Source organism: Phalacrocorax aristotelis, chromosome 7 (genome assembly GCF_949628215.1).
Source record: "Phalacrocorax aristotelis chromosome 7, bGulAri2.1, whole genome shotgun sequence".
In the NCBI taxonomy this organism is placed as follows: domain Eukaryota; kingdom Metazoa; phylum Chordata; class Aves; order Suliformes; family Phalacrocoracidae; genus Phalacrocorax; species Phalacrocorax aristotelis.
Window position 1 is genome coordinate 16,851,444 of NC_134282.1, and position 144,179 is coordinate 16,995,622.

At 45.6% G+C, this 144,179-nt stretch overlaps 1 protein-coding gene across 5 annotated transcripts; it reads right to left on the bottom strand.

The window, feature by feature from the left end:
• Positions 1-10,679: 10,679 nt before the first annotated feature.
• TP63 (tumor protein p63) lies at positions 10,680-93,869 on the bottom strand. 5 transcript variants are annotated; one of them, XM_075098971.1, is made up of 12 exons: positions 93,782-93,869; positions 63,107-63,361; positions 33,555-33,741; positions 31,723-31,838; positions 31,289-31,398; positions 30,881-31,017; positions 29,804-29,886; positions 28,688-28,824; positions 17,056-17,213; positions 15,915-16,059; positions 14,952-15,045; positions 10,680-13,703 (listed from the first exon to the last, which is right to left on the bottom strand). In XM_075098971.1, exons 1-12 carry the CDS (start codon positions 93,791-93,793, stop codon positions 13,407-13,409), a joined length of 1,731 nt encoding a protein of 576 aa, XP_074955072.1. In that variant the 5' UTR covers positions 93,794-93,869; the 3' UTR covers positions 10,680-13,406. The 5 variants fall into 5 exon arrangements, with proteins under 5 accessions (XP_074955072.1, XP_074955071.1, XP_074955070.1 ...); XM_075098970.1 differs by lacking the exon at positions 93,782-93,869 and adding an exon at positions 82,240-82,415 and having other exon boundaries at positions 30,893-31,017; XM_075098969.1 differs by lacking the exon at positions 93,782-93,869 and adding an exon at positions 82,240-82,415.
• Between the last annotated feature and the right edge of the window lie 50,310 nt (positions 93,870-144,179).

A 144,179-nucleotide genomic window follows, 5' to 3' on the forward strand; every position in this document is an offset into this window, starting at 1 on the left:
TGACTGCAATGAGACACAAGCTGTAAAGAAGTGTGAATGCCCTGCAAGGCACCCCCCAGCTGCTCACAGTGCTTTAACTGGACGATAGCAAAGGTAGAGAAGAAACTCTCTTATGTTCCCCCTCACAGAGAGCAGAATGTGGACCCCCTGGCAAATTCTGGAAGGATGTGCATTGTGCCTGTGAAAGGCCTTCATGGCAAATCGAGAGCCACCTCTGAGTGTATGTAGCTCTAGCATGGGAGTTTTAGCTGGAAAACCACTGAAAAAAAAAAAGCCCTGTATTTTAAAAGCCTCATATTAGCCACAGTAACCAGACATGCACAGGCCAAGTGTGACTGTCCAGGGCAGGGGCCCCAGGTGCTGTGGGGCATCTTGGTACCAGGCTCATCTCTGCAGGGCTCTCTGCAGCAGCTGGGCACAGCCAAGGTGATGCCCAAGCTGGACATCCCCTTCATCACATTGTTAGTCACTGGCCACATTGCCCCACGCCAGTATGCCCATGAAAACCATCTGTGGTGACATGCATTTCTGCATGAAGCCCTTCTCATGGAGCCCCATCAACCTGTACCTATGGCCCAGGGATGGCCAAGCACCATGAGGGGAGTTGCCTGGTCCTGGGGTAATTGCAGGGGGCTGGTCTCAACATTGCACAGGAAAAAAACAACCCACCAGCATCTTAAAACCAGTTTGATGCCCCCAGGCACCTAGGGGTTGTTTGTTCATCTCCTTTCATTTCGAAAACCTTGTGTGAGAGGCTCGGAGCTGGCATTCACCGCTCTGGTGCTGCCAGCTCCAAGATTGTTTTATTTGATTTGCTGGCCAAATTGGGTGGATGGGTGGAGACTGATTTTTCTCTTTTATTTTTGTTTTCAAAAAACCCTTCTGGCTCTGGGTGAGGCAGAAGGAGCTGAGTAGATTAATGTCTATCTTCTCTGTGACGCTTACCTGCCTACAGCAGGCTCCTCCGAGCACAGGAGCTGGGTGTGGGGCAACGGGCTCACTGGTTGGGTGGGGAAAGCCCTCAGCCACCTCACACAGCATATTTTTAAATATTCCTCCAGCTCAAACACACTGGAAACAGCTCTAGTGCAAGCCCATCCTTCCTTGCTCTACGCAATGCATTAAAGGAAAATGAAGCCTTTAATATGGGCAGCCTGTGGCACTGGGAGAGGATGAGGTGGGCTATGAGCTCCTTGCCAGTCCAGGAATAATCGCTGAAAATCCTGGCCTCGTTGCCCAGCCTCATTTCACACAGCTGCAGGGAAGGGGTTTGTCACTGCAGGTCCCCAGGGAAAGCCCTGAGCTTTGTGCGGTTGACACCCTGCGGCACTCCGAGAAAACACTTTCAGAATAACTGTCTCCCCACATTGAAACATAACTCCATCAGCAGCTCTTAGAGATGGGATGAAGTATAGCCAGACTTTCTCCCAAGCCTGTCTGTGCCCTGTGCTTCCCCAGGTGAGTCCCCCAGCCCTCACAGCACCTCTGCAAGCAAAGAAGCCCAGGAGGGTTTTTTTCCCATCTCACTCATGGCTATGAAGAGAAGGGTGTTCACATGCATCTTCCAAAAGCTGAGCCACCAGCAAATGATGTGCTGCGCTCTCCTGCACCCAGCCAACTGCCAGGTCCACCGTGCCAGACACAAGCCCACAGTACTGCCATCAGGCTTTCCTGGCAGCTTGGGCTTGTCCACCCCTCTGGAGCCACTCGAGACACTGAGAGGAAAGTAAATGTACTTGCACCAAACCCAGGCACTGCAGGAAGTGGGAAAGCCTAGCTGATGAGCACACACCCTGCCCCGCTCAGCTGGCACCACGCGTGTTCCTCCTTGTTTGCTTGAACATCAGCACCAGGAGCTGCAGCACTGACCTGGCAGCCATGACCTGCACCCTGCCAGTACCCTGAAAGCAGCCTGATGGCAGGGTCTGCGCGACTGAGAGCTGCTGGCACACCTGCCTGCCCCTTGGCTGCTGGGACCGATCGTGGTGGCTGAAGCTGCTAGCATTACTGCTTGGGAGGAATCAGGCCAAATCTGCAAATAGTGTTTGCTCTGGGAGTGTGAAGAATCTATGGGGGTTCCCTGTGAGGTGGAAGATGCTACATGCTTTCTCCCCTTTCAGACTAATTATACTGAAACAAACGGTGAGATACCAGGAACATTACCAAGCCTGCAAGTCCTCCACCCAGTGGGATTAAGTGGGAGCTCTGGATGGCATGAATACAGATGCCAGCAGCCGGCCTCCAGCTCCTCTTGCTCAACTGCTGGCGCCACGAGACAAAAGATAACAAACATCTTTCCAGCTCTTGTGATGGACCTAGCAGCAAAAGAAAATTTCGAGGTCAGAAGCTCCTGCTGGGTAGCCCATGCTCCAGGCTATGCAGAAGACACGCCATCCCTCAGCACCTCTTTGCCCCAGCAGTGAACACCATATAGCACCGGCACACAGGGGAGACCCAAGGCCTGCACACCCCAGACACTGCCTTGGGTTATCCCCTGCTGCCTTCAAACTGCATATTACTTCCAGCACTTCCACTCTTTCCAAGGTATGATACAGCTGCTGATAATTTCTCCAAAATACCTTCTAGTTTTCAGGAAAACCCAAGAAGACTCTGCTTTCCACTCCCTCAGCAGCTCTACAGGTCATTAGTCACCATACTGCCTGGCCATGGTAGTCTGAAGGCAGCTCTGCTTTGCAGACACACTCGGTATAAACAGGGATAAATGCACCGGAGGGATCCTCCTGTTCTGCTCTGGGGGCAGGAAAAGGGCAGGGTGCTGCCTGGGAGCATCACCCAGACCTCCTCTCTCCCTGTTATGCCAAGCCACCCTGGTCAGCATTGTTCTCCTCTCATTTGCAATAGGGATGCTCACAATCAGCTAAAGCAGCATGACTGGGAAGAAAATCAGGCTTAGGAAATTTTCCCATATTAGTCTGCCTTGGACACCCTTTTCTGCAGCCTCAGTGGGTTTGATTTGGCTGTCTCAACTAGCTGAAAGCCTTCTCAAAGGCATTCCATACGCCCTGGCCTAACCAGGCATGCAAGGGTTAAGCAGTGTGCTCCTTGGGCCCAGCATCACATCACTTCACTTCAAATGGAGCAGAAGGAAGGTTCTACTCTGTTCCTCCTGCAGATGTGAAAAAGAGTCAAGTGCTGCAGTTTGTGCTCCATGTATTCCCAGCCAGACTCTCTGGCTGGGCTTCATCTCCCGTAAAATGCCACAGTAACTCTGTACTGCTTCCTGGCCACAGTGGCACCACTACGAAAACAACGGAGAAAAAAATTAAAAATCAAATATCAGTCAGCGCGCTCTGCTTCTGAGACCTCTTCAGACAGCAGCTGGTCATGGCCTGGGTGGGACACAGAGTGACTTCGCCTTCACGTCCTCACCTGCCCATCTTCAGCTGGCTGCTGGCACCCCTGGCAGGGCTTTCAGTCATGTCCAATTTCCTCACCTCTGAGACAAGGCTGAAATAATCTGAGACAGCTGCTGCCCATGGCCTGACAGTAATGTACTTGCCTTAATGGTTACTTGCTAATATTTTACCCTTGGGTGAAATGATAAGGTTCAGGGCCAGATGGAACACGTTCAGCCATCTCTTCTTCAGGGCAAGCTGAGTCACTGCTGTTACTGTTGTGCAAATCGAGTTTGTGTGTGGTTTTGGTGCATGTTTTTTACTGTGAGCCCTTAACCTTCAATGCACAGCACAATCCCACCTGCTGATAGCTCCTAAGCACTACCTTCCTTCTTTCTGTTCAAGTCACTAATTAAGCAGCAATAAAGGCCAGAACATAAACTATAATAGAAGTAACTGTCTTGCTACCCGTATCACTTAAAGCTGGAAGAAAACTTTCCTATCCGGACAGCAAACAGTGGGGTCTCTGCCCTCCAGGTGTCACCCTCAGCGGCAGGCAGGCACAGCCATAGGCTGCCTCTCTAGAAAAAGGGAGCCTTGCTCAGGACTTTCAAAGCACGTTGTGGGTTTGGGGCTCAGGCCAGAGCCTAAACGCCAGAAAGGAGGGGATTGCCTCACACACTCCGGTGAGCTGGATATTTGCTCACCACACAGGGCTCTGCATCAGCCGTAGGAGGGCCAAATACTACCCTGGGGGAAGGCTGCTGGACTCTGCTCTGGGGCCAGGCTTCTTACACATAGGCATTGCAGCACCTCCTAGGCACCTTGCCTTGTGCTGGAGGTGACCCGTTACCTCTTGTTTCTGCGAAAAACACCTCCATGAAAACACGCATGTTCACCTTCAGGTTAGCAACTTTCTCCAGGTTCAGCATGGTCCGCTTGACCATGTCCTTGGAATAAGAAAACGCATTTATGTCGTATTTTGCCACGGCACAAGAATAGTTTGATGCAATTGTGTAGCTACCCACACCTTTAATTAATCAAAGAGTTCTTCACACAGCACTGTGCAATATTTTGTTACCTAACATCCCTGCCATAGACTACTAGGATCTGTTGTAACATTTCTTACCTAATTTCAGCACTGAGAGCTACTCAGCCAAGAAGATGGATCACATGTGTAGAAATCTTCAGCATTGCCTCCAGAGGCTATTTCCAAGGAATCAGCAGCTGAATTATTCAGAGGCTCACAGAGGGATTTGGGAAAACAAAACGAAACAAAAAAAACCCGTCAGCAAACAAAAACAACCTCAGGAAGAAAATAGGGAAAAGTCAGCCGATTCCCTGTGGTGCCGTATAGGAAACTCAGGAAAAACTGCAGGAAATCAGCAGCTCTCCTAGAAAAGTAGGAAACACCTTACCAGAGTTCACTGCTCCAGGACAGAGCTGAAAAATCCCTTCCAAGGGACCACGGGGCCACCCTAACATCTTCCCCTTCAGACCTGCTCCTGCCCAGTTTCATGCTGCAGCTACTGGGGGGGGGAAGGAAAGTGCAGGAAAAGACTGGAGATGGCCAATTAGAAGAGTGCTTGGAAATGCTCAGGCTGACTGCTGAATAACTGAAAAGACACACCTGACAAATGCTTGTCCACATCTGAGAGCCGAGCACTCAGTTCACACCTTTGTGTGCAAATGAACAGTTTGGGCACTCTTCCCTCTGGTGTCCCTGCAGGCCATGGCCAACCCAGCCAGGAAAGCCAGGCTGGGACCTGGAGACCAGAGTAGGGGGTGAGCAATGGGGGCACCTGGGTGCTGAGCAGAAAGCCTGTGTAGGCAAAGCCCAGAACCCACACCAGTGCTGCCCATGGCTGCCAGCTTGCCATACATCTCACCACCTCCCAGCTAAGTTGAGTGCATCTTCTCCAGCTCCTCAGCCCCTCCTTGGGAGCTGCAACCTGTCTCCATGGCACAGCCCTGAACTGCAGCAGGTGCCTGCCCAGTGCTGGGGGCTGCTCTCATGTTTAGCCTCCCCTGGGAGAGGGCTGCATGTGGGCCAAATAAGTGGGGTGAGATTTTACAGCATGCACCACCAAACTGAGCCAGAGCCAGCTCACGGCCTTCGAGCCAAGAGCTCGCGGGGAGCCCCAAGGGACAGCCCCGCTCTGCCTGCAGCACCCTGCAGAGCCATGCAGGTGCACAGCAGGGTTGTGGGTGCTGCAGGCAGGTCGGCCCTGGCTGCGTGCCGGGCTCCCCACACCCAGACTGGCTGAGCTGGCTGCTGTGGCAGCGTGGGAGCCCAGAGCCGGCTGCTGATGCTCCAGCCAGGTGCTGCTGTGGGAGTTCCTGGCTGTGGCGTGTGCACCCTGCAAAATATCTGGTGGTATTTTCTCAGCTGGAAGAGATGCGTATCACTCTAGCAGGGAGGGCTTTTGCAGCCAAGACACTGTGTGTGTGCGTGGAGGGAAGGTGGAGTACCTCTCATGCCCTCAGGCAGGGCGTGCATGGCACTGGGGGCCTGAGGTGCTGCTGCATGCTGGCCATGGCTGTGGGGTGTTGCAACACGGCAACCATGCAAGGCTGCTCGCTTCCAAAGCACCTCCAACCAGCTTCCTGGCATGGGTAGGCTCTGGCTCTGGAGACATCTCTGGGCAGAGGTTCACCAACTGAGGGCACAGTTTGAGGCTTTCTGCACCCAAGAGCTGCCTGGGGTGAGAGCAGTTGTCTCTCCTGGTTTGGCAGGTGATGGTCTTTGGTCTTCATCTTCTGAATGTCTCATTTCTGCTGTTGTTCGTTGGCATGGGCACAATGATGGGGACCCCCTAGGTGTACAGCAAAGGGCAGGAGAGGAGCAGCTTTCCCAAGAGGCAGCTACGGTAAAAGTTGCTCTGAAACACCAACAGGTCGCTTGCTTATTCCACTTATGAAAAATAAACAAACAAGAATTGTTGCTGCAGCTCTTGCATGTGGCATACAAGGGACTGTTGAGAAAGGCAGTTTTATAAAACTCATGCCCACACTGTGAGCACAGGAGGCGTTTGGGGGACTGGGCGGGGGCACACAGGCTCAGCAATTTGGGTTGCACCTGCCTGTGACGGGAAACACGGGACCACGACGGCGGCAGGAGGAGGGCTGGCACCAGGAGCCTTCGCATGCCCCGGCCAGCCACAGACGCCTGGAGCTGCAGCAAGTCCCTGCACCCCCATTTCGTGCTGCCGGCGGCACAGCAGCCCCCGGTGCTCGGCGCAGGGCCGGGCCGGGAGCGGGTCCCGCTAGAGGGCAGTGGCTCCCCGGGCAGCGCGGCCGCCGCCCGCCCGGCTCCGCCCGGCTCCGCCCGGCTCGGCATCACCGCTCCCCTCCTTGTGGTTATACTTTTTTTCTTTTTTATGAAGACAGCATTACAAAGCCCCTTGACAGAGGAACCAAGGCGGGTGGGAGATGATATACTCGGAAGCGCCTTGGCTTCAGTGCAGGCAGATCTCCCGTTGTCTCATTTTTTGTCTCAAATGACAGTTTGGATTTTCCCTTTTCCTTCCCCTTCCCTTCTCCTTTCCCTTTCCTTTCCCTTTCCCTTCCTTTCCCCTTCCCCTTCCCCTTCCCCTTTCCTCTGCTAGACACTCATTTCAAGAGTGTTGGCAGTTAAAACAGAAGAGGAAAAGCACCATCTCTTCTCCAGGGCTGCCAGTTTATTTTGTTTCAGTTTTCCCCTTTTTCTTTTCAGACCCTGCACCAGTTTCTTTGCCACACGCAGAGCCCTGCAGGCAGGTACTTGCTGTGCCATGAGAGTGCCTCTCGCAGTACAGCCACAAAACTTAGGAACTCATCAAAGCTGATTGCATGGACAGAGCCATCCTGCTTAATATTAACAAACAAGCTTAGTCTTCCCTTGGCCTTGATGCAGGCAATAATGAGACCACATCTTCCTGGGCATGATTCAGAGTGGGAAGCTAATATGCTCTGAATGGCTCCCCAAGGACTTTCTTGCCGCTGATGATGCAGGGAGCCAAATCTTCCACCCTAGGCCGTTGGGCGAGACAATGTGAGCACCTCCCTTGCATGCTGTAACGGTTGGTATCAGCCCAGCTACCCGTGAGTAATTGCTGAGCATGCCAGAAGGCACCCACCTCCTGCTGGAGCATGTATCCCCATCGTCCAGGGAAGTGGCACAGCCAAAAAAAAGCCACTGGCTGCTGTGCTCACATTATCACAGCATGCAAAGGGCACTGCACTGCAACAGCAGTGAGAAAATCAGCAGAATGGTCTATGGAGACCTCACCAAACAATCTCAGAGAAAGCCAGTTGCTCATGGGCCTGTGTCTGATACTGCTGTGGGAGCAGAGCGAGGTGTGGGACTGCTGTGACTGCAGCCACCAAAGCAGAAACATGGTGGGCACAAGGAACATCCTCAGGTGTGGTTAGGACCCTCAGCCTTTGGCTTCAGTGCTGAAGGCACACAATCACTACACTCCCTGGAGATGCCCCTCAGTGCTTGCTTGTGCCCTGAGACTGCAGCTACAGCCCCCACATCTCACCCCAAATCCTGCGTCTCCTGCCCACCCCCTCCGTCACAGCCTTTCCTTTACTCACCAGTGGTCCCAGGCATCTGGCTCACTTCATGAAGGCAGAGCTGATGTTTCCTAAGAACAAAACATGTGACAGTGTAGGAGTGTTTACAAGGAAGTTTAAACATTTTAACAAAACCAGCTGATACCCTCCCTCCAGCCCAAAAAGGACTCAGACCATCTTGAGCCAAGGAAGCAAACAGCCATACTCACCCAGCAGCAGGGCATGGCTGCAATGGGTGGCCCTGCAACATCCACAGACAGATGGAGAGGGCTGTGGTGGGGCTCCGACTCCTCACTGAATGAAAGGCACCTACTGATAGAAATACACACACAAAAAAAACCAAAACCACCTGTTTCCAGGTGAAACAGGTTGATGTTAAGGCCTTATGCTGAAGGATTGGCATATACAGTTGGGAGGGGATAGGCATATAAGGAAAAGGGACCAGTTCGTGGGACCCAGATCAGGAGAGCACAGCTGTAGCAAAGGGCTACTGCCATCTACCTCTGAGTAAAATTTTGGCTCCTTAATCTTAGGGAAGCAAGCTAGGAGAAAGCTGCAGCCAGTCCTTGCCAACAGGGCATGAAGTTTAGCTTCCTTCCAGTTTATTCAGCCCTCATGGCCAGCGTATGAAATAAACAATAAGACTCCAGAACTCCAGCCTCTACCCTCTGCAATATGCTCAGGAAGATGACTCACTGCTGTTATGGGTCACAGAGAGCCAAAACATCTCAGGACCCAGAAACCATCAGCTTGAGCCTGGCAGCCAGGCAAGGCTGCTTGGCAAACGTGCCTGGTGAAGGCTCAGCATGAGCACAGCCCGTGCCCAGGTGGCTACACTCCACACCAGGGTAGCAGCTGTGCACTGCTGCCCCACAAGGAAGAGTATGTAGGGAACCTTTCAGGGCTAAAGCACTGGCCTCGTATAGCTCCTCTCGCTAACCTTCACACAGCAGTTTGTATAGGCTACACGTTTCATAGCTCAGCAAATCAGAAGGCCAAACAGCCCAAGCTTCCACTTGGTGCTAGGGCTGGGCTGCCCACACAGTTTTCCCACTGAGTAACAACTTGCAAAGAGGCAGAGAGGGAGGTCAGGGCCAGCAGTCTTCCCACTAGAGTGCAGGCAGCCACTTTGCTGTCAGGGAGGCAGGGGCTTCTGCTAAGCCACACAGGACAGGAAGAACATGATGAGCGAGACACCCTTCACAGGCTCCACTCGGGCATTTGCCAAGTTTTGTTGTGTCCGGATAAGTTTCATTCCAGGGGACTGCTAGCTTCAGCACGCTTAGGAAACAGCATAGAAGGGTATGCACGTCTTCAGAGGTCCACCCAGCCTTGCAAAACACAGCTGGAAGCCTGTGACGGATTCCTGCCCTGAAAACTTCATGCCTGCATATGAAGCATCCCAATATTCAAAGACAAAATTCCAATGGGTACGGGTGGAGTGCAAAAGGGAGAGCACCAGCTTGGGATTCCTCAGCACAGAAACCCTTGCTGTAACACAAGCAATGCAGAAGTCCCTACTCCAGCAGTGGATCACAGCAGTCAGCAATTGCAACCATCAGCAAACATATTTTAAACCAACCTGCTTAATAGAAACTGAAATCTTATTTTACCTGATCCAATTTGCTCCTCTAGAGGCAAGGAGTCCATCAGCTGAAACAGCAAGTTTGTAGTAGCACTTCTCTCTTTTGAGGGCAACATACTAGTTTTTAACACCACATTCAAGCAATCCCTGTCAGAGTGCAACCAGGGGACCGGTGCCTCTGGATATTGATATCCAGAGAACTGCTTTTCTAATCCTTTTGCAAAAGGGAAAAGAAACAGTGACCAGACCAAAGAAATCAGGTAGGCCTTCCCTACCCTAATGGTAAATGTGAAACTAATTCCCAAGGGAAACAAGGGACTTTTCTTCTTTTGAGATCTTTGTGGGGTGGTATTTTTGCCTCTTTCCATTCCCAAGCATCCTCCCTCAACCATAACCCAGGAAAACTGTAAGATACAGACAGACAGACATGGGGCCCCACACAGAAACCAGTCATGAAGCTGGGCTCTTAATGCTGTAGTCCGTGGACAGACTGAAGCCACCAGCTGATGAAAGCCACTCCATCACTTTTAGGACAGCCATCCCATTGGCTCTGAGCTGCTCTTCTTTCAAATCCTTGGAAGAGGAATTGGAATAAAAAGGAATAGGAAAAGGCTTTGGTAGGAGAGAGGATGCATAGGGTGCTGCACGAAGACTTTGGTGTGAGCTGAATAAGGAGGACAAACCTCCCCAGGCTCCAGGGTGGGTGGTGGAGATGGCTGTGCAAGGCTATTTCACAAGTGTGGAGATAGGAAAGGGCAGCACTAACCCTGCCTGCTTAAAGTGCCACATTCCCTCCCCCCTGACAGGGCACACAGCAGTCACAGCCCCATCATGTTCAAGTAGGACATTGAACGTAGGCAGGTCCTGGTGCCCTGCTCAGAAACAGGATAAGGACACCTGATGAAAGGGCAAAAGAGAGGCATGCAAACAATGCAAAGCCAGAAGACTTCACAGTTCAACAAGAGACTTATGGGGCTGACCCATTTGATCTGCCAGGAAGGCAGCACATGGGTGTGTGATGGCACCTTATAATACACTCTTGTACCATGGATTTTATGTGGATTAGAAAACTGCACACAGGCAAAGGCAACGCTGAGCCCTGGCTGCTCAGAAGAGGAAGCAGCAGTCTGCTCATTTCCAAGGTGGCACACAGGCAAGAAAAGAAGCTCCTTGGGAATTCAGTGTCATTTTCAGTCTGGCTTTTATTTTCATTGACTTCAACAACAAGGTGTTCCAAAACACACAGAGGTCTTGGTCCAGGCAACACTGTCATTGCTACAAGCATTGGCAGATTCTCAGCTCAATTAACCCACACGCTTTGATGTATCAAAACAAAACAAAAAATAAATCACAGCTCTACAGGGGAGGGTAAAAGCTACAGCAGTTCAAACTCACTTGAAGATTCCAGTTATACAGAAGTGGGCTCCATAGTGGTATACAGTAGAAAGAAGGTTTTCACAGCATATATTTTAATCATTAGTGATGCAGCAGAAAAGCTCCATCTCACTGCTGAGTTGAAAAGCAGATACTGAAATTCTTGCACCCAGACTCTGGGCACAGCATTAGTTGCAGTAACCTTTATAGTCAGAAGCTTCCTAGTTCCTAAAATGACAGTATTTTTGCATCAATATTTGTACAATACTGAAGCAGCTCAGAAGGATTACACGATGAAGATGCAACATCTTGGAGGCGAGAAGGGCACAACCTAATTCACCTCCAAGAATTCGTAGAGTACCTGCACTAACACTTTCCCCGAACTAACACTGCCCCTCTGAATTAATCCTTGCATCAAGTCAAGAGCAGGATGACTTGCTTCTTTTGTAGCATATAGGGAAAAAAAAAAAACAAACCATAATAAGTTTTCACACTGAGCATGTTAAATACTTTGAAATCTAGGACGCTGCTCTTTGAAGTGTTACAAAATAAAATGATAAAACAGGCTTTCAGTACCTGCCCCCCCAACTGCAAAGTAATATGAATCTCAGTATGAAAAATACAAATATATTTGTTCAGTGATGCATCATTTGTTACAAGGCATACTGTAAGCGCTCTGCATAAAAATAATAATTAAAAAACAGAAAAACAAACAATATTTCATTGTGGTTCTGTCAGACCCGGTAGCCCAAGAAGAAATAAAAATTGGCATGTTATGCTGTAGGAAACAAAAATTACACATATAAAAAAAATTCTATATACACACACTTTACAGGGTAACCATCTTGCATTACTATTTAGAGCTATCCAAAATAGGCTTCCACAGTTACCAAAAGGCAGTCTTTGAATATAACATAGACCTTGCACAACAGACAGATGGAGGAAGATGCTAACAATAATCAGACTTAAATGAAATATGTGGCACACAGCAGGGACCAGAAACAGCCACTGCATTGAAACGAGATTATCTGGTTGTAGCAAGGTAGGATGACAAGTCATTTAAGCGGCATTTTTCATCTTTCCCTAACAAAAGTCAGGCTTACTCTTAAAAAGAGCAAGTCAACTTGAAAGCAGCTGTGCTGAGCCAAGCTCCTCAATTTTTGTTCTGTATATGTTACAGTTTCACTACCTTGGCCAATATAAATGTGAAAACATGTACTCTGTTCAGTTACTTGTCCACAGGATCACTGGCCGTCAGAGGAAATGCCTCAGAGCACAGCCACTGTAGAACCAATAAAGAAAAAACACCAGAAAAATCGGTTTCTCATGTAAACATGACATTTTGCAGTATTAACACTCATATCACTAGGAGCTGGACCTTGTTCCAAGGCAGTTAGAAATTTCTTTCTTTTTTTACTCTCCACTTCTAGTTGCTCATCACTTAGTCTACAGTCAGTATAGCAACAAACCACAACAGGCTCCAGCCTATTACAGATATGTCTAAAGACGGTTCTACTTTACTTGGCAGGAAACCAATCTAGCATGGTCTAAATAAAAGATTGTCTGGGTTTAGGATAGCTGAAGGCCTACAAATCAGCGTGCAGCTCTCAGCTGGTCCTCTGTTCAACTGGAGGGTAGGCAGGCAGGTCCTTATTCTAAACTAACCAGGCTGCATATGTGGCAAAGCCTAATTCTCTATCTTAAACGTCAGTAGTAGTACAGAATGGCTAAAGGTTGGGTGGGGGACAGAAGTCAGTGACCGATGGATGTATTTGCATTTATATCCTGAAACAAGGAAACCAGAACATACACGTGAATGTAAATTCAAACAAGAAGAGACAGCAGGTTTGACTTTTCCCAGAGAAGGTGAGGGAAAAGGAAAAATTGGGTTTCAGGTGGCCATAAGCACTGGCCTGCCCAGCAAAGTGCATGTGCTGTCTCCGCTGGAGAATATTACACATGAACAGAACACTCAGCTCCGTGGGAAGAGGCTGTTTAAGTGCGACATTCAGCAGACTGATTCCCATTTATTTTTTGGATGAACTGCCAGTTCAGGGTTTAGTGGCTTTGGGTTTTTTGCATTTGGTTTTGGGGTTGAGGTTTGGGATTTTTTGGCTTTTTAAAAATTTATTTTAACCTTCCTGCTTCTCAAAGCAGGATCACTGGATGGGAGAAGACAAGTTTGCAGGTCAGGATGCCCACAAGGTGTGTGAGGATTCAAAAGTCAAGAAAAGAAGCCCTCTCCCCAAAGGAAAACATGAAACAAGAACAACACCTTCTCAAGAAGGTCAACGGCTTTCAAGGAAATACCACCCGCCTTCCCCCTTTGCTCAGCTCTTCCCCTTGTAAGAGCTGGGGCAGAGGTCACAGTCCAGGAGTGCGACCTAGACAGCATCAAGAGCATAACTAGCATGAGTGAGCAAGAAGGCTCCCTCCGCCCTTCGTCCAGGGTGCAGTACCAAGCAGAAGGAAGACAAATGAACGGCTGAGCAGTTTGTGGCCGAGGCGGGGTGGAGCAGGGTCCGCAGAGCTCACTCCCCTTCCTCCTTGATGCGTTGCTGTTTGTTGCGCCGGGCATCCATGTCAAAGTTGAAGTCATTCCACTCATCACGGGGTGGGAAGGAAATGGTCTGCCGGAGCGTGAAGCGGACTGCGTCAATGACCCGCTCCCCCCGGGTTTCGCTGGAGCCCACACTGACGGTGGAGGCGCCACTGGGGGTGCGCAGGAGGTGGGGAGGGGAGGAGAAGTCATGGAGCTGCCGGTGGTCCAGGATGCCCTTCCAGATGGCATGGCGGAACTGCTCTGGGATCTTGAGGCTCACCAGATCCTGCAAGGCAAGGTGGAGGGCTTAACAGGGCAATCCCTGGGCAAGCTGGCTCTGGGAGAAGAAGCAGCCTCTGGGCCACCCTGCAGATGGCCTATTAACTAAAGCAGCTGCTAAAATCTAGGTGGCCATGATGCACTGTAGAAGACAAACCATTAATCCTGAAGGTGGTGGTTCACTTCTGAACAAGCATGCATAGCCACGAGGCCACAAGGACTAATGACACAAGGTCTGTTTTGAAGTTACACAAAACACACATTCATGCATAAGATAAGGTGACCTAAAGCTAGATGGACTGCAAAGTCTCCAAGACAACCTCAGGGAGACCTGCTGGTTGTCTATGGTGGGGGATGTTGGGCTGCAGAAGCTTAACTGCTTTGAAAGCTTCCATATTTATTTGAAAGCCTGCAAAGGATTTTAGAATCCAAGTCTGAGCTCCAGTATTTGAAGCTCTAGGCCTGACTCTATAGGAACTGCCTTAATTACTTGAACATAACCACAATTTAAGAACAGACATGTAACCTTAGAACACTTGGACTTTTGAGGCCCTACCATCTCTGTACCTGAGGGTAGCATTACCTAAACTCTGGGATATGTGATATCAGCTTCTGAAAAAATTAGCAACCAGCTTTGGTTAATTTGGGTCAGCTTTTCTAATTAGAGCAGCAGCAGAAGGAAGGCAGCCCACGCTAGGAAGCAAAAGCGCCACAGCCTTGCAAAGTCTTGGGACAAAAAAAAAAAAGGGACAGCCAGCTCTGAGGAGAGCAATGGCACAGGAAAGGAAGCAGCAACCGCAAAGCAAAGCCATGCAAGAGAAAAAAAACACAGCTGAGCTGAGATGCCAACAGCAAGGGAAGATCATTAAGGTAAGGCCAGAAAACAGAAGCAGGAAGGGAAAAATGCAGACCACTTCTGGACAGCCTACTTGTCTGCAGGCAAGTGAGGTGTTTCAGAGCAGTGTAAACTGAAACCAAGCCTTGCAGAATTAACAGGCATGTGGGCTGGGGCCACTTTGGGGGCTAAAGTGCACAGTAGTGGGGAGGGGGAGACACTTTCTCTGTGCCAGGCAAGGCAGTTACAATGCTGGCCCTGAGTCCAGCCTCTCTTCACCTCACAACATCTTCTATGTGTGCAACAGCCTTAAATCAAACTAATGATATAAAAATAAAAATATTCTGAGTCTGGATTTCTGACCCATTCCTACAGCAGGGCCAAGAGTGCAAACAAAGGAAATGGTGAGGAGTTACTTACATCCATGGAGTAATGCTCAATCTGATAGATGGTGGTCAGCCCTTGGGTCGTGAAATAATCCACACAGGATGAGCAGCCCAACCTCGCTAAGAAGCTGCAGAGGAGGAAGGAAGGAAGGAGAGAGAAAAAAGGATCACCCTGGCTGCAACAGCCCAAACCACAGAAAAACCAAACACTCAGCCAACCTGCAGCAACAGGAAACAAAGCTTTCACCCTTGGCTTGACCTTCTCCAAGACATCCCAGGCCAGCAAGCCACATCACTGCCACATCCAACAAATGAGGGAGTCCTTCAGTTTGGCTCCTAGCAGACAGCCCTCGTGGCATCACCTTGCCTTAGTCAAGAACTGGTGCTACACAGCCTGGATCTTGGGGCAGGAAGGCTCACCTGGACTCTCCTGCTGGGTCACTTCACCCAGAAGGTGGCTGAGACCGTGGCAGCCTGCTGCATGGATACAGGGCTTCAGCAAGGCAGTGGGCCCGGGGCTCAGACACATCATGCACACAGGGTACCTCAAATCAGCACATTCCTCCCTAAGCATAAAGGATTCCTCCTTTATGGGTAGCATCTTTCAAGTTGTTCAACCTCACGGAGGGCTGAGGGGCAACTGACCCTAGCCATGGCTTGTCAAGTGGCCAAAAGGAAAAAAAAAGAAAAAAAAGAAATAGGAAAAAAGAAACGTTTGCAAGACTGCTTGGTGCCCTCAGCTCCACCAGTCCAACAGATGCTGTATCCCTCAGCTTTCTTGGAGTCTTAACATCCCTGTTTCTCTCAGCTGCTCAGAGGTGAGGGTTTGAGGCTTTGTGCCCAGACGTTGCCAGCCCCAGGACTGCCAAGACCCACTGGGATCCACTGCTCCAGGAGAACGGGGTGAGGGACCCAGTAGGACCCTTCAGGCTCCCAACATGAGGCCTCTGCTCCCTGTGGGTGGGAAATGTGTGCCAGGCAGCCTGCTCCTGCTCACCTGACGATGCTGCAGTCTGTGGGGTACGGAGGAGGGGGGGTGCAGTGGGACGTTGAAGGCATGGAGAGGGGAGGAGGCAGCGCCTGAGTGGGGCTGAGGCCATTCATGTCGCCGGTCATGGCCATGTGGGTGCCCATCATGGGAACTGGAGGAGAGAAGGAGGAGCACATTGTTACCCAGGCATCTCCAGACCCCTGCTTCACCCCCAGCACGGCACCAAGGGACAGCACCTTCAGCCGAAGCAGCCTTAAATCCCCTGCAAATTCCCATACAGAGCAAGCTCACAGGGAATTTCAGGCAGAACCACAACGACCGCACAAGGACCAGGTGACAGACAGTCCTTCAGGAGCTCTCCCCTTGCCAGAGCAACTGTCAGCAGTGCTGCCGCCGCGTTACCCTCCTTACAAACAGGCTCAGTAGAAACCTAAGCAAGCCACAGGCATCTCGGCTTTCCCTCCTACAGGAGGGGCACGGGACAGAGCCAGTGGAGTAACCCAATACGGAAGCCAAACAGCTTTGTTTTCAGAGACACTGAGAGCACCCAAAGGGAATCAGGAACAGGTGTGGGCCAGAGCCCAGTGCTTTTGAAATAAAAAAAAATAATAAAAAACAACAAAAACAAAACGAAAATAAATAACATACCCCCCCAAAATAAAAAAAATAATAAACCCTCAGCCCTCAGAACCATGTCTGGCATCCTAGATTTACAGTGCTGCTGGGCACTCCTCAGAAGCCAGGAGGAAGCAGGTTACAGAGCTGTGAGATGCAGGTATTTCCTTTGAAACTAAGAAGTGTCTTAACTGAAGCGAGAGGGAAAAGTTTGCCAATGTTTGTATCGTCTCTTCTGGGAAAGGAAGAAACAAAAAGTCTCGAAAGACAGATGACAGTACAGCCAGCCAGATCTGCAGTAAGAAGTGGCTCCGTTCACCCCTGTGAGGCTCAGAGCAGGATGCTGAAGCTTGGAGAAAGCTGCTGGCACAGCAGCAAGCAATATTTGGCTCTGCAGGTTCCCAGTCCTGCTACCATGAATTACTCCAGGCTCCCCAGACAAACACTAGCCACTTGGAGATGCCAAGACACCTTCCCTAGATTAGTGGGATGCACACACAGAGCAGGAGAAGAAGGAGCAAGGGTTTCTTACTGTTGGTTCCCATGCCGTCAGGGATGGTGGTTGGGGTCAGGGCATTGCGCTGCTGGGGGTTAATTAGCTGGCTGACTGAGGGCAGCTTGTTCATGCTGTTCATTTTGCTGAGCGGTGGAGAGTTGGAGCCATAGGATGACTGTGACTGCATGGAGGTCCTGCAAACCAAGGAGATGTTAGGACAGGAATCACAACAGTTGGTTGTTAAGAGCACACATCCAAGGTGCCATATTTTTTGTTTGTGGCAGCAGTGAGCTACTGCTGGTGAAATCACTGACTTCACATTGTAGATAAAGATCACTGGAGAGAGAGTCTACAGGAAATAAGAAGTTTCCCAGATATTCTGCGCATTTAAAAAACAAATGGTGAAATACTGACAAAGGGAAGCCTCACTTTCAGTTCAAATTTTTTATTTAAGGAAAAGTTTCTATGTAAGTGTTTCAGTTGAAAAGAACATATGCAAAACCAGCAAACAGCTGCCAAAACTTGAAAATAGTATTTTTTTAAGTTAAGCTCTTCTTGTGGTCAAAGGCTTTTTTTTTTTTTTTTTTTTAAGAACAAGAGCTGAGGAAGCTAATCTCAAACCATCCTAACTACCCTTAAAACCTCACTGCAGAAACAATTTTCAGACTGGGTCACACTTATTGCCTTGTTCCTCCAAAATTCTTTTTTATTTGTATAATCAGGTTGTTATCAGGTGTATATGTAACAGCCAGAGGCTCTTTGCTCAAGACAGACTCCAAACACCTTAGGGACCACTACTGAGATGGTCAGAGCCACGTGGGACACCAACATGCAGCTTTTGCTGGGGTTAAGGAGACCTCAGTATCCAAACCCTGCAGGCTGCTTGCAAAGAATATCAGCTTCTTATTACCACTCAACAACAGCACTAGCCTCCCTCAAGTCCAGACAGCCCCAAACTCCATCCAGCATATCAACAAACCACACTAGAGAAGCTTGCTGGCAAAGCTCCCCTTCCCCAGCACCAAAGGTCCCAGCTACAACCTGCCTCATAAATAGTCCAGAGCATGAAGACCAGACCACTTCTGAATGGCAGCCCAGTTCCCAAATCGAGTTACAGTTGCTGCATCTCATCTGGAGCGGGGTCTTACTTGTGATATGCAGAAAATGATCATTAAAGCAGGCTCAACAGTGCAATTGGCAGAGCGTTGCCATACCACAAGAGCAGGTTTTTCTTTCTCCAACACCAGGGACATTTGCAAGACTGGGCAAACGTGCTGGGGAAGCAGCCACGTTTCCCAAACACAATATACCCTCGCAAGCTGTCGCCCAAGAAAGCAGAGGTCACCTGGCTCACTGCGGAGCTGGGCACTCGTTCAGCCATATCATGGTGACCCTGTGGTGAATATGCAAGGACACATTCCCGTCTTATTTCCCATTGGGAAACTTGTTTGCCTGGGTATAGCTGGTTACACCAATTCCTGGGAACTGGCTTTCCTTCTATGCAAAAGGAATAGTTATTACTTCAAATAAGCGAAGTGTAAAGGAAAGAAAAGGCTTATTCCTAGATAATTTATTAAAACCTTCATTACTCAAGGTCAGGTTTCATACATTTACATTGTCTGCAGCTTCCTGCACTTTTAAGACTTGCAGTGTTGGGTGGAGAAAACATCTATGCTAACAGGCTAGAGTATCTAAGGCCCTGAAGAAACGTTACCTAATTACACAATTACAGCAGGTACAGAAGGGTGTGAACTGTCCTTTGGCAGTGAAGATGCAGGACAAGATCCAGCAAACTTCATAGACTCAAGGAAATGGAAAGCACAAGAAGCTTCACAAATTAATATTAACGATGGCAGCAACTCCCAAGGGGAAGTGAAACCGAGCCATGAAGTTCAGACCCAACTTTTTCAGAGTGAAAGGAATGATTCAGATCTGAGGTTTCAATTCACCAATTATAAAAGTTGAGGCCAGCCATGAAATTCAAGTCAGGTTGACACCACCCTAAACCTAAGAGGCTTCAGGATTTAGGACCAAAATGAATATTTCTACTTTATAGCTTCAGGCACCTATCCTAACTGAGTTTCAGCTGACATGAATGCACACTTGAGTAGTCTCTTAAAGAAAAATCTGCATGATATGCAAAAGTGAGGAGGTCACCACATACACTGTGAAATTCCAAATCAAATCAACAAAGATTTCCCAAAAAATATTTAGTTGCATTGTTTAAGCTCGGGACAGATTTTTTTCAGAGAGCTTATTACTAGGAACTTTTGTTTGTGGGTTTTGTGTTGGGTTTTTTTTTTTTTTTTTTAAAGAATGACTGTTGCTATGAAACAAGATTCTCCAAGGGGATCAGTAGTGGGCCTAACTTTGCCCTTTCCACCACCAAGAGTGATCTCACAAAAATCTAGTTAGGAGACTACAAAATACTTTAGGGATATAAGAAAAACAAAAACAAGGAAACACAAGTCACCCAAAGCACCCTACACTATATAAAACAAATTAATACTTTGACATATAGCTTAAAGACTCTATTCTTATCTCATCCATACTCATAAGAATCAAGATTAGGACAATCAAGCCCAAGTGAACAAAACAGGAAACAAAAGCATTCTTCTTTGTACCCATACTTGTTTCAGCTAAACTCTTCCATCATGTGAGCAGACATGTAAAAGGTCTAGAGAAATCCATCTAGCCAAAGAAAAGTCCCAAGATAAACCAAGATGCAAAATTTTATTGAAAATTCATGTCACACATCAGTATAGCAACAGCCTCAGAAATACAAGAAAATGTTTTTGGTTTTAAACACACGGACTACACGGTGTTTGAGGATTCATTTAAAATATATTGCCTTTTTCTCCATTGTTTTTAAACAGGTATTATAAGAATGTCATGCACAGTGATTTTCATTAAAATGATACGTACTATGTCTCAAGAAAGATTAGAAGTAGGAGCATTAACATTTCTTTGATATCAATGCCAGTGAAATGCATTTTAATATCAAGGTATAAGGACTTCAATTAAGAGACTATTATACTTCTTGGAACAGTCTGATACGAAAGGCACTGAGTCACATTCTGCAACTGATTTTTCTCTCTTCAAGAGGCTATGTAATTATTTAGCCAATAACACTTGTAGTTATGCAAGCTCATATGAGGGCAATTGCCTCTCATGCTTCAAGGCATATACTGATCGCCTCAAAAGGTCAGGAAGGAACTTCCTTCCCCCACGTATGAAGCACAGTTGAGTTCACAGGTTACCTGTATAATTCTGTGCTTTCCCAGCTCACTGGATATCAGCCCTTCATCAGAGGTAGGAAACTGCTTCGATAGACTAGTTACCTGATTCAGTAGACAAGTCCTAGAGTCCTCATTCACATTAGATGAGCACACCATCATGTAAGCAGCCTTGATGCAAATGATATCAAAGGTTCATTAAGTGCAAGAATAGGGCAGCTCAGGCTCAGAGAATTTAAGATTTGACCTGAGCCCCTGTGCCTACAGTTTGCTATCCCTGAAGACCTAGAGCTAGTCATAATGCAGAGACACCCAAGTGGAATCAAAGCTGTCCAGTTCTGGGACTGGCTTTCCTTACAGTAGTCACAGCAAGTGCAGCAAGGAATACCTCCCAAGTTCACACATGGTCAAAATGACCATTGGCAACATTTTTTCTAGTAAGGTTGCCCACTGGGCTGCATAACACTGGGATGTCTCTGATGTAGTCTAGTAATGGCACACGAGTGACACAGATAATGCTCAGTTGCACTCTTCCACTTTGAAGGCCTGTGAAGCAGGACGTTAAAGAGCGGAGAGATGCCCATGCTCGCCATATCTCAAACAACTGCTATTCTAAACCAAGCAATAGTGCATCTTTTCAACCACACAAGTGGTTTGTAGGCTTGGTAGCTAAATGGGAGCGGGGAAAGGAGGAGGCCTCATGGTCACTAGACAGTCAGTGACTACAGCACAGGGACAAGGGTAGCAATAATGACTCCCCTTAGATTTCAAGTATGTAAATTTCCCAAGGAAGGCAGTGGATAGTCTGCTCTCCAGGGAAGGGAGCTATAATACAGGGAGTGGATATACATCAACTAGTTGACATAGACTGATATGACCTGACTGACCGATAAGGCCCAATTAGTCCACTTGGTTATTCCATGAAAGGAAAAGCCTTACTTTTCTGAAGACCCAGAGGTGACAAAGAAGAAATCAAAAGACAGCTGGGAAAAAGTTTCTTCTATAATCTGCAGAGGACAGACTACAAAGCAACTTCAATTGCTTCCAGCTCCAGGTTACCTGATTTAAGAAAAAAAAAAATGCACCTTCTAAGATAACCATCTAGTAGCTGGAGAGCAAATCAAGTCACCATTAAGACCAGTTTCACAATCATCAACCTCTTAGAGGTAAGGAAGACAAATTGGAAAGCCTTTCCAGAGGACAGTAAGCTCCAAATAATTTACAATTTCGTTTGGTGGAAGTCCTGGGTGCTGTATTGCCCATCATGGTACAAGAGACTTCCTAGAGGTCAGACCAGATTATGAGCTGGAATCTCCAAGTGTGGGCTGTAGTTGCCTTGTACCTTCTGGTGGGCTGTCTCCTCAAACTTGCTGGTGGACAGGCCCTAGAGCAGAGGGCCTGCTACCTAGAGAGAGCCTCTAGATACAGTGTTCCTGTTGCAGTATTTCTGTATTGCCATCCACAAGACAACCAAGATCCAGGAATAAACTTTCATTGGAAAAACAGACTGACAGTGCCAAGCATAATCCTGCATCTGGACTGCACTTGCATTTCAGATTCCCACCTCTCACAGGGAAAGGAATAGTATTGCCTTTCTTCTCCCAAATAAAAAGGCACAGAGCAATAGTTATCTGCTTAGTGATCTTGAAGTACTTCCTTGAGCTTCCAGGCAAAGTAAAGAGGCACTTGATTTGGTTCGCTTTACACAAGGAGTGATGGTAGAGCTGTAACTGTATGAAAGTCACTGATAGTATTTAATTAGTTATTATTTATACTTAATCACAATTTCTGGGGCTGTTGTCCACCAGCCCTCTCCCACACTGCTATGGTACAACAGGTCTTGCTAAGACAATGAAGGAGATATCCAGAGATGGGATATGGCTCTCAAAGGAGAGTATGAATCATCACCTGCTCAGATCATAGCTCTGTTGCCTGGAAGAGATGATGTGATGTTCAGAGATAAGAGTCTTCTCCAACTGCATCAGGCTTTTTTCCTTGGTGGGTGGCCAGAAGGCTTGCTTTGCATTTGGGAGGCACCTTCTCTTCAAGCTGTGCCTAACCACAGGTGTGTCAGAGCTGGGTACACATCTGCCCCAAATAAATCCAGCATGGACTGCACTGCAGGCACACAGGTCCCCAATCAGTATTGATCCAGCCCTCTGTGTTTCTCAAATGCTGCTAATCACTCACATTTGCAACTGAACTCTGCTCCTCAACCGCCACTGGTCTGGCAGACACCAGCCTACAGTGAGCACTGTTCCCGGAGTACCTTCAGTACCTTCTTCACATTTCTGTTTCCTGCAGCCACCAACATCAGAGGTTTTATCAGGAGAGATGCCATGGCCTGAGAGTGTGTGTTGAAAGGCACTTCTCTACCAGCATCAGGGGCTGTTCTTCATGTAAGGATGTTTGAACACATCTCTGTGGGGAAAGCCACAGCAGGCATCATGCCCACCCTCAGCCAGTTCCTCCCTCATCACCAGCATCCACACCTAGTGTCATGCTCAGCAATACCAGGTTATTTTCGCAGCGTGTTACTCGCCTGCTGATCATTCCTCCTTTGTACTGGTCTGGGCTTGGCACTTCGAGATGAAGTTTCCAAAGGGTTCAAATCCACCTTGTCAAGCCCCATAAAAAACAGCCTTCAGAGGTAGTTTGATACAAGCAGTGTGAGGATTTACAAGTCCTTGCTGAGAAACAGTCTCCTGCACAGGAATTGCTAAGCCAGGATGCACTTCATAGACACAATAAGGAAAAAGCACTGGTTGCAGAATTAATGGACGAGGAGGGCATGGCCTGAGGCCACTTGGCTGGGTCAGCTGCAAAATATGCTGGCGCTGCTTTCCCTTGGTCTGTGAGGTTTGTAACAATGGGGTAAAACGTAGTAGGGTTGGTGATTACTCTAAAGCAACATCTAATAACAGCTGAACCTCTGCAAAGAAAAGGGCAAGCTCTGACCCCCTTTCACAGGTAGGGCAATGAGCAGTTTTGGACACTGCCCTTTACACCCTCAGCTACAAATGGACAGGGACACTGGGCACATGTGGATGTCATTACACAGGAACACTCCAACCTCACGTTTACCTTGTGCAGCTCATCCCACCACTTGGATCAAGCCCACAGAGTCAGGAGGGACCTTTCTAAGTTCAGCAAAGTTGGATTAATGCCAACAGTGCTGGTGCAAAGTCAAAGTCACCCACGTTTCCCTACAATTTTGACATCTTTTAGATCAGACCCTTTATGATTAGAAATAAGGGGAAACAATTCATGACACCAAACTAGCAGGCATTTCTACGGGGAAAAAAAATTGATTTCTTACCAGTGCCAATTCGTATAGTTACCCCACTCTGTCCAGCAGTACAAATACTTCGTCTACTTGCACTATTACTGCATGACCAGCATTAAAACAGGCCAAATTGACTATCACAGACTGTTTAAACACATCTAACTCTTTTCCATCCCCCCAAGTCCATGAACACATTTTTAATTTAAACAAGAGGCATTTTAAAATTGAGACCTGCTCAGAGAAACCCTGCCGAGTTTCACAAATACAGAAGTAACAGGAAAGAATATCAACAGGTTACAAAACCAGGAAGAAAACATTACACCAAGACAGACAACACTGTGGTTCCTGACCTCCCAATGCTATAGGCTACAGCTATGAGGTCTGTAGAAGTGTCTGCTGTTTTTGCAAAGTTTGAGTCCCTTCAGGAGATTACTCTCACTATTTACTCTGTTGCTATCAGGCTGTGTATTTGCCCCACTGTTCCTAGTCCCACCAGCTGGGCAAAGTGACCCCACCAGCTCAGTTTATGGATATACTGATGGGTTTGGGGGGCTGGAATGTTTTAGGATGGCATCAGTCTGTTTGGGAGGGTCTCTCCTTGAGTCCATGAGTTCACTCCTGAAGCAGGCCGAAAGGAGACTGTAGAGAAGGAATCAGAGAAAAGAAGAAGATGAATGTACAGGACCCTTCACCAGTCACCATGAAAGAAACAGACACTTTCCACCTTCATGATCACAGTATGGGTTTTGAAGGAGGGGGAAAGCAGATGTCTTAGCAGCTACAGTGAGGATATGCATCAGGGAGATTTAGAAAGATGGAAAGCCCCAGGTACAAGTGAGTGCTTGGCAATAAAGAAAAACAACTAGTTGATAGGGAAAACCAGTCTGCGTCCCAGTCTCATGGGTGCAAACGTTGCTCTGATGCTGTTCCCAACAACAAATACAAAGGGGAAAAGAACACTCAGCCAAGGGGCGGGCGGGGGGGAGAAAAGCAGTTTCCATTGAGCCCACTTCAAACTCCAATTACTTAAAAACCAGAAGCTGGTTCTAGGGAGAGAGGATGGTGCCTACTGTGAAAGGGCTATATTGATTACATCTCAAAGCTGGGCGACACTCTGTACTAAAGCTGAGGGGTCCTTGGGGCCACCAGCTGATGTGGAAGGCATTGCACTCTGGGAGACAGCAAAGCAAGCACAGCACATCTTCATACACCTAAACCCCCACTTTTTATTGCTTACTTTCATCTTGGAAATTCTCTAGTGAGAACACTATCCAAGTGCCTGGAGTTCACAACACGTGCAAGCACAGCACTACAAAACCAAACCAAACCATGCAAAATTCCACTATTAGCTTGCACACCAAAAATGAGAACAACAAAGTAGAGATATGAAGAATACCTTCCCCACCAGTCCCCTCCCCACAACAGTAAGCACCAGGATCCTTGCAGCTCCCATCTCAGCTGAAGCACTCCAGGCACTAGACAGCTTGACCCTGTCCTACCTCACTTGCAAGGTTAATTCCCTCTCGTCTGGATAACAAGCTGTGCTGCTCAGATTGAAAGGCAGCCTGTGGGCTGGTAGCTGCAGCCCTGCTGATATGAGAGAAACATTTGCTGGGACATAAGAGCCCTCTTCTTGGTAGCCACTGGTAGACTTTGTGAAATCCCTTCAATCACTTATGGCCAATTCAAATAGAGACTTCTGAAAACAGTGCTCAGCAAGGTGGAACCCACCATGGGAAATTTTGTTGAATATGAATAAGTGTTTTCCAGTGAAACCCTTAGAGACTGCAGACACTCCCTAGGAATATTGATGGTAAATGTATTTCACAGTAGAGTACTGAAGGAACTTTCCTTCCCCAGCAGGGCACAGGCCACCTCTGGTGTCTCTGGCAGCAGGGATCTTCTGGCAAATCCATGTTTTAAACAACAGTGGCAGACCAAAAAAAAGGAAGTCTTCTAAATAAATGTGTGTGCTGCTGTTCAAATATGGGCCCCAGGATTTGGCAGTGAAAAAGGAAGAACAGAAACTGCAGCTGAAAATAAGCTTCCCACCTATGATCATGAAGGTAGTTGGCATAGCAGTAAATAAGAAAACCATGCACAAAGGAGCAGAGAGAGGAGTTGAGACAGAGAAAGATAGTGATCTGGCACAATGTGGACTATTGTAGTATTTCTGGTCATCTTGTGGGACTCAAAGCTTTCTGCTCATCACCAGATTGTCCTTTTCATTCCAGAACTGTAAGACAGTTGCATCTGCTGGCCTGGCAAATGCAATGCTGGTCTGTATGTGCATGAGAGCAATTAGACAGTTGTTTTCCAAAGTGACAGATTTACTTTTTTAAAGCTACCTTTCACCATGATAATGTCATCCTTGCTTTTCCTACTCTTCAAAAGTGATGAAGTTTCTATGTTGTAGAAATTAAAGGGAAACTTCTTCCCAGACACCTAGATAGCTTTTGTATGTTAACTATTACTCAGAAAAGTAAACTGAAAAAAAACCAAGCAATTCCTCCATCAAGGCTTGACTGTGGAGCACGTGTGAATGGAGCTTTGTTTTGAAAATAAAGAGCCAAAGGCAACTCAAAATTCCCAGCTCCATGGAGCCCTGCTAGGACCTACAGCTTTCTACACATTTGAACACGTTTACAGCATATGCACTTTCCTAGCTCCCAGTTTTAACATACACTTAGAATGAAAGTAAGGTGAGACTGAGTTTTGAAAGCACATCCCTACTTAGAAAGTGAAGGGCATTTTCTTCTAAGGCCAGAACAGACCCAAAAAGGAGCCACTGTGTTGCTGAGTCTGGCCAGCCTGGCAAGGATGCAGGACCTCTCCCAGCAGCATGCAGTTTGTTGAACCTGCTCGCACGCAAGGTTGCTCTTATTCAAACCAGTTCCTACAAAGTGTCTTTGCTCCCCATTCTCACATTGAGACCTGAAGCTCTTTTAAGATTCTTTTTTAGGGTGCAATTGTGTCTGAGTCTTTTCAGCCTAAATGTCCCTTAGCCCTGAACACATTCCTTCAGAAATTGAGCCATACCCTGGATTATTGAGGAAAAAAAGCCCCAGAACCCAACTGCACCTTATAAGCTATTGCCTGAACATGCATTTCAGCACAGAGGACCCTGCTCAATGGCAGGCTGTCGGCAAAGACAACTGCAGCAGCTCTGGACAAACACTGGAAGTTATTTTTCTCCCCACTCCTAGCATCCTTAAAAGCTCTTAATCTTTCTCCCCACTATTTGAGCACACTCAGCAGCTGAGAAAAATTATTATATAACTGGATAAGTGCCAGAAAACATGCTGAAAGAAGTTTTATTAAAATAAATGGCTGGATTCATACACCCTGGTCTTAAAGGTAATACAAATACCAATCTCAGTTGCCAGGAACCCATCCTATTGATATAGGAAGAATGAAAACAGTAATTACGGCAAAACAACTGTCAGCACCAAGTGAAAGCTGTCATCTGCTGCCGTCCATTTCTGCTTGCAAAACCATTTCTCAGATGAAATGGCTGTAGTTCAGGTGGAGCTTTGAAGAAACACAGCTGAGTGCACAAAGGCCACAATGCCTAGCAGCTAGTAAATACAAGCTATAGTACATAGAAACAGTGCAGATGGCTGATAAAATTATCATCATCATTAAGTGCTTCAAAAAGAGAGTCCAGAGCCCCTGGATGCTGCAGCCATTTTGGCACAAGGCTTTTTTCACACCTCACAAGACTCCAGCTGACACTAAAAACACACAGGTCAAAATGTGAACACATGCAGAGATCTGGCAGAAAGCCATGGTATTGCAGAAGTCCTGAGACAAGGCCAAGGCACCAAAATAAATCCCTTCAGGCTCAAGTGGGACTTATGTGGTGTCTTGGCCTCATGCTAACCTCTGCAGAGGAATGAGTTACACTGCAGCCTCTTGACACGTGAGCTTACCAGCAGGAACGCATAAGATCCTAAGCACTACCGCTGGTGGCTACCTACAGCCTGGGCAGCTATTTTCTGTCACCTAATACAGCAGGTGAATCAATACCCATGAATGACACCGCTTACGGTCTGTCTGGGAAGTAATTCTGTGACCCAGTCTCAGTAACTGCAAAGCTTTGGGAACAGAGGGGAAAATGGAAACTAGACACTTATTGGCCCTTCTTCTCCCCATCCTGCCACTTACACCACCCAAAGTAATCCTGGTGCAGCCCTGTCAGCCAAGGTCAGATAGGGACTACGTCTGCCCACATAGAAAGTTTCTCATGAGCAATATGGAGGATCAACAAAAAAGTACAGGTTTTAAAAAACACTTTAAAAGTGCACGCTGACAGCCTCTTCTCTGAAATGCCCACTGGTCACAAAGCAATTCTTACATGTTTCTTCCTTGCTCCTGGACTTTCAGCTTCCCTTTTTATAGCTGAGGAACCTATAGTGTTTACACCCCACTGAGACACCAGACGTCCAACAGCACCAGAGATGTGTAGCAGTGGGGTCTGAGCACTTGACCAAGCTGGCACTCACAGTCCCGGCTTCATGTGCTCTTGGCAAGATGCTCAAGTGGACTCCCTGGAGGAGGTGTGGAGATGGCTTCACATTCACTGCTGTTCCCCATGGAGCAGATGAGAGAGAAGCACACCTAACCCTGTGCTCCCCAGCTCAGGCATGCACACAATTGGGTTTCTGTCTGCAGGCTGTGCAATGGCATTGCCTTGCTGTGCCTTGGGCTCCACCTGGAAGTCAGAAACGAGGTGCTAAGCCTGTCCTCATTCACCCTCCAAGGCCAAAAGGTGAATTGTGTGGGATGAGAGACTAGAGAGGGACCTTGCAAGCAATCAGGTTGTGTGCTTGGGGAAGGAGGACTGTTTTGTCCCATTTGCACAGGTCGTGAAATCTGAATCTCAAACTCACAAACTCTCAAGTCTGGTCCAGAAACCTCGTTTTGGCTAGGCTCTTGGCATCAACTTCTACCAGCTCTGAACAGGGGGTTAACAAGCAGCTATGTTGTTGGAAAGGATTTTGCCAACACAATACAAGTACCGGGCTCTCGGCTGAGCACCACATCCCTACCAACAACTGTGCAGAAGCCTTCTGTGTCTCTCTCCTCTCTCCCCTTTTTACACTGTCCTCACTGCACAGGTCACTGCAACCACACTCATACTCACTGCTTCTGGAGCAAGTGCTGGTGCTGCTGTTGCTGCTGTTGCCGGTAAGTCTCAATCGTGTGCTGGGGAAGGTACTGCATTAGTTCCAGGGACTCTTTGATCTTTAGTAGCATTTCATATGTCTCCCGTCCCCTCACCTGGATCATAGGAAAAAGAAAAGAGGAAAAAGAAAAGCCTTGAAGGACTACATCTATAGTGACAGCTGCCTTAGCCAGTTTTAGATAAAGTCCTGTAAACAACCAGAGCAGTATGCAAATACTCTGTTTATACTCTAAGCATATGCAGTAAAACCACTAAGCCTTGTGCAAGAGGTTCAGCAGATAATGTTGAAGAGCGATAATCTGACACTGCAGGCTAACAAACAGCTTGGGGTTGTCTTCCGTCTCCATGTAAATCTATGCCAACAAAAAGCAATATTCCGATCCAATCTGTTCAACAGAAAGTGTCTTTACCTGCCTCAGATGTAAGCAGATCTGGTGCTGAATCTTATATGCCTTGAGGAAAAAAGAATACTTGAATTTGGGTGTTGGGTTTGGATCTCCCTTCTCCTCTAAGCGCACCGTGGTTTGTGATTTGTCCAACTAAACGTGGCTCATGAAGAAGCGGCTAAAAGGCCAATTACAGATACTTCTTGCTCTTCCAGATCCTACACTTAATACAGTGTATTTCACTTCTCTAACACCACAACGATGGTAATACGTATGAAAGCCATAGAAACATCCACCTTTGTCAGCAAGAAAACAACCATTAGCTCTAGAGAAGCTTCAGTTGCCATGGACCCAGAAATGACAGAGAAGAAAACCCAGTTAGGTCTCCAAAACAATGTTTCCAAGACAGACAGATTCCGTGGGATATTCTCATACGCCTTGCACAAATCACTGTCAGTCAGCAGATAATTGGATTTTTTTCTTTTTCTTCCCCCCCGCCCCCCCCCCCCCCCCCCCCCCCCTTGGAATATGTATTTAAAACAGATAGCTCTGGGTATTAAACAAACAAACAAATCCACATCCCATCCCCATCCTCAGTTCTCTCTGAGGTCTAGGTGAGCAGCTGACTTGGCGCAAAGCATTGAGGAAGATACTAAACACAGGATAAATGCAAAGATAGAGAACTCACCGGCAAGTATAAGAGCTCATCATCTGGCGAACGTCTTTTTTTGATAGAGGTCATTTGTATGCCGTGAGTTCCTTGTCGAAAAGCTGGAAGAGAAACCCCAAAAACATTCTTTTTAAAAAAAAAAGAAAGAGAAAAGGAGAAACATGAAGTACATGGCCAGTTCAAATCCACAGTGCTCTGAAAGAGTCTCTGCCTGCACCACTCCAGAACTGTGCGCACAGCTCCTGGCTCTATAAGGCAAACAACTTTGCAGATGTTGGGTGGCCATACCGCTTAGGGAAACACACGGCCAAGGAGTGCTGGGTGCAAAACCCCAGCAAGCCACACCGAGAACAAGTACTGACTCTTTGCAGGAAAGTCTGCGAGCTTTGGTATTACAGTGCTCATGAGCTGTCAGTGGATCAGTGATCCACAAAGGTGAGACAACAGGCAGGGAGCATGCCGAATTCAGTGCAAAAATGAAGCTTCCCTCCAATCTTCCTTCTATTAAAACCTGCTGCCTTGCTGTTCAGCCTAGTGCCATCACCGAGCATATGTGGAAAATCAAAGCTGAGTTTCCACATCTTGCATGTCTGATGAGTATATCACAATACTTGAAGCACAGAGAAGCCGCCACTTGCCAGAGCACCTCCGATGCACAGCAAAGTTTACATGCAGTCTTAATCTAGATCCCTGTGACTGGAAGACACATGCCACAGCATGAGACACTGGCTAGGAGGAGCAAAGAATGACAGCACAGTCTCAAACAAGCAGTAAAGGTTCAAAAACTGGTTATAGAGTTCCAACCATGTACCTTGAGGCTAGCAAATAAACGCACCCTCCAGCCACTGCTGAGAGGGCTAATCAGACATAGGCAGAACTGCAAGGGAGCCCACAAACCCAGCTTGTCAAATACTGTTTTGTGAATGCCAGCTCATTTTTCAGGCTGATTCACCAAGGGAGAACAGATGTCTAATGCCCTCCTGCCTCCAAGCCCATGCACAGCACTGCTCCATCCCTGCAGTACAAGCACTGGGGTCACACCTGCACCCAGTGACAGCACAATCTGCAATCTGCTCAGCTCTGCCATCTACTTACGGCGCTTCGTACCATCACCATTCTTTGTGCTGTCGGAGACTTGCTGCTTGCGGATGCTGTCCTCATCTGCTTTGCGATCTCTGCCTGGGCAAGCGCAAATGCGGGCTTCAAAACATCGGCGACCCAAGACTTGCCCACTGGGAAGAGAGGTGAAAGAGGAAATGTCAGCCGCTGGCCAGCAACATCCCTCAACTTCACACCAGGCTATGCACAGACAAACCCAAACCTCCCATTTCCCAGCCAGGATGTCCCAGGTGTTGGGCAACTCCCACCTGTAAAGATTTGAAAAATGTCCTATGGACCCTTGCATCAAATTGTCCCTAAGGATATGCAATGCTTCCCTGAGCAGAAGAGGAGCCAGAAGGCCACCTCTCAAGCAAACGGCTATGCTCATGATGCACTACTTACTCTCTGGTTTCCAGTGTCACAATGATGAGGATCGGGCGACGGTTCATCCCTCCCACACAGCTACTGTTACACATGAAGTTGTACAAGACTGTTGTGAACTCTGTACCAACCTGGATGAAACAAAGGGGGTGAGCAGAAGAACACTGGATGGAAAGCTCTGCTTTTTCCAGGCTCTCCTCTTGCACTCCCACAGCTGTGCTACAATCAGACTAGCATGAAAGGGGCCCCTCCACAAGGCTTCTTTAGAAGAAATTAAGAACTCCTTCTCTCAAGGGGATAAAGAGGGTCTTTAAAAGTTCATTTCTGACAAAGACGAAGAAGGGATTCATTGTTATGAAGATAGGGAAAGCATAAGATCCCAACTCCTTTGACTAGGGTTACAAATCCCACTCTTTTGTGTGCTGGGATGCCACTACTCTGAGCTCACAACGTACCTGAGGCGGCTCGTAAGGGACCAGCACGCTCTGCCTCCCAGTGATGGGGTCTTCTACATACTGGGCATGGCTGTTGCCTTCTACCCTGATCAGATGGCTGGGAGGTGCAATCTGCCCTGCAAGTGCAAGGGGGCAAAAGACAAGAGACCATTCAGTGAAGCAAGCTCATGTGCAGGGCAGCAAGATCTTCCAGCAAAGGAAACCCCTACACCTGTCCCCAGAGATCTATCAGAGCACATGCAAGCCTCCCAGCCCTTAAAGCATCACTTCTGCCCACTACCAGACATGAAAGGCCATGCAGACTTTCCTCAACTCATGCTGGACACTTGTGATTAAACTTGAACGTGGGCTTCCTAAGATGCCAGACCAGACAAGCCCAAACACTAGCTGAATGGCAGCTCACAGCAACTTTTCGAGCAGATAACTCTATGTAGATTTTTCACATCAGCTGAAAGCCTTTCTTTCTTCCCGCTAATGCACACAAAGCAAATTCCTTCAAGTCTCAATCCCTATTCTTTTCCCCATCAACTGCTAACCCTCTTCTGTTCCCTCACATCAGTCTTGATCCTAAGGAGCTAAAAAAGATTCAAGCAGCAGGGGAAAAATGCATTTAATTAACAATCAACTTAAAAAAAATTGTGCTTTCTTACAGCAGAGGCAGAAGGGAATGTGATTTTCTTTGTTTCTAGGCCCCTTTCCAATAATTTTTAAAAATAATTTCCTTCCTGCAAATTTCCTTCAGTGTTTCTACAACTTACAACTAAATCCTGAGAGAAGACTGTTACGGGTTCATCCAAAGAATTTGTTTTGTGTTTGAACTGCTAACTTCTTACTTGAAATACAGTTATTTCTCTAGAAACATGCTATTTCAAGAATAAGAATTTATAATTTCTTTTTTTTTTTTCTTTCTCAAAACTACATCACTGAAACAGGTATCAACCCTCAAAAAATCCACTTTGTCACAAAAGCACTTTCTAACATGAAAAACTATTTCAAAAACTGTCTGACTCACTTTGATTTTACACTCCAAATCCCTGCTTATTTTTGGGCTTGTCTAGCTGGCTGCACTGTAACAAGCAAAAGGGATCCAGGCTCCTGAGACATCCTGCTAACTGACACCAACAGGGGTTTTTTTTTTACAGTAGGAGATAAATAATGCATGTAGAATAAAACAGATGCTCATGTGAACTTATGTGAACTTAAGCAGTCAGCGCAAAACAGAGCCCAGCCCATGAGTTTGCAGAAAACCCCAAGACATTTTTAAAACAGCTGCTACTTCACTAACATGAGAAGCAAGTAAAAGATTAAAACATTAATACTGAACTGATAGCATTAAATGTAAAGGAAGGTTGCCTACAGCTGATGCTGGCACTTTGCGTTATCCTGCTAGAGATAAACAGCCCCTCCGTCTTTGAGGCATGGATTAAGGACTAGAGATGATATTGCATCCTGTTACTAGATTCCTGTCCCAGCAACATGGAAGCTCATTCCTGAGCACAAGAACAGCTGCTTCTCATTGTGGGAGCAAAAGTGGAGCAGGGAAAGGCTGCCAGAAGGGCACTGCCTGCCATGGGGACAGACATCCATCCAACCTGGGCAGGCATGAGGTTTATTTCAGTACTTTCTTCCCAAGGACGTGCTTGCACAGGGACAGCTAAAGCATAGTATGAAGTGTCCTGCTAAGCACAGGAAATAAAAAGCTGCACAAGATGTTGCAGGGAGGCCTGCTTCCAGCGGGCTTCCTGTGAAGTTGCCGCCAAATCCCTGCACCAGCCACTCATCAGCCAAGCAGCTTTGGAGAGGGACTGCCAGGAAAACACTGCCCTCCTTACCCTCGTTGAACTCCCGGCTCAGCTCGTGGTTCGGGCAGCGTTTGACCACTTCGGTGACATGTTCAGCTTTCTTGTAGACTGGCATAGCCCTGATGACAGCTCCCTGTGGTGGCGGGGTCATCACTTTGATCTGGATGGGACATGTCTTTGCGATCTGGCAGTACAGCTTTTTCAGTTCGGTGGAATACTGGGCAGGGGAAAAGAGTAAAAGAGTCAGAATGTTCAGCTAGAGGTAGAGGATGCCAGAAGGATGGAGAAGGGTTTACACATGCAGCTGAATGCACCAGCTACTGCATGTGCATTGCATTTGTTCACACAACAGCCACACTTCCAGACAAGTAGCAAAACACCATGACCTTTACTTTTTTAGAATAGCAGAGTATAAATGTATAGCTTAGTTTTCCCAAAGGCAAAAATCTTCAGATAAAGAACACTGCTTTTACAAAATAAATGCAGTCTTTATTTCTTTTGGGCACATACCCCTTCTTCCAAAGGACACGCATTACCCACCTAACACTATAATCCTGGAAGCACTGGAAACCATGCACATAAAGGCTTTCACACTGTTTTGTAAGAAGCTCTCCTGCTTTTGCAGATGGGTGAAATAAAGACATGAACCTTGAAGTTGAACAGTACTTGAAAGCAAGACCTTGACCAATTTGGGGGTTGTACCAAATCTGGTATTACACACACCTTTTAAAAGTGTCTCACCCCTCTGCTGACCATCTCTGTAGCCATCTCCACACTTCTAAACTCAAAGCATTATGTCCATGAAAGAGGAAAAAAATTAAAAGTGGTTTGTTTTTTGTTTTCTTTTTTTTTAAAATAATCAAAGCTCAGAAGAAATGAAGAGCCTAAAGACCAGGTCCATGGTGGGGACCAGAGCACACCCGGGAGCTGGCTCCAGAAGGGAGGTTTTGACCATCCTGAGTGTGCAATGAATAACTGGAGCAGGACAAGATGTTTTTCTTCACAGTGTGGATCTGGAACATATTAGCTTCCCTCTTTTAAGATGCTCCCCCCTAAAGCAGTAACCCTGGTGCAGCATTTTCCTGAAGTGTGTTCACACCTGGAAACCTTTACTCTGCAATACATTGAAGCATGGGCTGAATTAATTGTTTTCTGTTTAAAAACCCTCACTGAAATAAGGGCACATGCTTAGCAGGAATGGTTGCAAGGACTCCTATGTTGCTCAGTACAGTGTAACCTAAATCTATATTTCTGGATGTCCCCAATGAGAGAGACTCTCCAGTCTCCTCTGCTGTACAAGGTTCTTTCAGAATACAGCAGTTTTCATCAGTTCCCCAACTCCAGAGGCATTCAGTTTTTTCCTGGTGCTCAGACATTCATGAGCTCAGAGCTCTCCCAGTAACTCTAACCACGTAACCCACGGGAATTGCTGGCATTTCCCCACTTCCATCTCTTCAGTTCTTGCCAAAAAAGAAAAGTGAAATCCCCAAAGTGGTTGTTTTCTCAAAAAATGTCTCTAGCAGCCATGACCGATACAGCCCTGGTCCCAACTGTTCAAACAGAGCACCAACAGGTTCATACAGGTTGAGGACACAATGCGACCATCTACCCTGCCAGGATGGGAAGAGCTAGCGCATGTATGGGTGGGCGACAGGTGACGTGGCAACAGAAGGTTTAGCTAGCGATATTCAGGGATTATTTGCATTTTGAAGTGTACACCTTGCTAACATAGGAAAAAACAATGCTGGGAGAGAGACAGCTGGGAGAGAGACACCAGGTAGGAGGAGAGTGGGATTAAAAGTAAGCCAAGCCGGTCACTTCTCTCCTCACTCAACACCACCCCGCCACATGGCAGAGAAGATGCTACAGGTATTGAAGCTAAGGGAAAAAAAAATTTTTTTAAAATGCAAAGCCCAAATTGTGCAATGTATTTTATGTGCCTGCAGGCTAGAGATTAAGCCCACAAAGGATTTACCCAGCCTGCGGAAATGGGGAACATGCCAAACAATTACAAAAAGTTACGAAACAGATCTAGATGGTGATTTATATCGTACATCTTTTTAACCTGAAATTCCTTATTGTTTTTTAATTAAAAAGCAATTCTTTACTGAAGGTAAGAGTGAGCTCACTAGGTTGCCTTTTCATCTCAAGTGGCAGGAAAAGAATCACTTCTATTTGAATGAGGAAGAAAATTTATAAAGCATTGTTTCCCTCAACACATTAGTTTGCTAACAATATTGTGAAGGTTTCAAGGGCAGAAAGTCTCAAAAAAATCTCAAAAAGCCAGCTAATCGCATGGATGACTTAACATCATTGAAGCATAAAGAAATTGGGCACCCAAAGGTGGTGGGCCGAAAAAAAAGCATAAATATGGAAGCATTATGGCGCAGGGAGGGCACAGCACACACCAGGAGCCAATGTGTCTGGTGTCTGCAGGCAGTTGGAAAATTGAACAAATGGAAGGAGATGCAGACCCCTCTGTCATGGATCAACAGTGTTGGTGCTGACTGTAGTTTTATGTATAATATCTTCAAAGTCAGAAAGCTGGGTTTACAAGAAGGGGGGGGGGGGGGGGGGGAAATTACTACTGCTTTCAGAAGGACAGGAGAGATGCCCATCACCAGCATGAATCCTAAGGCTCCAGGTCAAACACTGCGACCCCTCTGCCAGCAAAGGGAGGGATCTCCTTGTCCATCATTTGGCACCCCAACTGTCAGACACCTTTGGCTACAAGCAGCAAGGCAGGCATTGGGCCTGCAGCTTAAATTCACAGAAAGCAAATTGCCAAGGGCTAATGGGCTATGATGAACAAGACTGTCCAACGAAGAAATATATGTATGTCCCCAAATAACAGGGCAGACTCAAGCACTCCAGACTTGGGCCAACACCTTGAACAGGAGTCCAACCCTGCTTCAGGACATGGTCAGGGCACAGGGAGGCAAGCAGCAGCACCCAGCAGAGGTGGATGAGACAGCAGGAGGACTGCACTGCCTTTTTGTTACCTGATTGCAAGAGGAGTTCAAGCCTCATGGGCACTACACAGGACTCGGGGCTGTGGCACATTGCCATGATTTCACGTCTACCTCAGGCACAACCGCCTCCGAGTGTGCAATCACTGAGCAGCCAGTCATTTAACACCAGTGTAAATCTGTCCCCGAGGTACCTGCTGTCAGACAGTAAGGGGCTTGAGTTTCCCACCCTGCCAATTTTGCTGCAACCGTCGGTAACCTGATGCCCAGCCATCTATTGGCATAAATAGATGTGAACAACTAGGTCACGGTGACTCGTACAGGATTGTGATAATCTCTATATCCATGGAGCAAGAAAGGATATTGTATATAGATTTCAAAGCAAACAAACATCAGAAAAAAAATGTGAGGCAGGAGCTGTCTGTGCATTCAGAGAGAGCCTGCAAGCAAGGGTTGCCCCTCTTGGCACAGGTGTCTCGCCCCAGCAGTCCTCAAGCTGCCCCACTTTGCAGAAGGTGAGAGCCCCCCTGCCCACTGTTTTGCTATGGGAACTGACAGATGCTCACTCTACAAGGGGTAAGATCACGAGACTAGTAATTCCCAGAAGTCCAGAGCATGGCTATTAATCAATGCACTTCTGTTCCTCACTAGTGTAAGAAAAGTAAATTAATTAGGAGCAAAAATACCAAAAATGAGCTTGACCAAATCAACAAACCTGTCCTTTAGTGAGATGACAGTAGGCATGATCTAGCAGCAGGAACAAAAGCTGCACCAACAGCCTGAGGAGCATGAACACCACTTCTACCAGACATACAGACCACAAAGTTATTTAAAACAAAAGAATGGAGCCTAGAGACGTGTTATCCATTCAAGAGGGATGGATTTCCTTTCAAAGGAAAGAGCTTTGGCTCGGACTTTCCATTGGGGTTCGAGTGCTGCATGTCATGCCCAAATAAGCAGACTTCAAGAGATTGCTACGAACAACAGTGAATTTAGCTTTTTGCTTAATAATATGATTTAAAAGGAAAGAAGAAAACATTCCAGTGCCTGCAGCCCTGCCCTCCCCACCTGCCTGTGCAGACATACTGTATTACCCGCTCTTGGCACCCTGGCTGGTAATTCAGTATGACAATACACACACGCCAGCTACCATCAAGCAACACCTGTCTGATTTCTCAGCAAGCCCCTTCTCCAGAAGGTGTGTCTACAAAGGGTTTAAAGAAGAAAACAAAACACTTTTCACCTCTCAAATGAAGAATTTTCGCTAGAAAGGACAGAAGTCTCCTGGAAGCAAATGCTGAGTGCAATACAAGCTGCAATGGATTTTCACTGAGCGTTCAATTCCCCTGCAAAACTCTGATGCAGCAAAATCCCCCAAGCACTACTTGGAAATCTACCTCTAATACCGGTCTTACCATCTGATCTAGCCGAGGGATTATGGGCCCTAAGTCTTTAAAAGGGGCAGGGTTCAGCCAGCTCTGTGAATGCTGACGGATGTCAACTTGAAGGTGATCCCAGAGGCTTGCTTACGGCATGACAGCTCCCTGAGCTCCTTCTGCTCAGATCAACAGCTCTTTCAAATCTTTTGCAAACTTCTCTCAAGAAGTCACATTTTAGTTCAACTCAGTTAAACACTAGATTCATTTTACTTGACATTTTCAAAGCCATCGGTCAGCTGTGCTTTCTTCCCTATCAAACTAACTCTAAAAAGGGGAAAAAAGAACAGGTTAGAAGAGTGGGAAAGCAACATCTACTTGCACCAAAGAATTTGCAGGTGAGAACAAGGAGTTGCAAAGAAATAGAAAGTCACCTGCATAAGGTTTATTAATTTAGGAGAAAAAAGACAGTGGGAAGAAAGGAAGTTACCTACTAAGAAGAGATTTATGCACGCATGTTAAATATTCTTACTTTGATAAACAGTGATTTAACTTTTCATTCACAAAAAAAAACCCTGTTGGGGGCAGGGGACACACACACCAGATAAGACTGTGAAACTGACTTGTACCCAGAGGATGCTCTGTGGGGAAGCCCAAGAGCAGTTCTACCAGGAGTGCTGTGGGTATGGATGTTTCCTGCCAGATTTAACTTTCAACTCATTAAAACCTTAACCCCACTGCTTACTAGCAGAATTATTGCAGCTCCAGTTTGAGGTCCTCTATCTCATCAGGCTCTAGAGAAAAGGAGACAGTTTGCTGCTAGGAGACGTAGCAGACATTCAAACTATGGCACAACAGATAGGTCCAGTGATCATTGGCCCCGACATGCACACAGATCCACCACATGTGATGACAGCCCCCAGATTCAGAGCCCACCTAGCAGTGATATGTGCCTGTGAGCATCACCTGCCGGAAGGGGAAGCCACCATGCAGCGGCCAGGGAGGATGGGAGCGGGAGGGGATGCTGACGCAGCCCCACAATTGCTTTGCAGACATTTACCAAATTTCTCCACCCCGGGGCAAAGGAAAAACCACGTCACCCTCTTTTCCCCCCTCAGGGAAGGGCAGGAATTCACCCAAAGGCACCCACCTTGGAGGAGAGCTAATTTTTACGTTCCCCTTGAGCCCCTCTGCCCCCTTCCCCATCCCGCACTTTGCCAGATGCATACTAACAGTGCTGATGAGCTATTAAAATCCTTCCTCCAAGCGCTTTTCCCCAGGAGCTGCAGCCAAAGGCCGCCTGTTGCCACCCGTCAGTCACAGGGATTAATTACCTGCGCCGGGCTGGGAGCGGCACATTCCTCCCTGGCCTCACCCTCCGACATGTTGACATCAGGCAGGTGGGCCCCGTGTCCCCCCGGCCGGCAGCGCGGAAGGGACGGAGGAGGCGGGGTGGGACACAACCCACGAGCTGCATGGGGATGGGCAGCATCAGCACCATGAAAGCCACAAGAGAAACAGGAGAAGCAGAGAGGAGCGTGTTGTTGCAGCTCCACGCTGCCCCAGGGCAGGCGGCACTCCTAATGCCGGACCTGACGCCGATGGCAGCTGGTGCCTCACACTGGAAACCTTAGCGAAAAAAAATTAATATATACATATGTGTGTGTGTGTTGACCTGCTTAGGTAAATGGGTAAGGGGAGGGGTGGCAGGGAGGAGAATGGAGAAATATAGCCTGCGGACAGGGATTCCGCAGGACGGTGCCTGGTGTGCCAGATCCCCTCCTTGCATACAGCCCCACTGCAGAGCGGCTCAGCTTCTCCCCACCGGCTGTGGCTAACCATGGGGCTCAGCCCATGGGCAGTGATCTGGGAGAAGCGGTGCTGCCCACCAAGCCTCTGAAAAGCAACACTTGCGCTCGGCTGAGCTGGCACGGCTCGCACGATGCAAAGGGAGAGAAAAGTGGGTTTTTTTCCCCCACCGTCTGGCAGATACGGAGCTGCACGCACAACCACCTACTTGTCTTGGCAGAGAGTGCCGTCTCTGTGTTCCCCCCTCCCCATACAAACCACTTTGATTTCTTCTGCACTGCACTCCTGTCCAGTCCCCTACCACCACCCCACAAATACTCATCCCCAGCCACGCACCCCATCTCAGAGGATGGTGCTGAAACAGGCTGAGAAGAGTGTGCACAGGGACACGCACAAGTGATCATGCTGTAGAAGACCCCTGAAAGTCCTCAGAATATTGATTTCAGAGCATCTGCTACATTCTCCCATCTTTAGGAACTGAGACTGTTCATTCATATGACAATACTTCAGCATCTCACTTGAAGGTCCCCAGGGATTTTCATTCAAGACTACCTTGATCAGGATGTATTATCTGCTTTAGGAATACTCCTACCTAACATTGCCAGCAAAGCCACAATAGTAGCAGAAATAACACTGATATTTTCCCATACTACTTTTGCACTGTGAAACAGTTGTAAATTTGAAAACTTCACATCTGAGTGCTTTTACATGTCAGTTTCATATCTACAGACTTATTTCATCAACAGATGAAGCCCTCTTGAGGTTCAGCCTGAAAACATTTTTTAAGTGAACAACAACAAAAAAACCCCCACCAAATTAACTGAAAAGTATTCTGTTTCAAGAGAAAGAAAACCCTGATGAAAAACTTCAGAGGCAAGCTGGAAATTCTTTTACACATGTTTTTTGCTACAAAGTGATGGCTGTAGAGGAAGGCTTTACTGTTTGATTTTGTTACTTCAGTCCTCTTCCTTTCTTAGTCTATTGTTTTTCTTTAAATCTTTTTGAAATTAATTTCTTTAAAAACCAAAACCATAAGACTCCTGCCGTCAAATGACCTTACCTTGCATACTCACACAAGCAGAGCATGAGCTATCATAGCCAGCTTCTCTACCGGTTTCTAAATTGAAACTAGGAATACCAAGTAAGTTTCAGATGCTAACAATGTCTAGTAATTTGCATTTCTCATAGGCTACTTTGCATAGGAAGTTTGGTGAGGTGAAGATATGAAACAAGAGCGAATGTGCTGACAGCTAAAGTTGAGCCAGTGCTGAACATCTTGCCCTGTGGGTCACAGTAAGTGCTCACTAACAGCAGAATGCCATGTTACAAAATAACATGAGATTTTTCACTAAATGAAATAGCTTCCACAGGGAGCATTTATTTTATGTTCTTACGCAAAGTCTGTGGTATGCTCTCTGATACCTTCTTGCAAGCACAAATTTACACACACAAAACACCCAAGGAATTATCCCGCCCATAGCATGGTTCCATCCAATGTAGTGTTACAGGCCAAAGCACATGCACTTTGCAAGCGTACCAGGCCCTGAATGCTGTGCCGATTTCCATAGGATCAGAGTGTCTCCCAGCTCATGATTCTGCACATCTCTGATGTTATTTTTACAGGCTTTGCTGATTAACTGGCACTAACATGGTCAATTTACAGGCCGTCAATAGAACACTAACTGTGTGGTGTCTCCTTCCTTGAAGGACTTTTCTTTAGGACGATTTTGCAAAGAAAGCCTCCCATGCATGGTGCCTCATGCTGCAATTGTTATACTTCAAGCATTTGGTTTAGGGGGCAGGGGAGAGTGCTAGACACAGGGTCTTTTTATCCTGTTCAACTCTCACACTCTCCAGTTGACACCCAGGTCTCCAAGTGCCTTCTGTATTACAAATGCACAACAACATAAACAACCTATTTGACTACCAAAGAGTATACAACATTAAGAAACACACACTATGGCAAGCCCACTCGCATGCTACCCAAACTCACCTAAAGGCTATGAAGCATTAATATTTGGCAGAACAGCAAGGAGTAAACAAAGTTACACTAAAATATTAATTAAAATTGGAATTGAAAAACATCAGTTTCAATTATTGATTGTTAATTAGTAAAAATTTGACAGCAGATTTTTAATCATTACAGTGAATTCAGAAGCAGCTCCATGGACAATTTCACTGCATTTCTTCCCTTCTTCCACAGTTCCACTATACTCAAAAACACTCAGCTGCTTCACTTCCTCCTAACAGGAGGGGAACCCACTGCAAATGAAGTGCTACAGTAAAGGTACAAGTATTTGCATCTATATAGAATACATGCACCTGCTTGCAGGCAATGCAAGCAAGTGTACATACATGACCACATATGTTTTCATGGAAGTTGATCAGTATGACACCAAGTATCACATCAGCTAGAGACTATGACAGTGACATAACCGACAATAATCCTTCCAGCCAATTCTACTCGTTACACAAGAATGTATTCACTAAAGCTGCAGGTAAAAACCTCCAAGACTTGATTTAGCAAAAAATCCTTCAGCATATGTTTAACTTCTGGCAGCACTGTTAACTGCTACCTGCTTAAGCTGGTATTCCTCTGCATAAGGGCATTTGTGAAGCCAAACTTGGGCTTAAGAAAGGCCTGATTCAATTAATATTTTAAATGAAACCAGAATATTTTCATGGAAGACCCCAGAAATGTGCTGGAAAGAACATATCCAGGCTCCTGCCAGCAAATCCACCCCGCCACATACTGCTGCTGACTCACATGGACATCAGCCTCAAACACTGAGCACCAGAACCTGTTCTCCTTATGGACTACTTTAAGTAAGTCCAGGTTAGCCATTTCAAACCCCCTTGTTTCAAGGTGTGGGGGATTAAACCTTACAATTTTATGCCTCAGAATCAGCCAAAGAGGAAGGCTGCTTTTTGCTTCCTGTCATCCTCCCAGATCTCACTTGTTTCAGTTCCACGTATTCTAGCATGCTCCATCCTACCAGCCAAACTCCAAAAACCTCTAATCAGCCAGAGGAAATACTGTCTGGAGTAGTCAGACACCACCTTTTAGTGCACCTCCTTGTCACTTTTGTCCACTGCTGAAAGGCAAAGGGTGATGAACTTAACCATAAGGAGGCAAGAACCACAAGAGCACATAAAGGTTGTCCCTACTGATTGCTTTGCCATTTGCTTATCTTAATTGAGCTTGCACAGAGACAAAAATCCTAAAGCTCCCCAGAATAAGCCTGGTCCCACCAAATCCAGCCAGGTTTCATCAACATGAGTCAGCTGTAAGAGTCCCAGGGAAGCGGGTTATGCCTTGCAGCCCTCTACTAGAGGGCATATGTACTTATATGCTTTGGGTCATCAGCAATTTGGGATTCAATCACAGGTTCGGTTAGCTCCACACCAACTGAAAAATCAAGGGGAAGAAGCAGGATACAAGGAAGTGGCAGATGTAAGACTTAACTCCAAAACTCTTTTTAGTTCCTTCATTCGCAAATAAGGGGATTTCATTAATATCTCAGAGGAAAGTAAATGAGTTGTTAGGACAGTATCTGTTACGGCAGAGGGAAGCCAAGATGGACAAGAGAATGTGTTTAAAAAAAAATTAACACAATGAAGTTGTCCTGGCAATGTGGTCTTTTCAATCAGCCACATTTCAAGCCTGCAATTTAGGGGCAGAGTCAAACCTGGAGGTATCAGGCATTCTGCCACAGACTGCACCAGCCATTCAACAGACTGGAAAGCAGGACACTTTGCTAGATGGTGACAGAATGCCACAGGGTCAGCATATTGCAAGAGTAGGATTATGTGTCAAATGTGGGTCGATTTTCCTAGCTGGGTCACTGATGGGCTCAGAGGAGTTGCAAGCTGGTCATCTTTTCACACTCTTTCAGATAGATGACTACAGGAGAGAAGAACAATTCAAAGCTAACACCAGATTTAATGTCTTCTGACATCTCATACTTAACACCTTTGCCTAGAAACCTTTTCTTTCCTGTTGGCTCTTTCTTGACTTAAGGTTTAGATTCAATTGACTCTACTTAGAAGACAAATAAACCTTGAAGAAGTTCACACAGAGATGATTTGTAATTTTTCCTCGCATTATTGAACCACTACTGAAGGCAGAGTTGGACTTCTGTTACCTGTTAAGCCTTGTGCACATGGCCATAACAGATCCCTCTTTCATTCCCCCATAATCCATGTGGAGCATCAGCTTCCCTACTCATTCCAGATGGCCCAGCAACAGCCCTCCTGCTGGTGAGTGCCTTATCCACACAAACTGGAGGACATCTCCGGACAGTGTAGTTCAATGCAAGCAAGGGATACCAGATTTATTTCAAGGGGGGACAGTTTTCAGCAGCCTTCATTCAGAGGGAAAGCTGACAGGTCTGGCTGAGCACTCCTGTCTCCTCAGACGGTGCAACACACATCTTCAGATCCTGAATTTGTGCACATGACAGCTCAGGGCTCTCCCATGGTAGCCCTCTGTAGCTCTTTTCTTCATCCAAAGTTTCCATCCAAATTTTCCATCCAAAGCCACAGGTCAGACAGAGCCAGTGTGAGGGCTTTGGGACACCACAGCCCAGCCCAGCTTGGAAAACACAAAAAGACCCGACACCACATGTGTTTTATTACCTATACTAAAATCCACAACCAAAACACATTAAGTCTTTTCTGAGCAGAGAGCAAGATACTCTGCCTCTGTAATGGACTAAGCAGTTTGAGCAGGTTGATGACTGTGTGGGTATTTTCTTGGCTGGGTGTGCCTACTTCAGTGTGCTGTGACCAAGTGCAGGACTGCTTCCTGGCTGGCTCTCGAGTGGGCAACTGGCCACTGCACCTCATGGAGCAGGGCTGGCACCTAAGCAAGAGGCTAAAGCTCTCAGATGTGGACTTGAACACATGGATAGAATAAGGAGCCACCAGCCAGATCAGTGAATGAGCTCTCTTCTGTATGCATGATCTCGACAAACACTGAAAGGCTCTGATGGAAAAAGGTGATCCGCTTTCTCTCCTACTCACCCTCCTTTCCCCCCATTTATTCTACCCGAGGGAAAGTACAGATACCTCTCTACTCCATCCTTCTAATAAAGTATTAATCACACCTATGGGAGGTGATGGGAGGCAAGACAAAGTATTAAATCTGACAGGCTCTCAAGGCAGCAGTGCCAGTGAAATGCATCATTAAGGTGAGTAATTTTCCTGTTTACTTCATAGGCTCCGAGCTCCCCCCCTTCCTCCCTGCCTAAGATGTGGGCAGGACCCATCAAGGCAAAGCTTTGGAAGCAAGCAGCAGCGTCCCCAATTTCTACATAAACGCTGCAGGCCAAAGAGCAAAGACAAGTTCCAACTGAGCCCTTGACAGTAATCAAGCACTGCGGCGCCTCTGGTCTTGTCTTGTGCATACCTTGCAAGTAGCATCATGTCTTCCCGCTGAGATTTCACTGGCAGCGCACACAGGCGCCTTGTTCCTTTGCTTCTACCTCAGAAAAAGCAAGTCGTGAACACACACACACGCCCCTGCCATTCTGCTCCAAGGAAGACCATTTCCCTCTAAATCTTCAGCGTACTGTGGGCAGCCCTTTCAGAACAGATTTACTAATTTGCAAGAAATCTCTTTTGTTCCCATGCAGAAAGGTTAGTGTGAGTCCCTTGCCAAAAGGGCATTGAGTTTTCTCTATTAACATCCAGGAAACTTTCCTGAGTCAGATCTTATTACATTTGAAATAAAGTGCAGGTACCAGCAAGTCTCTTCCATGATAACAGCCAGGGCCTGTCCCATTTCCTGATCACATTACACTCAATTTCCAGAATTACATCTATGCAAATATTGTTCTCCTGCTTGCAGAGCACTTCATTGATAATTAAAGTGAAAAGCCAGCAAAGCTTTTCTGGCCGGGACAGTAAGTGAGGCAACAAACTAACGTGCAGACACTGCGCAGGGTCAAAATTTCTTCTTCCATATGAAGACCATCCGATAAGGGTCGTCTCTTCCTCCTAGAGGACAGGGAATCCAAACCAAACCATTTCTACATTTGCTGACCCAACAAAGCTATACTCTAGTTCTGAGTCACAGAGAAAACATGAGTTTTAGGAAAGACAAAAAAAAAATATCACACCTAACTGAGCAAGTCATACTTTTACTGAGAACATAAAGATGCAGTAACTAAGATCTAAACTAGACCAATAAAGCATGACAGCAGCTCTAGCATACTTAGGATGAATGGTGACTAAGTCAAACCTTTAAGCCTTTTATTCATACAATTAAGCTTTTGGATGAATGGCAAGAAAGTCAGACAAGAACACAGTCACTAGCTATTACCAACATTTGCAAGGTTCTGGCATCTGTATTTTACCCAGATCCTCCTCTCTCCCAGCCCTCTCCTTCCATCCTCAATGACCTAGCTAAGCACAGTCCTTGAGTCAACTGATGTGGTTTCTCCTGAGCCTACTTTCAAAGTCAAGACATGATTCAGCAAGGCGTTTAAGCAGATGCCTACCTTTAAGGATGGGAGCAGCCTTGCTGACTCCAACAGAACCCAATAGATTTCACAGGGAATATTCACGTGCTAGAGGTTATGCACTCACTCTAGTGCCTTACTGAACCGGGACTTTGATTTTCCTACATACTGTGGGAAACAGTTTGTCAAGAACATGTTCGGGAACATAGCAATGTCACTACTGCAGCCATCAGCCCATGGAGATGTCCCCAGCTCCAGAGCGCAGCACCTCACTCCCAGGCAGCTAGTGAGGTCAATGCTGCAACGACATCTCTGCTAGAAAAAGTAACAAGCCCACCCCAGGCTTGAAGTATTCCTCCATTTTTACTCTTGCTTGCCAGAAACCCTGAAGCTATGCAACTGCAACAGCTAAGGAAGAGAGCCATTCTGCAGAGCAACATTTAGAAAGGGAGGAAGGTTTGCAATTACTTTGGGAAATGTTACCAGCAGTCCTTCTATCCCTCTTACAGAAATCAAAATCTTCAGTTTTGCATCTCCTACCCCTCAAGATAAGAATGGAAAATCACACATCCCAGTTGATATGCAAGCCAAAGGAAGATGTGCAACAACGTGTTGTATGAGAAATGGAAGGCTTAAACACAGCATAGTCCCAGCTGGTTTAGCCGATACTTAAGTTGCTTTAATTTCAGCAAGAATTCACAAGCGCATAAAGCAAGCTTGCATGGACCTGGATGAACTTTACAGGCAAATCTACAAGCTTGCTAGGTATATTCATCAGGAAGAGTTGCCCAAATGCTCCATGACGTAGTTGCAGATTTATAAAGTATTGGGAACAGATTACAGCAAGTCTCTCAATACCTAGCAATTTATTTATTTCACTTGGTAACTGAAAGATAATCATGTCATCTGCATGACCTAACTGGAAATACAACAAGAATGAAAGTAGATTTAGATGCAAGTCCTCAGGACCACAATCTGAAGATGGCTTTCCAAGAAAATCACTAAACAGCTCTTTGTCCCTGCAGACCTTGCTACCTCTGTGCTGCTTCATCTGCAAACTGCAAGTTCTGAAGACCCCAATCCATGGATGCTTTGTGAGAAGACTTTTGTTCAAAGCAAGACTGCTTTCCCAAACAAAAAGCCAGTCTTTGCTACTGGATAACAATGAGAACAGGAATTGTTCCCTGGGAAACATAATTTTAAAGCCAGATTTCCCAACTAACCACACCCAATTAGTAAGTAATGCCATGTTTTTGAGCGATTATGGAATCCCAGCAGATTTTTCACTAGTTTCAATTTTGTGATTTCCTCCATCTTCCCAACAAAAAAAACCCAAACCAAACCAACAAAAAACCTTCATAATCTTATATGTATTGAAGGTAACTCAAGGCAAGTCACTTTCTCCCTAAAAAGAACTAGAACAAAATAGAGCAAAACAAGACCGGGTTGCAACAGCTGAACAAGTTATTGGCTCACACTGGCTGGCACTCCCATTTTCCTTACAGCTCATACATGATACATCAGAGAAAGGTGCAAAACCTCCATAGACAGAACGTGCTGTTCTCTGCACGACGCTGTGCAGATTAATTCCTGCCCTTGCAGAAAGCAAACCCTGTCCTGAGATAGCTACCGTGAATCTCATGAGCTTGCACCACTTCAAGTGCTATCAAGGGTAAGACTTTAAAACGCCGCTTAGCAACTCTGAATTTAATCATATGCAAACGAGAAGGCAGGAAGAGGGTTGGGACCAACACTGCCAAGCCATTTGCAGGTACAGCCTATTGAAGACAATCAACTGGCAAAGAAAGAAAAGGACTTTGAACACGCAGAATCTAACTACCCCTCCAGAATTTTATCAGCCACTGCTATGTAGGGGAAGACACTGTTAAACTATCAGCATAACCCAAGAGACTCTCTTCGTCCACCAGCTTCACAACTGAACAAAAGAAGAGAGTCCACAGGGAAACAAGTATTTAGCTCTCCAGTTGCAGACAGCAAAGTACCAGAATGCAAAAAAAACCACAAAACAAAAAAGAACCAAAAAACAAAAAATCCAAAACAAAAAATACCCCAAAACCAACACATAAAATCTGCACCCCACCCCCCACCCAAAAAAAAAAAGAAACAAAAACCCACAAAACCCTAGGTAGGATCAGAGGATGGGATCATGCTACTGCTATGACGGGTAGCAGGAGCGTTGTCATGTAAGGCAGCATACCAGGTTCCACCGCACAAAGCACTAGGTGAGAAGTAAGCCCAGTTTTACAAAGGATGGAGGCAACAACAGAAACAACCCAGAGGGAGATGCTTGGGAAGAAGCAAGCTGATGAGGAAGGAGAAGCCCTAATCACAGCACACCAGCTACCTGACCCTGGAGGACAGCAAATGACAGGGGTCCAGCTAGGCTGTAACAGTTGCCACATATTTCTTATTTAAATGCAATTTGTTTAATCTCAAATTGGATTCAACCATCAAAGGCTCTCTCCTGTAGCACACTGACAGTTCACTTTAAATCTCTGCACCTTTAATCCTTTAATTAGCCAAGAAAAATGTGATCTCAACTCTTCCACCAACCTAAGCTAATTTTCTGCATGGAGCTTCCAACTCCTGTAGGTTACAGGCTTTAGCTGCTCATGCAGCCAAGGGGAAAACATACAAAATAAAACAACTTCCCCACCCCTTTCCCACACAGGCTTCTCCATGTGCTGCCTCCCTGAAGAGCAAGCTCCTTGAAAAGTCCTTGCAAGAGCAACAGGGACCCATTTTCACATTGCAGTAGTGGTCTGGGAGGCATAATTACATTGTGTATGCAATTCAGAGAGAGAGAGCGCACAGGTTTTGATGTGTGCTACAGGGGTGGCTACAGGATTCTGGGGACAAGGCAATGTTTGCATAGGAGAGGGATAAAAATCAAAGAGTTAAGTCAATGCTTGAGTAAGAGTGTGTCATTCCCACCATGTAGCTTTGGCTACCTTCCTCATTGATTTTGGGATCGGAGCTCCAAAACAAGGAAACACAACTCTGACTAGCCAACCATTTTGGAAACTCTCTCCAAAAGAAGATTTCTCCACACATGAGATCTGCTGTTGCTCAAGAGTGTCATGGCAACACAGCTCTGAAGGCAGAAAAGGAAGACTGCATGAGTCATCAGTGCTTCAGGACAGAGACCCATTCAGGCAAATTAAATTACACATCAGGCTTTTCATGCAGTCTAGCACACAAACTCATGGAAGGAAGTGAGTGCCACCTAAAGCCCTTGTCTGAAGCCCTAAGTATGGAGAGTGAGGTACAATCTGCACCTGAACACAGCCCTGACTGATTCTTTAAGTCAGGATGCTCCTTGCAGGGCAAGGGAAAAAGCAACCAGCTCTCTTGCTCAAGGCCTGCTGAAAGCACGCCCATAATGCAACTGCAGGGACTGCTGGCTTGCTGCATGCTAACCCAGTGTGTGACATACAGGAGAAAGGAGTTCAGACACAGCCAGGCCACCTCTGCACAGCCCCTAGACTGTCACATTCGAGTTGCAACGTGCCAGAGCTAGTGGTGAACCTGACCCATTGCTGCACCACCACACAGTCACAGCAGTTCTCTTTCTAGGCACAGCCTGGCAAGTCCATGCAGCATGGCATGGAGCCTAAGGCTATCCCTAGCATAGGTGTCCACCTGCTGAGCATGGACAAGCCATAGGACGCCTTCCTGGTAGCCAGCCAGGGAATACAGGTGAACAAGAGCACTGAGATTCACTAGGGACTTGACAAATGCATGCAACCACAGGAGTAAGAGTAACCTCACTCTGATGAGCAAATGCACAGTGGAAGAGCCCCATCTACATCAAAGGCAGAAGACAGGCATTTCTGCATCTTGCAGTTCCTTAATTTGCTTGTGTGTTGAGGCCTTAAAGAACATTAGCACATGACCAGGGCTGCCTTGCTTAAGCAAGCACTTTTGGCAAAGTCACAGCAGAATTTGATGTGAGGCAAGGGGTGGGGGGGGAAACCGTAGCCTGTTGGTATTAAGCACTGGCAAAGTACTACCCAGGTTGTATTACAACCCCATCCACATAGAACTGAGCATTTTGAATGCATGCCCATTTCCTCTGGTAGGATTTTAGAGGCACTGTGTTCGCATTCCCCACCTTATTCAGCCCAAATCTGTTCCCCCCAGCTCAGAGTCCAGCCCATAAGACAAGGAAAAAGATCTGAGCGACAGTTGCTACAGTCCACTGACAACAGATCCCAGTTACTCACAGTCTACACATTCAGAACTCATTGTTTATATGTGCAAACCAGAAATACAGCTGCATATGCACCTTGGGGGTCGACCTAAAAAAAATAAAACCACTGAGCTCAGTATGATGATGAGAACCATCAGTATGACGATATGAGAACCTCAATATGAGAACCAACCTCACCACTTCAGCTGCTCCTGAGTCACATAACTGTTCTATGCTGCCACAGGCTTTGAGAAAGAGACATTTCAAGTGCACAATTAAAGGCAGGCAAAGTGCTCTGCAAACTGCAGTTGCTGGATGTTCATTCTACATTCAGCTCTTACAGAACAAAGAGGATAGGAGTAGGTGGCAAGAAGCATTTGACTGGAAAGCTGCATTCTGGTGTCCAGGCAGCCAGCCTGGTAACTGAATCTCTGCACACTTTGATCAATGTATTACAGAACATCCTTCCACCGACAGACCTCAGGGTGCATACACAAAGGTAGTGAACAGTTACCAGGTTCACTCCAGGCAAGAAAGCAAGCTCATTTTGCAGCACCAAGATGAGTAGGGTCTTTTCTCTTTTCTTTTAAGAAAAAAAGGGGGGGAAAAAGGGATTCTACAGTGCTCTGAAAGCAGCTAATCAAATTATTAAAGTGCTTAAAAGTTTAATGAAGAAATCAAAGCTATTAAGCAAACATTCAGCTTGATGTCTCTTTCCCTTCATACCCACCCTTCCTCAATGCATTCAAAACCTCTTTTTGCTGTGCTACAACATGTTTGAACAGGTACTGAGATACAAACAAGTCTTGGCCCCATCTCATACAGAATGGATTGGTTGCAGATGTTCTCCTGCAAGCTACATCTTGCCTCCTGCAAGAGCATTCATCTCCAAAACACATCATTTCACCTACTTTGCCTGAAGCCAAAACTCAAAGGTTATTTAATTTTTAATTTTTTTTTTTTTTATTAACTCTAACATACCTACAGCTGTGCAAGCAAAACCCCATCTGGTTTTGCAAGGCACAAAGAGGCAAATGAATAAGTTTAGATAAATGTAACCAAGCTGGGGCAGTCATCTTTCTGTTCACCCCTGCAGCAGCCAACAGCAATGTCAGGGGTGCAGTAAAACAAAAACCTGCTATATTTCAGAGGATCCCGACATATTTCACTGTCTTCCTAGGACAAGTCAGACATGAGCTCATACAGTGGCAGGTGAGTCAGTGACGAGTCAGACAAGAGCTCCTTAATTAAGTTTTAGGGGTAGATGATCCCTCGAAGGTGTAATCAGATTGGTATGGCCAGTGGAAAAAGAAAAAATATGAAAAATAAAGCTGAGTGAACTGTTACACCCTTGCTGAGCCATGCCAGGCAGGCTGAAGGCAGCACACAGCACATAGCTGGGGAGCCCCCAGTACACAGGAATACCTGACCATCCTGCACTACTCCCTGGCAGTCAGCACCTGCCTGCATGCTCAGCCCTGCCTCTCCCAGGAGCAGAGAAAGGCCGAGCTCCCCGGCAAGCAGGTTATTCTGAGGTCACACTGCAGATATGGCATGATCCAGGGGGTCCAGGGTGAGGTGTACCCCAGGAGTTTGACTTTCAGAGGGAACGGGGTGGTTGGCAACAGCTCAGACCTGTATGGCAGAGAGAGAAGTGGTCATAAGTTAGTCATTCCCAATCGCTAACCAACAGAGTCAAACTTGGCCACGTGCTTTGTCAACCCTTAAAATGCTACGAAGCTACCCTGGTTAAGAGAAAGACCCCACGAGTTCTGTGTTTAGGAAGCTTCCCTGAAATAAGTTACACAACATGAAACAGAATATCAGTGTATTAAAACAGAATAGCCCCATTGAACTGATTGCAATCAGCAGGGTGGCCAACAGCAACAGAGCTTTTTTGCACTCGTGACATCAGACATACAGCATGAAAATAGTTTTCTTCCAGCTTGTGTCTCTGCAAATTCAATCTGGAATGCAGCTCACCTGTGGAGCTGCTCTTCCCATCAGCCATGGACTCTGCTGCAGTGCTCCCTCTGAACACCAGCAGCATCAGAGCAACCCAGTTCTCCCCATTTGTATTTTGCACAGATCAGTCTGCTGAAAAACAAACCCAGAAAGACAGTCCCCATCTTCTGTAGCCCTTTTGAGACTCATGGCAAAGGAAATTGGCAAAAATGACTCCTCGGAGAAGTTGGCATACAAAAGGGATGCCAAATAAAGCTCAAATTTATTAATTCCTTATAGAAACTGTATTGCAAACTGCTCAGTCCACATGCTTTGTCTTTGCCAAACCTTACAGAACTAACAATGACTCTTCTGAAGGTTTTCCTAGGGGCCTCACAATGTCCTTTATGGGTGCCAGTACTGTAAAAGATTTTAGTAGGACAACTAGAAATGCAGAGACTGTTTTTTGTTGGAGTCCCCCTTGCTCATATGCCTACTAGAACCCACCAATGGTGGATAAAAAAAAAAAAGAGTAAGTACAAATAAATTTGATCAGGTTGCAGCAGAAGAAACAGGAGACAAGGGACTCATCGCAAAACTAGCCACCACCTTGCTGATTAATGAACAGGTGTCATTCAGTGCTCAGCCACCCGACAAACATCTCCCAGAAAGGCTTTTTCTCTCCCACCCATGGTGATGCTAACACTCAAATGCAAACAAAAGCGGGTGTGCTGCCTGCCCCGTGAACACCCTCCAGGCTGGGCACTGAGCCCGGTGGCACAGCTCCCGACCCTTCCTCATAGGAATCCCTTCCAGCTCCACATTTTAAGTGGGGTCCAAGGAGCTCTGGGTGCAGGTTTGATAGCAGACCTGGGCTGATTCTTATCCCCTTGCAAGGCCAGGAGGAAGTCAGCTCCCAGCCACAGCTCATGCAGTTGAGCTAATAAGCCCCGACAAGTGGCAGGGTGAGTTTGCTGAGGCTTGGCACCACAGCTAATGTAGCAGTGCTGGTACAGTGGCGTGCTCTGGCTACATAACAGGAAAAGGCTTTCCTTCATGCCATAGCCCTCAAACAGCCTCTGCATCAGTAGTTTTCACACCTGTTAGGCCTGACACTGGTAAAGCTCAAGATCTCAAGTGGGGGAAGCAATAATCCAGCCAGTACTCTGGCAGTTTCAAGCTTTAGCCTGGAGATACATTTTGGTTCCTTCAAAAGTTAGTCTATAAAGACTTTAGTGTCCTGTAAATAACTCAAAAGAAGAGGCCTTAAAGCTAAGGCTAGTGATACAGGATGCACAGCAAGCAGCAGTCCCCAGCTGTCCCCCCTGGGCATTTCACATCAGGGGTCTAAGTGCTTTACAACACGAGGCCATGGTGACACAGTGCCAAACCTAAGGGTGGGTATTTGGAAAGGGGGAAGAGGGGGAACATAGTCACAGGGAATGACTTGCACAACATTACCCAGATTACATCTAAATCACAGGGCAGGAGCAACTCTGAGGCTGGGCTCAGAGCCAAATCTGCTGCTCATCAATGCTGCTCTCTAGCAGGGCATCTCCAGGCAGCAGGGCTTCTCTCCCCAGGAGGGAAGCGTGGTGCACCCCGGGACACACAATAGCCGGAAGGAGAGCCCCAAGTGGCAGCCCTTGCAGGGGTGCTCTCCTCTTCTTTCAGGGGAGGGTATAGCCCTCCCCAGCACTATGAAGCAGCATAACCATCACGGCTAATCGGGAAAACAGCAGAGCCAGAAAATTTAGACCCACATCCTGTCTCATTCATTCAGGAAAGACAGGTCAGCCTTCAAGTGCTGCTTTCTTGAGTTTCCTCTAGCACATTTTTCAGCTTTCTATAAAGCTGAATTTAGATTAATTTCAGCAGCTGACATGTATCAGCAGATCATAAAACACTCCTTTTTATCAGACAAATAATATTTTGCTCTCCTTAAGAACCACACTCATAGAATACATCTGAAAAAATGCAAGAGAAGTAGCGCTCTCCTCCTATACCTCCACTGAGTTTTGCTCCAATGTTTAAGTGTTATCTTTAACAACTGGAAACGATAACATTTGTACTAATACTCAGGTCTATTTACAAGAGGATCTAAACTCTTATTTGGGTAGCTCTCCTATTATGTTTACAATACAAATCTGACATGCCTGCACATAGCAAAACCTCATGAAAAGATTTCCATTGCATAATAAAGTTCATGCTCTTTCCATATAGAAGCCATCCTTACCCAGGACACTTCTTTTTTGAACAAAGTAGGCCATTTCTTCATAGTGTATGGTCTGACATGCACTGGAGCTGAACCCTCAGTGTACAGAGCACCACCAATGCAACACACACACACACACACACACCACCTTATCCTTGCTTCAGCACACCGCTGAACTGCTACTTGTTCTGAATCAAGTTGGCAGGGAAATAATATCTATCACAACTGCAATATTTCAGCTAACTTAAGGAAAAGAATAATCGCCTCCAAGGGTGGTTTTTGTCTGCAAGGTGAGCAATACCTATTGCACCAGCCTACCTGAAAACTTAAACAGTCACACAAATTTTTTTTTTGCACAAAGCTTTTTGCAGGGTTGAAATATCTTCTATCAGTGCTCAGCTGTGGCAGATTAAGTTATACAGCTCAATAGTATGGGGGCAACTGGCAACTTTTTAGGACCACCCCCCCCACCTCAGAGTGGGCTACCTCCCTTATGCCCCAGCTTGCCATGACCTCTAGAAAAGTGAGGAGGCAACTCTGCCAATGCCTCACTTAAGCTCTGCTGGGCTGCTTATCACTTATGAAATTGAGGACAGCTCAGCAGCTTTTACAAACCAGCTTAGAGGCAGTCCTCATGCTGAACAGTATTAAAAAAACCCAAAACAAAATAAATAAAAAAAAAAACCACACCACAAAAAACAAAACAAACCAACACTTGAAAAAAGGCAAAACACCCCACTCCAAAAAACTACTGGTTTGGAAATCGTGGCACTTTTGACGCCTTGGTTTCCCTTGTCTAAAATGGCGACTATGCTCCTGATTTGCCTACCAAGCAAAGGTGTTTGCTGATTAGGGAAGTAATGTTTGTGCAGCACTTTAAAGACTTAAAGTACTACATTAATCCTACATGTTGTTCTTAGTAGAAGCCAATTTTTAACTAAGAGGAGGAAAAAAAGAAAGGTGATTTAAATAGTGACCCTCCCCTACTTCAAGATGTTCACTCATCTCCCAACATCAGCTATTCTTATCTGTAAATGTTTTTTTAACCCTTCCTTCTCATAGTTCTATGAAACCACAAGTCTCATTCAGCTTTTATTTGAAAAATGGCTTCTTTCCAGGCTGTGGCTGTTTCTTGTAAAGTTAATTCCTTTGGTAATACTGCTGGAGGCACATTGGTATGGTTGGTGTATGTGTGTATACATATATATTTTCCCCCTTTTCACACGGTGTTGTTTTTATATATGTGTAGTGAAAGATACCTAATCCAGGATTATGATTCTCTTTATTCCTTTCTCATGAAAGCAGGTGGGGCTTTTTTGTGCAAGTTGCACTGATGAAAATTATGTTTAATTAACACTTTTTCCTCTCCACATAGACAAAAAAATTCTCATTAAGAACCAAAAAAAGTTTCTTGCACTTAATTCTGTGTCTCTGAATTTTTCTTAAAAAATAATTAAAACCTTAAAACAAACTTTCTGAAGGGGGGAAAAAAAAAGTCTGACGTCAGTACAACTAGAAATTGCATGTGCAAAACAGCAGAGGGATCTTTTGCCCCCATGGAGGACACAGCCATGACTACTTTCTCCATCCTCATATGTCTGACCCTAATGTCTCAGTGTTTTTCACATGAAGATCCTGCAAGACCTGTAGCAAGCTCTAACTGGTCTCCTGTTACACTGGGAGAGAATCAGCCACAAACGTACCAACCAAGAGGCTAAATCCTAGTTGAAAGAGGAGGACATTCATGCTGCTTGAAGCCTGCTTTCTCTCAGCAGGTCAGGTGTGCTGCTGCCCAACACTAACTGTGCTGTTTGAAGAGCAGAGCACACACCATTACAAGTCAGGACACCCAAATTTTCTGTTCCCCGTGCTGACAGATACCACTTCCTGATTATACGAAGTAAATAACTTCCCTTCTTATCCTTCCTGGGCATCGCTAGCTGTGGCGAGTACAGACTGCCCCTTACAGCATGCTCACACCACAGCACAGTGCCGTCATCACGGAGAGCACTGGTCTAATAAAGAGCATATAGCAAAACTCCTCACTACGATGACAGCCATTCATATAGGGAGGCTATATTGCCTTGGCAGGCTTTAGAGGACAATTAAGGGTACAAAAAAGGAAACAAAAAAAACAAGACAGCTCACATCACAAGATATTTTCTGGAATCTATTACACAGATCTGTAGAGCTACTTGTAAGGTGTAACTGAAGAAGATAACTGCTAATAAAAACAAAATATACATGACAAAGAGATTGGGGGAAAAAGAACAATTACATTCTAATGGGAACCTAATGCACTCAGATCTTCTTCTACTCAAGCATAAAAACCCAAACAGAAGCCAGGAGGCGCCTCCTGGCTGGTTCTCACAGGTGAACTGGTTCTTCCCAGCTTTGCTAGCTTGAAAACATCTCCCTGCTGTGAGAAAGGCACCTCCTTCAAAGACAACAAGCCCAGCTCCTCTCTTTCCAGGTAGGTGACCTAGGACAAGTTACATATGCCTCAACAGCCTTAGTGTTAAGCCCTGTAATATCACACAGGGGGAAACACACTTGACAAGCTCTTCAAGCAGGAAAGTGTGATCACAACCTCTCCGCACAAGAACAATGGTGGCTATCAACGCCCGCCCTGCCTGCACCATGCCAAGAGGCAGTGTGCACTGGAAAGAGCCTCTTCAGGCAGGCATGGCTGCAGAAAGCTTGAGAAAGCCAAATCTTAACCACTTCTCACCTGAGACAAATGCCCAAATATGGAAGTGCTCCAACTTCGCCAAGATCAGTGGGGAGCCAAGCCCTTAGCTCACACCATTGCATCAGCTCTCACAGCCTACAGCATGTGCATCTGAAAGCTGCAATCCCATCTCCTCCTCCTCTGCCTTCTCCTTCCAGATCGTTCCTCTCCCTTTGGATTACAGGCATCACTTCCCTTCCTCACTCCTGCTGTAACAAGTGGGGTTATCACAAGCAAAATTAACTTTGCTGGGTGACCAGCTGGGCTGAAGAGAAAGCCTACATTTAGAGGCATGAAAGAATTAGCAGAGTGTCTAGGAGGTGACCAGTGCTTGGCAAGGTCTGCAGATCTGCTGCACAGATGAGTTTCTCTTACAAGAGCCCTTCTCAGCTGTCCCATGCAAAGAGCTAAAGCCTACATCATTGCTGACTAGAAGCCTCAACAGCAGGAAAATTAAAAATCCTTTAACAAGACCACTTCCCACTCCCCTTCTCCTGGCAGCTTTAAAAATAATATTAAAAGGTAAAACTGGTCAGTGCAATCTGAGCTTTCCAACATACCACCAAGGAGTAACAAAGCTCAGATTTCACACGAACACTTAGCACAGCCCCGTGTGTATGTTCACTGGGAGACTCACCAGCCTTTAGAAAAAAATTTCACGGATGATGCAGAGGGATAATCAGCAGCAGGACAATACTAGACATTATCACTGTTACTGAAATAATGCGTATTTTGAATAGATTATTTGAGAGAACACTGAACACATACTTAAGGACTGTTAAGTCAAGGTGCATATCTAAGTGGCCTCTCACTGCTTCACTATGCTTGTGCAGAGTCCTCTAATTCATTTTATAGAGATTAGGGAAAAAAATAATCCCAATTTTACCAGGTGTGTCAGCACCAGGACACAGAATATATTTAAAATGAAAATGGAATGAAACAATCTGAACTAAAAAGACTGAGATAGCCCCACCAAGGAATCTGTAATCTTAACCACAGTAACCTGTTATTGCTCGTGTGGACTAAATTAAGTGCATTCCTTTCACCTTCCTTAAAATGCAGCTTTTCCAAATCCACTAACCCCAGAGAGCACAATCGATTTATTTGCTTTCATGCATGTTGCACAGGCTGTTATCTAGTTTTGCTAGCAAGGAAAGTCCAAAATCTGAGCATTTTCTTATAGCCGTAGGTACAGATGAGTTTACTGAGAATAGGAGAACCAGTGAGCCCAACTGGAACAAACTGCAGCTTTGCAGAGCTCCATGTTTCATAATAGAGCCCTGCAAGGACCAACCCAGCTCAGCTCCAACCTACTGCAGGACATGAGAATAAACTGCTAAACTCAGGTATTGCCAACATTTGAATTATGCAAGTCTTGCAGGGCTGGGTGTCTGTCTTCAGCAAAATAAAAAATTTGCAAATAAATTTAAGTTTTGAAATGAAAACTGAAAGCTATTTCTGCCTTCTTTTTCCTTAACCCTCATGACTACTAAAAAAAGTTTTAAAAGAGTTAGTAGGTGCACCCTAAAGGCTCAAAAACCTGGGGGAGAATAAGAATATGTCATCTTAAAAAAAAAAAGTCTCATGACTTATAAGGTGGTATCTTGCTTACGGGGATGGGTGGATCCGATTAATTTTTTGATAGCTTGCATTTGGCAGTAATGTTAACTTTTACTTACCTTGACATACAACTTTTTTTACTTTCCTACTGCAGTCTTGTTCTTCCCCATGTAACAGGTTCTACTAGTGACAGGTGATTGCCAAATCATTTTTAAGAGGGAAAAGCCAGTGCAGCTGTTTATTTATTTATTTGCAGTCAGAGTGGGTGGGGAAGATCGGCACAGAACTTACTTCCACAAAGAAGAAAAACCTCTGAGGTGGCACACTTTTGAAATGCCTTGTTTTCTTCTGCTGCAAAAATGGGAGGAGATATCACAAGGCATGGGAATATGGGAATTCTCACTAAGGAAATACCCCACAATAAATGACAGTTCTGGATAAGTTCTTGCTTTACCCAATTCATAGGGCTTCTCACTCAACCTCAACCTACTCAATATCTCAGAATTACAAAATAATAACTGCTTGTTCCTTCATAGTGTGGTTTTCAACGAGGTTTTATTGTACCATGGGTATGCATGTGAGAAACTTTGTTCAATTCAGACTATTAAGGCATTCGTTTTTAAACATTTCAGTACAGTCTCAATTGTTAAAGATTTTTCCTTCTGAAAAGACTGACTAACCTTCTTATATTCTTACTTGTGTTCTCAGGTCATTAATTAAAAAAAAATATCAAGGATGCTTATAAAGTCCTCTGCAATCCAATCTCAATTTGTCATCATTAATTAGTTCAACACTGCATACAAATGAAGAGCTAACCTGATTAGACAGCATGTTTTACTGGAATTCCTACTTAAGGTCATGAAAGACTTCTGAGAGAAAATTCTTAATATTTCAAAGTGAACTGCTCATACATATGAAATCACTCTCTCACCTAGCAGCAGGTAGTGTTTCTCAGCAATTTTTGGCCATTCCCCCCCACCTTTAATTAGGAACCCATCAGAAACCTGATCAGGGAAGCAATCCTGATATTACACTCATTTCCCTCCCAGCCTATCCTATACAAATACTGCTGATTTGGCAAAGGGTGCCCACTGTCATGGGAGACCAAACCTGCCTCAGAGAAAGAGTCTGCAGAACTTAGAGGGGGAAGAAGAGTAAAAAAAAAATTTTTAGGAAATATGTGATTCCAGGGCTGTTTTCAGAGACATAGCATTTAGGTATTCAGCAAGTACCATCTCTCCTTTTCCCCACCTCTAAAAGAAGTAACCTCAGGATCTACACACATTTCCACATTACTGCCTCCAAAGCATGCAGACTGGGAGCTAAATGCACAAACTGGATGAGATGTCTGAAGCATCTTCACAGGTATCTAATCCTCCTATGAAAGCAGCTGTTGCTTTTTAGAGAAATAACCCAGTCCTGTTACCAAGCCCACAACCTTCGCTCCCATGACCTAATCTAACATGACTCAGCCCAGAAGCTCGGAGAAGTTCCAGTGAAGAGGGTTGTCAGCCAGGACAGCAGATCCCCTGCCAGTCACCACCGAGCCTTCCCAGCAGGGTAAGGTGGGCCAGCCTAGCTCATCCTCTCCCAAACAGGGGAAAGTGCGATACAATGGATTTCCTTACTTAATACTGTTGCCCTGGGGAACAGCAAGGGGGGGGGAAAGAAATAAGAAACAAGGCTTTCCAGTTTTGGACTCTTAATAAGGGTGGGTCCATTGAGTAATTAAAGTTTTAATAGGTCACTGCAGTGGAAGAAACTCTTCCAGTTGGGTAAGTTCCTAATCCATCATTAAAAAAGACGACACGCATTAATCAAAGCACATGAAGTCACATGGGGGAATGAGCAACTCCAAGAACTTGCTCTTGCTGAGAGGATGGGGCAATCACTCCACCTTTCATCAACATTTCACGCGTGTTTCTACGTTTCTCAGGACAGCAGCGGGAAGGTGAACCTTCACGTCCTTCCCCACCCACCCCACTAGTAAAGCTGTCGAACACATTACCAACCACTCCAGAGCCCATGTGAAACGAGTTGGTGGATTAATTAGCAGAAGGGCAGAGCTCCGAAGATGGAAAGATGCTCTACTGTGAAACACGTATTGATTGAAGGTCCCCAGCCACCACCACAAGACTGTCATCATCCACTGCGAACATACAGCACACAGCCGGCTCCTGCACAAACAGCTAAATCTAGGTCACTTGGCTCAGTGCAGGGGCACCTGGACCACCTTGCTTGTCCCTGATCAGAGAGCTGTTTGGGACACCATTCCTTTAGTAAAATACATGGACTTATCCCTAAACAGACTTCAACAGGTACAGGGAACATATCATCATCTGTTGGTAGCATGGTCCACATCAGTGCAAAAGAAAAGAAGGGGGAAACTAAACATGCCTGCCCCCAGGCTGCACACATTTGGTGACAGTAGTCACCAAGGCGCAATTTATTTTATTAAAGCCAGCATGCAATCTGATTTTTGACTACTACCCAGATCTACATTAAAACTCAGCCTCCACTTCTACCCCAGAAAGCCGCTCTCACTACAGTGAAACATCTCAAGTGCTTGCTTAACTTTAAGTTCACAAGTAGCTTGCTCGTCTTCAGCTCTGCTGGAACACCTTACTACATACATTCAAGCCTCATTTCAAAAGACCGCTTTTCATAGTTGAAAGAACAGCATCAAACACTCTGGTTCCCTGCAGCTGCGTTAGATAATTCTTTGTACCATACGTATCAAAAGAGAACGTCTTTTCATATCTCCTTCAAAGGACCCTCTACAGAGCAGTCTGAAAAAAAAAAATCCAAGGGCAACATTTTCTTGCTCTGAGAAATGGAAAGTAGAATTAACTGATTATTTCCTTACTTAAAGGAAAGTGAAAATAAATACCGTCTATAATGTAAGTGGAGAAACCTGGACATGAAAACAAGCATGAACTACAGCAGAGCATCACTCCCAATGCAGATAAGGAAAAGGTGCAATTTCAACCTCACTTAAAAATCCTTCATTATTTTATGCATAAACAAATGAAAAGATTTGGTCTTAAGCACATTTTAACCCCAAGAAACACAATTTCCTGAACAAAGTTATTTCCAGTTTTAGACAAATTTTACTGGAAAAGGCTTTTAAAATATTAAGATGCAAACTTACAGTGATTTATTGTTATCTAGCATCCGTTTCCAGAGTGGAGCACATGGGCTCCGCTGCTTTGCCGGCAGCACTGGCTGGGAATTTTTGTTAGTTGTGACTCCAATCTCAAATTTAAATACAATCTAGCAGGAGTAGTTCCTCAGATTAAAGAAGGAAAAACAATCCAAACCCAATGCTATTTTAATGCTCTCAGCTTTTGGTAAAAAGTGTATCTTTTTTCTTTAAAAAAAAAAAATTGACTCCTTGTTTTTATTCATGTAGTGTGAGGTAAGGCATTATTAACTGCTCCTACTCCAAGTGCCTGAAGGAGAGGAAGGCAAATATTGAACATCTTTAAGACAGGAATATTCTCCACTGCAAAAATCTCTACTCTAGAGCCCTAAACCACAACACGATGTGCAACTCCAGCAGCACTATGTCCTGGGCTACAAGGTTTCTAGACCTCAATCAAGCCAGCTCCACCAAAACCAAAAGTTGGTCTTCAAGTTTCAAGCTCATATATATACACACATAAAAAAAATATAAAGTATTTATATATATATGAAAGGGACTATTCTGACAGCAAAAGCAGACTGCTAAGTTAAAAAAAAAATATATATACACACAAATATAACCCAAATACTGCAGGCCTGACACGGACTAGTGACACTGGGGTTCCCACACTAGCTGTGAGAGGTAAAGGACATGGAAGAAGTGAAAATCCTGCACTCCATGGGTTGGAGCAGGGGGCACCACTTCCATCCTGTTGGCACAGCCCTGAATGCCAAACCTTACACAAATCTATGGAAGCTGAAAAAAAGTGAGGGGAAGTGCTGAAGCCACGCTTATACCCACTTCATGTTTTACTCCAACACACCTGCTAGATCGAAATGGAGAGCCACTGTTTCATCACATACAGTCTTTAGCTGACTGTCTTTTCGCAAGGCATTTTATTCACTGGGATTTAGTGATATTACTGGGAGTTAGGTTCCCACCACACCCTCCCAGGGCAGCCAAGATAAATCTCCCCCTTCAGTGTGACATGTCATGCGCTGAAGAGGACATGGGTCACTCCATTCTTGCACAAGCTGGATATGTATCATATAAATAATGTCACTAGTAGCATCAGGACTGAAGCCAGAGAAGGGGCAAAGCGATGCTGCATCCTTACCGTCCATGTTGCCGACTTCGCTGTGCTGGACTGCTGAAATGATACATCAAAGCTGTGAGGTCCTGGATAGTCTGTGTTGGAAGGGATGGCTGGGGAGGGTGAGAGGGCATCAAAAGTTGAGCTGGGCTGGGCGTAAGGCGAGGGGGCCGTGACACTGTTCTGCGCATGCTCCGTGTTGTAGGGGCTGGTGGAGGAAGAGCCATTCTGGATCTGCTGGTCCATGCTGTTCAGGAGCCCCAGGTTCGTGTACTGTGGCTAGAGGCAAAGAGATACACAGGAGTGTTACAGAAGCAACATTAGCATAGGCTGGCTAGCCATGGCATGGCCTTCATAATGGAGGATACACAGCATGACCTCAGCACCATCAAACGTGTCACATCAAGAGGAGGAAGATTTGCAAAGGATATACCCCATTTTACATCGGTGACTGAAACAAAAAGTAGTAAAGCTTATCACAGCCACAGAATAGATCAATAACTGAGCTGGGAAAAGAGCTTGCATGAGGAGGTGATTCTCAGGACAGCCAGCTGTCATGAGGAGACAGGTTCCCTATGTCTAAGCAACACCCAGGCCAAGACCTGTTTGAAGGGACTGCTATAACCTGATAAAAAGCACCAGGTTTGTTACAGTGCACCTAGCTGTAGCTTATACAAGGCTACATTGTCTCTTGGTGGTCTTGCACTGTACACAAATTGCTCCTCTTCTTCTGGATCCAGTCCTGCTATGCACAGCGACATTCAGGAACTCTAACTCAGGTAATAACTGCACTAAACTGTGGCTGGAAAAAACGATTCGTAGCACTTAACCAGGTTGCACCATGCACTCAATTTCCAGTGACTGGTCCATACAGTAGTAAAGAGGAATTAAAGGTCTCATCAAGCAGCATGGTAGCTCACAGCATGGAAGGCTTCCCCACAGACCTAAGCAGCAGCAGTTGCACAGTGTGTAACACTTAAATGAACAGATGTGATTGTGCCCCAGAAGTAGCCTCCAGGTACAAATGACATACAAAACAATTGAAGACTAAAAAAAAAAAAAAAAAGAAGGATAGAGAATGGAGTACAGAAAGGCAAAAGTTAGATCAGGGAGAGGTTAGCAGAAAAACCACATGCCTAATGCCCTAAATTTTATGTGCAGCCCTAGTCTCCCATCTCAAAGACTTGAGAGGGGAACAAACTTCAGAGAAAGGTGACAAGAATGAGCAAACTCTTTCAATGCCTTCCTGTAATGCGGCATAGATAACAACTTTCAGCCTGGAAAAGAGACAATGAAGAGAGAGGTGGAACACGGTATGACAGAAGTGGGAAAATTCCTGAACAACATGGAAGAAAGCAAATAGGAAATGAATTTTTGTGCTCTCTTAATAGAGGTATTGGGGGACAAGAAAACATTGTGAACAGGATTTTGATTTAAACATACACAGAGTGGTTCTTCACAAAGCCCACAAATAAACATGGATTTTCTGCCACAAAATGCTGTGGGTACTAAAAGTCTACATATGTTCAAAAAGGCATCAGACAATTTCTGCTGGAGAAAAATCCATCAAGGCAGCATATCTGATTTTAAAATTCTGAACCACAAACAGCTGGAATCTGAGAAAGTGCTCTGGGGAGAGAGTGTTACACAACTACACCAATCTTATTCCTGCAGAAGACACAGCTTTGGCCACAGAGACAGGGCAGCAGGGGAATTGCACATGGGCTTCAGCCAGGTACACATAGTCTCATCTTTATGAGTGTCTAAAGGGTGTTGTTTGTGCTCAGCTTAGGGAGAGAAGCGTCCAAAAGTTTTGTGGTACCCATCCCCAAAACCCTCTGGGATCACCTAGGAATACACAGCTATACACACCTGGTTCCATGGTTAGCAGCTGACATGGCAGAAGAGACTCAGGCTCTTCCCCTTGTTCATGGGTCCAAGCACCTCAAGCCCCTCCAACATCTTATGTCTTCAATCCCATCCAGAGCCATCAAGCTTACATATACCTCACTACTTCAGCCAGTCTGCTCCTGACTTCCCCCTTCTTTCCAACAGTTGCTCCTTTTCTAGAGACAACTCTAGTATCAGCCAAGCAACAAAGGCTCCCTAAGAGCGAGCACCAACAGCAAGACCCATAACAAAAAGCTTTCCTGATACTCTGAATCCCACCAGCCCTAATGAAGCTTCAAGCACATCATCACTCTTCCAAGAGCCTGAAAGGGAATGGCACAGCCTACCTGCCAAGCTTCCCAGAGACCTTGGACAAGCTGTTTAATACCCGGTTTCTCCAGGCACTTCAGCCATGGAGGAAAACAGGCTGGTCCCTTTGCAAGAATGGAGTGCCCTCCCTGCACCCAAACGCTTTGTGCTCTCAGCTGTACTTGCAAAAAGAGGAGGAAGTAGAAGAATTTGAGCCACCAAATAGAGCTCTTCCTTAGGCTTCTGTCTCTGTTTCACTGGAAGAGGCTGATATTTTGTGGGGTTTTAATTAAAAACCCAAGGTGCTATTGGGTCTTTAGCAAGGCACATCAGACTTTCCAGATATGGATCAGCTTGCTAATGTGAGCTGTGGTGGGAAGGAGAAGGTCTAGTGTGGAACAGCACAAAGGACTTCATTTTGGGAGCTGGGATGGTCTTCAGAGAGAAAGAACAGCTGGTTCCCTCTCTTGCTCTGCCAGTGGCATGCTGTGTCCTTGAGAAAGCCTCCCCCCCCCCAGCCTACTTCAGGCAGCAAGGTCTGCAGGGCAAGGTTTGCTCTTCGCTGTGTAAAAAGTGCTCTGCTTACTGGGCCTCTGTTTTGTCTGAGGCCTTCAGGCAGCAGAGTAATAAAAGCAATTACATATTGAGTCCTAATCCTGGGTGAACCAGCGACTCTGTTGCCTCAGGTTAGTCATTTGCCCTCAGTTCCCCCAACTATAACAACGGGGATGTTGTAGATGCCCAGTACCCGTTAGACGGGCAAGGAAGTATCTGCGATTGGACTCAAAGCATGCTAAAAAGTTGACACAGGAGAAAGTGATCCAGACTGGTTCTTTTTCTCCAAAAGGAGATTGCAGCTTTGGCAATGCAGATGACAGTTATGTCTCATCTCCTGCAGGCTATTCAGCCAACCAAGACCTATTTAACGGGCATTTAGTACATGTTTTTCCCTGAGGCTAATTCTGTATGGAAGGAACCTGAACACTGCTATACTGCACCAGGAACAACACTTTTTTCTGCTCAATAATGTTTTATTTAATCAAAAAACTCCAAATGTCCCTGCCCTCCTGCCCCAGAATACCCTAGTAAGACCTGAGGACTTCAAAAATGTAGAAGTATCACTCAGTTGTTTCATTTCTCATGAAGATTAGCATCAGACACACTCCCTAACCAGCAGAATGTCGAAGAGACGGCAGTGATGAAAACAGTCTCCTAAACTCACTCAGGCATACAGACAGCAACACAGTCGTGTTTCAGCTTTCACTTAAAAACGATTCCCTCTAATCCCAACTACATAAGATGATGGAGAAAGGTGACCAACAGGCAACGTTAACAAGACAGCACAGTCTGGAAACGCTAAAGGTGCTGCCTGGAAGTCAATTTAAAAAGAGCCCCATTAAAATTTAAGATATCCTTAAGAGAATCAAAGATCCTTTTCATTCCTTTCAGTCCAGGGACCATCTGTCTAAATGTTACCAGTGGAGCAGCCATTCCACCGCATTTATATACTCACATGCCACAGCCAAATGCCATGTCCCTATTTGCTCTTTAAATAACTATTAATCTCCTTGCACTTATCTCCGTGCTGACACAAGCAGCTGTCAGACTCCCCTTCTTCCCCTCTGAGTCCCACCAGCCTTTTACCTTTCCTGGCCCCCTGCTCCCCTCCCTGGGCAGGTGCTCCATCCCCAGTGACAAAGCCAGCCATGGGTTCGCACGCGTGCGCGCTCAGGCACGCACACACACAAGCACTAAACCTCCTCTCGGAGCTATGCCCCAAGGCAGGCGGGGAGCTGTTTGCGCTCAAGGGGTCAACATCTGAATTGCTTGCAAGGCTTTTGGAGGAATCAGATAAGGCTTTCGGAGGCACACGCCTTCTGACAACACAACAATTAGAGGGGCAGCAGGCCCGGGGAAGGCGCACGCAGGAATTCACCCGCTGCCGCCACAATAAAACCCAGTCGCCCCAGCCTCGCTGCGCATGGCAAGAACAAAGAGTAAGGGGCTGTGGGCACGTCTGCAAGGCATCGCCCTCCAGGAGAGGTCTGCAGGGTGTGTGTTTGCGCACACACATACACACACACACACAGAGCTTCCCTCACCATTAACAGATAGAAAGACAATGACATTTAACTCAGAAGTTAATTCTTGCCAGGTTGGTATCCCAGGTTTTAGCACATACTCGGGTTCTGCTGCGGGGTTGTTTTAAACAAGTGCAGGATCTAATACCACCATCAATTCCTGACAGAAGGAGAATGCTGTTTGGTGGAAAGAAGAGAAATGCATGCAAAGCTGAAAGAACAGATTATCTAATTTCCAGTGCTTTTGTTCTTTATTTTGTTCCCTCTATCAAGTTTCTGAAACTATTAATATCACTGAGGCATTACTAAAAACCTTCAGGCGAGTTTAACTGCAAATCATTGAAGAGTTACAATTAGATCTTAGGCTGTGTATTTTAGAACACCTTCTCAAATATCTTTTGTCTTTTTCAATAATGTGTCTTGAACTATTGGTTTTGCTTCCTACATCCCATCAGTTTCACTTTCAGGTTTTCACTCTAAAACAATTCTAGATTAGGAGAGCCATGGTTTCACTGGAGAGGCTGCTGAATTAAAAACCAGACTGAAAACTGCAGAACTGTTTAATCATGGTTCTGCTGTCAGAGGACAGATCTTTCTGGGGAACGCCATGGACAACATAAGGCAGAGAGCCTCCTGACCCCAGCAGCTCTGGGGCACTTGCCACAAGAGGGCAATGCAAATGCTCCACCACGTACAGCAGAGCTGATGTGCAGGGGAAGATTCCCCAACCCACCCAAACTGGGGCCCTTCTCACCCTGCCCTGAAGCAAGAACCCACCCCCGATTCTTTGGCCACAGCCCACTTTTAAGTCCATCATATTAATCGATAAGGTTATGAGATAGATCTTCAAAGAGACCCCCCAGTATGAAGGCATGAGGGAAGTAACACAAGTGAAGAAAAGTTCTCAAGGGAACTTCCACACCAAAAATCCCCTAAAATACACAGCTCCAGCTATTAGCTACGCAGTCATCAACCTTTCAGAGAAAGTTTTGAGAGTTTCTCCACTTAGGAAATTAAAGGAAAAGTCTTCAGATGTAGAACACCCAGATGCCTCCACCCCTATCAAAACCCTTCTCTGCGTCTCCAAAAGAACATGGATCTGCATTGCGCACACATAATGACAAAATTCTAAGTTTTCAGTGCTGGATCTATGCAGCTAAAGACCATTGTCCAGCTACTGAAAAAGCTTTGCTAAACACCACCGCTGGTGCTTATTCTCCAAAGATATGAGATGATGAAACCAATACAGTAAACTACCATGGCTGTTAGCAGTAAGATTTTGCAAGGCACTTTGCTAATTCTGTGCTTTGTCCTTAACTGCACTACAACCAATGCACCAGGGCTGACAGTTGCAGGAACCAGTTTGCAGCGATATTTCAGTGCCGGACCAGGTAAAGAATCAGATTCCTGTTGGAGAACAGCTCTCTTAAAGGCAGCAGGAAAAATATTTTCCAGAGTGCTCAATGCCTATCCAAATTGGAAGACAGACACCTCAAATATATCAAGAAAGATTTAAATCAACCTAGTTTTCCAAACCTTGCTAGCAAAGGATTTTAGTAGGTAGAAATAAAGCACTTTAAGCTCAACAGAGGTGCTTCTATCATAATTATTAATTATAAATATCATATATCATAATTATCAGATATTGCTGACTGCAAGACTGTGCAGCTTTGCCAGTTGCTCAGAAGGGAGCTGATACAACACCAGATGTAGGCGCATTACTTGTGCCATTACAAAGAAGTGCCAAGAAATAAAGGGCTCCACCCATGCCCCTCAGCTAAGATCGGGCTGAAGCCGAGAGAGATATCTAACTCACTCATCGCAATGAAAGGTATGATTTGGTTTGCATCTCTAGCTCCTTTTCTCATCAAAAGAAGAGAGACTGAAAAACTTCTTTATGCGTCAGACTTTCCACCCAGCTCATGTACATCTGGACTGCACTCCTTTCAGGAGGAACAAGCTCAGTTTGGACATCGCTCTGGTCCCCTCCCAAGCCATAAGGGGAAGATGTATACAGTCATTTCATCACCAGCCCAGGCCCAGATCCCTGCAGAGAGCCGGGGAGCCAGCAGCAGGTCTTGCAGCCTTTGCACTCCCCCCCAGCCCCATTTCTAAAATGGAAACAAATCCCGCAGGTCTATTTTGAAAAGGTTTTTCCCCAGAGCTACTGTGCAGCTAAATACATCAAACACTCGGAAGCCCACAGATAAAATGATAACATGAACCATATGTTCAATCTGAAGAGTGAGGGAGCAAATAACTTTGGTTCAACCAAAGATATCGACAATTACCAAGATAGATTCCCAGACACTATAACTCCTAAGCTCTAATTACAGTGTGTCATGGCTTTTAGCACTATAACAAATCAATCTGCTCTGAGTAATCTTACTGTTGGGTCATTGTTTTTTGCAGGAAAAGAGAAGACTATTTCACATCCCAGTAGCATTACAAGTTCCCAACGTGATTGAGTGCACTGGGCTAGAAGAGGCCTTGAGTCAGTAACTGCTCCCCTAGCCGTTAGACCCACTGCAGCATAACCAAATGTTTAACATCTCCTCAGCTCAATCCTACCTGTAAGCAGGGAGTACAAGTATTTCTGCATACTGTCTCTTGTATTATTTAGAAAGGGATCTATCTAGGATCTATCGGGCTATGCAATAAGCATGACAACGGCAATTTTAAGAAACTAAATTCAAGAATAGTAAAGGAAAAAAAATTCTCCTTCCAAAGGGGGCAAGCCTTCTGTAAAAAAAGTGTGTTTATATATACATCTAGTCCAATATTGTAGTATCTAGTCCTGCACAGGCATTTCATATGCAGTGTTAAGATAACCCCAGCAGGTCACCTGGACAGCTTCCAACACCACCTAAACACAAAAAACACGACCTAAAGAAAAACTGAGTCCTTCATTTCACCCAGCTGAAGCAGAAAGAAGAGGGAGGGAAAAAAAATAACACACACAAACCCAAAACAAACCAAAACACTCAAAAAACCACAAATGACCAACTGAAATTATGCCACTATGTTTAAAGTTCAGATATGCAAGCTTGAAAAATTGCCCATTCTGCCAACTTAACACAGCATCCCTTCCCTTCAGCAGTTGCTGGTCTTTGGCCACGGCCAGCTCAGGTGACGACACACTACCTATACTAAACAGGAGAAATCAATGCCTGCTGGTATTTTGCAAACACACTCCATCACACTTGAAAAACACTATAGTTTGTATTCTGCGGGGAAGGAGGAAAGTCTGGGTAATTTTCACTGGGATTAGCTATTCCAGTCTGCAATGTCATGCCACATCTACACCCTTTAGATTAACACAAGCAGCTCAATTTTAAGAGTCCTACCCAGTAAGGCCGCAGCCCACATGTTTCCACTCAGATGCAGTTCTGTTGAACTCAGCAGAACTCCTTGTCCAAGTAAAAGTCCATATATGCAGGTATTTGTAGGCAAAATTATGAAAAGCAACATGAGGACACGTTTCTGCTCACTCAAACGCTGTAATGTTTGGGGTCGTGTTGTTACCCCCAGCTCTAATTGTTTTCCTTTTTAGCTAAACTTTTTAGTCTTGCCCCTTGGTTAATTCATTTACTTTAAGTCAGCAAGAAGTATTTTTCAGCCAGAAGCCGAGTGCCTTTTAAAACAAGCACAGCCCAAAGCAGGAATGCCTGTAATTCCTGACTGCTACCACCTGCCACAGGTTCATGTAGAAGAGCTTGTCTAATTCAAGGATTATCAGAATGACAGTACATCCCACTTCACACAGATATTAAGTCTGGACATCCTACATTATGTAAGTATTTCTAAAGTACTTTCCACTGACTTCCCTAGAGCTGTATTTTAGACTTTTAATGAAAAAAAAAATCTGAATTGGACTGTTGGAAAAAATTTCTCCTTGTGTAGAAAACAACTTCATTTCTGAAAATCAGATAATTTTTTGCAGGCTTTCATTAGAGTATCCAGGCTATGCTTAGTTATTTTGAAAATTCAGAGAGTTTAAAACAGGAAAAAGACCAAGATCCACCCCCCTGCACACAGATAGTCATTTCTTTACTCTGAGCTTGTGCACAGCGATTTGACATGTAATTGGAAAACACGTGGGGGGGGGGGAGAAAATACAATATCATCTCTGTGAGATGCCAGAAATCATGAGACATCAGAACTCCATGATCTTAAAGTAAATTGATTAATAACCCAAACACTCAGCTTCCTAAAACTAAAACGGAGGCCAAGAGCTTCCTATGTTCTCCTATTACCAGCTGGACAGCACAATGTCAACAAAGATCTGAAGAGCCGTAAAGTACAGCCGATTTGGAAAGGCACCCCCTCACGCTCCCAAGAGATGTAAACATATTGAAGACAAAAAGACCTACATCGGGAAAAGAGAACAAGACTGCAAGGATTCAAGAGGCATTTTTGCCTGATTTGAGTGGCTGAAAAGAGCTGTAGGATCACAGCCTGGCAGCATGTCCAGAAATCCTATGTGATGAGTTTGTACAGCAATGTTGAAAACTTGGATTAAAAAAATAAAAAAAAATCTTTAAATATAAGAGGAACTAATTGATATACAAAGGGGGAGGTGGGGAGGAGAAGCATGGACTTCAGAGGAAAACTCCAGTAGCTGATTAAAGCTGCCGTGTTTCTTGAACTCTTTACTGGACAGTAACCATCGATGGTTATCAGTCATTTCAGACATGCAGCATTTTATTGTGTTGAGAGGGCAGCATTAGGCTGGACAGGATATCTGTCTGTCATCCATAGTGAAAGGCTGCAGATACCATAACCACCAAAGTATGTCCATAGGGCACAAGGACAATAAATAATCAGGGTCAGAATAGCACCAGAAATAGAATAATCAGAAATTAGCTCCCAAATTCATCATTATGCTCAATAAAACCAGAATACCCAGGCTTTCAGATACCAAGGTAAAATACTCCAGTTAGGTAGCATTTTAGTTAGAATAAGAAATTCAGATAATCTGCAAGTTAAATAAATCAAGCCGTTAACACACACACAAAAAAAAAAAAGAAGAAAAAAGCCACACACATAAACCCCCCACACCCACTCTTTGAAGCATGGTGCAACTATGGAATATAAGAATTCATAAAAAGAGTTATAGGAGGGCAAAGGGCAAATTAAAACAAGTTAGAGCAAGCAAAGGAAAAGGGTTACACTGCAGTACAAGAGTTGCTATAGATTAAAAGAAAGATCTACTGGATTTTCTATTGTATTTGGCATTTCCAGCAGTCCAAATCAGGCAAGACAGCCCCTGGGTGATGTTCTCAAAAGCCTGAGACACCAAACAGCAGACCCAAGCAGCACCATCAACTGAGAAGTTTTCAGGATTGAGTGGGGAGTCAAGAGGACTGGCTGCCAAACCTTCTGCCCCAACTGCAGAGAACAAAAAGAGGCAGCACTTTGCCTCCCACCACTTTATTTTGTATATTAAAGCAGCTCCTGACCTGCACCAAGCTAGCATCACCTGAACCCAAGGATCTGGTGGAGTTCTGTACCGCAGCACACGGTACCTAGAAGACCACCCTAATCACCCTCCCTCTGCCTCTCATCGGTGAACCACAGCTCCTCATCACTGCTGCTACCTGCTCTTAAGATGAGCAGTTTTGATGCTGTTTTCCAAAGATGCCAGGCTGTGAATACACCAAACCCAAAAGCTGTTCTTTTGGTGAGGGTGTGTGGGGGTGTGTGTGTGTGAGGTGCGCGTGTACAGCCACAATGTGAATGCAAACGCAGTGCTTTTTCCACAGCAACTTCAGTCCATCAGTCTTACAACCATGAAAAATATTTCTGCAAAAATTTAGATCACGTTATCACATATTCTGCACACCCAGGATTTTCACGGGGCACCCTAGTGTGGGCCCTCCAATGTCTAACACCACAACCAAATCCACTTTTCAGTACTTCCCTTCCTGCCCAATACTGCTGACTTCAGCAAACATTAAGACACATTGTGCCATGATAATTTAATGCAAGGCACAGCTTTGGAGATCTGTATTTGATGCATTCAAACCAGACAGGCTTTTCACTATTCAAACTGAGAGGTCAATAGATCTGTTGTTCAGTATGGAATCACTCACATGAGCAAAAAATCTTCCAGTCTTTCTGCTAAAACAGAGCTGCCATAATTGTAGTGGTTGCTTCTTGCAATAAGTAAGTTAGCTAAGCTAACTGCAAGGCATTTCCAGTCATTTGCCTCCACGGTTACCCTGACTGCATATGATTTTTGTAGCCAAAGATAGAAAGGCATTCTTCCAGATTTTAGAGTAACAAAATACCTACTAATTTCCATCCAATACCACATTTAACTCCCTACCCCTTCAACTTGAACATTCTCCTTTCAGACATGCAGCACTGTGGACTGACAAAGGCTGATCTCAGTTTTCCCAACTTGAATATTCAAGTAGTAGCTTCCTGTTTGCAAAATATTAGATCACACCTAGCCAGTGTATGTTCTAGTTTCCTTTTTAAAAGCTTCTTGCACACTTTGCTGCTGCTGAAAGAGGGTGGAGGGAAATTCACTCATCTACTTATCTCTAGTCAATCTCCACCAGCACTCCTCAGGGAGTCAATTCTTATGCTATGGATAAAATGCAGAGTAAAGAAGCTGTAGCAGTGAGAAGTCATGGTAAAAGCTTGCAAAGGCTATTGAGGACCTCAGACACACACACTTAAAAATTTGCAGAATCCAAAATTTTACAGAGCAGTCAGAGTTTTATTCTTTGCTTTGAGCAATCACACCCCCGAAGAGTATTTTGTGACACATAACCAAGATGTCATGACCTTACCTAAAAAAAAAAATTTAAAATCAAGCAAAATTGTTAAATACTTTAAGTAATTTCCCATACAGCAGAGAGAGATCCACTTGCTGACTTGACACTTTTTTTGGCAGCATACTTAAGTCTTATAAAGCTACAGGCTGAGAGAGTATGTCCACCTATTCCTATTGTTCTCTTCACCTTTGCTCCTGAGGCATTACACACCAGCCCTGTGCATCAGATCCCTGACGTAGCTGGACTGCAGCTCTGCAGCACAGGGATTTCTCCCTCAGCAGTATAGCTGAAAAGCCCAGCGCTGCACCTCCTGCCTCCCCATTCCCAGAAGTCAGCAAGGTTCTTTGTATTTACTTCCTAGATGTGGATTAAAACTGAAAGATTCATATCTGCCAAGACACAATCCATCTCTTTCATTCCCAGACACTACCCCACCATAAAATGTTTCCCCTTCCCTCCCTAAACTGGGCGTTTCCTCCCACTTTCTTGCCCTTGGTAAAAACATTCATCTTCTTGCCATCTTGAGGAAGTTGGACTCATCTCAAATTTCACCAGGTCCCCTTGTATACCACTTCCCAAAGTCCTTGGGGGGAAGTTTAATCCGGATCCAAACTCTGGAATCAGTCCCAAGAGGCTGCTGGGCTCCGATCAATACATTAATTTTTCAAGCGTGCTCAGCCTTGCCACTTGGGTCCACTTCCAAACACAGCGGATGACAGCACAAGCCCAGAAATACATCACACCTCGAGCCATCTAGTCTAGATACTAACACACACATCCTGGTTAAAACACTGCTCCTTTAGTTGTGCCATTAAGGCTCCAGGTGAAACAGCAGCGGCAGGGGATGTGCAAAAAATACAAGATATTATTGAATGTTCTTGGATCAACTCCCAGATAACTCAAACCTTGTACAAATTAAAAAAAATCCAACCCAAAGACCTCCAAACAACAGAAAACCACCACACAACACTAAATACACATATCCTATATTTTTATTACTTGCTTGTGCATGGAGGTCATAACAATGGTCAGTTATTTCAAACAAAATCATCAAGTTTAGATTCAAGTTCCCAGGGAGGATTCAAGCTTACTTTGCCAACGTCAAGGAACTAAAGCTTTCATGTGTCTCACCTGAGACTTCCTGAACAGTTATTTCTTACTGATTTTGCTCCTTATATTAGAAGCTTTACAGAAATAAAACCCTAATTGTCTTAAACCTCATCCTGCTCTATTTACTCCTTGCACAAGGTAACTGCAAGCAGCTAAGCTAAAATTGGAAAGCCTCCCATAGGCTTTTCCTTAGAGGAGAGTTGACTCTCCCCCAGAAGCCAGTCTGGGCTATATAAGGTATAAGGTTGACCCCTACATTTCACTGCACTTCCTCCTCAGTACCTCACGGCCAAATCACATCCTGCAAACTCTGTCTGTCCTGGGCTGCTCTACTAAGGATTTATCCTATGGTGTGCCCTGACTGGAAAGCAGCTCTCTAATCCTTCTGACAGGTACAGCATCTTCTCTCAGCACAGCAAAGCTCTGGTGGGAAATTCCGTTTGGGAGACTAAAGATTGGAAGATTTTTCAAAAATCATTTAATACTGTAAATGAAAGAACTAAAATAAAACAGGAAGTTTAAGAGCAGCAAGTTTATTCACTTGGAGAGACCCACCCATATACCTAACCATGGCTAAGCTCACATATCACTCTAAGATCATGGCCTCAGTTGTCCAGGGCTTGCAAGGCAATCATGGCACTGACACAGCAGAGAATCTAGAAAACACACGCAAGTGAAAAAAACATTGAATCTCAACACCCTTGGAGAGAAGTTATTTTCCTCTTAATTCTACTTGATACCAAAAGTGACTTGAACCTAATCCAGGCCAAGTGGCACTAATAAAGAGCTTGAGCTCACTTCTATGCTGGAGAGGATGGAGTGGAGTGTTGCTGTTGGTATATGAGAAGAGCTTCTCCTTTCTGATGATTTATACAACCTTGCTTTAAAAGGTTTGCATTCACTTTATTGCCTACTCTGCACATTCTCAAGAGGCGTTGGAGGCAGTGCCAGAAAAATAACAGGGCTTAACAACGTCTAGTGCAAATCCATCGGTGCAAGAGCTCCTTTCTGAAGCGTTTCCAGATTTTTTTTTTCCAGTGGGAACATTTTGCAAATAGAATTTAAAATTTGCCTTGAGCCAGGCAACACCCGCTTTTATTCAGCCCTTCACGATAATGAAATAAGTAGTTTCTCCGCTAGTTATAGCCAACATCTTCCAGAAGAAAGCAAACTCAAAGTGCATGGTTTACACCCTCTCCTCTCCTGTTGCAGATACCATGTCTTCCTCATGGAACTAGTGAAGCTTCTGTCTCACAGAAAAGAGCCGCAATTGGAAATAAACCTTTCCACTAGGCATAACTTGGCAGACGCAAACCAAAAGCTCACCACCAGATGGGTTGAAACACACACAAGGCAGACAAATCTTCCATCTGTTGTTTCTCTATACTTGGGGACAGGGAGAAAAGAAAAGCAATTTCATTTGACTTAAAACTTTTACTTTGTCATTAAAAAAAAGTAAAAAGAAAAACAGGTCCCGAAGGAAGCTAGACAATAACATAACTGGGCTTGTGTCAGAAGAAATCAGAGAATTCAGGTGTTCGTGACATTGTGGAAGATCCAAGCTAGACTAGTAAAAATAACCAGTCCAAACAGCTGGTTTTGTGATCCCTAAGGAGTAATACTGAACAGAAAGTATATGGATAATTTTGTCCTGTCTCAACCGAAGCCAGCTTACGGTAGAGAAGAATAGGTCATCAGTTAGAACCGCCAGTTCAAGATGTAAGATGCCCTCACTGTACTGCAATGAATGGCAGCTCTTTTCTATCTCTCATAGTGAAAACCTTTTCATTCCAGAAAATACCTGGTACTTGTTGCTCACCAAATAAAGCAAGATAACAATTTGCCAGCAACCAAGAAGATCCCCTGCCCCGAATTTCATAGTGCTATTAACCCTCATTTTGAGCACAGAAAATTAAAATGGAACGCAATTTCCAACCTGATATTCTATGTAATTGCATTACTGTGCAAACCACAAAACGCGTGTAACTGAGCAGCAATGACGCTTCACACACAGCCAAACTATCCTGATTTCTGCAGAAGAATTGCATGCTGCACACTGAGAAGTTAAAGCTGTGCAGATGGACAGAATGTCATCAGGTTTCATTTTTGTCTATTAAAGGACACATTCATTCTTTCCACCCACACGCAGGTTACAATCACTTATTTCTGGGCTACACCCGCAGCCTTAGTCTAGCGAGGTCCAGTTCTTCCATCTAAAGCAAGGATAGGATTTCTCCAGCTAACACATTTGATTCACTACTCAACATGGGGTCTTATTACCTCTATTATCAAGACTGATATCACCAAAGCTTTTTGGTACCCTATTACAAAACAGCAGAAAACCATCCATAGCATGACAAACCTGCTCCAGTAAAGAGTGATTGGACCCCTGGTTGAAACACACTCAACTCTTGCCCTTCCCTGTGTTCCTCCCCCAGAGTGGTCTTCTTGCTTCAGCTGGGAGGGAGACAGGAGCACGCGGCAAGAGGCAGGCCTTAGCTTCCCACTGCTCATCTCTTTAGACTACTTCAATGTCTTCATTGGCAGACCCAAACAGAGCAGTAGCATCCACAAGATACAGGCATATACGCGTCTACCTTAGCTTTTCTATCTCAGGGTAAATCTTTGCAACTGGATTGCAGTTTTAAAACCTCAGATGAAAAGTTACCTGGTTATGCAGGGCCTCTACATCCTTGCAGAAGACCTTTGCAGGCCAAGGATAAGACAGACCTCACAAGCCTACACAGATGATGTCACCTGATAAAAACTTTAGTAACTTAAATGCAATTATAGCAAAACCAAAAGATGGATACACAAGTGTAGCTGAAATTGCAGCTAGACATCATCAAGGAACACAATGCCCAGTACATCCCTATTTCTTGCTCCTAATGAGAGACTGTCCAAACATGTGGGGCATTGATACCATTTCAACAAACAGAGGCCACCAAAAGACATGACTCCCATACCTGAACCCTGCACAGCTCAGGGAGAGGTTTCCTCCCAGAGATCAGGAGTTGTCTGCCTACTCAGAGCCAGCAGAACCCTGAGACATCATCACAAATAGGAGGAAGGACCAGGAAAGAGGGTCAGGTTTAGCCAAAACCTTCCTTCGGAGACTTATTAGGCTTCATATAGCATCTATCCAAGTGCTTTCATCTTGGGGTAGGACAAGATGTGGAGTGCAGAGGGTACTGCACAGATGAGCCTTTCTCCCTCATACCTCCAGACTGGAGAAAGGGAGCAGGTGGGTTGCTCTTCAGGGCTGTGACCAGGCGGTGTCCCTCAGAGACAGACTCCTTCACCACAGGTTTGCCCAAGGGACACAAGGAAGGGGTGGAAGAAGAGGAAGAGCTTTCCCTCAATACAGTCAGGGTGACCACTGCCATGTGGCAAAACCAGCCAAGGAAAGCAACACCAGAGGGGCCATGGCTTTGTCCTCTTTAATGGTTGGTAGCCAAATCCAGGCTGACAGCAAGGATAAACCCCAGTCACTTTTACTGCACACCAGTGAAACTGATTCTTAAAAGTGAGCTACAGCTCAAACCCCAGATTCCTTAACCTTAACCTAATGCTTGCTGAACTAATGTCCCAGATAGTTGCAAGAAATGTTCCTCTCACTGTGGAGGTCCAGCTCCTTCCAGGCTACCCCAGAGTCCTACATGTCTGCAACTGCAAAGAACTACTCACATCAAGGGCACTACAGATCAAATGCATGCATCTGAATTATTATTTGAAAAGCTAAGGGGAAAAAGAAAAACAAAACCAAAAATGCACCCTTCTGAACAGGGTATCCTAACCCTCAAGGATATTTGCAGCAATCCATATGCAGGTTTTCTTAATTTCCAGTTTGAAGGAATGCTGCCAAAAAGCCATAAAGCAGAGCACAAGACGGTTTAGTATAAAACTAGTTTCCCCCACTCCCCTCCCAAAACTATGATAAAAATCTTAACGGAAAGAGATTCTTTAGTTTGTCTATCTCCCACAAAGAGCAGGAAGATCTTCAGGAAGGCTGAAGGATATAATCAAAAGTCACAGCACATATTTCTTATCAGTGTTTGAACAAGATGTGTTTATTCTTTTGGCAATGCTTTAATTTGATTTTAGCAAACACTAAGCTCTGCATCATCATCTCAGCCAAACTAAAGAAGAATTCAGTGTCCCCAAAGGGAATCTCCTATCACTCTCATCCTCCACTCTCAGCACCCAAGAAACTTGGACAAGACTGGACAAACTTGCAGACACCATCTTCACACCCAATTTTGTGCATGCTCCCCCGCAAACACTGGTGCACAACACCTAAAATTCCAGATGTGGAGATGAGGTAGAAAGACACAATGAAATCCAAAGGTTTCCTGTTCATCAGCACCTCATCACCCCATTACAACCGCCCCAACATCTCTCCTTTTCCCCATCTCCTACTCATAAACACACAGGAATGGATCTCTAGGGTCATCAAGTCTAGTGCTTTGCCAACAAAGAGCTTAATCGTTCTTATAGTCAACCCAGATCAAATGCTGGGTTAGATTAAGCTGGAAAAGTGGTTGGGGCAGGTTCCACCTCCAGCCTTTCAGGGCTGTGATTCACTTCAATGTCGTTCTCCCCTCTCTCAGCTTTTCTCAACCAGATTTTGCCCATTTGGGAGGAACTCCTCATCTCACCGCAGCAGTCAGCTCCACGCTTGCAGGCATGGGCACTGTAGGGCTGTGGGCGATGGTGCGAACTTGCCACCCTGACCACGCAGCCTGTGCCGGGGCTTGTGCAAGGGCTGGTTCCCAGGCTGCAGGGTGGAGCACGCCACACCACTGGCGGGTGCGGAGGCCAGAGCTCAGCATCTGCAAGCAGGCAGCGAGCATCCTGTGGTGGCAGGGCAAAGCACCCCAAGAGATGGGTGTCAGGTAGGAGAGGATTCCCTGCTCTCCATTTTAGAATTTAATTTCAATGGCGGTAAAAAAAATTTTTACTTCCTTCCCTTTTGTCTGTTTTTAAACACAAAACTAACACTCTATACCAAGTTTTTCATGAGTTGGTATGGCTGCCTTCTGCCCCATCCAGCAACAGCTCTGAAATCTGAACTCCAGCAAGAACCAGTTACAACAAACTGCCACTTCTATTTCCACATGGAGAGGGTTTGGTTTTGGTGTTTTTTTTCTTCCCTTTTCTTCTTTTTTGAGGAAACCATGCCAAAGCCCACATCTTGTTTCCAAGCTTAGGGCGGGCAAGGTTCATCATCACCAATATATTTTAATTGAGCATTAACAAGTCTCCATCTCTCAAGACAAGTCATTAGAAAGTCTGCTCTTTCTCAGAAGTAAAGCCAAGTCAATGCTAATCAGGTTTTCTTTCTCCAGCTTACAATGCTTCGCTGGATGAACAAAGTCAGTGCACCATGTTCAAATCCAAGAAGAGGAAAGGGTGGCATGTGTGAAAGCAGAACTAAAGCCTTTTAAAAAAACCCTCCCTTGACAGCAACAGTGATGAGCAGCGTTTAAGCGGAGCAAGAGCACTCCTGAGCGCATGGCTTCTGACAGATGAGCCCAGCAAATCATCCATAGGGACTCCACAGCCCCACCGCTGCTATTCAGCGAAAGTTGATCAGATAGCAGCAGACAAATAACGCCAAGCAAACACTCCAAGAAGCACTCTCTCTACATTTAAGAGTTTATAATTAACCTAGGGGGGAAAAAAAAAGTCACCAATTTGGGTCTTCTGCACGGCAGCAGCAGGTAGAAGCCAAGCGCACACTGGGAGTTCACACACCCTGCAGACAGGGGAACGGGGAAAGCACACCGGTTTCAGCTTACCCCTCACTCTCCCTGAGTCGCAAACCTGCCTCCCCGGGCGTGCGAGCCCCAAGTGTACTTTTAACAGACTTTTCCTTGCCAGCTATCACATCTCCTATCTGCACTCTCGGCCTTGCAATTCCTATTTCGTTTTTATTTCCAAGTGGCTGAGCTTCTGTCTGCTTCATGTCTCTTACTCCGTACTCTCCACTTGAAACATTTTCACCAAGAATATACACGTGCACATACACTCACACACACACATATGCACACACAGAGGAGCTTTTGCTGTATTGCCATTCTGACAAGTGTCAACACAGCTGCTGTCTCTGCTGGAATGTAAGCCAATATTGTTGTTAGATCTCCCACAAGCCTAGGTAACTTCCTCAAAAATTTGCACAGCATGTGGCAATTCTCTCCACTTCTACCTTACAAAGCATCGACCCAGTTGGTTAAAAACAATTAAATAAAAAACTTTTAAAAAAAGAACAACCAAAGTTGCAGCTGAAGTTTGAATTCCACTTGCGTTCATGCGGTGCGAAGGACTTAAGAAAGCAAAATGCATCCGTCGTACGTGCATTCATCCTCAAATATACGATGTTTAGACAAACACCGTATATAAAATACCTTGCTGCTGCTGCAAGTCACAAGGCAAGATATTAACAGCATTGAGTAAAAGAATTATTGGCGTGGACACTAATGCAACATTTGCAGAGAATCTTTGTTTGGCTATTTTACTTAAAGAGGTAACCTAAGAAGGGGTTTAATAATGCATTTTTTTTGTTATTTCCTAGATACCACCCACCTTTAACAGTGAGCAGCAATTTTGGCAATAAAAGACTAGTAAATGAGTTACAATGCAGTCAACACATACTGCTCAGACTGCTACAGGAGCACAATCCATATGCATTGCCCACAGTAAGCAACTGCTTTGCCTTGCTTCTCCAGTGAAAGAAAATTATGTTTGGCTGATCAAGGTTCCCGAAACAAATTTGCCCAAATGTCGCAAATGATTCAAAGTTCATTCTCATTCCAATATCTGCCCAGCAAGCTCTGCTTCCCATCATAAAGTGAAAAAGTTTCAAAAAACAAATGTATATTTCACACCTAACTTCAGGACTACAGGGATGAAGAAATTGCATGCGTTCACTAAAAAAAAATATATTAAAGATATGATAGCTCAAACCTAGAATCCTTACCTCGCTATACTGGGACTGGGCATTGTTTTCCAGGTACAACATGTTAGCAGTCAAATTGATCAATGCTGCTGTTCTTTCTTCTGGCTCCAGGATTTTGACAAACACCTCCCACCCCCTAGAAGACCCTAAAAATATGTGATGCTACTTGGAAGATAACAGGACTCGGAGTGTGCCTCTCTGCATAATTGAAGTTTCCCTTATATACTTAAGTATAGGCAAGGAGGAGGAGGTGGGGCTCTCCTGCCTTACCTGTCCAATCTGTCAAAGTGCCACCTGGAGTCCTCCACTCCAATGGAGAGAGGCCTCTCCCAGCTCATTAAGTAGTTAGAATTCCTTATCACCAATCTCTAAAAAGCAAAGGGAAGGGAAGGGGGGGAAACGACAAAAAAAAAAACCAAAAAAGAAAGAAGGGAAACTATAACTTTCCCCTGTCACTTTTCTACAAAATTTGGGAACTCAAAGGACAGCCATGGCATTGCTCCAAAGGAGTCACTCCAAGAAACTTCTCCTATTTATTTTCTGAGAAGACTCTAGGGTTTTCTTCAGGCACAGGTTTAGCTGCTACCAAAGCCCAAAATGTTAAGGAAGGGATCAAGATGCAACGTTCAAGACTGGTGGTGCAGTAACACAGCCAAGCCTCTGGCTGCTGCAGCATGCCGGTTTTGGACAAAACCCTCAAGGAGCTTTCTGAGAAAGAATCACTGTTTCATGCACCATAATCAAGCTATATGCGCCGTCATATGTGCGCTCCCATCCACACTCACGGCCAATAGGTCCTGCGCTTGCAGGACATCACTCCAGCTACCTTACCGCCCCCCCTTTGCCATTGCTTCTAATTCATGACACAGTAATAAGTCTTAAAATAATCTCTCTTACAAATAGGAGATGTTAAAAAATTTAAAAAGGGACTCATAATTTTGAATTGATATATGGGAGAAGCTGTTGGGCACCGCTCAGTAAAAACCACGCGGACATTGCCCACAGCAAAACGAAGATTTTGAACAGAGGGATAGGAGAGGCACTGACTGCTCAGCCCGCTCAGGCTCGATCTGCGGGAGAGCAGAGCGAGCAGACAGGCAGGTCAGGAAGGGCCCGCTGTGATTTTACGCTGGAGGAGCGGACAGAACCCCCCGCCCCGCCCCGGTGCCCGAGCGCAGAGCCCCGGCAGCGTGCCGGCCCGGCGAGCGGCGAGCTCCGGGCCGCGCCGGCGGCACCGGCCGCCCCCCGGCAGCGGGGCCGCCCCCCGGAGCCGCTCCGAAACGCCCCGCTGCAAAGGGGCCGCCGCCGCCGCGCCGGGCGAGCGGGAGGCACGGCGAGAACAAAAGCCGGCTCGTTTCGCCTGCTCCCCAGCAGCAGGGTGAGCGCCGCCGAGCACTGGGAAACAAAACACCTTTTGAAAGGGGGGGGGGGGGTGGGGGGGTGGGGAGAGAGGAAACCAAACATCCAGATCAGAGCGCGGCCGCCCAGCCTAATGACAGCGCTCCAGACTCGTCTCTGAGGACCTGCGGTGGAGCTGACCGCTGCCTCATCGCGGAGCACCCGCACGGGCTGCCGGCGCTCGCAGCGAGCCTCCCGCCGCGGGTGCCCACGGAGAGACCCACCCACGGGGCACTTCGCAAGGGGGAGGGAGCTCCCCCGCAGGGCTGAAACCCACCCGCCACCCCAACACGGCCGTGCAGGTGAGCCTTTGCCCAGGAGCTGCCGCTGCTCCCCGCCACGCCAACTCCCTCGCCTTTGGGCATCATTCAACCCCAACTTCTGAGCACACGGGGAGGGAACTCCAGGTTCACAGGGAGATGAAAGCGTGCAGGCTGTGCTGCTCAGGGTGCTAACGGCTGTCCCGGCTGTCTTCTCCAGCACAAGGCAGCAGAAGGAGCCACTACTGACGTCCTGCCAAGGACGCACCAAGCTCGCACCAGCCTCTCGTCGGGCTGTGAAGCAGCAGAGCATTCACCAAACTGCCACTAATAAAATGGTGCAAAAAGCCACCTTCATGCAAGAACCAGGGCAAACACAGAGCCGAGGATCGCAGTGCCCGCCCTGCCCTGCAGCAGTTCCTTGCCACGAGAAGCAGGGTAGGTATCCTATTTAGCTCTAGCCCTGCGAGTACAGCTGGGCACAAGAGCAAAAGGTTGCAAGCATTTCCAGGGCACCTTCCCAATTCCTTCTTGCAGAACATGATGTGAGGAGGTGCTTCCAGGAATGGGCTGCAGAGAGGAGTGCAGAGCTCTCCCCAGCCAAGGGAGAGCCCTACTTACCACCAACAGCAGCATCCCAGCTCAGGCTGGGGTCACACATACCTCCAGCACTCTGAACTACCAGCAAGAGCCTGCTGAGCACACAGCAGGTTTCCTACGTCACAGGAACAACTTGATAGACCACTGCCATGGCCCCTTCCCCTCCTCTCCATCTTCCCCAGCACCACCAAACACCAAGGGCTGTGCCTGGTGTGCTTATCTGATCTCACCCGAGATGGGTACAGGCCGAAAAGCCACACAAGTACTAATCTGGAGATACATGCAAGGTTTGCAGGGAGCAGCCACAGCACCGCTAGCCAAACAGGTCACTTCACAGCTCCACTGCAAAACTTGCACTGAGCTGGACACCACCTGTGGATTTTCTACTAATAGGGAGGAAAAGCTATTCTGTGCTTGGAGGACCATTTTGACCCCTGAATACTGTCAGGTTTTTGATACTGGCCCATGAGTTCAAAAACTACGGAGGGGAAAAAAAAAGAGGAGGTGGTGGTACATACATAGGTCTCCCAGTCTCAGCAAGCCATTGCAAAAACCTTTTACTAGCTGCGTTATGAAGCTCAGAAGATCCTCTGTTTCCAAGTCTTTAATGCAGCACTGTTGTGTTGGGTATCTGCTATCTTCCGTCCCACAGGTGGCTGGAGGTGGTTGTGGGTAAAGCAACACCCAGATGTACTACACAGAGATATGTGGAAGTTTATCCAAAGAGATCTGCATGTCAAACATGAGAAGTGTATATAGCATGAATAAATTGACATGTCAGCACAAATCCCTGCCCTCTGTACACACAGCCCCAACCTGGCTCAGTGTTTCAGTGTCATTAGCCTGTGTGGTCACCTTGACGTGGGTGCTGGACAAGTGGCTTTTTGCAAGTCATCCATCCACAAGTGACACAAAAGGCCACCACCACCCTGACATGGGTGGTAGGAGGTAACAGAGCATGCACCAGACACTGTGCCCACCAACGCTGATGCGGCCCAGGCACAGGGCTACCCCTCTCATCACCCCAGGGCTCCAAACTTTGTTTCACTGGCTTCATCCCTAAACACACCCAGCTCACAAAATGCTTCCCCATGTCCCATGGGCTGGTGTCATGCCTTAAATATTCATACAGGCACCAGTGGCATGGGGGAAGAGTAAAGGCTTGATCACTCACCTTTCTACTTCACCATGAGAAAGAAAAGCTCCTGGAGTGTCATTTGATTTTCTCCTTTTGCAGATGCAAAAATTTCAGAGATGAGTTTCCAATAACCTAATAGCAGCAGGGCTCTCTTAGAGGGAAACTTGGCTCCCTGAAATACTGTATGCTTAAATGGCTGAGTCACAAAACCAAAGGGACTCCCCCCCCACCTCCTCAAACTGCACACTTGCTTCTCTGCAATGGGACAGTGAGAGTTATCATTTATCTGAGCCTTCTGGACAGGTCTCCAAGTGAAACACCAGTATCTGAGCCTTCTGGACAGGTCTCCAAGTGAAACACCAGTATCAGTTCTGTTGCAGCTGTGAAGGTTGAAAGTCATGGCAAGACAGTCTTCATAGATATAAATTATACCTTATTATAACAATTACTCTAGTTGGGAAAAGCAGATTCAGGCAAAGGCCTTCCTTTCACGTGTTAAAAAGAATTACTTCACACTGAGGCCAGATGAACAAGATTTAACTCTATTCTCCTAGGCCAAACTCTCTCCCACCCTGAGCAAAAGAAAAACAAACTAGGAAATTAAGAAATCAACCCAAAGCATCAGGAGTTGTGCAAAGCCTGGCACTTCACACGTTGGATGCTCAGTTGGACTGAACTTAAAATCAAAGCAGCTCAGTCTCAGGAAAGGAAATCTCTTTAAAGCAAGTTACCTCCAATACTTTAGGAAACTAAAAATAATAATTACTAGCTAGATTTGAAAGTTTCAGCTGCGACCCTCCTAAATCTGACTCAGATATTCTAGAAAGCTTCTGGCAATGCTTTATGGCTCCTGCTGGTATCCTGAAAAACAAAATAATATGCAAACAAGAGCTCTAAGTTTCCAAAACAAGGCATTAGCAAAGTCAAACTGCTGGTTCCAGGTTTTTTGTTGGACTACATTTTCCCTGTGCTGTTGTATGGTTTGTCCCAGACTTCCTCACTAGTACCACTCAAGTTCTCAAGAACCTTTCCTGGACACAAGGCAAGTGTGCTAAATCACGACGATTAAAAATGTCATTGCCACAATTGTAGTGTTAATTGGAGATTGTGCAATTTCTTGTAGAAGGTGGGGGTGTGTGTGCACCTGCCTGCATGTTAGGTAGTTCAAGTAGAATTTCCTGCAGATCAAAGTAAAAAAAAAAATCTGCTCAGACCTCTCCACTCTTATAAAAATAGCATCTGGATCAACCACGTCACCACAGACTGTGACATTCACCCAGCTCAGAAAATGTTTACAAATTAAGACTGAGATAACAGAAGGAGGAGGAAAAAAATAGAATGTGGGGTTTGGCCGGGTTTTTTTTTTTTGTTTTGTTTGTTTTGTTACATCCGAATAACTGCTGAATGCTCAAAAAACCAAACCACTGCCAATTGGATTTGGGTGTCTTTCCAGTGAAGACTTTACAGAGACAGAAGTGATAGACTGCAATAGCAGACAGCTGGGTTAAAAAGCAAAAAGAAAATACTTTAAAAAAACAAAACCACCTTCTCTTCATGAAAACTCATGCGGAGCTGGTCTTCATTGCTCAAACCACAAGGAAGAAGGGGAAAAAGAACCCAGCACATACTGAAACAGGGGTTTTCCCCTTTCAAAAGAAAAAAAAAAAATCATCTATGGCAAGAAAAAAACAAATAGGGGAAAAAAAAAAAAAGAGATGCTGCTGAAAGGCAGCATCCTGCCCACTGCTGGGTGGATATAGCCTCATGGGCATCCTGGGCAGGATGCTCTGGAGCACAGCATGGGAGGTGTGGCTCATCTGTATGAAGGCAAACGATGGGCACCCCCAGCTTTCGCAGGGTTATCTACTTTGCTGTACCCACAAGCAACAAATTCAATGCCTTCCTGGCTTCCCCACCACTGACCCAGGGATGGGTCTGATGCCCAGAACTTCCTTTGGAAAGCTCTCAAGTGTATGAGCCTTCAAGCTAGAAACACACCCTGCGTGCAAGTGCTTAGTACTGAGGATCAAACCTTTCTTCCAAGCACTTCAAACTGCATTTTTCTCCATTTTAAAAGTGTGGGGCAAAGACAGGGACACAGTGCAGGTCAGCTTCTCCTTCCCCCAAGGAGCATGCCCTCCCCAAGGCAATCGGCTGTCACAACAGCCCTGCCCTCCGACCTCGGGTAAACATCTGCACACGCTGCTTATTTGAGCTCCTATAGCCTCGCTATCTTCCCCCAGAACACCCCTAGGGCTAATTAGAGAGTTAATGGCACCATATCAGGAGATAACGCTATGCTGGGGGAACAGGGAGATGGAAGGTGGAAAGGAGTTGTGAAACAAAACCAGTTCCCTTCACAACCGCTGTGCAATATTGGTTTAGGAAGGGTGCACACAGCCCCCAGGGGCTCTGCCCTCTGGCTGCCGAGCTCCATTTAATAAGAGAACAAGATACTCCTCTGGAGAGATTCAGTTCTCCAGCCAAGATGATGCAAGGTCTCCACACCTTCCCTACCGTCTGCACAACCAAAACCCCTCCAACCCCATCAAGGGAGGTCATTCCCACCAAAGTGCCAGCAGAGACTCCCTTCCCACAGCTGGGGTGAGATGCAGGATGGACACCAAGGATACAGATGTTTTATCATTAAAATGTTGTCTGTTTATCCCTGGTCCTCCTTTTATCTAATTTTTGCACTTTTTTGGTGCTCCATTAACTCTCTTTTAAGAGTTGCTTTCACTAAAAATTCTTGGAGATAAAAGGAAACAACCGTTTGGACACATAGATCTTTGCAAGGCAGCTGATCAGCCTGCAAAACCACTGGCCAGCAGACACTTGAGCAGGCACTTTTGGACTGATGAGTGCAAAAGCATGGTTCAGCAGATAGTCGAGCATGGAGCATAACCAGGGGACTTTGGAGGTTCAAGCCTCAGCTGTCAGCAGCTCTCTTGGTGGAGTAACAACCCTCAATATTCAAATGGCATTTTTGCATGATGAGAACCTTCAGATGCTAAACACTGCATGCTTGACCTTCTCCCAACACATTTGTAAAATATTTTGCGGAAGTAAAAGAAAATTACACAAGAAAATTAATGAGAATTGTTCCTGAGCAGCATGAACAGCCCTATCCCTCCACTGGGACAGGGGATGGCACAAACCTGCATCCCTGCACGAGAGACAGAGAGCTCTGGCCAGGAAAAGGGAAAAGCAGGAGATAGTGACAGATTAGAGAGTCTTTGTTTTTAATTACAAGAGAGGAGCAACTGTTGACAGACCAGGTTTGTTCTTGCACAAGCAACCGAAAGGAAAGTGTTGTTCTTCCCTTATCTTGTATAAACTACAGATTGCTCTTGGGAAACACACAACTGTTCATAAATGCACTATCTCAGCAACTCTTTCCAGCCAGCCTCTGCTACGCTGCCAACTCCCTCCCACCCAAGCCCTCGTACAATAATGCAATATTTAAAAAGTTATCAATTTAAAAAAATTCGAGAACAGTCTCCCAAACCTCTGTTTAAACCCTGACCTTGCAGCCGATGGCCATTCAAGCTTCTCATGAGAGTCCATCGCCATTATCCTATATTGCCCTGGTGTGTTGGGCCACAACATACACCCTGAGGCAGATGGGGAGCCTATTTGTTCCTTGTTTCCTGTGCAGAAATATTGCATTTCTCAGTGCTGGTCTTTGTCTGGGTGCCCTCTGCCTGCTCTCACGTGCCACATCCAGCACTGGTATGGCAACAGCCACAATGTTCAGTTATTTGCCCAGAGACCTTTCCCAGAAGATTGTCACTTCGGTTTCCAACTTGTCCAATTTTAATCCAGTCTGGACATCATCATGAGGTCCACCATGCCCATCCATGTCCTCAGAGAGAAAGAAGAGTGCTTCAGGGTACTTTTTCCTTGTGTTTAAGCAGGCTGGAGATAAAAATATCCATGTTTTTAGAGCCAACATAGTTACACTTGTTACTGAAAACTCCTTTGATCATTCATTAATCTCTGCAAATTCAGACGCTGATTAGCAAAGAGTTTGTTCAGTAGTGAGTGAACTAACCCAGGCCACAAGCCACTCCTTAATCTACGGTTCACAGAGATTGATTTAATTTTCTGTGACTGCCTGACCATTCACTCTCTCATTAATTTAAATGCTATCAAATCAGCAACAGTGAGGTGGAAAGCAGATGGTAGGGACATTCAGAGGAAAGCATTAGCTAGTCCAAAACTCTTCTTGTAAAATATTGGAGGAAAAAGTAATAGTTATTTACAGGACTGTGGGCAGGATCTGCAGAACCACAAAACAACATATACATAGTGAGACTTTGGATGCATTACTTTCTTCAAAGCAAGAATCCAAATTAATGCAAGAGAAGACTTTAAAAACAAAAGCTACACCCCACAGCTCACTGTGGTACAGATACTGGCCGTGTTGGACAATGAAGGGGAGTGGGAGGCTCCCAGGTCTGTGCTGTAGGTTTGTCTTAGCCTGAAAGGAGCATCCTGTGAGCCTGGCCACACCTCCAAGGCACAGCCAGTGCTGCAGCTTGCAACAGGCTGTGAGGTGCTCTCTACCCACCCCACGAAGAGGGGTGCCACGAAGCTCAGCAAGGTTTTCATTTGGCTGGATATGGACAGCTCAATACACACCTCATTTCCAGCTAACTAGACAGAAGGGCCTCATTTCCCCCACGACACCAATTTGGTTTAAAGTTAAAAAATAAGTCCAGAGGAACGTGAACTTTGGGGGTGGCCTCTCCACTTTGGTTAGTGTTCAAACCATGCTTCGTGGTTTGCTGAAATGCCAGCTGCCCAAGGGATTTACCACTTAGGAGCTCTAACCCAACAGATAATATGCAAAGCATGTTTACAGCTTCGGAAAGAAAGAAAGAAAAAAAAACACAAGAAAAAGAAGTGTATCCTATCAACTAGAGATATACAGTGAAGTTCCCAGCAAGATACTATAAACCTTAAACTTGTATTGGAGGCAAAAGTGCCTGCAGTCTGTTACTCCAAGATCAAAAGCATTTGTGCAGACCTTTTAAAGATATGAAATAAGCGCTAATGCATTATTGCTCCACTCCATACTTAAGCAAGGAGCACGTGCAACACCATGGAAACCTTTGGAGGCAGGCCTAGCTGCTTGGGGAAGAAGTTTTCTGAAGCAGCTGCTTCTTTTGTTAAGAGGTATTTGCATATAGGCAGATGACAGGATTTACAATTGCAACACTCTTCCACCTCAAGTGCTCATAGCAATATGAGCCAGGGATTTAAAGCCAGCCCTCCAGAAGAACCAGGCTAAAAAAAATCCACACCAAACAAACAAAAAAACCCAAAACAAAAAAAAAGCAAAAACCCACCAAAACAGAACCTAAAACAACAAAAAAAAATGCACACACCCCACAGGGTTCTTTTCCAGTAGATTTGTGCTTCTCATCTTAAAATTAGTTTTTTCCTTCCTAAAATAAATGTAAACTAAGCTACTAAAAGGACAGAAATATTTAAAGGAATTTTAAATATGCTTCCAAAATTATCTATAGCACAGTGGACAGATTGCCCATTGGTTTTTTTCAATACCACTAAGAATTCAGGTAAGTGGCATTCAAGAAAAAAATAACACACACTTGGTGTAACAATACCCATCAACTGGCTGCATTCCCACAAAAAGAAATGCAGTCAGCCCTGGTGTGCAGCCAGAACTAGGGCAAAACAGCACAGGAAAGGGAGCTAGTGAAAATGAGTTTGAAGAGACCTAAATGTGTCTTTAGAGCCCTACTACACACAGCAGGAGAGAAGCCTTCAGGCTTTGGCCAAACAGTGTACAAATGCATGCTCTATGTGCATCCTTTATCTGAAAGAATTGACCGTTTCTGGATTTGGATCTGCAGCCCTAGATGAGATGATTAGATAATTTGGAGGGACCTACACTGCAGAAGATTAAATATTCAGCAGGATTACAAAGCCAAGCCTAAATTAGCAGGGTTTATGAGTTCAACTTTAAACAAGAGAGGTGCTGGAGGGAAGCTTCCAACAGAATAATGCATTTGCTCATTATGGAACTGCCTTTGCATAATCTCAACTTTCTTTGCACAGCTATGGAACGAACAAATACCCACAAAGAAGAGAAACTTGGCAAGCCTCAAACTCTCTCAAGCACAAACCAGACAGTAATAAAAGCTTTGATCACATCTCTGTGCTGCACAAAGTCCTTCCTTCCTTTCTATGGTCAATCTGGGAATACTTACGCATGGAAACAGATGGCCACACAACCCACTTTGCTGCATCTACTTATCAAATTGGTCTTATTCTTCAGGTGTAAAACCATTTCCTAAGAAAATGCAGGGCTGTGGCACCTGCCAGAGCCCTGGGAAGCACACACCATACGTTAGTCAGCCCCTGCACCGAGACACTCCTCCTGCACTGCTCAGCCAGACAGCATGTGCCATGCCAGCTCCCTGCCCTGCTGCTGGTACACAGGGATATCCTCCCTATCCTGAAGTTCCACCACCCCTTAACCCAGTTTTCACCTGCTTCCTCAGCAATTACCTCACAGCAAGTAGAGGTCTCTCCTCCTGACCCAGCAAAACACTTTTAAGCAAGCAATTAAAAGTTTACAGAGATCAGAGCCTGCACTTAATATTAAGTGTTGGATAGGATGCAACAGATGGCCTTCTGGACAGTGGGTTGGGGTTTTTATGTCTGTCCATCATATTCTTGCTTACTTGATCTGGCCATAGCCCCCAGCTTGCACAGGTGATGAGTTTCTAAGGACCCAGGAATTCAGTGCATGGCCACCACATATGAATTACTGAGCTGATTTACATAGCGCTAAGGCTGAGAGCATACAGAAGAGATCTCTGCAGGGCCCTCAGCCCTCTCCTCTCCAACTTGCTGAGCTGCGACATGGGAAAGTACCTTGCACAAGGTGGCTGCTGTGGCTCTTCCATGAACCTACAGCAGGTTAAACCTGGGAAAGGTTTCTTGTTACCATTCGGAAGCATCAAATGCCAACTCTGAGATGTGTCATTGGCACACAGGATGAGGCCGAGTGCCTCAACACCTCCATGTCCTACATGGGCTGCACCCAGTCTCTCCCACAGCCTAGTTTTTCCTCCATCTCTGTGTATAAAGAAGGACAGCAAAGTTTCAGAACCAAAGTTGTCACTTTTAAAACTATGAAATGGATGTTGTACTTCCAAAATTTCTGCAGCCGCTAGGTTTGGGACACCCACAGCCCATGAAGCTGAGGACCCAAACGCAAAAGGACACAGACCTACCTGAACCATCCCCAGGGCAGGAACCCACCCCACAGGGAGCTCAGTGGTGCCTAACCAAGCCACACACAGCAAATCCTCACGATGACTTGTGGAAGATGAGGAAGGAAAAAAGAAAAAAAAAAGAAACCCAAGGAATTTTCTCTCCCTTTTGTGGGGAGGGACAGATCCAGGTTAAGAAAACTCTGACCACGGAGACTACCTGGGGAAAGGCATTCCACTGAACTGGTTAGGCAAGGGGCTGCTGGAGGACGGCTGCTCAGGGCATGAAAGGAAGGTATGTACAGGGGGAGGGGGATGAGCTGCTCCATCACTCAGGACAGCACTCCTGCTCCATCTGTGAGGTTCCTGGAGCCCTGGACACACTGCTGGGATGGTGACAGGAGACTTCCAAGCTCTGCAAGGTCCTCAAACACTTATCAGGATGCTAACTGCTGAAGTCCTTAGCCCAAAGAAGTTTCATTTGGGTCCAGACTAGTATGTCTTAACATTGTTGAGCAGTTTAAAGGACTTCTGAGGGATGGTAAAGGAAAGCAATATTGCACCCAGTATGGCAGGCTCACAGTGCACCACAGGGTCTCCAGGGCAATGCAGGGGTTATTGCACTGCCACACACTTGTTCCTAGAAAGGAGTCCCCAGACTCCTCCTCCCCATAGCTCCATGGCATTTAATCAGTTAAAAAAAAAATTTAACCTTATAACATCACTTGGTTTCTAGCACTGCAGGAAACATCCTTTGAGACCAGTGTTCCTCTTGAATGCAGGGAGCTGGCCACCACCCCACCAAAGACCCCATGGTTGCTGGCTAGATCCTTGGTCAGGGAAGAGGCTGGGGGCCACCTTCCTTGGTGAAGCCTAGCAAATGGGAGGTGGCCCACAAGAAGACACATTCAGCTTACCTCCCTCGCCATCTGCAGCTCCTTCCCAAGCCAGGGCCATGGCAGAGACTAAATGTTCTCCACGCCCACAGGGACCACCAGCCCCTCACTCTGGCTACACAGAAAAGCAGATCTCTGATGGGATTTCCCAGCCTGTCTGTGGTTAATGCCATGGGAGAGGAAGGGGCACAGCCAGCAGCCTCACAGATGGGCCACCCAGGACATTGTGAAAGAGCTGGTCACAAGGCACACAGCAAGGGAAGGATGCTGACTGTATATGTTACACCAGACCCACAAACCCTCTTCCTGTCTCCTCCAGCTCTTTTCATCCCAAGGTAGTGCAGATCACTAGTTTCTCTTACCCCTTTCTTACATTGGACATAGGAAGACTATTTCTTCCTTAAAAACAAGAGCATGAGAACAGCAAAGTTTTGGCCTAGCAAGAGAGAGCTGTAGCTCAGGTGAGAAGGGTTTGTCACCCAACCTTCTCCTCCAGCTCTTTCCCCAGATAGTTGCATTTTTTTTTCCACGGCAAACACACACAACTGATGGGTGTTCGGCAGTGCAGCACTCATGCTCATTTTCCAGCCCACTGGTGGAACAGTTTCCTCTGGCACTGCTCTGACCACTGTAGCTCATTCCCCACTGCCAGCTCTGTTGTATACAAGCAACCGTACCCCTAAAAATTAATTATTTAAATAAAAGCTTTCACTGGCACAACTCTTAGGATCAAGGGTGGGCATCTTCTAAGGCTGAAAGTTTCACTTTTCAACTCTAAGTTGCACGAAGGTGCAGAGCTTATTTTAAATGCTGATTGGGATTGCCTTAAAGTCCACAGAAGGATAACTGCTTTAAATAAACCAGGCTTAATTGCTTTGCACCTATTTAAATCTCACATGGTGGTACATTTTGGAGAAAAGCTGGCCTCGCTCTTTTCCTAAGACAAATCTAATAATAAAAAGCGCTCTGCCTTGATCTCACTGTTCATCTTCCAGGGCCCCTCTGTTACTGCTGCATTCCTTTGTGTTTATCTGCCCTCTTCAACTCTCTGCTGCAATCAGCTGCGTGCGGCACCTCGTGTCTAGAAGTGACATGGCTGAGGTTACAGGAGAGACAGGTGCAAGGGGAGCTCTCGCCCCGAAGCTATCCAAAGGAAAAGAGAAGCTGGAGGGGAAGAGGGTTGTAAGGTATTTCAGATTAAAGCCGACAAACAGCAAACACCTTGCCCCAGGCTACACATTCTCTGTCAATGCAAGCTGCTGCAGCAGCGAGCCCCAGAAACAGCAAAGCAAACATGGACTTCTCTGCAAGGGGGAGTTGTCACCTGTCAGGGATGTTTGCAAATTTATAGGGAGGTGGTGGTGGTGGTAAGGGGAGTAAAAAGAACTTTCCTCCTTTTAAAAAGATAGGCTGTTTGCACAGGTTTTTGATGCATATTTTGCTTTGTAAAGGCTTTTGTGCAGCACTCAACTGAGCGAAGGTGCCGTCTTCCACCAAAGACAAACTGGAACATTTATTAATGTACATACATTAACGTACTCTGAGCTCCTGCCTTACAGCAAGGGTGAGCATGGGATGGAATTTCCCTGCTCCGCCTTTGGGCTACCATATCTGTGAAAAACACTTGTTAAAGAAGTCACCATGCAGCTCAGCCTCTTTAGAAATGCCTCCTGCAAGGCTGGGATCAAACCCATCATAAGCAAGAAGTAACTGCACACCAAAAGCTGCCTGCCCTCCTATCCTAGCCCCAGTGCTCACTTCAGCAGTGCTGAGAAAGGGCAAGGGGAAGGGATTTTCCACTGATGTTTCACTGCACCACAGACAGGAGAGGGAGACTCTGAACAATGGCCTCAGGTGAGCCTGTCAGTTGTCACAGTGCTCTGCAGACAGCCCAGAGGAACTGGAGGTGGGGAGGCTTTGCTAGCACTCAGGGCAGCAAGTCCAGGTTTGTGCATGGAAGGAGCAAAGTTTCTGCTGATGGCCTTTAAACTGTTGGGAACTGTTTTTTTTAAGAGGATATAACAGAACAGTACCAACTATTTGGAAGAGTAGGAGCCCCTCTAAACACGGAAAATCTTTTGGACTACCTATCAAAGAAGCATCATTTTATTAGGTCTGTGCTACAGAGTTAGAAAAATCTGAGTAGCTGTCTCTCAATTCCAGATGCTGACTGAAGGCTTGCATGGCACCCTGCTGCACCCAGCCTGAACACAGAATCAAAAGATAACCAGACTTGATATCTGTCACCTCTCCTTGTGAATTCAGATTAGCTTCACCACATTAGCTGAGCAGATACCCAACCTCATATTGGCCTTTTTACCCTTTGCAATCTCGCAAGGAAAGAGGACAGCACTGCAGTCTGACTGCTGGGGAGACCAGAGAAGCTGTAACAGGTCAAACCTTCTGGCACCAGGGACTGCAATCAGCATGACCTGGGAGCTCTCTCCTTGCAGATGCTATCCTCCAGGTTACAAACACTGCCAGGATACAGACCGCCAACACGCCTTGGTTGAGCACATTCAAAATGGTGATTAGCCAGGGAATTAACTGACACAGCTTCTCAGGATAGAAACACAGAGAACAAGAAAATTTACAGACACCAACATAAGTTTCAAACCACACGTGTAGTACACACAAAGTGTACAAAACCCGGGAAGAACAGAAACAGGACACGAAGAGCTCAAACTCCTGAAATACCTCCTGCTACCTGGCTTCTTCACCAGAGCTATTGCTGAGAAAGAGCTGGTCAGTTTGTGCCAAAGGCAATAAACCAGCAACCATCAGTGCCTCATCTGCATTCCAGTCTCAAGCCATACTGATGAGATACCCATGACCAAGACTTTTTACAAACACTCTCTGGCTTTGTTGCCTACCTAGAGACCTGGGGGCAGGGGGAACCAAGCCAACCAACCATGGTCTGAAACTAAGTTTTCATTCATACCTGATATTCAAGAAAAGAAAAACCAGCTAAGAACATCCTCAAGCCCCAGCCCTTGGTCATAAATATTGCATTTGTAGCCAGAATATCAACTATTTTTAACACTGAGGCCACATAGACTAGCTCCAAGCAGGGAGAGAGCAGAGACAGTTGAGCAGCCAGGCAAGTGCAAGAGACTTCGCAGCTCTTCTGCCTGTTTAGCTGCTTCATCCCTCTCTCCTGCCATTGCTGCAGCAGAAGAGGAGGTGCAGGTAAGGAGTCAGCCTGCTCACCCTCGCAGCCCTGGGGAGGCACAAAGGAATGATGCCTTTGCACAGGTCACACGCCACCCAGTTTAGCCACATACAGGCACTGCTCTCCACCACCACCAAAGTCACTTGGCAGAGTCATGCTCCCAACCAGCTTCTGTGGGTGGGACACAACAGGCAAAGCGAGAAGAAACTTCCTTGGTCAGAGGCAGCAGCCACAGCTCCTCCACCAGGAGGGGGGAGATGGCCCCAGGGCAATGCAGCAAGAATAGCTCCTGCAAAAACTCTTCATCTGTCCCCAAAGGTTAAGGAAGCTCTTCTCGCTACTCACCCACATTGGGTCGTTCAGTTCCGTGTCCTGCACCCGGACGCAGTCCATGCTAATCTCTATTTTGTTTGTAGGGCCATTTTCAGATGGGCCATCGATAAAGTTCAGATCGATTGGCTGAACCGAGCATATTGGCCTGAAAAGAAGAGAGTAACACAGTTAAATTGGCCAAATTTTGTTTCCCCCTCACCCCCCTCTGCTAGGGTGTCACCCAGGACTTAGGCATGACCAGAAACCAGTCTCAGGACAAAGTAAGTAATTACTAGTGAACAACTACATCACCTGCTATGCTAGCAGCAGCCCCTGAACAGGACAGGGCCTGGAGGGACATTTCACTTGCCTGACCAGAAAAATGAGGTAAGAGTGCAGGAGTTAAATCACAAAGACAGAATTCATGGAGGATTTATAGCAGTAACTGTCCCAGCATCAGTCATGGCAAGTCAGGAATGGAAACAGAGTCAGTTTTATTTCCTTCAATGGACATGACAGTTAACTCTGCACCATCTCCACCTCCTCTGCCTCCCTGGCATCAGCAAGGGAGAAAAATGTGCACCCTGGACATAAAGACCCCATTTCCTTAGGGGGAAAATGTCAGCCCTGCACCTTAGTGACTATGTGGTGGAAAGCAGTCAGCTCAGCAACCAGAAGTATTGAATCAGTGTCACTGGTCATCCCTACATGTGTTCCCCATAGCCTGGATGAAGAACCTCTTGAGAGTTCAAGAGCTGTCAGTAGTCACAGACCCATACCCACATCTTCTAATCAACAGGGACAAAAGACTCCAAAACCCCCAGTATCTGTCCCCTGAACAAACTAATTACAGAGGTGTCCTATCCTATAATGCCTTCTTCCACAGGCTCTGCATAAGGACTACTTACTGTTCCAGGAAGTCCCAGATATGCTGGAGCACCTCTGGGCTGAGGAATTCCCTGGGCTGTGAGCCGTGGGACATGGCTGATCGGTAGTAACTCTCCTTCCAGGAGAAGTGGCTCGGAGTTTCTACAAACCTTAAACAACAAAAGCAAAAAAAAAAAAAAAAAAAGAAAAAAGGAAGAAAGAAAACACACACAAAGATATGTTGAATGCATGAGCCCAGCTTGATGAAAATCCATAAATAGAAGCTATTGTGTGAAAAAGGAGACATGCTGAATGCCTGGAACATTTACAGCTGTACAACACACATTCCACACTCCTGCAGATGCTGTATTTAGATGGAAGAGAATTTAGCCACCCTTCTGAATAAGTTAAACACCCCCCAGAGTCTACTGGGGTGCTGCATTGTAAGAATCCCAGTGGAAAAAAAGTCACCTTCCATTTTACCCCGAATAATCAACTTTCCATATAAAGCAGGTAGTCTTTGCAGCAGGTGAAACACCTAAGTGGTGTGTGATTCCAGTCTCCATGGCTGGTTGCCTCTCTAGATTGTATGCCCTTGGGTGATTTAGGTGAATTCTCCTACACCGAGCCACTGCAGCTGAGGTCTTGGACTAAAATAGTCCTTTTAAAAAAAATTTTAACACCACCAAATTTTTTTTATTTTTCTATGGAAATAAGTTCCATCACAACAGATTATATCTGTTTGTCTACTGCCTTCTCACCTCCAACAATTTCTGTGCCTGACTGGCTGATTTCCACCAGATCTGCTAATTACCTTGGCCATTTTTATCCCCCTAAGCTCCCACAAGCCTCACAGAAATAGGTGGGCCCAAGAGGAGTAGTGACAAAGCTGGAGCACTCGCGCCTTCCACAGCTGCACATTCTCATCCCACTGGCAAATTTCTAAATTCAAACACAGCAGCTTTTACACCCATGTCAAAATACTCAAAGGCTGCAAGGATGGGGGGGGGGGCGGGGGGGCAGGAGGAATTTCTCAAGTGTATTTGCAGTTGACAACAACTCCTGGTTCAACTTTGAGTACAAGGCAGGTGACCGCCTTTCTTACTACAAGGATGGGGGCACCCTGCAAAATTTTCATACAATAGAGTTGTTTCAGCACAGTGCAAGTGAGCAGCCATGCTCCCTGCCAGGGGAATGGCTGTGGCAGGAGCCAAGGTCATAAATGGATTCCAAAAATAATTGGACTAACATTTGGTTTTGCACATTTTTACGCTGTTTAACACAATGGTCTAAACAAACTGCATGGAAGACCCTAATTCGTTAAGCTGCCAAAATTAAGAAAGAGTCATTTCAGAGTAAGCACCACACTACAGTTCTTTTCCTCTACTTTTTCCTGAAGCATCTGTTTCTGGCTGCTGTCAGAGAGGGATCTAGTTCTACTGGATTTATATGGCTTCTTATGTTTTGAGAATGACTCTGGTCTGCAAAAAGCAGAGCTTTCCTCACCTTTGCCCACAGAACTGCATGCTCTCTGAAAAGAGCAGTCAGTTTTCCTAAGCTAACAGAAATCAAAGCAGTTTCAGCCCCCAGAGTCATGCCTCAAAATAGGCGAGAATATCACTTCAGTTGCTCATCCTTTTTGTGATTAACAAAAACACCCAACGTCCTTTAAAAGTTCATGAACAAGAGACAAAAATAAAATTCAGAAGTGTCATAGCTAATAGCTCTGTGTTACAGACGTGAACACACACTGACACTACATGTGAATAAATAATCACAAATCCTCTGAGAACAGCAGTTATCCCACAAAGTACCAGAAATTACTCCTTTCAAGCTTTCAGTCTGGTAAGGCACTTTCAAGAGTACCATACTGAAACCCAGAAGAACAGATCTGGCCTAACGCCTGCTATATAAGCTGGGAACCAATGCTATGACAGACTTTAGAGGAGACCAAAGGGGAGTGCATGCCCCCCAGCCCACTCTGCCACTAAACCCACATACTCCAGGCGCTGCTCGATATCCTGCACCTGGTCCTGACCTCCCAGGAGGAGGCAGGAAAACCCCACAGTGGGTTCTCCCAAACCACTGAAGCACTCACTTTTAACAGTTATTTGCCTGCCCTTGACTTAAACACTAAAAACCACTTTTTAGGAGTTCAGTGCAAAGGTAACATCAACCATCTACACCAGCTCATTACAACATATACAGGAACCAACTTCACCAAAAAGAGTTTTTACAAAACAGACCTTCTTCAGAGACGTTCTTTCCTTCAGAAAGTCTCAGTGCAATGAGGTTTCTGCATGCCATGACATGCCCCAGCTTTGGTTCACAGCTGCACAAAGTCCTAGGTCTCAAGAAGGCAAAGCAACCCGTTCAGCTCTGCTTGCTCTGGCATTTGCAGTTCCATTCAGCAGCGAAATAGTAGTTGCTTATCATAAATCTACCCCATCTAAGCTCTCTTCAGTGCCCACAGCACAAGAGATATAGCTGCACAGACTGATAAAGCCAGGTTTGTTATTCTGTGCCTCTGAAGCTGACAGAGCTGTTGGAAAGAGTCACATCAGTTAAGGACACAATCAGTGCATCCTTGTACTAAACGTAACTCCAAATTTTTCCAGAGGGAGGTGTTTTCCAGCTGTGTCATTGTTATCCCTGTACCCAACCAATCTTCTGGCTTACTGTTTCTAAGAAAAGCTTTATCAGACTTTACCAGATAGTAAAAAAAAAAACCAATCACATTTCCCTATATCAAGCAAAAGAAGTTCCCTGGTTAATGCTTTCACAGAAGCAAAATTTGAGAAACTCCTTCAATGCTCTCTGCAACACCTTTATGTCCTGCACAGCTCTATTTCCCAAGAAGGCTGCACAATTAGGTGGCCAACCTTGGCAAGACACCTGTGAGAAGGCTACAGCATTACAGAGGTTGTGAGCATTGCTTTTTGCTTAGTTTGGTGCATTCTGCTCTCAGGTGGAAAGCAAGAAACAAACTCTAATTCAGCACAGAGCCACACGCAAGCTAAGCTGTCTCCTCCCTGTGATCTTAATAAAAATCTAAACCTAGTGCCATTTTCCTTAACAAACAGCCTACAAAATAGAGGAGCAGCCTCACTCTACAGAGCAGCATACTTAGGTGCCCAAATTTGCTCTTCCACAAGAAAATAACAGCTAAAGCCTACAGAAGTTCTATACATAAATTTCACTACTCTAGTTAATTGTCTTTACCCACATCAGCAAACTCTCTAGCTTCAGTAAACTAATCCTTGAATGCCTAAAGTTAATCACAAGATAACAGGAGTTTACATTGTTCAAATTGCTCCTACCAGCTGCTTTTTTTATTAGCAGACATTTAGACAGCATCCCTTTTACCCACAACCACTCATCCCAAAGTGCATTGTAGGAGATAGCACAGCCTGTTATACCAAACTACTGACTATGACAGGACAAAGCACGGTAGTAAGCCTTGTCTGGCTTGCCCTCTGCTTTAAGTCTACAAGCTAATACCCTGCATTAACTACTAAAATAGTTGGCAGGCAGCTTGCCACAAGTAGAGAGCACTAACTGTACCAGGTTGGAACTACAGAGGGATTTACAACCCCCATCATACTACAAGCTGAAAAGGACATTGCACCCACAAACTCTTCCTTTAAAAACTACCAGGGGATTACTAACTACCAGAAACAGTAGGTTAAATCTCTGAGAAGCAGCACCTCACCAAAAGCACAGGTTTCTCCTGGCATACTGCTGGGACACTGCTCCTGAGCCACTGAACCCCAGGACAGTTTTCAGCCAGCAATGCACTCACACTGAGGTCTAGCTCAGCTCCATCCTATTTATTTTACTGAAGCAAGAGCAGCCCAGACTCCAGGTGAAATCACTTTTCTAGATTCACTCTGTGGGCTGAAGCCTTGTACACACTGATTGCTCTGCCTCCTGATCATTTCCCCAGAAGTGTTGTGTTACAGCCCACTGGGGTGGGACTGCACCCAGCTGATTCAGTTTGCCATCACACTAACGAGTGAGATCTCTGAAAAATATGGCAATGAGAGCAACATGCCCCTCCAGCTGTACCCATACAGCACTCAATTTCAGAGTCTCCCTGAAAGCTGTGAACATTAAACTTCACAAAAAGCCCCCCAAAACCAAAACCCACCCCACCAAAAACCAACCAAAACAACCAAACAAAAAGCCCTGGCAAGCACAGCTTTTGCCTTCATAAGCCTTAGCCCACCTGCACTACTATTGCCTTTCCCTGGAGCTGAGGGTCCCAACTCAGATGGAAACAAAGCCCTGACTGCTTGGCCCAGCAAGACATAAACTGGTGGCAAACAAGAGAGAAGGCAAGATGTTTCTGCTCTCACTACCTCACTCTAAACACTTGCTTCCACTCTTCACCACATTTTCCCCCTTCCTACCTTCACACCAAAGACATTAAAGAAAAGCAACCAAGCAAAAAAAACCAAACCACTTTCCACGGCAGAAAACAATGACAGACACTATTAATGCAATGCAGCAATGCTTCTCACCTGAAAAGCTACCTTCACTGCAAACAACCTTTCTTAGAAAGGGCAAAACCCAAACACCAAGGCTTGACTTACCACTAGGAAAAGGACATAAGCTCCTAAGAAAAGCAGGACCTAGGTTTAATACAGAGCATGCACAGCCCCTCCTCTGTAGCTTTAACCTTAAAGGCAGATGCCACCTGCTTTCACTGATATAGGGTCAGATCTAGTGCAAGGTGCAGCTTAAGCATGACTGGGGTTTGTGTGTGAGTCCAGCAGCTTCCTTCCAAAGGTAAGAAAGACTATTGCAACTAAGAGACAGCATGGTTTTCTTTGGTTTTTAATCCAAAACAGGCTTGGAGCTTCAACACTTTGAACTGCTCCTGAGTTAATAGTAGAGTTTATGGGGAAACTAGAAATGAATAAGGTATTTCAGTAAAGCTGCTGCATTGGGTTTCAAGAGGTCCCAGCACCTCCAGTTCTCCTTAGCTTCCCTTGGAAGCTGGAGTTCTGGGGTGGTTTGTGTTTCTCCTGCACAGTGTACAAACTCTTAGAAACTATCAGTGTGGTTTGTAGATGCCGAACTTCATGGCTTGATATTGGTGTAAAGCCACAGTGTACAATCTTGTGAGAAGAAATCTTTCACAATAGGGACAAGCAAAATGATTTGGAGCTTTTATTTTTGCTTGTTGCCAAAGTTATAGGATGTTGCTTTCTGCCTCACCTGACCAAATGTCTGTCAATGCTATCCAATTTTCTATTGTGGGGTCTGTGGTACTCAGTCAGTGGACAAGCAGATGGAACCAGAGAAGTCTTCCTTTGTAAGCTACAGATTTTGCTGGTTTTTCATGAAATATATTCCTCTAAAGGACCTGTTAGCAGAGTACTTATGAAATTTTGATACAAAGAGAACATCTACTCCTATAAGGAAAGCAATTCCACATTATATAAATGAACCCAAAGAATAATTAATAATGTCTAAATAATGATATCTAATATGGCTCATTTTATTCATAGCTCTCAAAGTGCTCTACAAAGGAAGATGGTGTTATTAGTCCTGTTTTACCTGTGGGAAAACTAAGGCACCAGGAGGTCACAGGATTACTCATCATTACTCAACAAGCCAGTCGTACAGCCAGAAATACAACCTTGGTCACCTAAGTCCCAGTCTAGTGCTGCTGAGAAAGGAACCAGTGATTTTGGGTGTCTAGATAGAAAAATTCAAAAAGGCCTTCATTTCTTCAGGTAGAGTAGGCACTGCGCTTCCTAGAGCAAGAAACCCTGAAACTTCTTTTATCTTTGGGCAGCAAAATGCTGATGCCCAGGAATGAAAATCAAGGCTGCAGAAATGCTATGGCCGGCTTCAAGGCATATTCAGAATTCAGGGTGGAAGTAGAATTCAAACCCAGACGCCCATGCTGAAAACAAGTCTTTCTTCCTGAATGCTTACAACAGTTAACCATTTAACTGTCCTTAATTAATGCAAAGATTAATATATTAGCCCTCAGCCATCATGGGTGTGGACTGGATAGAGAAGTAAATCACAGAGCAGGGAAGTTGGCAGCCTCAGCTCCAGCAATCCCAGTCCATATGCTGGTCCCTGCCTTCCCTGGTTACTCCTTCAAGTGCATCAAAAGCAATGGTAAACAAATTATTAAAGTTCATGAGCATTATGCTTAATTGCCTGAATTTTATTTTTAGTTGTATTTTTAGTTCTTTAGTGGGGATGGGGCTTCTTTTCGGACCACACTGGTAACTCAAGGAACTTGGCAGCCCTCCTCCTGGTGGAATTTCCCCCACTCTGCATTTTAACACTGCAGTGATTTGTAGACATCCCTACCTAATGAAGCTCACAGCTGTGCAAGAAGAGAAGGAAGCCTGGGACAAGCCGCTCCTGGCAGACAGTGTCATCTGGAATTCCCCAAAGCATGGAGCACGCTTGTCCCCCCCAGCCACATCAGCCACCCTCAGCCAGCAAAGCACACCCTGGTAGCACCTGTTAGAGACCTTCGAGAACCCAACAGACTCATTGCTGTAAACGGGGGGGGGGGGGGGGGGGGGGGGGGCAAAATGATAGCCTATGGGTAGACAGGCAGGCTCTCACTCCCTTTAAAAAGGAGCCTGCTGTTGAATTTCAGGGATCTGTTTTGCACCTCTATCTATACCTCTTTCTGTGTTTACTTTATCAACAAGCAGCCCCCCTCCCCAGCATGAACTGCACTGTACTATGTATTTCCCCATTTCTTTCTCTGCCTTATGGCATATTCCAAGGTGTTGGCTCATGATCACCCAAGAGAGACTGACTCTGATCCTGGCAGAGGTGAGTCTTGCTGAACTGAACCCCTAAGTATTTATTATCCTTTAGATTTCCAGCCCAGCTTTCATATTTAGCTTTTTAAAATCTAGACTTCCAGCCACTACTTTAAATCCTTCACGTTTTCCTCCCGTATAACACTGCTTCTATGTGTTAGTCCTATAAAACCTCTCCGGAAGAAGAGTGTTGGATGCATGGGTTTGGAAGGGTGAATATAAGGAATAACAAACACCAACACACAAGAATTTTGAGACAGAATATAACTTTCAGCCATGGTTCAACTGTCCATTCTTTTTTCCTAGATCCTGCATGTTTCAGAAGTTTCCCAGCTCTGATCTGCAATCTCGCTGAAAAACATGTGGACAGCAGTATGGATTATGGGGAGGGGCAGCTGAAAGAACAGTAGTCCTGTGGCACTGAGACGTGCGTTAGAAAATGAAAGAAGCTAATCGCCTGAAGGGTGAACCCTGATCTCGAAGTAGCTACCAACCAAGGACATATGGGAACACAAGAAGGAACTGAGAGTGACAGTGCTGAAGGGTTCTGTGACACTGCTGGTGTCCTACAGCATCCATTCAGGACAGCCGAGGGAGGACTATTAGCTTCTTCCTATTCTATAGGCAAATGACACTTGTATTGTGCACTCCCTATTTCATCTGTGACACATATGATTTTTAGGGGAATTAAAGCAATTTTGTCTCAGAAGAATGCTGATTGCATGGCTTATAAAAACCCTGTGTTCTGCTAGAATCTACTGTAACAGTGCACCCAAATCTCCCTGTGATTAAAATTTCTCTTTTGGAAGCATATGTGTGTGAGCAGAATGGAAAGGAGTAGGAAGGGATGGTTCAGCATTCTGGTTGCTTTTCACTCGAGCCTTCAGTATGCGGGCAACACTGGCCTATATCAAAGAAAGTGAAACTGGCTGCACAGAATGATCCTCCTAATTCACTATGCTGAAAAACACAAGGGGGATTTTTTTCCATTCATCATCATCTTTCAGTTAGAGTCATCTTGAGTAAGACTATGCCCAGAGTGGATGCAACATTTGCAACTTTGCAGTGGCCCCCTCAAAGCACGTTATAGCACTGCAGCCCTGAGCCCCACCCCAGTCCCTGCTCCAGCACTGGCAGCAGACCTCCTTTGGGAGAAAAAGGCTCCCTCTGCATTCCCAGTGCTACCATGCTGTGGGGTTCCCAGACTGTGTGCTGCATGGCCTACTCCCTGCAGACTGCTGGGAACTGCTTCTGGAGGCAGGATTGGTTCAGAATGCTATCAGCAACCCCCACAACCCGGAACCCACTGCATCGCCTATCTACATGTCATCATATCTGCTATCTACATGTCATTGTTATCAGCCCAACAGTGACTGCTTCTACCTAATAGAGGCATTTCTTTGTCCTCAGGGCTTCAGGCAGCTAATCTCTCCACCAGCACTAGAGGAACTGTCCCCTAATTGTTGGAGCAAAGTCACCCCTAATTTTTTTTTCCCTCCAAGGATTCCTTCAGCATCCTGTGAACTCTCCCAGACCTCTCTCTTATCTCCCACTCAACCTTGGACACCCCCTTCTCCACCCTCCCCTTCTCACCCGTCCTCGGAAACTACCTGCTCACCCAGGCGCGGACATCCCCTCCCCTTCTACTCAGCCCTGACACCCACTCCCTTTCTCAGTAGGGGCTGAGAGAGATGAAGCTCTGGTCAAGGTGAAAGCACTGCCACAGCAATTCCTCCACCTGTCCGCTGCAGTTGATACTTTCTAGTCTGGGGTACAGACCCCTGGTAACTGCCAGAAAACCACCTAGGAGCCTGAGCAACATGCATTAGGAAGCTCAGAGTTAGAGTGCAAGCCTGGGGCTCAGAACACCCAGCTCAACCCCTGGCTCCTGGGTGGCCTGCCCATCTTTGCCCTTCAATTCCTCCGGTACAGCAGTGCTACCAAATTTATAAAGGTCAACAGAGACCTGTTGACCATCAGTATACCTCCAGGGAAACATGGTCCTGAGACTTCTCAAATTTAAGTAATAAAAGAAAATTAAAATCTCCATCCATTAAAAAAAAAAAAACCAAAACCAATTAAAAAGCCATTGCAATTGTATTATTTTGTAACTCACTTTTCCAGTCAATCCCTTCCTCAAACCTATTTGCAGCGATGGTTAAAAGCAGTGCCCATCTGGAGAGGGAGGAGTCAGAGCTGCGGAGCAGAGATGAGAGCTTTTACTACAGTAAGTGAGAAAGTCTTCTCAAAAGCAACATGGGTGGAAAATCCAGGCCCAGCCCTCAAAATTCTGAGGTATTTTTAAGCCAAGTCCAAAAATAAGTATTGTAAGATAAAATTTATAGGCAAACTGTTCAGAGCTACAAAACATTTTCAAGTCTATTTGGTCTAAACAACAGACATGATCTGCTCAGTTTCAGATATCCACCTGAACATGCATTTGGGTCTACCTTTCAAAGTTTACTGCAATGCAAGACTTTTTGCAGTTAGTTAGCCAGCCCTGATAGTTTTACAGCAGGACAAATGGAGTGATGCCTCCTCCCCTCGGTGCTGGAAAGGAGGAGCACAGATCTCTGCTGAGAGGTCTGCTGGGTCATTGCTGCTTCCAGCCCCACTGCCACACTCCAACCCCTGCTGCCCAGCTGCAGCTACAGTTAAAGACAACAGGGACCATCTCTCCTGTCTCCGGGGGGACTGCCTCACCCAAAATCACCCCATGACCCACTCATCCAGCACCAGTAAGGGTTTGCAGCAGGTGCCTGGGGGCACATCTGCAAGCTGCCAGGAAATAAGAAGCCTCGGAGATCTCTGTTGTTGCATTCTGCTGCACAGCATGGGGAGACCCCTCATCTTTTCTGGAGGAGGAGGGGGGAAGAGGAAAAGGCAGGTGTTAAATGCCCAAAGCAGCCTAAAACAGATAAATATGTCCTTTCCTGTTATCCAGATCTGTACAGCATCAGGGAATATTAAAAGAAAAGAAAGCAACAGCCACAGAAATGAGAGTGGGTGAGGTAATTTTGAAGAGATGACAGTCATGAGAAAATACCGCTATTACAGGCCTTCACTACTGTTCTGGAGTGATTTTAGGTACCTATAAGGAAAATTGAACAGTTCTGAAAAGATGATGGCCAGAAATCTGACCTTCCTGAGACTTGCTGAATTAAATTCCCCCTTTTAAGCTTTGCTCATCAGTATTTTTCCTGTGAGCACAGCATTTACCCAGTAACAATATCTAGAGCGGTTCATTGCTGTTCATTTTTTACAAGGAGTTTGCTTCCAGTATTTCCCACAGGAAACGAGGAGGCCTGGATTTTCCTTCTTTTAACTATTGTCTGCTGAAATTTTGCAGTGTTGAGTGCAACCAGCATCTTTCACGTTTAACTAGCCTACCTCTATCACACCAATACAGAGACCACAACACAGAATGAGAAATTACTTTTTTTATTACAGATGGTAAAATAATTCAGCCAAGCACATCAGAGCTTCAGAAAGGCAGTGGGGGTGTCAGGAACTGGCTCTCATTAGGTACTATGAGGCTCTGAAAGAGGCCAGAGCTGGGGGCGGGACAGGGGCAGGGGGAAGGCATGAACAAAAAAGTTCCGCTTGCAGCCAGGGTGTAGCAGCAAGGAAAGACCTCGGCTACATCCACACCGCTGGTCTGGCTCAGGTTCAAGGTCTGGTTTGCATATTATCCTTTATCTACATGCAAGCACGTTTTTCAGACATGGCCCTGGCCTGAGCTCTGCGCTGTCTGGAGAGGAAATGACTGTGAGCTCTGTTAAGCCCAGCCTCTGTTTTTATGTAGCATGGACAAGTTAGGCATGGTCTAGGCTAAGCTTCCTACAGCCCAGTCCACCACCAAATGCCCTGAGCTCATCTCTTCCTAAGGACTGTGCGCCATTAGAGCTAGTGCCAGCTGCAGGCAGCACATCACCAAGCAAAACTGAGAGAAACCCCCAGATCAAGGGCTCACCATGATCACGGCCAGTCCCCCAAACCAGGGACATGCACTGTGCTGGGTAGCTGCCAGAGACACCTCTTTAGGTTTCTGACTGGCTTGGTTGTAAATGCAATAAAAATGAGATTATGTAGTGCAAAGAGCAACTGTTACAGTCTAGGCAACAAAGCCAGAACAGTATTTCTCCCAAAGAGTAACAAGGTTAAACCATAAAAAACCCACCCACATTAGTTTGTACCTATTCTAAAAAGCACAGTAAGAACCCAACAATGTCTCCTATGCAAGGCTCATGCCTGCAGAGATGAAATGAGGCTCAGAGCTTCCCACAGGGAGCGCAGGGATGAAGCACGATTTGAGGAACTCTTACACTGCCGATACCGTACTCTAGACCATGGTATATAGATAGCACCCAGCTGAGCAGATAACAGGTCATTTCAAGCACAATATTATATATTTAGTGGCAAATACACAGAGGTATAGTGTATGGGAACTGATGGAGTGACTCTACTATTAGATATCATGCATTTATGTGGAGTCCTTCCGAGGCAGCTCCACAGAGGCTGTGAACACTTGTTGCAGCATACAGCCACTCTTGACCACAAGATGTGTGCACCTCATTCAGCCTGTTTCTCTGAGGCTTGGTCGAGAAAGATGAGTCTTTTGCAGCATGTGACTGTGGACTTCAGAAAACTAGGTAAGCCCAGCTTAGATCTCCAGGTGTCTGAGTGCCCTCCCTGTCCCTGGGGTGAAGATGCCGGGTGTAGATTTACAAGTCAGGACCGAGGTGGTCAGGGGGCTGTGCTCTCAGATCTGGTCCTAGCAATGGGCTAAACTGAGCTCCTGTCCTCACCCTTCTGCACCAAACACCATTTCTGGGGTGTTTCCAGCCAGCAGGACAGCAAGGGGCTTCTGCGTCTCTTCTCCCTGCTATGAAAGTTTCAATCCCCTCCAAACCTTTCCCAAGCACTGACACCCTCCAAAACCCTCCATAAGCAAACAAAATGAGAAATGCAGGTTTCGGCTCCCTCCCACCTCTGCTACAACTGCATCCACTGAACAGAGTGTGCTTTTCTGGACCAAACCAATGGGAAAACCCAGGCTCCATGACATGGCAGAGGCACACACAGTGTGGGATCTTCTGTCTGTGTTTGCGACCCCAATTGCTCGTGCTGGGATTACAGCCTGGCACAGGTTTCCTGCAAGCAGCCTTTTCCCTGCTTGTGCCACATCACCATCAGCAGCGTTAAGAGCAGGGGAAGCGCTGGGCGCCCCTGCTCACCAAGCAGCAGGTGCTGAGTTGCTGCTGTCCCAGTTTATAGAGGACAGGCATTCCCCAAATCTGGCTGCTGTGAGAGGCTGGTGAGGGGACATCCCACACGGGTCTCAATATGGCTCCCCACCAGGAGAAGGCAAAGCAAGAGAGATCATGCAACTCACAATGATTTTCAGCCCTGGGATACTATGCATGGCAGGGCATTTAGTCTTATAAATATAGTCAGAGAGGAGAGGGACAGCTTCTCCAGACAGAGAATGTGAAAGACACAATTCTTTTTTAGGACAGGAAGGTCTCAAACTGTCTACTGCAAAAGACTCATGACATTTTGAGTTGAGCCAGGTAAGAGTCTTGGCTCCCTAAGGCACCTACTTTTATGAAAGCTGCTTGAGTCTCTTGTTACACAAATTCCTTTCTCTATGAACTGCTCTGGGGATTACAATGTCCCTCTCTCAAACTCTCTCAAGCAGGTTGAATTTTACAAAAATATAAAATAAATCATCATGATAATACAGAAAGTCCCCAGAACTCTTTAAAAGCAGGAAACTGTAAACAGCAACATCCTGTGTTTCAGTAAATAATTAAAATGCAAAACAGAAATGCCAGAAAAGCAGATGTTAGGTGCAGATTCCTGTAATATGAATTTCGTTGAAGCTCACACTTGTTACCCCCACAGCCAGCCTACTAAATCTGATGTGTTTTGGATGATAAACAATAATTTCCATTCCCCACCTCTGCCACCAGTGATAGTCCTATGGGAAAATGGGAAAATATCACACCGGCTGCATTTTTCAGTACCTAGTAACTCTGTGGCAGGCCAGCTATTGCTAAGCCCAAGGACAGAGAATCCTTCTCTCAAAAAAATAAGAGCACTTGCAAAAACCGTTCTCTGTGTCACAAAATAGCTGCAAGACAGGGCAGACGAAGAACAAAGAATTAAGAGCAGATTATAGTCCTGGAAGATAGGAACGAGTGAAATGTTTATTGGAAACACTGCTGGTGAGTAAGGGAATGCTACCTGGAGTGCTCACAGGATCTTCTCTTTTGCAGATATGCCAGTTGCTAAGAATTACAGGGTTGGCTGCCTGTGATTTTATCAATACATTGCCACACCTAATGTGATTTATGATTTTTGCTTGTGATTATCTTAAAGCAGTAGCTCCTGGAGTGCCATGGATACATCAGTGTCTCCTGTTCCATCAAAAATAGGAATGATGTTTCCAGCCTGTATATTTTAAGAGGAAAATTCACAAATATGAATTCACAAACATTAAGATTTTTAATCCTGCAATATTTGACCACCTAATGCCCATTTTAACTCTCAGAGCCAGCTGAACTACAATTTCACAACTGTTACAGCCACTTCAGAGAGCCCATTGACAGCAAGTGCAGCAATCCCACCATTTTGCCCCACCAACTCTGGCTTCTAGTTCTGAGTTTAGAGGCAGGCATTGCTGGCAATACACAGCTGAGCAGCTGCTGCTTGCACTGTCCAGCTCACCAGCACACTGCAAGCTTCTTTCCATGCATTTTTTTCAGTATGTGTTGACTTAGGCACACCTCAACATTACAAAACTAGACAGGCATTGAACCTCCCAGGGTAAGTTTTTGTAGGTAGACTTATTTTTATATTGCAAAGAGCCTATTGATACCCCAGTCACTGCAGGGTTTCCCTCTTCTCACTCTTGGAGGTAGCTGTTCTCTTTATAGCTCCATACACTAACTGAACTCCCCTTGCTTACGTGCATCAGTATTTATCACATCAGGCCACCTGTGGCGTTCAAACACCTGACTGGAGATGACTCAGCAGCAAAATCCTGTGGGGAGATAGTCTATTACACAGTAGTAAGTGATTACCAACAGGCACCAAAAACTTCCAAGTAAACCCTAAGAACAGATACAGGTGTTTTCATAAAGCTATCTCAGCAGATGGAAAGATATTATCTGTCTATTATCAGCAGACCTAGTCAAACAGACCTCAGAAATCTATTATAGTGAAATATTTTCCTTCTGATTATTTCAGTTTTGATCATGGGCTACAAGATTTTAAATTAAATTGAAATCAAAACTTGAATGGCAGTGTAACCATTGGCTCCCACCACAACTACCAAATTCCCATGAAGGTTTTCACATAAGTGAAACTTATGTGAACTAGCTCAGAGCCAGGTACCAAATTAAGCACCAAGTTTCCTTGATTTCTTCCTCAGGTAATACCCTCCTTCCTCCCCCAAGCTTTGTGACACCTATGGACTTTTTTTTTTATTAACGGTTCAATACTCTCTTGGCCGCTTGTTGGATATCAAAGGGTTTTATTTTTCCCAAAATGGAAGCTGAGCCCTTCTGCTCCTTGTGTTTGTTGAGAGGAGCCACTGCAAGTTAGCTCGTAGCAGAAGGTACCATGTAAATCAGCAGGGGATTATACTTATTAACATGTACAATGAACACCCTAAACATCTCTGAACAGATGAGCTATTGAAAACTTGCTTCTTTAATTTCCTCAGGGCTTTTGAACACTGAAGTTGAGCAAGATCCTATTAATTCAGTATTCTCTCCTCATAGTAAAAAGGTCCACATGAAAAACTTCATATATTCTCCTTCCAGTCCTTTGAGATCTAGGAAAAACAGCACATGGTCTATTTGGTCCCACTTTAATCCTTTAAGCAGCACTAAAAGGACCTTTAAGCAGACAAGTATCTTCTTATGACACTCTGAGGGGCCTAGACCATTTTGAAGAGGAAAAGAGAAAAGTGCTGTCTTTGGCAATGACTGTGAAGAGGTCGTGACATCCTCAGCACCAAAACCTCTCTGGTATAGAGCAGAGAGGTCCAGCAGGGACAAAACAGAGGAGGGAAGTGAGGATGAACAGATTGCAGGGCTCTACCAGGAAGAAAGAATTGAAGACAGTTTAATGTGCTGCTCTTGTACAGTGTTTTGCAAGGATCCTATCTTCTAATCCCATCTTCCAATGAGACTGCAGTATAAGAACAGGAGAGCACCCAAAGAGCAGACCTCGAAGACGAGATAAATATCCTCCCCTCCTCACCACCAGCACTGTGTGTCCTTAGTGAAGTGCCTGGGGGGCAGCCAAGAGATCCCGTGCTGGCAGCAGCCCTCCCTGCAGAGCTGCTCTGCAAAGGCCTCCTGCTCATGAGGCCGCCCTGTGATAGCAATGCCTCAGCACACTGCGCACTGTCCCTGTGTGATATCTGGCTCCAGCTGGGGACCCTCCCCTGTGGGATTTCTACCAGGGGTGACAGCACAGCCATGAAGGTTACCAGCACCTCACAGGAGAGCTTACTGAGGCCAATAACAAATGCACCTCCACAGCTCCCTCCACCTTTTCTTCCTGTGTGGAGCCAATTCTTCTCCTCTAGAAGTCACCAGCTGCTCTGAGCACACCACAAGCTGCTCAGAACAATTTCTGGCCACTCTCTGTGTCTTTGGAAAGTACCTGCTGTATCACTGGCTGTTTCTGCAAATAGATCTATACCAAGTCATGTGACTTTCCTTACTTGGCTTCAAGCTTTTTTCTACCGACATGGCAAATCTGGGCTCCCATCTCAAAGGTGAAGGCAGATGAGAGTTGTCAACCCTGTCATAGCAGGAGTTCAGTTATTCTTCAGCAAAGCATAGTATGAGGACAGAGAAAAAGCATGTAGTTGCCCAAATGCAAGGATTCTACAGAGCCTGCATATGGGATGAAACACTTCTGCAAGACATTGCCCTATTACAGCTTAAGCAAAGCTCTGTCACAATGTCACCCAGTTAATATCTGAGTGAAAGGAGAGCTGCTTAGGCCAGCCACAACCACAAAGGGACACAGCACGCTGCTGCCTGTGATCAGGAGGGGCAGCCAGCACATTTTGCCCAAATGTGCCCTCTCCTGACCCAAAGGGAGGAACTTGCTGTTTCATTACTGCCTATTAGCAATGATGAGCACTGGGTACATCGAGTTTTCCACCTTTGCGCTGTATTGCAAGCATTATCATTGGTGAGACTCCTATCTGATAATTACAGTATGTTTACCAGCCCTGTTTGATACATGTGGGAGCCAATGAAGAAATGTGAAGTGACACGTGCAGTGCTCCCAGCCAAAGGTCCCTCTGAACCCAGGAGTTCTGGCTGGCTGGAACTAGACCCTGCCCACTAAAATCCATCCAGACACAGCATCCAGTAAATGACACTGCCATGCCCCGTGCTCTCTACTCCTGTCCACGTCCTAGCTAACTTCTGACAGTTTTGCTCACCCTATTCTAAAACAGAGAGGTTTTTTTTCTACATACCTGCTTGGTGGGTTTGTTTTTTTTTTTCTTGTTTGATTTTTCTTTTTGGTACCCCCCCAGAACCATGTCTGAGAAACCAGGTTCCCAGAATGGATGCTGCAGGGACAAGAGGGTTTCAGGGTTGTTCCTCAAGCCTCTGTTTTTAGTGAGATTTGGGAGGCTGGGCTGTATCACATTGTGCTGAGAACACAAAGCCAGAAATGAAAGAGGAAAGAGCAGCTTGTGTCAGAGGCCTTTCATTCAAAAGGGAAGAGTGAGCCACAGTGAACACCTTCAACACATCAGCAACGTGAAATCCTGAGGCCACCAATTAGCCTAGGTATGGGGAGCGGGGCAAGCAGAGCAGGCAAGACTGTAGTCCAGTGCACTAGCAGATGAGTTTCCAACAGCCCCAAAAGAAGAGAGCTCCTGGGTAAAACACAGCTTAATGACCATTATTTCCAAGAACACAAGTAACTTATCTGTAAACATCACTTCCCCAACTAAGCATTAGCTGGGGAAAAAAAAAAAGCAGCAGCTCTGGAGAGAGAGACTAATTACATAGTTCTCAACAGCTGGACTTTGATCATAATTACAGTGCCTTCATCTTACATTAGCCGCTTTCAACTGTGGATAGGTGGGCACGTCTTGGAAGGTGGAAATCCCACCCATTTCAGATAGTTAGTTCATTTTATGACTCAGAGCTAGCCTGGGTTTTCTGCAGCACAGGATGAGCTCCCACGGTACCATCCAAACAAGTAATTCATGGGGGTCAGTGACCTGGCACTTCAATGCAGGTGCTTCTTCCTTAAAGCAGCACCTTCCCAGGAACAGAAGCCAAAGCACTGAGTCTGTTTTCTCACTGATTTTGACCATTTCACACAAACCCCTTTATGAGGGAAGCAGAAGTAGAAATACAGTGATGCTTTTGTTCAACTCCATTATTGCTGAATTTTAGCATCTCTTAGCTCTTTCTGTTTAGAAGAAAAAAAGATGAGCTCACCCAGGATATACCTTTCTAAGCTCACTTCAGGCATTCACACACTACATTTGCATCCCCCACTTCTTTACAGGGATGTACATTGCTGTCAGTGCCTGGTGCCCCTCTGTCTGTCTCTCAGCTGCGCTGCAGCTTCAGCACTAAACTCCAGTGCCCACAGCAGCAAGTGGGCCTTGTGGAGGAGGGTGGTGGTGCTGCTGTCCCATGTCCCAGCTGAGTTGTCTGTACTTTTAAAATCATAGAATCATTAGGGTTGGAAAAGACCTCATCAAGTCCATCAAGTCCAACTGTCAGCCCGACACCACTATGCCAACACCATTTTATGGGGTGCAGGGGTTGCTTTTGTTTTAATGCCCGCATTTACAAAGAAATAAATAGCCTATATGAGAGAGCTAGGCTGTTGAGACAGGGACTGCTGTTACCTGAACAATAACACACAGCACTGGGATTCTGGGCACCAGGTTACTTTTTCTCTGTGGCAATTAATTACTGTGTTGTTTAGATATACCGTAGCAGCAGCACATAGTTTCACTGCTGTGAAGTGACAGGTATTAAGTATACAAGCATTATAATGTCACATTAGTTAACGCTCCTAAGCGTGGTCTGTGTTCACCTCGACAGAGGAAATGTTTTAGCTGGCTCCCACGCTGTCTGCCTGCTGGACACCCCGAAAGTAAAGAGATTAATAGATGAAGCAACAGCAAAGGGTAAGTGTAAGCCACAAATTTTAGAGCTGACTGCGATTTATAGCTGCTTCCCCCTCCACATGGGCCTACAGGGAAATCTGTGTGACCCCCACTCATTTTAACAGGGTTTCGAACACTTTTCGCTATTGCTATTTTGCCAGCATGCCTCAGCTCAACGTTATCAGTTTGCTGTTTAGATTATTACTAGATGTAATTTTAAAGTTGCGAAGAAACACACCGGTGTTAGCTAAATAAAGCACTTTGACCACATCAAAGCAGAAGTGTTTCAAACTGCATAAACTAAATGCAGTTATGAAACTATTCAATTTTGTTAAATCAGTCAGATGAATGTCACCCAGCACATCGTGAATATTCAACCAATGGAACTTAAGGCTGAAGGCCATCTATGTCTTCAGGCTGAGAGAAGTATCTCTGGGACCAACTTGCAGCTGATTTTGACCTGTGGCAGAGCACAGCCACTAATAACTGGACAAATGCCACTCTCAGCTCATGTAAACAGACATGCATAACAGCTGAGACCCGTTATTACTTTAAGCTACATCTTGATCAGGTTTTATAACTGAGCGGTGTCACAAACTTTATCTGTCCCAAGCTGTCCTGAGGCTTCCCATACCACAATGGTCACTTAAAAACTCATCATGCTGCTAAAGCATATGGCAAGAAGCAGCATTTCTAGTGAAAGGCCTGACTTGCTGGAGGATGCAGATCTAAACGTGAGAAAGGCCCATTTAAACAGTTCTACAGAATATAACCAAGGGAATTTTTTGTCTTCAATTCGTGCTCCACCAGCTGGTTTGGTTTTTTTCCCTGAGCCACAATGCCAATGTTATGAACCTGTTCTTTGACATAGGATGGGATGTGACTGGCAGGAGTTCACAGGGACTGGGAAGCTGTCCCAGAGCTCAGGTACACTTCCCAGTGCATCTTTACACTTTCCAATTCTGTTTTGTCATCTTGGATTTTTTTTTGTTTTGTGTTTTTTGTTTGGTTATTTTTTCCTGAAACTTCTTCATCTGTTAAAGACCCCATGGCTGCCAGCCTGAATCCACCTTCCCAGATGGGCATTGTTCTCATACTGCTCTTCTCCTGAACACATACACATCCCTGCCAGGGTCAGACAGTGCTGGGTGGGTTTGCAGGAGATCAGAGCAGGGCTGCGTGTGCCTGGCCAGCCCCGGGGCTCGTGTTGTGGAAGGTCTCGCCAAGGAAACCAATACCCCCAGCTTCGTTCCACATTCCTCTGCTACAGCAGCACAGCCAAGGACCGTGTGCTATTTCCCAGCTCCCCTCCTCTCCTTCCCCTCCACTGGCCCCCAACACGGCTCCTTGTCACTGCCAGGTCTCCACACTCCTCCCCAGGACTCTCACACAGCAGTGGCACTGAGCACCCAGCAGAATAAGAGGGGGGAAAACCACCCCACAAACACTGCAACAAATAATAATAGTGGGGGGAAAAAGAAGAAGAGATCACAAAGCTGCCTGTAATGCTGTGGGCTGGGTGACAGTGGCCAAGCCCTTCCTTCAGCAGACAGCTATGCAACGCAAGCAGCCTTCCCCTGCACCCTGCAGAGGATGTAGAGTTAATAGTTAACCCTTCTGGGGATCAAATGCCTTGGTGAGACATCATCCAGGGCTTTTTCAAAACACAGCCAGAATCTAGCCTTAAAGTAGCTCAATAAGTGGCTGCGCTCAGAGGATTTCACCTCTACGAACTTTACGACTGGAAAAATACCATCTACATGTCATTTACATGCTTAAATATAGTATCTTCTATTGGGAGAAACAAACAAACTGACAATGTGATACCATGATACCTCATTCGGACATGCTCTTTTATCTGCTGGGAAGTTATAAAACTCAGCATAACAACAAAGCTAAAATAAGAGCGGTTGTCAGGCTCTGAAGTTGGCTGTTAAACAGAATAAAAGAATATTCTTAGAAAAGGACTCTCTCTTAGAAGGCAATTTTTTCTCCTTTGATTCTTTTAAATGATTTATTTATCCTTTAAATTCTAAAATCTCAGAGCTTAGTAGTTAAGCTCATATTCTTTCCAGGAGCTTTTTCATTTAAGGGAACAAATAAACACGCTATAGAAAGCCAAAGCAATTCCAGCACTACCCAAATCACAGAGTAACCTTCTGCTCCAAAACACAGGGAGAAGATATTATCAGCTTTCATGTTATTTATCATATATTTTTTTCCTCTAATGCCAAAGAGGAAAAAGGAGGTATCTTATACGGATGCCTATAATTAAACAGTAACCTGTTAGAAAGCCAAAAATAATAATAAGCTCCACTGAGCATGAAGAGAGCAGCACATTTTTTCCGCATGCAGCCCAGCTGCCGCTGGACGATAGCAGAAAAGTTAACAATTACACAAGACACTCAGATCAAACCTGCGATAGGAGGGAGTTACGTCATGCTCAGAGACTCACCGCTGGATGCAGGGATCAGGGTAGTACTGCAAGGTGGTGAAAGGTGCCGGTTCAAAATTCATTTCTTTTGAGCCCCTCTTTGGGTACAGACCAGAAAAAAAAATATATATATATAAAGCCAGCAGGCTAAAAGCAATAAGGTCAAGTGGTACAGGAGGTACAACTTTAGAGATTTATTTTACACTTGCGAATGGGTGGGATCTCCCAGGGACGTGGCCAATGGGATTCATCAAGTGACCTGAGCATCACCACCAGTCCCTCCTCACCAGCTGGGCATCTTTTGCACAGATATTTTCCCCTCCTCTCAACATCCTTAATAAACTTTGGTGTATGTCGGCCACACTTGTTGGGAGCTCATCTGGGGCATCTCTGAACTTCTGATCTTGCCGGTCATTCGTTGCCTTCTCGCCTGACTTCATAGTTTAATTTTGGCAGCTCTTGTGATTTTGCAAACTGCTGTGGCCGCTGGTCATCCTCGTCTCCAGATGGCTGGAGTTTCCTCTGCTGGGTGCAGCGCCCGTGCTGAATTTCATCGTACTTTAAAAGCTTTCCTTTCTGTGGCTAATACCTGTGTAAAGTTGCCTGGGGAAATTTTCAGTCTTTCTCGTGCCACAGTTCAAACAGTCTGTTGTGGTCACAGTTTCAAAAGCTGAATGACAAAATATGGGGAAATTCCTCAATTAAAATTAACTCTGAACTTTCGCTCCTCTGCCTCCCCTTCCTGCCTTCCTCCCCTCAAGAAAACTACCAAATAAAATTGTTAATGTTTCCCTTCTATATCTTTTGACTTTTTTCTAAAGAGAATTGAGGTGATATAAAACTCTTTCACTTTTTTAGTGTTCTGTAAATAATATATATGTTTTCCACATGAAAAACAACAATAGTTTCTAATAACTTGAGGAGAAAATAAAAGTGAGGAAAAAAAAAAAGAAAATAAGATTCATATCTTTCAGGCCACTAAAGCCTAAAGAAACAAAAGTGAAGTCCACCAAAACAAATTACCAAAGATGAAAAGCAGATTTAATTTTCCTGAAGGAAAATAAAAGCCAGAAAGAAAGACCTTGAAGAATCCCTGCCACCTTTTCTTTCTTTTTTTGTTTTAATTCACACAGAAAATAATTCAGGAAAGCAACCCAGTTTGCTCCCCTATTTTTCCCCCTCCATGGCTCATCCAAATAGTACAGGCTGTAAACCTATCCTGGTTTTGTGGTTTTGGAGAATGAATGAAATATGAATCAGGAGCTAAATTAAAATGGATTCCAGCAGGAAAAAAATAGCGTCCATGTATCTATGCCCCAGTGGGACTGCATCTTCAAGCAGATGTATATGTTCATGTATATGAAGAAAGGGGAAGGGGCTGCCCTGTAGCTCACCTACAGTGATCTTTTGTGCTGATGTTAGCACAAATACCAACTTCCCAAGTGAAATCCAGGAGCTCTCTGAAACAGCAGCAATTGCCTCTTATTTTTCCCCTCAGTGTTTTCCTCGTAGGAAATTTTGGTTTGAAGAATGTCATGTGGAAACATTTTCTTTGCTGCCTGTGCCAGGGTGGCAGGGGAGCTATTTCAGACTTGACATTCTCCACCCACACTCAGCCTGATAGTTCCCAACATCTGTGAATTGTGAATCCTGTAAACTCGCAGGGCTGATCCCTATCCAAGTCCAAGCAGCTTTCATTACGATAAGTGGCATTCACCAAGGAAGAGAGGCTGGAAACGAAGGATGTATTTATTAACTGAAGTTATGGGCTCCCTTGGGGCTGGACATTGCTTCCTCTGCCTGGTCTGTGAAGAAGCAGTAATACAAACACCTTTCTTCTCTTAAGCTGAGCCCTGGAGTAAACACCAGACATCATAGCCTGCATCACTGGGGAAGAAGTGGAAATGTCCAAATCAGGCTCTACTGGGGAAGGGAGAGGGGGAAATCACACCAGGGCTTGTGTACACACAATGTAGCCCAAGGAGCAGAGCTGCAGAGTGGCTGCATCCCCTTCTGCTGCTGAGGTCAGGGCTGTGTTTACCCCTGTGCAGCCACCTCTCCTGAGGCAGTAAATATCTCCAGGGATTGGGCAAGGAGGGCCAGGAACCAGTGCAAACTTGTGGTCCACGTTGCTAGCCTGGCTCTGGTCTAAGCTTTGAGCATCCACCCTTAACTATAGACACAGTGGGCAAGTCCTCTCCCTGCACAAACCATTTGAGCAAGAGCTTGGGTTCATGCTGTCTTGCTCCAGGACTCAGTTTCAATCTGTACCCGTGGGTGTGAGTACAGACAACCAGCCTGGCTGGGGAGGTGCATGCAGGCACCAGGTTGTGCTGTAGGTACACTGCTGTGACCTGGTACTTGCTCCTAGACACACACCAGAAGTTTGTTGGATTTCTTTGACCATGCCCACAGTGGGAGTAGCTGTTAACTCTGCAGGCCTGGCTTCACAAAAGAATGGCCATGTGCTGTGCGCTCTCCCAACAGCCTGGAAGTGTTTCTCTTTCCTGATAGATTTTAGCCTAAAAGAAATAAACATCATGCAAAAGAAATACCATGCAAAAATTCTTGTGAAATCTTGCTCTAACTACTTCTCCACATGAGCTGGACAAAAGTCTTTCCCAGCACGGCCTGGGTTCCAGGACCAATACACTAGGAGCAGGGGAAGGCTGGACAATTCCCACCCAGAAACTCAAAACTGCTTGTCCTAGTTTTGGTCAGTCTCCTCACCTGGCACATACCCAGATAATGCTGTGTGCCCAGATTACACAACCCAAGGGCTTTGTGGAGTACAACAGGCAGCTCCTGGAATGGATGCTGCTGGGCTGCCTCTGCCTCCAAGGATGAGCCTGACCCTGGTTTTATACTATTTTAAACTCTGCACAGCAGAGCACCCCTTGGTACTTCAGGCACGTTAAGCACAAGTCTGCTACAGCCCGAACTACTGAGCCTGGGATTCCCACTTTTAGTGCCGAACACGTCTAGCAGCACCACAGGCAAGAAGAGGCAGTTAGCCTCCAGCTCACAATTCACACCAAAAGAATAACTTATCCTGAAAAAACATAATTAATTTTAAAAATAAGCACCACATAATGTAATGAGTAGTAGTAGCTTGGAGCAGGGCTCTCTTCTCACTCACAAGGCACTGGGTGGGAGGGGGTGTCTAGCAAGGTAATTTCCATAAAAACTTCAAAAGGGGCCACCAACTGCCCAAGGTCCTTACCAATCCTCATGCCTGGGGCTGGGCAAATGCAAATAGCTCAGAGCTTGGCTCATTTTGGCACTGTACACAGCACCTGGCTGCTTTTCCCAGAGAGAGGACATTTTCAGTCTCCCACATAAATCAGGACATGTTTTGAAGTAGCTCAGAAGGTCCATTTTTGCTTTTCCTGGCTGGAAAATGGAGCCATGGAGATCCACTGGTGGCAGTGCATAAAAACAACCTGCAAAAGTCAACAAGTGTCCTGATTTCTCTCCCCCAACCCCAGCTTCCTTCCTCCCCTCCTGCTCACAGCCAAAGTTTAGCTGTGGGCTGATTCACCATGAATTTAGGCAGAGAGATCTACCATTGCATTTAGGCTGCATCAAACTCCTCTCAGCTGCAAGGCGCTCCTTTGCATAGCACTCTCTGCAGTGGAAACACAAGCCACAGGGGGTGTGTGTGTGTATTGCCAGTACCCCATGCATAGCTGGGAGGCTCTTCAGGCTCAGTGGTATTTGGCCAACCCCATTTGCACTGCCTTAAAAAAAAAAAAAAAAAGAAATCTACTGGGAGATGGGGCCTGAGACACTTGAGAGATGAAGATTTTGGAGTGGTTCTGAGTAGGTACGTGAAGACTAGCAAACTTCACCACGGAAGACTGGGAGCACAGGCAAGGGAGAGCTTCTAGCAATGAACTGACTGCCTTAGAGGTCTGCTAAGAGGAAAAGTAGTTTGTAATATTCTCAGTTTTCACTACCCTTCCTAGGAGGTTTCCTTGCTGGTAACAAGGGTGATGCTAATCTAACATCAGCAGGCACGTGTCCTGCAGAAGCAGGGCAGAAGCCAGGGTGTCGGGGATCTGTCTGGCCAGTGGATTTACAGCTGAGCCTCTAGTGCTTGTGGTAAGCAGGCGGCACGGGGATATGCGGGGGAAGTATGTGTGTAGGTGGGCAAGAATGCAGGGCATCGCTCCGCCACTGCTGCTTTCACGTCTGGGAGAGAAAAACAGCCAGAGAAACAGCTGTGGACTACTCTCCCATTACCCCTCAACGCACCCTCTCTACAGCTTCAATTTAAGATGTGATTGAAATGACCATGAGATTAAGTTTTCATGGAGGCAAACATATCCTCAGGAGGAGACTGCCAGGGATTTATAACGGTCTCCCCACCACAACCCAAACTCAGTGCTGGGATGCCTGCGTGCTAGCCCCAGTCCTGAAAAGGAGAGAGATGGTTGCCTGGCATCTCTGCAGCTTCAGTCTTGATCTACAGGTCTGCGGACCTCTGAATGTCTTGGAGCTAAGGAAGACAGGGAAGGGGAGATGCCAGCTTTGCTCTGAGCCACCTTTGCAACTGCTGGCTTCAGGATTTGCCTGGAATCAGCCCCACCCTTTACACCAGGGGATGAAATGTTTTATTTGCAGCTTGGGGTTTCCAGGGGAGTGGCTGTGGTCGTTTTGGTTTAAGTTGAAATGAATTTCTTTTAAGAGCAAGAAGTCTGTGGGATATTTGGGGGTTTTTTGTTAGAAGAAGTTGAAGAGGGGGAAATAATTCCCTCACACCAGCAATAAAATGTCTTTAGCTTGGATATCGAAGGGAACAGGAATACAAAACATCAGTGACTCTTTTGAGCACATTTTCCAATTTCAACTAAATATTACAGATGTTTAAAGGTCTCAAAGATATTAAATTTTTGGGAGTTTCATGAACAGAAACAAGCAGAAGAGCAGAAGACAGACAACTTCAGTTCAGTAACTTCAGTGAAGGGAAAGAGGCAACAGGAGTATATCCCTCACAGAAGTATCAGAACTCTGGCTTTTGGCTCATACAAACCTTCTCCCCTGCCTCCATACTGAGAAACACGGGACAGGGAGAACAAACAACTTTAAAAATAAATTAATAAATAAACCCACAGCAATTCTACACACAATCTTCTCCATTACCCCAGCACCTTTTGTTCCTACTGCAAACACAAACCAGTAAAAAAAAGCAGCACAGGTACTCAAACCTCAGCCCCTCCATGCTGGCACTGCCCTGCATGAGGAGCCCAGAGCTGCTGGTGGGTACATGAGGGCCTGAGCCTAGGCAGCAGCTCCAGGACAGCACTGTCCAGATGCTGCTGCAACATCTGCAGTCCAGGGCATGCTTGGTCACTGGCAGCCAAGTCTGGGCCCAGGACTGGTGACTACTCAGTGAGTGAGCAGTCCAGCACAACCCTAGGCACAGTCAAAAGGAAGCTGACAAATGCACCTTAACATACCGCTCCCCACGTCCTCATCCTCCTCCTGCTAAATCTGAACATATCTGTGCTAACAACTGTGGACTTTAAAATACACACCAGCTTCAAGATGCTGTCTGCATGTGATACCATGCACCTGGGGCACTGTCCTCATGTTGGCCATCAACTGTTACAGAGACCTAGGAAGTAACAAAGTAGATGGCACTGTTACAGCCCTGCTTAGCAGGGCAACGTAAACTACTTTCAGAGCTGTCTGGTTGCCTTTAGTGTCTCCTCTGTCACATCTGTAGTGTGAGAGCATCAGCCACTCACAGAAAAGGAGAGTATAGTTTGGCATTTTCCTTTGCAGGGATAGCAAATGGTTTCATGAGGCACAAACCACTTCCTGAGCATTTTTGTCCAGGATCTTGTCTCATCCGGGACTCAGATGACAGGGACTGACTACCCTGCAGTGGAAAAGCTGAAATGTTCCACGTTCTCCCCCCTCACCATCACCTACTTTGTAGTCTTTGTCTGGCAGTACATGCTATAGCCCTCTGATTGAGCAATCCCGAAACTATTAATACTTCCAAGTGACCCAGAACAGCTACAACAGGAACTTCTAACTGCGTCCTTTCTACTCCAATCCCACAGCTTCCAGCAAAGCACTTTTTACTCCTCTCCAGATGTACCACAGGTTAATGGAGACTTCCAGCTCCCCCAGGACAGTTAGTGGCTTCCCTTGTTCACTCCAGGTTTTTCTCTTTCCCAGCATCCACGGCAAAGCCTAGACACCCATCTCAGCAGGCTAATTGGGACTGTGCCCTGGGTCTCCCACAAATGCCAGCTCTGCATGTTTCCTTGGGATCACTCTGAGCCAAAGATTCTGCCCGAGGCTGGTTTCACTTCTAATGCACCAGCCTTTATCTCACTGATCCCCCACCAAGATCCTCAGAGACGTAGTTTCCTACATCACAGTCTGATGGTAAAACTTCAGTACACCAATGGATGTCCCATATTCTGGAGACATTCCCACCACTGAGGGCCACACTGGGTCTTTTTTTTTTTTTCCAGAGGGAAGTTTTGCCCCTTGTTTTCACCTGGCAGGAGAAACAAGATATGAAAGCAGGCTTGAAGCTGAACATGCATTTTGGAAGCTGCAGTCTCAATTTTCTCACCATTGAGGAGTCATCAGACAAAACTCTAACTGTAAAGGCAACACCATCAGTGAATAGCAGATATGAACACTGGAGGGGTTTCTATTAGCTGTTCCTAAACACCAGGGCTCTTGTCTCTATGGAGAGGGAGCAGGAGGAACCATCTCAGAGACCAACATCAGGACACCAACACCCTAAAATAGAATTGGTGCCTCTGCTCCAGCTCCCTGGCATACCATGGAAAAACCCAATTCCTATGGTATTCATGGATGCAGGAAGAAAGTGAGGCACAGAGAGCAGGGACTGTAGTGATAAACCAGAGACAAGGTCAAAAGCAGACTCCCCTCCTATAGTCAGCTTCCTGGCAGTTCTCTGGTCCCAAGAGAGCCTGCCCTGTCCTTGAGAACTGCAGGACACAGTGCAATAATCCCTGCGGGCAACTCCTACTGCCCAAGGTGGGGAGGCAGCAACAGACCGGACAGGCAGAGGGAATTTCCCTCCCTGATGTCAGTGCAGCTGCACCACTGTCTCCAGGCGTTCCAAGACATAGCGGGGCCACAGCCTGGGCTGGAGGTCAGAGCACCCCAGGACAGGTGGCAACACCCTGCTGTGGGGTTGGGATTGCATATCAAAAGGGTGGCAGGAGCTGTGTAGGTGGAAGGCTTGGCCGCCCCGTACAGCTGCCATGCAACATGTCTGGCATTCTGGTGAGAACTGCACCACAAATACACATGGTTTCATTGCGCCCTGCAGGGTCAAGCCCAGGTTGAGGACAGAAATCCCAGTGACCACATCCTTATGGGTGAGGGCCTGACCCAGCTCTGCTGTGCAGTGGGGTAGGTGACAGAGGGCAGGACCAGGACCTCCCTGCAGTTTCCCTTCAGTTTTCTAGCACAGGCTTACTCATCCTCTCATCCCAGACCCATCCTAGTTTTGTCACACTCTTGTCCCATCTCCCAGGCCATCACAAGCCACAGAGGGTGGTGCACGGGCGAGGATATCAGCTTCTGAAGTGCTGGTGACCACCAGCAGCACCAGACCAGAAACAAATGAAAGAGGTTTGCTCTACGTGAAGCAAGGTGAAAGCTTTCAGCAAGTTGCCTGCGTGGAGAGATTCATTCAGAGAAGGTCACTAGCAAGGATGGCATTTAATGTCAGCGTCAATGGAGGGGACAGAAATGCAGTAGACTGAATATTGCTGCATCACCTACCTTTCACTCCCTCTAACCTTTCCTTGCGAGTCAGAGCTGAGCTGAATCGTAGCAACAACTTGTTGCTTCTATCACCCCTGATGTTCTCCATCTCCTGCATACTCCACACAAGCAGAAACCTCTCTGTCCTTTTGACAGCTTCAGAAAAATAAATTCTCCATGCAAAAGCATTGGTCTCAAAAGAATTTGTCATTTCCAAACAGGATACAACAAAAACTCACTGCTTGGCTGACAGGGCCCTAGTTCCCAGGATTAAGGCTATGTCTGTCTTTCAATCTGAGGTGCAAGCACAGCTCCTGCAGGCATACCCTAACTAATGGGATTAAAGCCAGTTCAAGAACCAGTAGCAATTAAAGCAAAAATCCCCAAAGCATTAACCACCAGCAATGGAAGCCCTGGTTGCAAACCTACACATCCTCTGCTGAAGCCTGCACTTCCACACCTCCCCAGCCAGCAGTACTGAACTCACCCAGATTACTATTAACATGGGTGTGTTCACAAAGGTAATAATTGCCCTCCTGACTGTGCTGGAGAACACCTGTGTTTAGGGGCACAGGGGTCCTTTTCCAGGCTTACAGCTTGGAAAAACGGTAAGGGCAGTACATGCTCAGCTCTGCATCAGTCAGTCCATCCTCCTCAGGATGGAGAACAAAATCCACTTAACCAGTGACAGTAAAGTACATGGGCATAAAGTGTTTGGTGTGAAAGTTAATAAAATCATCTCAGAGCAAAGATCAGGAAAGCTGAAGAGCCGGTGTTTCATGTCTTTATGGAGAAGATGACTTAAGGAGATTCTCTTGAATTACCCCCATCCTTGCACTTCGGTGTTAATAGCCATACGTGCACCCTTGGGAGGGGAACCAAACCAAAAAAACACCCCAAAACCTCCTAAGCGATATGGTCAGAACTTCGCACCTCACTTTTTCCGAAGTGAAATGATTTCTGCTGTGACTCAGCCTAAGCACGTCATACATTGCACGCTTGAAGCAGGCAAAAGATTAAACCTCTCTCCCAAGTTCTCAACTCAGCCTTCAGCTTCTCAAACCAGGGTAATTTCCTCATTGCCACAGGATGGCAGAAGCCAGTGTTGCTCTTCGCTAGGAAGCAGAGCTGCCAGAAGCAACACACCATCTGGGTAACACCAGCTAAACAAGAGGTACTTAACACACACGATGTCCTACATTTTTAGAAACCCAGTCCCTCCTTCCGGGGGATCAAACCCCCCCAGGCAGCAATGCTGGTACAAGGTGCAGCACACAGCAGGCAGAACGACAACCAAGAGTTGATTTCCAAGAACCAACTTCTTAAAAACCTCAGGTATAACTTGTTTCAAGGCAGCGCACATTTGCCATACAGGAAAGCAAGTTATTGTTAGTGCACGTAACAGTGCCATCTGGTGATCCTTGCCACCGTGCTGTTGACAGCTGTACAGTGGCAGGCAGCCACCCAAACCTCCTGGTACTTGTGAGACCAGCTCCAAGGTGCTCAACGGACACTTCTTTGAAAAGTCTCACTGCTGAGCACAGCTGCTGTCATCTCATAGGATGGCAGGCCTATTTCTGACTCAATCTGAGAGTAAGGATAAAGGTGAGGGATTGGGGGTTTTTGATTGGTCGGTCGATTAAAGGTTTGGGGTTTTTTTAATCATTTGTTTGTTCCTTTAGTTGTTTTTTTTCCCACCTACCAGCTTTCCTGAAAAGTCCTGCAAGCATGAGTTTTAGTGAAGCTGAGCTAGGTCTCTCAATTCCCCATCCTATTACCATCCATCTGAAGGCTGAGAGAACCAAATCCTGCCTTTTGTGGTATCTCTACAGCTCCCCGACTTTCCATACCCTTTTCCAGGGACTGTTCCAGACTCACTTAAAGACCATGATCTCTGTAGGTGTGAAAGCAGAGGTCAGCTCTGTCTTGCAGGGGTACAGTAACCCTGGAGAACAGGGTATTTTAGCCCCTTGGCCCATATTTGAGACAAATGCAGAGCTGGGAAGCATCATTCCTGCTTTTTTTTTTTTTTTAAAGTCACCCTTCTTAAAGGTACAGCTCCAAAGCAGGGTACATGTTCCTCAAACAGCATCAATTCAGAAAACCTTAATGCCACTTGCCTGCCTCCTGCTCAAGGATTTCCAGGCAACACCCACAATCTGCATTAACTCTGCTTAAAGTAGCAGCTTTTGCAACTCCTGTGGAGCCCACCTACCATACACACAGCTCCTGCACCCAAATCTGCTGCAACCTAAAACAGCACCAGAGGGACAACCAAAATGTGTGGCATGCTGTCACTATTAACCACTGAACAGTTATGGGCTGCCCACATGCCTATAATCCACAATAAACATCAGGTAATTGACATTCCCTTCACGCTCACTACACAAGAGGTGCCTCCCAAGTCCTCCTGCGACATGTCCTGGAAAAGCAGGGGCCACCTGAGGCTGATCTCAGCTTTGAGAAAAACCTGTCGCTTAACGCAGGTCTTTTCAGCCTGCTGGAAGGGAAGGAGAAGATACCTCTGAAACCTCTCAGGCAGCTGCAGCCCTGGCAAGTGCATAGATAATCTACTCATGAATGTCCCAATATCCCAAGTAGATACAGATTAATCTTTTCAGTAAGTTGGCTAAGAAGATGAAGAAGGGAAATTAATATAGTCTGATCAAAAAAGCATTTCCTCTTGTATCTTCTCAGTCTTTGGGAATGGTCCAGAACTGTACTTGTTCTCTTTGTGGGAGAGTGGGCCTCTTATACCCTTGGCAGGTTGTATTGCAGCTGTCCCTCTGTCCTAAATAAATAAGTGAAAAACCAAAAAAATCACCCTCAAAAAAAAACAACAAAAACCCCCACCACACCCAAAAACATAACAAAACACCCCATAAACCCACAAAAAGCTCCAAGCAAAACATAGAAAAACCCCAACTTCCACCGTCTGCAAAGCTCTTGGTAATACTGCTCTTTATGCTTCTTTGCCTGATGCTAGCTCCTAGCCTTTCTCCCAGGAAAACAGAAGCTTATTCACTTGCTTCCAGTTCTAATGTTGTAAGATCTCTAATAATCCATACGTGAAAGTGGTGTTAAATATGCATTAAATTATTATTACTGATAACAACATTTAAAAGAACTTTATAAAGAAAATATGTTCCTATCTAAGAGCACCTAATTAATGACTTTTTCCAAATAACTTATCCTAAAGCATAAGCGATCAATTACTAGGCAGACATGCTTTAAGTCTCTTCTAAAACAGATTGCAACATGCAGATTCGGTGCTGTTAAAACAATTCACATGCCTTTTTCACATATGATTTCAAGTTACTAAGGTAAGCAAGACCACACAATATAACTTAATACATAGCAATCAAAAATTTCCACACAATCCTTTAATATAGAGCCACGTCCCTATGTACAAAGTGGTGCAACAGACTTTCCCTGAAGTCCCAAGTCCTGCAATTGAAGCTTAAGCCCAGCAAAAAAAGAATTAAAATTCTTTGGTTGCTGCTGAATCACTGGCTGCATTGGGTTATTTTACTGTGCATTAGACTTTAATTATAACTAAGCTCTAGCCATCTGTTCTACTCTCTAATTATAGATGCAACAAATATTTCACAATTCCAACTGTTAAAGAGATCTAAGATCTCAGTCTATAGTGTGCAAGGTCGGCTTCATTAGGACCCTCCACATTCTTGTTTAAAGTGCTGGGAAAGAGGAAAGAACACTGCACATGCAGCCTGCTGTTAATAATCACTAGGAAGTCTTCGCTACATCAGCTTCCACACCTCTTGGAAGGACTACAAATTACCTTCTGCCAGGGCACAGAGGGCTGAACTAGTGCTACCTGCTGGTGGCCTCTAACTCAGATGTTGTTGGTACACTAAGAGCTTGAGAGAGGAATGAGCAATTCAGATCACCCGCTAAAGGCTTGTATCCTAGATTAGTAGCAGTTACAGCATTTGGAAAGGACTCTGGCAGATAAATTCTGAGCTTTTTTGCTGTGGAGGTTAAAGACACTTCCACCCCTAGCCATCCATCTGACTCTTGCTGTGGTTGTTACCATACATGCATCCTACTAGGGTGAGTCCCTGCAAGTGCTTCAGCTGTATCACTTCATGGACCAGCACCTCATCAACACCAAGAAAGGTGGGACTGTCTTTAGACATCGCATTGTGAACAGCAGCAGCTGAAGACAAAGCCCTTATCCTGTCCCCTTCATGCCTGCTGCAGAAATAATCATCTCAGCATGATGGCCAGGCAGGGAGAAGGATTGGATGATGGAGTGATGGCACCCTAACCAGCCAGAGCTACCATGCAGCACAGCTTAATTAGTGTGGGCATTGTTACCAACTTCCCCTGCAGAGCCAGGGCTGGCTGCCTTTGTCCATAGGCTGGTAGATAGCCCAAGAGAAGAAACTTGCTGCAGGCTCTGGAGCCCCTCAGTCACCTCCCCAACAGCTATGATGAGACACAGATGCAGCTGCCTGACTGTGCCACCACCTCCTCCCTCCAGAGTCCACAGCGCTGCCCAGCCCAGAGCTTCAAGCACACTTATAGCTATAGAGTGTGTTTGTGCCTACACAAACCACCTGGGCAACTGCCCAGTGTTTTGTGATTACAGACACCATCACTGACCTAGGCAATCCCTTGACCAACAATAGTCGGATTCCCAGTGAGCTCTGGAGCAGTTCTTCATCACAAAAAGGTTTTGTTTCACAGCAGCTGTCTGCAACTATGTTCATACCCAGGTGTGGGGAGAGAGGTACCTCCTTTTCAGGTACATGCCGTGGGCTACTTTTTGTTTGTGTGTATTTGCAGAAAGCACAAAGAAAGTGGAAAATGTTGAAGTCAGAGCTGAAGTTTAAATGTTTATATTCATTAGTGTACCAGGAAAAGTAGAGCTTTGTAGACAAAAGGGAAAGCTAAGAAAGGGTAGAATAACCCGGAAGCACATAAAGGTTTCATGGTGGGATTTCACATAGTTACATTTTAAACTATCTCATCTTCTGCATCCACAGTAAGTTTTCAGATGAAATCCAGTGGTTTCTCACCAGTCATATGTAAGTCCCTCTCTACATTTCAGTCCATTTAGGTATATGCCCAGACTTTCACTCTGAATGTAATGTTAAAATGAATTAAAAAAAAAAAAGTAATCAAACAACACTCTTCTGCTGTGCTTTGACAAGGACCCAAAACCACCACGTTTCTTGTGGTTTTCTTCTAAAATTGTTATGACAGCGTTGAGTGGAATCACGAGGCAGGTTTGCTTAGTGGTTTCATTCTGAGAATATAATAGAGTCCAGAGTCAAAGCATTTATCTCTGGCATCAGGGCAAGGGATCACAGTGTTTCTGTGGGCATTCATAACCATGTGCTTGCATGTCCTAGCCTCTGGATGATTATGTATCACCCAAGGTGATAACATGCACACCGAGAATAACTCTGCAGGAGACACTATGCATGGAAAGAAGCATCTCTCCAGTATTTCATCTGGGTTAGTCCCAGAGCTAAAGCCAGAAAGTCCTGCCCTGTCATTCTAGTTCAACTTCAACCCATAAGAAAAGCAACAGCAGAATAACATCTTCCTCAAGGAAGAAGCAGAGCAAAGTCTAGCATTTCCAAAGATGTCCTAAATCTTTCCAGAGCCATATGCAGAGTTCCCTTTACCCTCAGGCAACCCACAGTCTTACTTATCTCTGCAAAGGTCCTGGAAACTGGTGACTTCCCTTTCTGCCACAGACACCTGTTTGGTTTAGAGTTTGATGTTGCATTCGGTAGCCATGTGAGAAGTGACCAGAGCCAACTCCCACTGGGCAGCCCATGGATAAGACTGCAGTCTGAGGTTCAAAACCCAAATATAAGCAGAGGTTCAAATGGCACAAAGCATTATTAACAGGACACATGGGATCCAGATCTGGGCTGAAACTGTTCTTATTCAAGTCACAACAGAATTCTAACTGATTTAAGTTCTTTACCACTGGGATATTCCTTTCAGTTTAGTTAACAGGCCACAGCTGTAACTTTCCCCTTTTGGTACTTGCCCACTATTCATGCCCTGGGGAGTACTCGCAAGCAAGCAGCCTGGGGAACAGGTACTCAGAAATCCCTCTTAGCACAGGAGTCAGCACTGTGAGCAGCTTATCCTGTGCTAAGAGGCTGACATGGATACTGCGAGCAAATGCCTGTGAGGAAGCTAGATTAGGGGATCTGCTTAAGGAGATAAAATAATTCACTTTGGCATCTTTCAAGAGCTAAGTTAAAAGGGAAACAGTCTTCATCTGAGTGACTTCCCCCACCTTACACAAAAGGATAAAACCCTGCTTGCTTTTCCTCCCACCAATGATCAATTTTATCCAATATGATTTCTGTTTCTGATCTCCCCTTTTGCCACTCACTGCTGCAGTTTCTGCATCCACACAGAAACAGCCAGATCAATACTGTAAGCACTGAGAAAGGAGGAAAGCAGCACAATGAAAGACTGCAGTCCAGATGGGAGCCATTTGCTTTGAGTCAGCACCTCAGATGTGTGTTTTTACTCAGACATAGTACAAACTCTGAATGAAAAAACAGGATTTTCCCCACCCACTGCTCCATAGACACTGAACATCGCCAAGCAATAAATTCAACATGTTGCACTGGAAGATTAAGTTATGATCCTTGCATAGCAAGGACAGCTGCACTGCACCAAGGATACACTAAATGTAGAATTTTATTGATTTTGGCTGATCTCAACACCATTGACCTCAAGATGTGTGTTGCTAGATGAAGTTTAATAGCGAGGAATCTGGATGGGATCGATTCCTAGTTTCTGTAGACACATTTGGCATGTCTGCGGGATATGTACATTGAATTGCTCTGCCCTGCTTTTCTGAGCAGACACACACAGAGTGAGCACTGCCCTAGCCAGATAAGATTCAGCTCAGGACCAAAAGCTATGCAGTGACACAAGCCTGGCTGAAAGCCCAGACCAATATACCCAACACCAACACAGCCATGGCCACATGGCTCAGACCAGTGCTGGCTTTTGTCCAGACCAGACAGGGGCCCACATCTGTCTGCAAACACTGCATTGCCATCCTCTCCATCCAGCAAGGTCTGATCCCGCAAGGATCTGTGCTTAGGGTGTGCCTCATCCCTCATGATGCATCTGGCATTATCTCAGGTCAGACAATCCATATACTGTAGAAGAATGTCTTGCATTTCACAGTGGCCAAGAATTGTGCAAACCAGGCTGAGGAAGGCATTTGGCAGATTCAGGCTGTCCTTAGATGATGCAGCTGACCTAAAGCAAGTGATTTGCAGGTGATTGGATAGTAGTAAACAAGTCATCCTGCCTGCAGGGGCAGAAATCATCACAAATATGCAAGTTACAGTAACTTTCCAGAAAAGAAGAGGGAGGAATAAGTGGAAACCTGCTCCAAGATGAGTAACTACATAGAGTCATCTGCCCTAACCACTGTGCACCTGCTCTCAGGCTCTCCTGCTCCAGCCCTCAGCACCCTCATCTCACCTTCCCCGCGCTGCCACATCAAGGCAAGTACAAAGCAACTCTCCATGCCTGAGGCAGCTCAAGAATTCCCAGCAGTGCAGGAGCATGAACAGGAAAAGGGGCAGAACTGGGACAAGGAGCTGGGAAGGGTAAGAGAAAGGGCAAAGAGCCCTGTGGTCGCTGCTTCTGTTGCCACATAGAAAGGATCAAAGGGAGCAACAGCCCCTTTCTAAAACATCTCCTGCCTACCAAGAGCCATATGAGCCAAGGTTTCCCCCCCAGCAGGCACACAACTGGTGCAGCCACAAGCACGGGTCTCCAGGGCTCCACTCACAATGAAATGGAGAGCAAATCTTGCCAGGACTGCCTTGCCATTTTGGCAGCCAACTAGCATAGGCAACTGCCTGTGGTTAGAGAGAGTCCTAGGGGTAAGAACACCAGAATGCCTCTTGCTAGGAGTTTCTGAAGAAAAAATCAAAGGAGTTTAGACCATCTGAAAGGTGTAGAAAAAGATGTGTGGAGGTAGGAAAAAGCTTAATTACTCTGTCAGGGAATAGGAAAGCAGCCCTGAAGCAATGAAAGATAGGAAAACGTGATTATAGCAGAGATTGCATCCAGCACAGACAGACCCCATCAGAAAGGATAGGCTGGAGTAAGAGAGTGGAGGCTGTAGGGACTCTCTGAAGACATGTTTCAGCACAGGTATCCTCCAAAGCTGACCATGTAGGTGTAGAAACTGGGGCTGGCAGAAATGGATCAACAGTGCATTCCCTGTTTGTGCAACAGGTATGAAACTTGCAGTATTCTGTAATAGCCCTCTGAAAGAGGTTTTTGCCATCATCCCAGAAAGACAACGGAAAGATATAGACGGGACAAAAAAAAAATTAATCTAGGGTTAGTCAGAATTCTTCCCTGCAAAGGACACACTATCATTGCCCTAGCTTCCCACCTATTGTCATTATAAACTTTTGCTTTTCTTCCCAATAAGGTTGGGTCACACAAGAAGTTACAATTTTAATTCTTTTGGAATAATGGGCCAAGCTGAGGTAGGGCAAGTGCTGTCATGTTGGAAATTTTAGTACGTATGCTATATCTATGACTTAAACTGGTCCTACAGCCATGATCTTGTATCAACCCACGACCTTCAAAGCACAAGCTTTTGCAACAGGATTCACCACAGAAAACACATGCGCATGGATGAAAAGCCTTGTCAATGTCACATGGTTTCCTTGCAGACTCATACAGATGCACCCACAGGTATGCATGATGTACATAAATGTGCAGTGAGGGAGCGAAAAGAACCCACAAAATATGCAAATCAAGGAAGGTCCTGAGAAAAATAATGGAGAAAGTTCTTCTCAGTTGTGTGGTAACTCAGATGCCAGGAACCATGAAGCTCTCTGTATTGAACTTTGCAAATGAAAGGGATTCATCAAGAACATCCTAAGAAATGCTGGACTCAAACACCAAGTTTGCTTTCTAATGTAAATGACCTGCTAGATATTGAACATTGTGGGTTAATTGGTGGTGCTGATGAGGAACAAGTCACACAAGACTACTCCAGAAACATCAGAACTCAAAGTATTAATCCCGTGGCTTGCAAAAGAATGTCACTTCAATTAATGAGATGCTGACTTGTGTTTGCGAATGTTGGAACCCCTGAGGCTTTTATGGGAGTGAGGAACAAAACAGCCAAGCTGTTCTGATCCAGTGCAGTGGCACACATGGGGCCACTACAAACGAAATAAGAACAGACAAAAACTCCTCCTGCAGGAGACAGACAGCTAAACGTTGTGGTGACAGAGTTCTGCTCTAGCAGAACAAGGTGAGGATAAGCCACATGAAAGCTAACTTGTCTACACTGGAAAACCAATTGGAGCTGGTCTTGTGAAATGCTGCCACCTGCCACCCTGCAGTGGCTCCCACTCAGCCACTCTGTTCTTGAGCAGAAGTAGCTTTAGCTCAGAGCAGTTCAAAGGCAGCTCATCATCCCTGGGCAGCTCATCTTCTGTTTTGTACACATGACCATGTTGCATGTTGCAGAGTGATTCTGATCTGGTCAGTGTCCTCTGGTAGACAAAGCCCTGGTACTTGGACAAAGTCTGCCTTTCTAAAGCAAGATAATTATACCCAACATCATTAGCAACAAAACAATTAATTCCTAATTCCAAAGCTCTTATACAAATAAGATGGAGATAAGAAAGAACAAACCCTTTGTAAATGCAGCAGAGCATAGGGGTGCCTGCGTATGCCTCACTTAATTACCTATTCAAAAGGAACAAAGCATCTTTCGTACTGTGACTCCAAGAATTAATTAGTCTCAGTTCTCATTAAATAATGATCCAGTTCAGCTCTAATTAAATTAGGCTGCCTTTGACAATCAGCTGCAGTTTAGCTAGTGAGGGTAACTAGCTCCTATTCCCCACATGTCTCCCAGGCATCAGCAGAGGCAGGGACACTGGCAGCATCCTGCAGTCCCAGCCATGCCGCTGAGCATAACCAGGATGCCCACAGGCCATGGGAAGAGCCAGCATGCAGGAAACCTCCTGGACTTCGGGTCTTCTGTCTCAAGAACTAATGCCTCAGGGAGAACTAACTCCTCTGCAGCAAGATTACATGCATTCAGCATTGTATTTCAGCATGATCTGCTTTTTGTCACTGCTGTGTTCAGCCCCAGGTGTTCCACATACCTGTGCAAACATCCTTTCCCTGGCCACCCGAGGAGACTTGAACTGGCTCAGCCTTTGTCCTCTTCAAGGTTTACCAAGGGCAAGCAAAAAACCCATGCTGTGGGCTTCAGCTAGAGGACGAAGGACATGGAGGTTCTGCTCAGTCAGATACAGCTTCCTTAAAAAAAAAAGAAGGAAGTGGGAAGAAGTTTATTACACCACCTTATCATCACTGATACTGGCCCAAAAAATCTGCCCTGTGGAGGCTCAACCCAGCATTCAACACAGCTTCCCTTCTGCATGACCACTTGATAATGATGGGATCTCAATCACAGCAATATCCTTCTTGCTGAGCTGGTGCCTTGCAAGTCTCATCATGCTGTGGCTGAAACAGGACAATTCACCTCCCACATTTTCTGCTCTTCCGTCTGACCCTGAAGAGTGGCATAAGGTAGAGGGATCCAGCACACCCTTCAGTTAAGGGAGTGTGTTACAGCACACCAGGCTCACGAGGTCCCTGCCTGCAGCACTTCAGCAGGCTTCAATGTTTTCCAGCTCTAACAGACCCCCAAGTCAGAGATGTTAATGTTGCGTTTAGGTGCCCAGTCACTTATCTTTCATTAGTCATCTAATTTTAAACTCACAGAAGAGTTTTGTACCCACAGCTTCCTCTGGTAACAAGTTACATGGTGTAACTTCTCAGAGCAGCTCACATAAGGGGAAAGAACATGCACACCTGCAAGTTTAAGACACTGTCTCCTATGGGTTGCTCTGCAGTTGGAAGACACCAGTCTAGTTTTATATTCCATTTCCTGAGATTAAGCAAGCATGAAGGCTCTAGGTAACCTCCATGGCACTCACTACTTAATTGACTCAAAACACACTTCCCCTCTCCTTCACTTTTTCAAGGCTGGAGTCCTCACCTGCTTAGCTGTTTCTTTTATGGAAGATATAAAGTATCTTTGCTCATCCAATTGATTATTTTGAATTTCAACAAGATAACCAGAAACCCAAACATTTCCCCCAAAAATCACTGGAAATACAATGCACAAGAAACTCAGTGTGGGGAACCACCACACCGAAATATTTTTTCTCCTGTAGCGTTTTACAGATCCCAAGAGAAGGAAAAGATATAGAGGCAGGGAGATTATAACTGTTTATAAATCAGTAGTGTCAAACCCCAAATAAGCATTTCAGAGGGTTTGCATAATAATATCTGTGTCAATGTGCTGGCAGGAAAACATGACTGAATAGTAACATTGTAAAATGAAGTCCAACTGTCCAGAAAATACCTGCATCAACTTTCACAGATATCATCACAATTCAGTCTGATTTGAAAAGTTACCTTGGCAAACTAGCACACGTCCATCTCCCTGGCACACTTACACCTTTATTTCTCCAACGCAGCTATTAGGTGCCAACAAAATTCATTCAGTATTATTCATTCAGTGAATGCCTGCTCTAGAAGAAAGGCAAATGGACCTGCTGCCTCCCCCCTCCACTCATTTCCCAGGCAAGTACTGCAGCTCCAAACCCCACCAAACCTCCATGCTCAGATCGTTGTAGGAACATTTAGTGTTCCAACAAGTTAAAATTACCCTGAACTCCCTGCAATCTGAGAGCTCCCGAAGTGCCCCCACATTAAGGAGATTACACAAAAATGTGAAATGCTCAAGTCATTCAAAATCGCCATGTGATCAGCACAGAGTAAAGAGACATTACTGGACTGCTTTGGATGGTTCTGTAAAGCCTTGTAGCTTGGGATTCATGCAGCACTAGTGATGTACAGACACCCCTTAAGAGGTAACAGATGGAGATGGAAAGGGGCAAAGAATAGCTGTAGTAGGGAGAGACTTCCTGCCTCAGGTAAGGTCTGTATGCCAACCACATCCAGATGCACAGCTCTTCTTACTTCGTAAGACCTGGGAATCAGTGAATGGAAACCATTCTGTATAACATATATATGTGGTCATGCTAGTCAGGAATGCAAGAACATGGGGAATGGGACAGGAAATGTAAGCCCCTAAAGAGAGAGACTTGCAAGAACTGAGCCATTTTCTCAAGATAACTAAAAAGAAGTATGTGTTCCCATTTGCATTCCCATAGCACATGTACAGAAACCTCCAGAGACCTGTTAAGATGCCTTTCTTTAAGGTCTGGTTCACTGTAATGGTGTCAGAATGCTGTGTTCCCATCTCTCATTAGAAAGGTTTCAGCAGAAGGTACTATGTCTGCAAGAAAGCTTTTAAGAAGATTCTGATAGTGTACTTCGCATCTCCCTCTACAACTTCCATACTCTCTTTGCTTTTTGAATTGGCCTGTTCCCACTACTGCTGACAGATGCTGATAAAAATACTCAATTCCTACACATTTTATGCTGCCTGGTGCCAGGTAGATAGAAAAGAAGTGCCCTATGCTTTTTGAAGGGAAGTCTACAAGAAGTGATACAGCTTTTACCAGATTTAAAAGAATCTTAATGAGAAAAATTATAAAACTAGGATGTAGGAGAAGTACCAATAGGAAAGGCTTTTTTTAGATGGCAAGGAATCCATTCCTCCATCAGGAGATCTCTCTGCTGTGGATTTCTAATGTTTATTATTGCATTGTAGCCTCAGTATAATGCAGTAGGGTAAAGAAAGTTCTGGCAAAACAAAACAAAACAAAACCACAAAAAACCTGCATTAAGCACCAGGCAAAGCCCTAGGAAATCTGACTTCACTATCTACCAATCACAGAACCCACTTGTCTGTTGTTAAAGTTGAAAAATTTCATGATCTATCCTGGCAGGGAAGGAAGAGAGCCTGGGAATGCACTCATTTCACAAGTTTTTCTTTCCCACTTGCATGAGAGGAAATGGTGCTGGTGGTTTTGCTGCAGAAGGAAGTAGTTCTGAGCTCATACCCTACAGCCCATGCTGTAAGGAAAGAGCTGGCCTGGTGACACACAAAGCAGATGTGCACATGCAGGGGAAGCCCTGCAAAACCCAAGTGACACAACATGGTTTTTTTAGCTGCTCTGCAGCTCTGATTACAACCACTTCTGCATCACTGCAATGAAACTACCTCTCAGTGCCAGGCTTTTGCAGGGACACACACCTGAAGAGGAGCTGAACATTGCACTGTGCTCCAGGGAATGGGCACAAAGACATACCTGGGGACCCCAGGAACAGCCAGCCTGTCACTAGGAAAAAAAAAAAAGAAGAGTCATCGGTGGGCTGTGCGATTAGTTGCTTTGGAGATATAAATTTGGATGAGCTACAGTAAGGGTTTGTTATTTCGGATGCCAAATATCTTTAAGTTAGTATCATTTCTTAGTGTTGCATTAAGGGAAGAATAGGCAGGGGAAGGAGGAGACTGAATTCCACAGCTGAAGTAGAAACACAGCTTCTGAAGCTGCAAAACGGAAGAGTGTGCAGCAAGCAGATCCCAAATTCCGAGTGGGTTGGGCAAGCGTTGCTCCACACTAAAGGCTCCTATTTGAGTGGGATGGGAGACATGCAGTGGACTTATGTCTTAGCCCATGAGCTGCAGAAAGACCATGTTGCCAAGTAAACCAGCACACAGCAGAAACCTTTTTCCTAAGTGCAGTTCTTAGATCCAAAGCCTTTTCAAAGCCAGTGAAAGAATTACCCTGAACTCACATTTATGCCGTGATGACAAGTTGCAAAAGGAGGATCCTACTTCTTATATTAAGACAAAAGCCCTTGAAATCCTTGTGTATAATCTAATCAAAAGCCATTTTCACCACAACACTCAAAGACTTTGTGTGAAATCAAGATAGTTTCTTTGCCAAATTTTCTCTGGGTAAACTTTTGCTCCTCTCATGCCAAGTTGAGCAAAAAGAGTAACAGGTTTTAACATTTTTCTCTGTTATTAGTCAGAGAGAAGAGTTAAACCACTGAGGCTTAAGTTTTCCACAAAAATTCAGTCTAATTAGAAAGAAAAAAGTGCATAGGAAATTTTACTGGAGGCCTGAAAACAGGGACAGAGGATAGAAAAGCAAAGACAACTCAAGCCAAATCAGGGTCCTTTTCTCTCCTACAGTAAGTTATGTTTCCACGATTGAGGTGTGGATTTTCCAGAAGTTCAGTCTGAGCTGCAGACTTTGCAGAGTTCCCACACAGTTCAAACAAAAGCAAGAATCTCTCATGCTGCTTGTGAACATTTCTGCAAGGCAGTGCCTCACCCAGTTCTTAACAGGAAGCTTCCCATTAACAATAACAGAAGGATGACGAATGAGTACTTAAACACTTTCCAAACCCATTCACTTCTAATTATTTTATGATATAAACCATACTAGTCACACAAGTGTTTCAGGGAACATTTATTCTATATGTTCAAATCAAATGGTTCGGTAACATATCTTGTCCCTGCACTGTACTGCATGCTGCACAAACTTATTTGCAGGTAATCTTGAGATGATGATCTGGCTGGCTATTACAAACAGCATACACATGCTCTGTGAAAACTCAGGAACAGATCAGCATCCCATAGTCCTCCTATTCACATAGCCTGTGCCAGGTATTCATAGAAAGGGGGGAAGTAATCAGCCTCCCGTTTTGTAGAGATGAATGCAAAGTCACATCTGATATGCTGTGACTAGCCCCCAAGAGCAACCCTACACTGAGGAGCTTGTAGGAATTTCCCACTGACCACCTGCTCTTGAAACTGCAGGGGGAAATCCCACATACTCTGGGATGAAGGGAGTTCAGTTAAAAACAGCCCTTAACAATTACAGCTGCAGGTTATTTTTAATTGAATTCAGATGATGAATGTGAAATGGATGATTTCAAGCAAGATAAGCAGGGAGATTCTTACTCTTGTCAAGAAGGTATAGAGTACATGTTCTCCCCAGCCAGTCTAGAGAGGGACCTTTTATTCACTGAAAGAGAAATTATGGGTCTAAACGACCAGGGTCTTCAGTGCTCAAAATAGCCCTTGGGTAAGTCAGCAGGAGGTGGTGCTTATTCTCTTCTTTGAACAGACCTAGAGGGCACTGAGAAGCTTCATCCTTCAATGACTGACCATGGAGTTGGTGCACAGCTCTCCATGTCACATCAGCACCATGGTTGTCCTCAGCCCTGGAGAAGGAACAAGGGAAAGTTCTCACACTTACTGCACTGCATTTCAGAGCTGGCTACAGACTCCACACACCACCTCAGATGCATTGCTGAAACTGTCTGGGCAACAGTTTCCCCACCAGAGAAACCAGGGACAAGATTCTCTTCCTCCCACTCTGTGTCTTGTCCATCTAGTTGATAAGTCTTTTACATGTAAAAGATGCTGTGAAACAACACAGTAGCCAGAATTTTTGATAATGTGTGGGTACCAGTAACTAAACTATGGTTTTGGACCTGCAGTACTGCTGCTGCTCTTCACATCACTGTACATTCAGATGAGTAATTGGATGCTGAAACAGAAGCTTTGTAGACACATTGGATGCCACTTGGCATTGTTGAAGAATGAGAAGAGGTTTGATAAGTTTGGGGTATATTCCACAGAGCTGATAAAAAACATTAATTAAAGACACTGTATGCCAGGCTGAATAACAGCACAGCAATATGGACATGTGCACAAACTACTAAGATGGACATCTCCCCACACCACAACATCTTTTATTTAGATTCTGAGCTCATTTTATCCATGCACATAGTAGAAGTCTAAGAAAGACAAAGTGTTTTCTAAGCTATTGTTACATGGGAATACAAATAAATTCACTCCAGCGGAACTTGATCAACACTCATTTCTAATGTAATGAAAAGAGCACACATGCAGCTCCTCCCTTTCCCTCAACCTCAGACCTTTGTGGGACATTATTTCCATTAGAAAAAATGTAAACGCATGTGTGCAAAAGAAAGGGATGAGCAGAGCTGGGGCGGGGGGGGGAATCATGCCTAAAAGCATACAGTGTTTCACAAGATAATTGCAGAACAAATAGAAAGCAGAGCCAAGCCAGATAAACACAGACAGCTTGCGCTACATTCTCATGAGTCTCAAGAGCATTTTAAGGCAAATGGAAATGGAGTAGATGGCTCAGTAGAAATCTATTTCCTGGTATCACAAAGATGACTAAAAATAAGTATTAGAGTAGAAGCACTACTGAGTGGGTACAGGTCTTGCATATGCTGTACATATTCAGTGTCAACACCTGTATGCTTGGAGCAAGGCATAGCCCAGCACAAGATGGAACCAACCTATTTCTTAAATGCACTTCACAGCTGCCACACAGCCCAAAAACCCAGTTATGACTCGATTAGGTGGGATTTGAGCTGGCAAGCCCCCTGCAAACACTTTCATAAACCTTCACTACAGTCTGCCCTACCATTCTCTCTGTGTAAAGAGATCAAAGTTAGCTGGGTAATTTTTATGAAATCATGCTAAGAGGATGAAAGGACATCCAGCAGTTACCTGCCACAATTTAAATGCAAAGTAAATTGCAAAAAGCCACCATCCAAAGAAAGAGAGGAAAAGATATCCTGAAATAGTGCATCCCATGCAGTGTCTCCCCCCCAGCCCAGCTTATCTGTTGGGCAGGTAGTTCACCTGCCCAAAGGGAGCACCACTGTGCTTCACCCTGGCTTAGACCTGGGCTCCAAGCAGCTGATCACTGTTAGCTTCCCAGGACCCTTTCAGAAGTAACAGGTACTGCACTTCTACTTGGACTGTAGGCTAGTTTGTTAACTAGCTATTTAAATTAGTAATCCTCAGTTGAGTCAACAGTTAGGCCATTGCCTGTATTGCCTTACAAGGAAAAAAATATTGACACTCTTATACTGTCAACAGCTCTAGAAGTAGGCAAACATAGACAGAGTATTCAGATAACCTGCCAACCCCTGCCAATCGCAAGCAAAAAAATATAAACAGAAGGCTCTCTGATTTATGAAGTTTTGCAACAGAGCAGCAGCTATATGAGGAGCCCTGGAAGCATCTTCTGAGCTGAGTTTAAGGCCAGAGGAGTATTATTTTGCTGTCTCAAGGATTTTTCTGCTGAGAAGAGCTGCTGTCATTATGGGCTTAAGCAACTGGAAAGTGGTGCCTCTGTTCCCTTGGGCAGAAGCAGCAGGGGTTTACAGACTCAGCTGCAGCTATCAGAAAACCCAAAAGAACCAGAGCAGTCTAGATTTTGAGCCACTTTAAACCAAAAGCCCTAATTTGATTTAAAAGAAATCTTGATGTTGTCCTGCTCATTGTGGCTTACTGACAAAATGGACGCAGGCATTCCCAGCCTAAAGCCCATCCCAGATTTCAGGGTTATAATACATATCCCTGTTCTTCATCACTCACCATTTTCATCCAAGGGGGGCAAAGAGCAGAAGATGCTAGGCCAGCACATGCCTCTGATTATCCTGCCCGAAGCATCCTTTTCTCTTCTATGCCTTCTCCCATTGCTCTGACTCGTATAGTAATTCTTTCCACATACATACTAGTAATCATCCTTCAGTTACCTCCTTAGAGGGTCCGTTCCTTGGAAACAGCTCTTTATATATAGCTGGGCCATCATCTGCTCCCCATGACATGACCTGGGAGGGACTGATGCTTTAACAGGTTACCCCTGTGCAAGTACTTCTCAGAAGGTCTTTCCCTAAATGGCCAAATGTCATTTTACAAAATCAGGCTTATTATTCTTCCTCCTAGAGCAGATAGTAACCCCTTCAGCAACAAGTTATGGCTAACGCAACTGAAAATGGTAGAGCTCCTTTGTCGTGCAAAGACCTATTCTTTATGG

Coding starts and splice junctions, on each gene's coding strand:
- TP63 (XM_075098969.1), bottom strand. CDS start 82,281: ATGTTGTACCTGGAAAACAATGCCCAGTCCCAGTATAGCGAG. Junction 31,399..31,722: donor TCCCTTACGAGCCGCCTCAG/GTACGTTGTGAG, acceptor TGTTTCATCCAG/GTTGGTACAGAGTTCACAAC. Junction 13,704..14,951: donor TTGAGCATTACTCCATGGAT/GTAAGTAACTCC, acceptor CTTGCCTTGCAG/GATCTGGTGAGCCTCAAGAT.